The sequence below is a fragment of the Pocillopora verrucosa genome, chromosome 8, assembly GCF_036669915.1.
Source record: "Pocillopora verrucosa isolate sample1 chromosome 8, ASM3666991v2, whole genome shotgun sequence".
Lineage (NCBI taxonomy): Eukaryota > Metazoa > Cnidaria > Anthozoa > Scleractinia > Pocilloporidae > Pocillopora > Pocillopora verrucosa.
The window spans coordinates 3,743,843-3,888,021 of NC_089319.1; the positions used below are offsets into that span (position 1 = coordinate 3,743,843).

Consider the following 144,179-nt stretch of genomic DNA (forward strand, 5'->3'; position numbering starts at 1 on the left):
TCAAACCCGCGGGTATATCTCTAGCTTCCATCCACCAACATCGTAAAAACAACGCAAATCTATGTGTTTGCTCAATTGCGCACACGTCAAAGATCATTTGCATGATTCTGAAAATTGACCAAAATCTCCTTTTGACCGTTCAAACTTCGTTCATTTATCTTCTACGTTGAGGATGCCGAGTTGTCCTGAAACGTTGCGTAAACGTGATCGGTCGTAACGCTTGCGCGCTTGCGTGACTTACAAAGTAGACAAAGGTGATCGGAAGACGCCTTCTCGATAATTTACGTTGAAATATCAGGTCATGAAATACGCACAGTGTGGAGGAGATCAAAATTAAAGAATGAAATTTGGCACTCTGGCTTAAAAGGACACAAAAACAAGGTCAAATAGGTTACAGTGTTTATATTTACAAAACAACACGCACACACTCTGAAACGATTCTTGCAGTTTCTCCCGAGACCCGATGAACTAGCCCTCCTTCCTGCAAATTTGTTTCCGTCATGAATGATGTTACGCTCTTATGGACCACGACAGTCTTGAGCGAAAAAACTCAACATTTCCCTGCGACCATCAAAATCAGTTGGACAAACTCAGCTTGATGTATTGCGTGACGTGGTTGTGTAAACTTTTCTCTTTGTCTTACGACCTGTTTCGCTGGTTCTACAAGTTGGAACCAAAATTAGTTAGTTAAGCAACCCTATTCATGGGCAAAAAATAAAAGAAAACTTTTTTCCGACGGGAAGTCGAGAGGACCGCCCTTAGAGAGAGCGGCACTTAATAGAGAAGAATCGCTGTCTCTCAGAGTTTATGGTAAATTTCTTCGAAGGCAGTCTTACGCGATTTGCAAGATGCTACGTCTTAACTTGCCTATATCTGTATATTATTTCATTTCAGTTTCTTTGTGTTTGTTGTTATTGCTGTTGTTATTAATTTTTATCGATTTATCTCTACCTAAATGGTCTATTTGGTTTAGAAGCAGCCAACAGTGGCTTTGGTTGAAAGGTTTGGGTCAAAGGTCTGGTTCTTATTGCCACTTTTGCACGTAAACCGGAAATAAGACATGTTGCTTAACAACTCTATCTGATTTCATTTGACAGCAACTCCCGTACTTGAAAAACAACCGCGGAAATGTCCCCATACAGTTGTTTGGCCATCCCTTTTCAATCTCTGGCAGTGAAGCTCGACATTGTATACATGGATCTTCAAAGGTTGGTTACAATTACAGTAAATGAATTAACAAACATTCAAATTTTAAGTAAAAAAAGAGGTCAATCGAGAAATAATAACGGAAACTGAGAGTCAAGAGGTTGAATTTAAGCTTATTCAAATGGACTGATTAATTTTCTATTTGCGATGTCCCAGATAATATCGCTGCTGGAAGAATAATGTAATTTAATTTTGCCCCCATAAAACACAGCCGTGACCTATATTAAATTACAAGCTATGCACCGCTTCTCCAAGTCAAAGAAGAATGGCCTTTCGACTGCTGAGCGAGAGATATTTTTAAAGCTTATGAAGAGCATCACCTATGCTAACACAGTAGACAAATTCGAAAAGCGAATGAACGCTTTGAAAGAATCCCGGCTTTACAAAGACAAACCAAATGTTTAGAACTATCTAAACAACACGTGGCTATCATGCAAAGTTCGTTGGGCACAGGCTTTTCGAAAGCAGCAGGTGACAAACATAGTTAACACCAATTAGTACTGTTGTTAAGTTAGTACTGTACATGGGCTCCTTGACTTGGATCAGGGGGATTTCATAGGGATATGTAAGACCAATTGAATGAACAAAGTTTGTTTGGCATCATTACTTTTTTTAGCTTGATTTGAATGTTAAGAGAATAGCATTGAAATTTATAATTAATTTGGAGTGTATCTTGTACCGATTATTCCAAGAAGAAGAAGTGTGCAAGAACACTTTTTATTCACAAGTTGCAATGCATCAATTTCATACATACTATACATAGATATTTTTCTACCGACCATCGAAGATTGCATCCGAGCGACTGTAACATGGTTCATCCAATCAGAGACATAATCAATAGGACTTCACAGTGTAAAATCTCAGCATGTATGAAATAAGAGCCCATGATAAGCTCTCCTGTGTGAATGATTGTGACCCAACCAGTATTGACTCCACTTTACTCTTTTAGTCAATAGATTGGGAGCCTGCTGACTGACATAAAACATGATGTTCTATAGTCAGTGATTCAATAATTTTTAGCCAGAGGAAATTCCTTGAGCTGCTCATGGAAGTCCAACTTATATGTTTGACTTTTTGACTGATGTCATCAGGAATGGACAAGGAGCAATAGAAGCTATATCTTGTATCCTTAAAAAGCTGATTACAATTGTTATGCTTGAGAGAGATATTGTGGTCCACCAAAATTAATGTAGAAATGGCGTTTCCGTCTAAATTTAGCGTATATTGCCTGTGTACAGATGTGGTATGAATGATTCAACTTAAAAAAAGTCTCAGGTCGTGTCACAATAAAATTTACCTGGTCCCCCCCTCCTTAGTTCTTCAGTATTCTTATTACCCCCCTCCCTTCATTAACAGTTAGTTTTCCATAGTCCCCTCCTAAAGACTCTGTTAGCGACGACTGAAAAAAATCCTCCCCCTCCCCCCCAGTGACAAATAGTGACTGGTCCATTGCTTCTTGCCATTTTGGAGTAGATCTTATTTTCGCTGTGTTTTCAATGTACACACGTTTTTTGGTATCCTTAACTAATTGATCGGCTCGGAATGGGTGCGGTGCCGCACATTGTTCTCCTGGTGATGCCTGTGCTTGGACGGATGAGTTATCAGTGTGAGGATATTCGAATTATGGCCACATACTTTTTTGCCACACTTATTAGGCTTCTGCCTCTTGAGGTAGTTTAGGTTAATTCGAAGTAGTCTTAAGTCTTTTACTACGACAGTAACTGAGCGCATTACCATGCTACATTTTACCTAGCTTGCCGCTGTGTGCCTTGTCTTTTATTTTGTTGGAATATACCCTGTCTATCTAAGCAAGAGTTTTGACGGAAATGTCATTAATTAAAGCAATGGTTTGATGGTCCGTGCACCTCATCTTCGTTGTAATGTTCTTAGTTGGACGACACCTCTAATGGGAACGGCGGGAAAAAAAACAAAGAGGACATATGTCTTGTAGCTTGAGATTTGTATGTAGTTCATACTGAAGTGTCCGTAATTTTATTTCGACGGAGCTAGGATAGAAAAACATGCAGTCCTAAACTGGAACCATATGACCATTTTATCGGTTCCTTAACTCCATATTCATTTTCGCCAATATTCGACTGTTGTTTTCTGTAGTCTGGTATTCCTGACCCGCCCCGCATGTACAAAGCTATGGTGGAGCAAAAACAGAAGGAACGACAATTTCTTGAGCAACTTTTGGACGGTAAAAAGGTGGAGAATTACACTATTCCAGTTCCTATCAAAGCTGAGCTGAGAAAATATCAACAGGTAGAGTGCTACAGGAAAACAGCGAAAACGAAGCCTTTGTTCATGTTGGAATTATAAACTAATGGCCTCTGTTTAAAATAATGTACTGAACGGTGTGCGACGAGGGTAGCTTGTCTCCTATCGAAGGTAGCACACAGTCTGCCGAAAGCTCACTATCACTTACAGATTTTTAGGGTGAGGGAACAGTTGGCATAAAGTGCAATTTAAACTGCAGCATTTAGAAAACGGAACCATTTGATTTCATGAAAGCCGAGATAAAATTCGACCATTGAAAACAATTTTTTTGCCTTCTTTTCTCTTCGCAGACTATGTAACAAGGTCAAAAATCACAGTTTAGTCGTGGCATCGTACGATAGTGAATTCTTCAGGTAAGGAGAGTTACTGAAGGGTAATTGAAAATACACATTGTTAAGGCACAGCAGTTATCTCAACGAAATGTCTCGTTTGTTTCGTCCGAACAGATCAGGACTGCACTGGAACTATTGTGTCCTTGACGAGGGCCACATTATAAAGAATGGTAAAACAAAGGTAGGTTACGTTTTGGTCTCTCCTCTAGAAAGCAAACGTTGAGGAGACCGATGATAATTCCCTGACAGAAAAAAACCGGTGGAGACGAAGATATCGTATATTTGGTATTCTCCATGTGTTATTTCTCTGACAGGATTTAAACAGGTTCTCCTTTTTATTTGTTGCTTGAGAATGATTTCGAATCGTCCGAAATGGAACAGTAGCTATGTAGTCCAGTATTCAAATTAAAGGCGGTCGGTAAGAAGTTCCTACGAGTATCGGCCCCTCTAAGTAGTTAGGACGGAAGCGTAAACAAGCTCGTTGTACTGCATCGTCATTGATGTCAACACGACATAGTGGGCGGTTTAAGCTCCAGGTTTTTTCAATTTGATTTTTTTTTCTTTCCTCCCAGTTTCCTAAAGTCATTAAGCAGCTACGAGCCAGTCATCAACTTATACTCTCGGGAACACCAATCCAGGTACGAATTGAGGGGCTTTTATTAAGCAAATGAAGCTATGCGATTTAAATATGGGAAGATGACGAGTCACTGTTCCCACAGCTATTCCACATGTAGACCTTAAAATCTTCTTCACTTACTTACGAAGAGGAGGATAAATATTTTCTTCTGCCTTGTATAATGTGAGGAAATGTCAACAGCAGCTTCTGTCGAACAGCAAAACGTTGTTCATGTTTCTGAAGTATTCTACGTCACAAGATTAAATATTGAGACAATTGAGACTTGCTCGTTCTAATTTGTCGTTCATTTTTGTTTCATTCTCACCATACTCCTTTGTTATGAGTTATCTTTCCGTACGGTAGCGTAATTTTGTAGTTTTTTGTATTGCTTTACTTCTTCTAGTCTTGCAAGGATTTGATACAGTGCTTTACGTTCATGACATGCTCATGTTTTATTTTCAGAGAAATGTCCTGGAGCTGTGGTCATTGTTTGATTTCTTAATGCCTGGTTTTCTCGGAAGTGAAAAGCAGTTTCAGTCTCGGTTTGGTTTGGTGCTATGGTTAGGGTTAGGGTTAAGGTTAGGGTTAGGTTAGTTAAATCAATACTCGTATATTTTTAAAGAACTAAAAATTTCACACGCCTTACGGGCTCGTGCAATTTGGTTAGCCTTTGAACAGTTCACTTGTGCTAATTTATCCCAATTTGTACTTAAAATCTTGTGATTTTCTTATGAAAATCTATAATTCATAGAAATATCAAGTAACAAATGCATTTTAAGAACAACAAAAAGATAAAGTGTTTGCTATTGGCATTTTAGAAAATAATTCAAATCGTACGCGCGCAGTGATTGGCCATAAAACCATTTTGCATGAGCGTATGTAAACACGGTTTTCGTTCCTCTTTTATCAGTTATTTTATAAAAGAAATGTAAAATGGTTTCCGTGTTTACATAGCCTGATGTAAACACGCGGGAGGTTGGGAGAACACGAGATAAGTGTAGGAAATCACGACGCGAAGCGGAAAGGTTTCCAGCTTATGGATTGTACTCCAAACCTTCTGAGTCTTCTTCAGTCTTTCTGTACCCTAAGATATTCATTGGACGGTCCATAGCGCCATCGGTGATTTGATTGTTCTCCACATAAAGTTTGGTAATTTTACACGTTGGTGCCTGTAATGCTTGACATAGGCTTTCAGCACCGGCATCGGTGATCTGATTATCACCCAGATCAAGTTCGGTGACTTTACATGTTGGTGTCTGTAATGCTTGACATAGACTGCCAACACCAGCATCGCTGATCTCATTACCACCCAGATCAAGTTTGGTGATTTTACATGTTGGTGTCTGTAATGCTTGACCAAGACTGGCAACACCGGCATCGCTGATCTCATTACCACCCAGATCAAGTTTGGTGATTTTACATGTTGGTGTCCGTAATGCTTGACCTAGACTGGCAACACCGGCATCGGTGATCTGATTATGAGCCAGATTAAGTTTGGTGATTTTACATGTTGGTGTCTGTAATGCTTGACCTAGACTGGCAACACCGGCATCGGTGATCTGATTATAAGCCAGATTAAGTTTGGTGATTTTACATGTTGGTGTCTGTAATGCTTGACATAGACTGGCAACACCGGCATCAGTGATCTGATTAAAAGCCAGATAAAGTTCGGTGACTTTACATGTTGGTGTCTGTAATGCTTGACATAGACTGGAAATACCGGCATCGGTGATTTGATTACAAGTCAGATTAAGTTCGGTGAATTTACATGTTGGTGTCTGTAATGGTTGACATAGACTGGCAGCACTAGCATCGGTGATCAGATTAAAACCCAGATCAAGTTTGGTGACTTCAGATGTCGGTGTTTGTAACCCTTGACATAGACTGGCAACACCGGCATCGGTGATCCGAGTATATCTCAGACCAAGTTCGGTGACTTTACATGTTGGTGTCTTTAATGCTTGACATAGACTGGCAACACCGGCATCGGTGATCTGATTATTATCCAGATAAAGTTTGGTGACTTTACATGTTGGTGTCTGTAATGCTTGACATAGACTGGCAACACCGGCATGGGTGATCCGATTATAAGCCAGATAAAGTTCGGTGACTTTACATGATAGTTTCTTTAGTGCTTGACATAGACTGGCAACACCGACATCGGTGATTTGATTAACACTCAGATGTAGTTTGGTGACTTTACATGTTGGTGTCTGTAATGCTTGGCATAGACTGGCAACATCGGCATCGGTGACCGTGCAAGAAGTTAGTTTAAGTGTGGTGATTGTATTCCATTCAGATTCATTCTCTGTACTCAGTGCACCAAAAACATTTAATGCAAAAGACACAGCAGCGCAGTCCACATTTCTTCTTCCGGGTCCAGAATGATCAAAAAATCTATTGCTTATGCAGAATTTGTCGTGAAATCTCTTAACTATTCCCTTGGCAAACTCAATGTCTTCGTATTGTAGGAGACATTTAGAAACTAAAAGCCCCCTTGCAGCTTCATTTGCCATTAAGTCGTCGCTGAGAAATGTGTCGGTAATCAAATTTTCCTCAAATGCATTGTCTTTTTGCTTAGACAAAATACCGGACATAAATGGAACTACTTCTGTAGACACATGTCTGGGGGGGATAGTTCTTGTCTTTACAAACCAACGAGCCGCCAAGTATTCTTGGAGAGTCAAATGTGTAAAACAAAAATGTTTAGTCGTCTCAGAAAAAGATTTTCTGAAAGGAGGACCGCAATGAAGAAGACCGCTTCCACACAGACTTCTTAAGTTCAAAGTTTTCAAGTCCTCTTTAAGGAAAAGAAACTTTCTCTCCTCAAGGAGTTGAGCTGCCAGCTTTGATAATTCATCCAGAGTCTTCTTGAGAGAGGTTTTTTTCTTTGTATCGTGTCTTTGCACGAACATGTTGACCACTCCATCATAAAGGTCACTTGTTTTCACCGGGAGAGGATTATTCTTCTTTGGTTGCTGTAGAGTATATTCAAAGTAGGAGCACATAAGAAAACAAAGCACAGGAATGTGGGCAAAGCTGACAAGATTGACATTCTTTGTAATGTGGTCCATTACAATGTTTTTCATTCGGTCGTTGTTTTTGAAATACTTTCCGATGTATTCTTTTACCTGCGGCTCGGAAAATCCTGTAATTTCAAAGTATCCATCAAAATAGATGTCTTTGGCTTCCATTTCGTCAGATTCGTCGGGTCTTGACGTGATCATGACGACCGAATCTCTCAATATTTTTCCTTTGATAAGCTTGGCACACAGTGCTTCTACTGGCATTTTCTCTCTGGCGTTATTTGGGTACTTTTCATCCCAATCGCTAGCGATGTACTCTCGTCGTGAACACTCGTCATACCCGTCGATGATAACCAAAACTTCTTCGGAATGATGAAGAATGTACTCAAATATAGAGTCGCTGATATTTGAGCGGTCATCTAGCACTGAAGATCGGTTTAAGATATCCTCCAAGGTAACAGGGTCGTCCTCAAGTAGATTAAGCTGACGGAAGGTGAGCAAGTATGCGAACTTAAAATCAGGTACTTCTGCATTTGCTCTGGATCGAAACAATTTGTTGTCAGCCCAATCTCTGATCAGCTTTTGACAAAACAGTGTTTTACCGATGCCTGCCTTTCCAGTGACAAGAACAGATTTTGGATGTTTCCCATCGGTCGAGATGAAAATTTCTTGAGAGCTTTCAATTTGCTTTTCACTGCTTTGACCGTGAAGATCTTCGACTGGTTTTCTATCATGTTGCATGAGAATGTTGGTGAATATGTCATCTGTTCTCATTCTGGACATGGTCGGTGAGGCCTGAGCGAGGTACTCGGTTTGGCTTTTTATTGATTCTTTCAACGCATCGGAGTATTCCGCTACAGCTGAAAAGAAACCGTTACCGGCATTTATTTTCATAAATCCTTTATGTATTAACTTTTCCAATGCTCGACAAAGAGTTATTGATCTGTCTGACTTGTGACGCGATTGATTATCACGCTAGCTGAGTTTTGCTTTAATTAAGTTTTCCCATGAAAAAGTGCGGGTTAATCTTGAATCTTTTCGCAATTAATTGACATCAAATTCTGACAGAGCATTTAGAAAAGCGTAGTAAGAGGTTGGTGTAAAGGTTAAATTATTTCATTTTTAATAATATACATGCCAACATTTCACAATGCTCACTGGCTGAGAACAAGTCAATTAATCCCAAAGAGAGCACAAAGTTAAGATTGAGGACAAAAAGTTGAAATTGAGTGTAGAAAGATGAAAATAATTTGGTTGCCAGGAGAGTCACCAACCGCAACAAAACAAAATGGCGGAGAGGTTAAGAGAAGGTAACATCCTTTTCAATTTAGAATTTGTGACATGTGACAGCAACAGCAAAATTTTCAATAGGTCAAAGAATGCAACATGGTTCTCATCAGTCACGTGGGTGAAAAAATTCATCAACCTGTAAAACGGGTAAAGGTAAAGAATCCGATCCTACCAACGCGTCTTCTTTGGAAAACTTTCACTCACGAGATGAAAATGATAATTTCCATTTGGCCGCCATCTTGTTAGTCGTGTTATTGGAACCCAGTTACTTACCCCGACTGAGCATTAGATGAACATTTCCTATATCTTTTGGTAAGGACACCTTCATATTCTAAACCGACACCCGTCGTCGAGATTTTTAATTTTTATTACCTAGAACACTGCAATTTTATTACGTTGGACAATGACTTTTTCAAACGTGGTGGCTCCAAAAAGAGCCGTTTTTTTGGTGACTGGTAGAAGACCTAGGTCCTAGTATTTCGTTCTCAAAATGGCGGTGATTTAGATTTCTTTTCGAGGGGGGCCTATTAGAAACTGCAAAACCGTAGAAAAAATCATCTACAACCGAAAAAAAAATCGATCAAAACCGAAAACCGCATGCAAAACTGTCAAAACCGATACATTTTCACATCCCAGTTATTGAAACCCTGATCGATCCAATACAGTGGTGACAAGTGTAAATTACATTAATTTCATTACAGAATTTATGAATGCCATGGACTTCGCGTCGGTAGGATCGAATTCGTTACCTTTACCCAATGAGCACCATATTTAAATTACATTAATTTAAAAAAAAAAGTTCAAATTGAGTATTCTGTTCACCTTTCCTTCCCGAAGGCTCTTCTAATTTTTTTTCATGACCAGTGATGGGTACTACAGTGAGGGGTAAAGTACCTAAGGGTAAAAGAGGCAGAGAGAGATCAGCATTAATTCACAGCCTCTCTTCAGATGTTTTGTTGCGATAAGAGGAAATGTGTACAATTATATTAAATAATTGATGCCATGTTATTGTATGAGATGATTCTTCGAACATTTCTCACACAATTGTTACTGTTCACAACAACTTTCCATAATAACTTGATACATTTATAATTTAAAGCATCTATTATGTATTTTAGCACACGCCGACTCATTACCATCTTTAGCTAAAGTAGAGAATGAGACAAGGCCAAATTTAGATTAATCTGTAGTTGACTCTCACCCTGTGGACACCTCACTATTACAGACACCTTGCCACAGCGGACAAGAGCCAACCCCTGGGGAAACACGTAAATAAATGACTGAAATAAACTCCCTTTGAAACAGACTCTTGCTGTTGCTATAAAGTTTTACTTATTTTATCTTTCGCTATAGCAGACACTTAAATACTTCATCCAAAATCCTGACTCACATAACATAAAGCAACTTTATGATAAAGGAAAACAATGAAACCATTCTTCAGTTGGGTGCAAACATTTGAATTTCTATCGTACCCTTTTATTACGGACTCTCGCTATTGCAGACACTATATCACCCCACCCCCCCCACCCCCCTTCCCATGGTGTCTGCAGTAACAGCAGTTGACTGTGCTTGGAAAAGTAACAACTGACATAACTGTTAAAAGAATTTAAGAACATTCTAATTATCACCTAAGAATTTTAATTTTGACTAATCCTTAGCTTCAGGGTCTCTTTTCACTCACCTTTCTTTTCCTGAAGTTTCACAGTGCTGTGTCTTACTTCCAGTTTTCTTTTGTGACCAGAAATGGACAGTAAGGTGGAAGGTGAAGTACCTGAGAGGAAAAGTACAAAGAGCAATTCATGGTGTTACTTTTAATAGCGACATGAAAACAGGTCAGACCAACATGCGATTAACTGACATACCGTGTCACGACGTCACTGTTAGTTGTTTGAGTCATAATTTAAGATCAATATTGAAAACACCCAGTTTATCATTATATACTGTTTCACCAACCCCAGCCTCTACCATCTCAATATTCCCTTATAGCAAAACACAGAGAGAGGGAAAACTAGATTGGGCATAATTGCCTTAACAAAAAAGCATATTTAATAAGAAATAAATGTATTTAAAAGTATTCTTAGATTAGTTTTACCATGAAATTTAATTTAACAGCATCATTTATTCACCTTCCATTCCTTGGAGTTTCATACGTGGCTCTTCTAGTTCTTCTTCGGGATCAAAGGTGGAAGATCCAGGAAGAGGCAACATGCCTAAAAATAAAGTTATACAGAGAGATATTAGCATTTCTACTCATAAATAGTTAGAAACAAGCATACCAACTTGTAGTTAAAGATAGATTTAAAAAAGGTGCTCAAAGCATCTATTTGATATTCACATATATATCTCATGTATATTATCTTAACCCTTTACATCCTAACATCAGTCTGCATATTCTCCACACTGCTCCTTATACATTTCCTAGTGTGCTGAAAAGGAGAATTTGTTTTCCAATCAAAAGTTTCTTTCCCTGTTGACCATGTCCTTTATTCTCATCACCTTAATGTGTGATTCAGGAGTGATATCGTAGGGAGAAATTAGATGCTTTCCGATGCATCACTGCAGCCGAGTTTTGCGGCGCTGTCATCCCGAGCGATCTTCATGTTCCGGTGAATTCGGCTGTCGTTCATTCAAAAAACACTCGCCCTGAACAGTTTGTTTTCTACCTTGTCATGTGAAAAAACTCGCGTGTTTTTATGAGCCATAATTCGGCTGAAGTTCACTGAACATTTCACTTCAAGATTCTGTATTAGAGACTTAAAAACTTCAGGCAAAAGTGTTAAATTCGACTTACCGAACTATTTTAGTTTGTAAACTATCGCAGAAGGTGAACTTTGATGGTTTTTTAACTTTGATGGTTTGACACTTTTGACAGCTTTAGTCTTGTACAGCCAATCAGATTATTTGAATCATTCCAACAGGGATTCTGATTGGCTTATTGTAGCGTGCTTTATGAGAGTATAGAGCATGCTGACAACACTGTTGTTCGCTTTGGAAATAACATTTGTTTTGAAAATTGAAAGTAATGCTCGGGGAATTTAATGGATTCTTTATTATAAAAGAAAGATAACTAGAAGTGGGAAGAAACACTCGACTACGTCTCGTGTTTCTCCCTACACTTCATTCGTGCTCTAGCCGCTTCCTGCGTGCTTTATAACAGAACAGAGCACAGCCAAGGCTTCTCTATTTGTTAAATAAGTACATGAGATTTATCCAAAATACATCACCAATGTCAGTTTTTCAATACATAATTTATGGTTAAGGTTGGGAATCCCTTCATTATACTATTATTATAATATTATTATGATTATGTGTTAAAGATATCGAACAAAGAACAGCCTTTTTTGTTGATTAGATCAATTGCCAATTACTTTAATTTGCGTGCCTAGTTACGATCTTAGTTACAATGTTTATCTTTTTCCCTATTGGTTTGAAATCGGATATTTTAGCGTCACCACGCGCATATAAAAGCTAAATTAGCGTCCCTATAAGCCAGAGTTTCGCAAGATTTCACCTTGAACAGCAATAACTTCGTCTTTCGTTCCAAACCTTTGGCACAAGCGGGACCGATATGTAAGTGATTTTGTTAGTTTTATTTCAATATGTTTAAGTTTAGTTTTTCACCTTGGGCGATAGCGCACATATGTACTGTGTTGTACAACAGTACAACTAATTATCTTGAAATCAAAGGAGTATTTTGAAATAACTAGACGCTCACAAAGTAACGCCCACATTTTAGTCTTTGGGCTGTTAATCAGCCGCAAATGGTCATTGTGCAGCCGATCTTTGAATCTCGAGTAGTTTTAATTTAGCCTTTTATGATTTGTTTATGTTAATTCACGTTGATTGTTGTTATTTTAATCGCGTTATCGACATAAGCACTTAAAGCGTTTCTTTCATGCCTTTCGCACCAATTCAATTAGATTCATGCTTTCGTTATAATATTATTGCAATTTCAGTTTACGATCGTGATCGTGACCGTGATCTAAATAAACACCGTTGATAGTCATCTTGGTTTTCGTGGTTTCATTACGACCGGTAAAATAGTTCCCACATCAGCGACACTTAGAAAACACGCATAGCGACACCCCTCGAAGTTTCCTCTTTCGTCGCAAGCGTCACATTATGATTATAATTATTATTATTATTATTATCATTTTATTATTATTAAAACTCTTTTACCATCTACTGCCACTAATCTTAACATAAATAAATAAATTGGGTTTTAATTCCTCTCAAAGTAATCTTTTTAATGAAGAACTGAAAGTATTTCAAATAAGTGTCAGTTTAGTTTTACCCTATAGACCTAGCAACCTTAAATGTTTAATCCCAAAAGCACATTTCTTTACACTTGACATCATAGCTGAACACACTGAACATATTCACTTAAGAAATTAATTCAAACTGAGCTTCCTCTTCACCTTTTCTTGGCTTCAAGGTCTCTTTTCACTCACCTTTCTTTTCCTGAAGTTTCACAGTGCTGTGCCTTACTTCCAGTTTTCTTTTGTGACCAGAAGTGGACAGTAAGGTGGAAGGTGAAGTACCTGAGAGGAAACGTACAAAGAGCAATTCATGGTGTTACTTTTAATGGCAACATGAAAACAGATCATATTAGCATGATCTTACTGTGTGATTCAGGAGTGATATTGTAGGGAGAAATTAGATGCTGGTCACTCTTAGGGTTTATTCCACAAACCAACTCAAATTCCTTTTACATAAGTAGAGAATCAGGCACAACCATATCTGGAATAATTTTCATTATTTTACATTATTTACAGCAATATCTGTATTCATGGTGTTACTTTTCTTGGAGAAATAATAATTAACACAGCAAACCAACATGTGACCATATGTATATAAGTGTACGAGATTTATCCAAAATACACCACCAATGTCAGTTTTTCAATACATAATTTATGATTAAGGTTGGGAAAAAAACCTTCATTATACTATTATTATACTATTATTATGATTATGATTATAATTATTATTATTATCATTTTATTATTATTAAAACTGTTTTACCATCTACTGCCACTGATCTAAACATAAATAAATAAATTGGCTTTTAATTCCTCTCAAATTAATCTTTTTAATGAAGAACTGAAAGTATTTCGAATAATTGTCAGTTTAGTTTTACCCTTCAGACCCTAGCAACCTTAAATGTTTAATCCCAAAAGCACACTTGTTTACACTTGACATCATGGCTGAACACACTGAACATATTCACTTAAGAAATTAATTCAAACTGAGCTTCCTCTTCACCTTTCCTTGGCTTCAAGGTCTCTTTTCACTCACCTTTCTTTTCCTGAAATTTCACAGTGCTCTGCCTTACTTCCTGTTTTCTTTTGTGACCAGAAGTGGACAGTAAGGTGGAGGGTGAATTACCTGAGAGGAAAAGTACAAAGAGCATTTCATGGTGTTACTTTTAATGGCAACATGAAAACAGATCAAATTAACATGACCTTAATGTGTGATTCAGGAGAAATTAGATGCTGGTCACTCTTAGGGTATAAAGGGTTTATTCCACAAACCAACTCAAATTACTTTCACATAAGTAGAGTATCAGGCACAATCATGTCTGGAATAATTTACATTATTTTACATTATTTACAGAAATACATGTATTCATGGGGTTTCTTTTCTTTGAGAAATAATAATTAACACAGCAAACCAACATATGACCATCTGTATATAAGTGCACGAGATTTATCCAAAATACATCACCAATGTCAGTTTTTCAATACATAATTTCTGATTAAGGTTGGGAAAAACCTTCATTATACTATTATTATGATTATGATTATGATTATAATAATTATTATTATCATTTTATTATTATTAAAACTATTTTACCATCTATACTGCCACTGATCTAAACATAAATAAATAAATTGGCTTTTAATTCCTCTCAAATTAATCTTTTTAATGAAGAACTGAAAGTATTTCAAATAATTGTCAGTTTAGTTTTACCCTATAGACCCTAGCAACCTTAAATGCTTAATCCCAAAAGCACACTTTTTTACACTTGACATCATGGCTGAACACACTGAACATATTCACTTAAGAAATTAATTCAAACTGAGCTTCCTTTCATTGGCTTCAAGGTCTCTTTTCACTTACCTTTCATTTTCTGAAGTTTCACAGTGCTGTGCCTTCCTTCCAGTTTTCTTTTGCGACCAGAAGTGGACAGTAAGGTGGAGGGTGAAGTACCTGAGAGGAAAAGTACAAAGAGCAATTCATGGTGTTACTTTTAATGGCAACATGAAAACAGATCATATTAACATGACCTTAATGTGTGATTCAGGAGTGATATTGTATGGAGAAATTAGATGCTGGTCACTCTTAGGGTTTATTCCACAAACCAACTCAAATTCCTTTCACATAAGAGAATCAGGCACAATCATATCTGGAATAATTTTCATTATTTTACATTTTGTACAGCAATACATGTATTCATGGTGTTACTTTTCTTGGAGAAATAATAATTAACACAGCAAACCAACATGTGACCATCTGTATATACGTGCATGAAATTTATCCAAAATACATCACCAATGTCAGTTTTTCAACACAGAATTTATGATTAAAGTTGGGAAAAAACCTTCTTTTTACTATTATTATACTATTATTATGATTATGATCATGATTATAATTATTATTATTATCATTTTATTATTATTAAAACTATTTTACCGTCTACTGCCACTGATCTAAACAAATAAATTGGCTTTCAATTCCTCTCAAATTAATCTTTTTAATGAAGAACTGAAAGTATTTCGAATAATTGTCAGTTTAGTTTTACCCTTCAGACCCTAGAAACCTTAAATGTTTAATCCCAAAAGCACACTTGTTTACACTTGACATCATGGCTAAACACACTTAACATATTCACTTAAGAAATTAATTCAAACTGAGCTTCCTCTTCACCTTTCCTTGGCTTCAAGGTCTCTTTTCACTCACCTTTCTTTTCCTGAAGTTTCACAGGGCTCTGCCTTACTTCCTGTTTTCTTTTGTGACCAGAAGTGGACAGTAAGGTGGAGGGTGAATTACCTGAGAGGAAAAGTACAAAGACCAATTCATGGTGTTACTTTTAATTGCAACACGAAAACAGGTCAAATCAACATGCGATTAACTGACATACCGTGTCACTATCAGTTGTTTGAGTCATAATTTAAGATCAACATTGAAAACACCCAGTTTATCATTATATACTGTTTCTGTCACCAACCCCAGCCTCTACCATCTTAATATATTTCCTTATAGCAAAACACAGAGGGAGGGAAAACTAAATTGGGCATAATTGACTTTAAAAAAAACCTTTTTGATGAGAACTAAATGTATTTAAAAGTATTCCTAGATTAGTTTTACCATGAAATTTAATTTAACAGCATCATTTATTCACCTTCCATTCTTTGGAGTTTCAAATGTGGCTCTTCTAGTTGTTCTTCAGGATCAAAGGTGGAAGATCCAGGAAGAGGCAACATGCCTAAAAATAAAGTTATACAGAGAGATATGAGCATTTCTACTGATAAGTAGTCAGAAACAAGCATACCAACTTGTAGTTAAAGATAGATTTAAAAAAGGTGCTCAAAGCATCTATTTGATATTCACATATATATCTCATGTATATTGTCTTAACCCTTTACATCCTAACATCAGTCTGCATATTCTCCACACTGCTCCTTATACATTTCCTACTGTGCTGAAAAGGAGAATTTGTTTGCCAATCAAAAGTTTCCTTCTCTTTTGACCATGTCCTTTATTCTCATCACCTTAATGTGTGATTCAAGAGTGATATTGTGGGGAGAAATTTGATGCTGGTCACTCTTAGGGTTTAAAGGGTTTATTCCACAAACCAACTCAAATTCCTTTCACATAAGTAGAGTATCAGGCACAATCATATCTGGAATAATTTACAATTTTTTACAGCAATAAATGTATTCATGGGGTTACTTTTCTTTCAGAAATAATAATTAACACAGCAAACCAACATGTGACCATATGTATATAAGTGCATGAAATTTATCCAAAATACATCACCAATGTCAGTTTTTCAATACATAGTTTATGATTAAGGTTAGGAAAAAACCTTCATTATACTATTTTTATACTATTATGATTATGATTATGGTTATAATTATTCTTAATATCATTTTATTACTATCAAAACTGTTTCACCATCTCCAGCAACTGATCTTAACATTCCTTGAGCGAAAAATAAATTGGGTTTTAATTTCTTTCAAATGAATCTTTTTGATGAAGAACTGAAAGTATTTCAAATAATTGTCAGTTCAGTTTTACCCTACAGACACTAGCAACCTTAAATGTTTAATCCCAAAAGCACACTTCTTTACACTTGACATCATAGCTGAACACACTCAACATATTCACTTTAGAAATTAATACAAACTGAGCTTCCTCTTCACCTTTCCTCGGCTTCAAGGTCTCTTTTCACTCACCTTTCTTTTCCTGAAGTTTCACAGTGCTGTGCCTTACTTCCAGTTTTCTTTTGTGACCAGAAGTGGACAGTAAGGTGGAGGGTGAAGTACCTGAGAGGAAAAGTACAAAGAGCAATTCATGGTGTTACTTTTAATAGCAACATGAAAACTGGTCAAATCAACATGCGATTAACTGACATACCGTGTCACTATGTCACTATCGGTTGTTTGAATCATAATTTAAGATCAACATTGAAAACACCTAGTTTATCATTAAATACTGTTTCACCAACCCCAGCCTCGACCATCTTAATATATTTCTTTATAGAAAAACACAGAGTGAGGAAAAACTAAATTGGGCATAATTGCCTTTAAAAAAAACATTTTTAAAGAGAATTAAATGTACTTAAAAGTATTCTTAGATTAGTTTTACCATGAAATTTAATTTAACAGCACCATTTATTCACCTTCCATTCTTTGGTGTTTCAAATGTGGCTCTTCTAGTTGTTCTTCAGGATCAAAGGTGGAAGATCCAGGAAAAGGCGACATGCCGAAAAATAAAGTTATACAGAGAGATATGAGCATTTCTACTGATAAATAGTTAGAAACAAGCATACCAACTTGTAGTAACAGATAGATTTAAAAAAGGTGTTCAAAACATCTATTTGATATTCGCATATGTATCTCATGTATATTGTCTTAACCCTTTACATCCACACTGCTCCTTATACATTTCCTAGTGTGCTGAAAAGGTGAATTTGTTTGCCAATGAATTTTCTTTCCCTGTTGACCATGTCCTTTATTCTCATCGCCTTAATGTGTGATTCAGGAGTGATATTGTAGGGAGAAATTAGATGCTGGTCACTCTTAGGGTTTATTCCACAAACCAACTCAAATTCCTTTCACATAAGTAGAGTATCAGGCACAATCATATCTGGAATAATTTTCATTATTTTATATTATTTACAGCAATACATGTATTCATGGTGTTACTTTTATTTGAGAAAATAATTAACACAGCAAACCAACATGTGACCATCTGTATATAAGTGCATGAAATGTATCCAAAATACGTCACCAATGTCAGTTTTTCAATACAAAATTTATAGTTAAGGTTGGAAAAAACCTTCATTATACTGTTATTGTACTATTCTTATAATTATGATGATAGGTGTTGCGTGATGAGACCAAATAACAGTTGCAAAAGAGACCACGCTTACTGCTGTTCCTCTAACAGAGAAAAAATTAAACTTATTTGTCAACAGTTAGTGACTCCAAAAATAGAATTCCATCAAATTTTACTGGGAAAAGCATACAGAAACTCTGTTGTACCTCCAATAAAACCTAACCAAAGATATATTGCAATCTCAGATAAGTGAAGATACAACCACCAAGAGAAATGGATAATATTTCAAAGAGGGCTCCTTGATTGGTTGTTGCCTATCTGGACTTTGCTGTCTGTGTGTGAAATACGTGATAAAATGCAGGTTGTTTACAAGGAATTGACATGCGACATGGGAGAATTGTGTGGAAAGTTGGGGTTGGACAATGCAGGTGGAATAAGTGATGAAATGAAGTAAAAATTGTACTTCAAACCCACTGGAACCATTAATATCCCATTAAGCTTCAAACACATTGGATGATAATCTTCTTGCAGGTCCTCATTTTCAAAGGGCTTCTACACCAGTGTTCCTTCATAGCAAATCGCACAGTAATCTTCCAATTGAATAGTACCCCTGCAGTATACAAACTGTTATTACTGTTAACTCTTTAACTCCCATAAGTGACCAAAACGGAATTTCTCCTTACAATATCAACCAGGTAAGTGATGAAAAAAAAGAAAAATATCAATTTGGGGATAATTAGTTGATCCAATACTAAATTCTCTGCACTAACATTATAAGAATTGTATGGTTGACAGTAAGGAGAATTACAAATCTGATCTGGGAGTTAAAGGGTTAAGGGCAATTCCATGTTACAGACTTTACATTCAGAGACCAATTTTTTGGAAACTAATTTCCTTAACAAACTTATTTTGCACAGTTTTTAATTAATAATTCAAACATTCCTCACAGGGTAATTGACTATCAGCAGAGGAAAAATTTTCCTTTCTTTTAACAAAGGCTGCCAATATTTTTGTGTGAAACTCTATTACGGACATTACAAAAAAAATCAACCTACAATTTAATGTGTTCACTTGACATCTACTTTCCTGTGAGTTAACTATTTAGACAAATATCATTTCATAATAATAAGAACAAAGCTGCTTCATAGCTCTTTAAAATCTAGTTATATCAATTCCTTTATTCTGTAATTATATTTTCAGCTTGTGGTTAAAACATTACACAATTTTTGTTATGGACATTACACTGGGAAACTGAATTCGAACTGCATGAATTGACAATTTTCTCTGTAGTATGAGGACAGTCATTACCAGTGCAACGGCCTTTGAAAGTTCAAGTAAGCTACATTTCTGAAACATTTTTTTAATTTTTATCTTCAGATATTTTAAAAGAAGGTACTGACTATTAACATGATATATCTTTCATTAAACTTGTTTCACAAATAGACTTAAACTTTTTGAAAATTTATACACCTCATGTCACCATGGTGTTGCAACTGTTCTTATGGTTATTGTTATTAGTGTTTAGTTAAAAGCACTGTAAACTTGGATGTGATTTTTTGTTCAATTTGAACAAACTGGTTTTCATGAAGTAGTTATTTCTTCCAAAAGAATTACTATAATAAAAGTCATTCAGTCATAATGTCCATAATGTAATTTCTGTAATGTTGTGTCCATAATGTAATGTCTGTAACATAAAGAAGGCTTTATTTTTTGCGGTGTTTTTCCGGGATTTTGATAATTTACAGCACTTATTATTATAATAAATTTTGGCCCCTAAAAACTGGAAAAGGAGCCAAGCTTACAAAAACAGCTGGTTTTTATTTTCAGAGAAAACAAAATAAATTGGTTTTCTTTACAGACATTACGTAGTCTGTAACAAAATGGTTACTTGCTCTCATTTACGAAGTACATCCATTTTGGAAAAAACACTTATCAGCAAGTTCACCTTTGTATTGAGTTCAAAATGTTTTGTTCCCCTGGTGAGATTTTGGGAATAAATGTGTCTTAATAAAATCATTTTAAATCTCACAGCATGCCACATATTTTCACACACTTCTCATTGGAAAAAAATAAACAGCAACTCTGCCATTTCCTGCAAAACCAAATTTCAGATTTTTTTTTTTAAACAATTTAGGGTCTCCTCACTCCAAAAGTCCATCATTGGGCTAGATAAGAAATAATTATTTTAAATTTCACCATTTAAGTGGTTCCTAAAATAGAATGGCCCTTAACAACAATGGCTATTACCATTTATGGCCTTGGATTACCAATCTTCCTAAATGTATTTATTTGTAACATTCCATAAGACTACTGCCTTATTGCATTTAGAAACAACTGCTAACCTGTAAATTGAATATTTAACACAGGACATGTTGCCTTTATCATTATTTCAAATTTAATTAAAACTTCTGCATTTCCAATGCAAGGTGAGAAAACTTACCACGTGCAAGATTGTACATCTTTTCAACAAGGAAATCACAAGGCTCCGCCCAGCTGAACTTCTGCAAATAGTTTTCACGAAGAATCTTAGCCTCTGCAAGTCGTACGTTCCTTTTTTTCTTACGCACAGCCTTTATTGCTCTGGCCCAGTCTGCAGGATTCTCTGAATCCACTATACACTGTGGCCCAGTAGGCACTTCCCTTAAGGCTTCTGCAATTCCTGAGTTACCACTGACAAGTACAGGAAGACCAGCAGATATGGCTTTAAGAGCGCTCAACCCGAATCCCTCAGTTTTTGAAGGCAATATAGCAATATCCACCATAGAGAATAAGTCGGCTAATGTTTTCCTGTTTTCATCAAAGCTGCAGATAAGTAGCTGATTACGACCAATACCACACTGAAGTAACTTGTGTTTCAATTCATCTTCCTTTCCTCTCTGTTTGGAGGCAAACTTGAGTTGGTAAGGTTCACTCTTCAGGTTAGCGATGGCTTCCGCTGCAATGCCGTATCCCTTGACATCAAAATCGTCACTATCACCACTCTCAATTACCAAGACACTAAAAATTCTTCCTTCGTCGCTTGCTTGCTGCACATCTGAAAATTCAGAGAAAATGCTTGGCGTCAGATTGAAAACATCTTTTTTTCTGAGTTGGCGCTTATATCCATCAGTCAGCTTGGGGCCAATTGTTACAACTTGATCAGCCATTTCACATAGTTCTTTTTCCATTTGTTGCATTTGTTGACCTTCAGAAATACTTTTGTACATGCCAATTTCTTCAGGGGCAGTAGAGACTACTTGAATCCACTTGCAATTACTGTAATTTGGATTTCTCTTTATGAGTGGAATATGCTGACCAAGAGCTACTCCATGCCCTAGAACACAATCCATAGCATGGCCATCAGGTACAGAGGCTAGCCAAAGAACTGGTTTTGAACCAGGCAGTTTAACTGCTTCAATCAGTTTAACATTGTAATTATCAGCATCTTTCTTTTCCTCCTCACTACACTGAGGTAAGAAGACACTGACTTCCACATTGGGATGCTTAGCCATTTGTATTGCTAGCTCTCTGTTGATGGTTGTCAGGTCTCCATAGCTTGAAGTTCTCCATTCAGCACTCAAAAGGGTTACTCTCAGTTTCCTTTCCCCAGTGTCTTTCTGTAAACACAAGAAATTAAATTAGAGTTATGAAAATAATAAAAACTCATTTCATGAATTATTTTACTCTCTTATAAAATTTTTTTATTATATCGATATCTTACTTGGTAAATACCAGTATTATGTAATTATAAAGTTTTGTATCTACAGGCATGTAATTTTTTCCTGAAGTGAGAGAGTTGGTAGGGATGCAATGATAATAGTGAAGTTTCCTTAGAATGAAATGACACCAAAGTACAAGTACAAAAAACAACTCGGTCGCAGCTGTGATTTTCAAAAGCAGTTTTTTGATATCCTACCTTTAATTGTCTCGACATCACAGGAACCTTAAAATAAAAACGAAAACAACATGAATTCCTTTTATTACTTATTCACTAAAAATGCCTTAAATTACTACCGTATTAAATGACAACTTGAAATTACTGTTGCTGGCATATCATCGCATAGATGAGTAATCATATTGCCTTTTTGATCAAGTGAAATTTAATCGACGAAATGTATCATTAAAAAAAAAATTCTTCCTCCTGATTAGCAAAGAGAAATGAACTTTTCCGCTTACAATGCAGAGGAGACGTACTTCAGTGCTAAAAAGAGGTTATTTTAAAAGTGCTTAAAATTTGACGAATTGTTTAGCGATTACATGCAGGGTTAATGAACAAATTATTGTGCACGCGATTCCCGTAAATAATTATTAAAAGCTATCATATGGTTTTATCATGAATACTATTTATCAATATGTAATCATCAGATTTTTGTCGTGAAATATGGAATAAATAGGCACTCCTAAATTTGGTCAGACTACAAAATGCATCTGCCTTATGACAAAATCTTTGGCGAAAGACATCCGCGAAGACCCTAGTATACCCTTAAAGATCCAGACAATGTTACACGATTTGGAATTATGGTTCAGTCTACTGTTCGTACATATGCGATGTCGTTTGACTTAAAATCCAAATCAGGGGCTTTTAATTGGTTTACTGAGACATCATTATACCAGAATTAGTCAACTCTATTGTCGCTTACAGTGTTACAGGGAAATTTTTTTGGAGTGTAAACTCGCTGAATTTGAACAGAAATGCGATAAATACATGACAAACTACGAAACACCAGCACTTAGTCGGATAACAAATGTACACGAAATAATACACACAAGTAGTCTTACCTATACGCTGTAAACGGCTATAAACGGAGTCACATTTGCTGCTACAGGAAAGTATTTTGAAACTTAACCGCCAATGTCACGGTGGATGACAGTGTTGAATCTTTCCTCGCTATATTTCTTGAATGAGTTGGTAACAATCGAATTATCTCAGATCCAAACCAACTGGAGCTTTTTTAGTTGTAAGCGATGAAGCGTTAAGCGGCGACGTGTACAGAATAATAAAGAAATACTATTTTTTTTACATTCCTTTGGTAAGGTGTGGCATGAGAAACAGGTTTACTGATGCTAAAAACTTTTTTCCAGTTCAGATAAACACAATCAAATGTTGATTATGTTATGTGTTCGGGTTAGAGAATGAGATCCTACAAAGGATTGTTGTCGATGACAATGAATAACGTTTCAACGCCAGAGAGAAAGCTCTTTTTCCAGAACATTCTGGAAATTAAACGAAGCGTGACATTAAGTGGCGATCATAGAACACATTTACTTAGGCGAAATGAGTTTCTTGTCACAACCTTACGATATCTTGGATTGCTTTATCTATAAAACAATTAATTATGGAAAGGTATCCACGTTCTTCTCGCTGGATAAAAGCAAGATCTGAGCGGTGTAATTTCTGGTTAGTTCATTCAACCGCCAAGTGATTTTGCACGGTCAGTCAGATTACAACCATCCAAAGAATTTTTAACAACCTCGGAATAGATTCAATGGGAACATTTGTCTCAATCATATAAACGTAAACAACTGCTCTGATGAAGATATGGGCAAAAAGGTTCACACACTTGGCTTCAATTATTTACCGGATTCCCCGGGTTTTTAATTATCTTTTGAGGCTGACTGTGAACCTGTTGGCTGAATCAGCCATAAATCATAACTCTCTAAAAGAAAAAAAAAATTGTCATTTTGAATTTTTAACGTGTCGCCTAACTCCAGTATAGCTGCAGGCAAAATTGTGAGAAAATCGGTTCGCAAGGGAAGGCGTTCCTCGTACAGATTTCCCCGTTGGCATTTTTTGACGCATTAGCCACTCGCTTGCCATTTTCTTCATCTCATCTCTAAAATCCACACCTAATTTTGGACTTGGCTTCGATGTTGTAGTATAATTAAGCCCCGCTTCAATGCCGAGGTCAAGAATTGGTGACATTTGTTCAAAAGTCAGGCTTGAATGCCAAATAATGACTGGATACTCAGGATGTGTTTATAATCTCTTACGCGGCGAAGAGTTAACCCCAGCATAACTTATGCGAGCAGCGTTGAGTTTTAAATGGAAACTTAAATCATTTACCGTCGAGGTTTCCTTTCTTGGACCACGTAAACGTTGATGATTTCACGTTGTTGTTTTGCATAGGACGGCTAAGAAATGCAAACAGTTTTAAAACGCACGTGCTGGCTTTTGTTTTGCTATTGTTTTGCCACGTTCTCGTTACCGTCGCCGTCGTGGTTTGCTAAAAGTCCTTATTATTAATTATAGCTGCAGGAAACTACAGCAATCACATATATAATACTCAGATGATTCTCATCCTAATCACGTCTCAAATTATTTGATTAGGATTTTTTATCACCCCTGACATAAGAAACTAATTATTTTAGGCCTAACTTGCCGCAAAGCAATAAGTTGAACGGACAATTTTGCAATGAATTTGAAAAGAAGATATAGTCAAGGTGTAATCATAACAAAAAAAATTGAAGATGAATTTAATTGGCATACGATTTCATAATGTTAGAAATATTCAAAATGTCGTGCCTCTAAGAATGTATTTACTAAAAGGACCGTGAGCGTGAAACAAGGCAACCAGAGTTTTTCGCCCGGAAACCATTGCTATGAAATGTTCTTAATACTTTTATCAAAAGTCTCGTTAAAGTAATTTATATTTACGTTGTTTTGTACGTGATCAGGAATCTCTGGATTTTGCCCAAAAGTGGGAAAAGTTTCGTATTTGTTTCTTGTTTCAGAGATTTTTCCGGTCAAACGAAATTAAATATGATGTCGAGGAAAATGTAAACGCGTCAAGATTTTAAAGGTGTGACGCTTGCGACGAAAGACGAAACTTCGAGGGGTGTCGCTAGGCGTGTTTTCTAAGTGTCGCTGATGTGGGGATTATTTTACCGGCCGTAGTGAAACCACGAAAACCAAGATGACGATTAACGGTGTTTATTTAGATCACGATCACGATCGTAAACTGAAATTACAATAATATTATAACGAATGCATGAATCTACTTGAATCGGTGCGAAAGGTATGAAAGAAACGCTTTACGTGCCTATGACGATAACGCGATTAAAATAACAACAATTAACGTGAATTAACATAAACAAATCATAAAAGGCTAAATTAAAACTACTCGAGATTCAAAGATCGGCTACACGATGACCATTTGCGGCTGATTAACAGCCCAAAGACTAAAATGTGGGCGTTGCTGTGTGAGCGTCTAGTTATTTCAAATACTCCTTTGATTTCAAGATAATTAGTTGTACTATTGTACAACACAGTACATATGTGCGCTATCACCCAAGGTAAAAAACTAAACTTAAACACATTGAAATAAAACTAACAAAATCACTTACATATCGGTCCTGCTTGTGCCAAAGGTTTGGAACAAAAGAACGAAGGTACTGCTGTTCAAGGCGAAATCTTGCGAAACTCTGGCTTAAAGGGACGCTAACTTAGCTTTTATTTGCGTGTGGTGACGCTGAAAGATCCGATTACAAACCAATAGGAAAAAGATAAACATTGTAACTATGATCGTAACTAGGCACACAAAGTAATTGATAATTGATCTAATAAAAAAAACTGTTCTTTTGTTCAATATCCTTAACAAAAGGAAAGAGGAAATTGTCACATAAAAGAGTGAAGAAACTAACGAAAAAGTATGAGTAAAATTAGTGAACTTGCCGTGTGTTTTTTATTGACTAAATTTTGTAACAAAAAAATGACCGAAGAATTTATTATAGCTGGCAAAACGCGCGGCGAGAAAGGAAGTATTGTTAAAAGTTAGGTTTACCATACTGGTTGTTATCATGATATTGGTAACGTGCATCTATGACGTTTTCAAATCTTTTTGAAAAGAACATTCTGTATGTGTGAAATTTAAACTCAAGTTTAATTTCGGACACCAGGAGAGACACTGTTTTTGTTTGTGATCCAGATCAAATTCCCGCTTACGAAACGAAACATTTTTGGTGATTTCAATTAGGCATGTGGTGAAATAAAGGTTTTCACTTTGTTGTAGTTGTTATGTTTTTTTCCTTTTTTCCGCTATGTTAAAGCTAGGAGAGGAAGAGGACTGTTGGTGATTTTTATTAATAGACCAGTAATCACAGTTCTCTTGAACAGTGAACAAAATCAAGAACTTCTTTTTTGTGATTAGTACCTGAAGTATCCGTTTGAATCTTCTGTAAGAATGGCTGTAATCTAAGCATTTGGATGCCAAGTTCAAAAACTTCTACTAGATTAGGGATTAAAGGCTCGATGAATCCCAGTTAAATAATGACTAGACCCGGGTAGGGTGGGGAACATTTTGGTCGCAGGGATGCACAGAAGGTTAAGGGAGGATTTTGGAATGTGTCCTAGTAAACGAACACACTCAGAGATCGATCATTGACGGTGGTAAGGTTGAAGAAAACAGAGGAGTTAGACAGAGATGTTGTTGAGACCCGAAGATGCGCTTTCAATCGGCTGGAAATCTTATATTCTAGAATTGTAAAATAAACGTGAGGTTCTCTGCGCCTGCCCTTAGCGAATCTAAGTAAGTCAAAGTTTAATCCCGGGTTACCAAACTTAAAATTGGGTGGTAGATTTTTAAAATGGTCGTGAAAATACCTCGAAATCAAAAACTTCACAAAGAAGAGAAAAGAATAGCGGACAGGTCTGGAGAAAGTTTGAACGTTTTTTTAAAATACAGCGTTTGAAGGAAAGTGATTAGAATGGAAACACCCAACAAAGCACAAACAACCGGCTAAACGTGTGGAAGTGTTGGGCTTCCAATAATGGCTGAAACGAAAGCATTATAGAGTTTAAAGCGGACGCCCTGAAGAACATTCGCGAAAAGTTTACGGAATAGTTCGTAAGAGAGACGTGAAAGATTGCAAGCGTGATGACCCTTGTATACTGGTTACTGCTATCAAGCTATAACCAACTGACAAAGGAAACGAACGCTCGGTTTTTTTGTGACAGGACGTGTAAAAGTTCGAAGCAAGTTCTATCTGGGAAACCCTGACTACTCCAGCAAACGCACAAAGGCAAGCGGCCGAGCCAGTAAGACATGACACGAAATAAACACGACTAAGAGGAAAACAGTCTAATTTTTTCGTGTACATCATTAACAGATAATCACATGTTTTTCCTCGTACAATTTGGGATAAATGAGCACTCGCACATTTTTCAAAAACTGCAAATTGCACTCGTGCTATTTGGTTAGCGATCGAACAATTCACTCGTGCTCATTTATCCCAAATTGTACTCGAAATCTTGTGATTATCAATACGAATCTATAATTTATGCAAAATTAAGTGATAAATGCATTTAAAGAACAACAAAAAGATAGTGCGTTCATAGCGTTTAAGCGTTTACTCATAACTCACTCTTGGCATTGAATTTTTTTTACCCTGTGTCTTTCAAATTTCGTCTAAAACTAGAACTATAACTCAATGTCTTCTTTATCATACAGTAAGTAACTATGACAGTTTTTCTTCCAAAATATACATTAGACGGTTCTTACCTGCATCGGTTATCAAATTTTGATACAGATAAAGTTCGGTGACGTTACATGTTGGTGTCTGTAATGCTTGACATAGATTGGCAACACCGGCATCGATTATCTAATTATTATTCAGATGAAGTTCGGTGACTTTACATGCTGGCGTCTGTAATGCTTGACATAGACTGGCAACACCGTCATCGATTATCTAATTATTATTCAGATGAAGTTCGGTGAGTTTACATGCTGGCGTCTGTAATGCTTGACATAGATTGGCAACACCGGCATCGATTATCTAATTATTATTCAGATGAAGTTCGGTGACTTTACATGCTGGCGTCTGTAATGCTTGACATAGACTGGCAACACCGGCATCGATTATCTAATTATTATTCAGATGAAGTTCGGTGACGTTACATGTTGGTGTCTGTAATGCTTGACATAGACTAGCAACACCAGCATCGGTTATCTGATTCTTATTCAAATGAAGTTCGGTGACTTTACATGTTGGTATCTGTAATGCTTGACATAGACTGGCAACACCGGCATCGATTATCTAATTATTATTCAAATGAAGTTCGGTGACTTTACATGTTGGTGTCTGTAATGCTTGACATAGACTGGTAACATTGGCATCTGTGACTTTCCAACGACTCAGGTCAAGTTTGGTGATTCTACTCCATTCAGATTCGTCCTCTGCATTGAGTGCACCAAAAACATTTAATGCAAAAGACACAGCAGTGCAGTCCACATCCCTCCCGAAGCCAGAAAGAACAAAGCATCCATCACGCTCTGAAAGGAGGACCGCAATGAAGGGAACGCTTCCACACAGACTTTCAACCTCGTGTAAGTTCAAAGTTTTCAAATCTTCTTTGAGGAAAAGAAACTTTCTCTCCTCAAGGAGTTGAGCTGCCAGCTTTGATAATTCATCCAGAGTCTCTTCGACAGAGGGTCTTTTCTTTCTATCGTGCTTTTGCACGAACATGTTGACCACTTCATCATAAAGGTCACTTGTTTTCACCGGGAGAGGATTATTCTTCTTTGGTTGCTGTAGAGTATATTCAAAGTAGGAGCACATGAGAAAACAGAGCACAGGAATGTGGGCAAAGCTGACAAGGTTGACATTCTTTGTAATGTGGTCCATTACAATGTTTTTCATTCGGTCGTTGTTTTTGAAATACTTTCCTATGTATTCTTTTACCTGTGGCTCGGAAAATCCTGTTATTTCAACGTATCTATCAAAATAGATCTCTCCGTCTTTCATTTCGTCAGATTCGTCGGGTCTTGGCGTGATCATGACAACCGAACCTCTCAGTATTTTTCCTTTGATAAGCTTAGCACACCTTGCCGCTACTGGCATTTTCTCTTTGGCGTTATTTGGGTACTTTTCATCCGAATTACTAGCGATGTACTCTCGTTGTGAACACTCGTCATACCCGTCGATGATAATCAAAACTTCTTCGGAATGATCAACAATGTACTCAAATATAGAGTCGTCGATATTTGAGCGGTCATCTAGCACTGAAGATCGGTTTAAGATATCCTTCAAGGTGACAGGGTCGTCTCCAAGTAGATTAAGCTGACAGAAGGTGAGCAAGTATGCGAACTTTAAATCAGGTACTTCTGCATTTGCTCTGGATCGAAACAATTTGTTGTCAGCCCAATCTTTGATCAGCTTTTGACAAAACAGTGTTTTACCGATGCCTACCTTTCCAGTGACAAGAACAGATTTTGGAAGTTTCCCATCGGCTGAGATGAAAATTTCTTGAGAGCTTTTAATTTTCTTTCCACTGATTTGACCCTACTGGCGAAGGCGTTCTTTTCTTTTCAAATCAAGATCTTCTACTGGTTTTCTTCCATGTTGCATGAGAATGCTGATGAATATGTGATCTGTTATCACATTAGACATGATCGGTGAGGCCTGAGCGAGGTAGTCGGTTTGGCTTTTTACTGATTCTTTCAACGCATCAGAGTATTCTGCTACGGCTGTAAAGAAAACCATTAGCTGCATTTATTTTCATAAACCCTTCATGTATTTACTTTTCCAATGCTCGACGAAAAGTCATTGATCTGCCTGACTTGTGACGCCATTGGTTATCACACTAGGTGAGTTTTGCTTCAATTAGGCTTTCCAAAAAGTGCAAGTTAATCTTGAATCTGTTCGCAATTAATTGACATCAAATTCTGACCGAGCAATTAGAAAAGCGTAGCAAGAGGTTGGTGTAAAGGTTAAATTATTTATTTTTTAATAAGATGCATGCAAACATTTCAGACGCTTATTAGCTGAGAACAAGTCAATTAATCCCAAACAGTGCACAAAGTTGAGATTGAGGGCAAAAAGTTAAAACTGAGTGTAGAAAGATGAAAAGAAGAGTCACAAAAGTGCAACAAAACAAAACAAAACGGCGGAGAGGTTAGGAGAGGGTAACAACCTTTTTATTTCAGAGTTTTATGAAAAATGCCAAAAAATAAAAATACAAAACAAAGCACAAACAACTGGCCAAAAGTCTGGAAGTTTTGGGCATTGGAAAATATGAATCGGGGACGCTGAATAAAATTCTCGAGGAATTTTACGCATCAGTTCGTAAGGAAGACGGGGAAGATAACGAGCGTGATATCTTTCGTGTTCTGATTATTGCTGTCGACCAATACCTAATTGACGAAGAGTACAAAAACCCGATCGTTCGTGACGGTGAGTTATAAAGCTTGAACCAAATTCTTGGGAAAACCTCGTCTACTCCAGCACAAGGCAAAGGCAAGCGGCCGAACCAGTGAGCCATGACACGAAAAAAAAAACAACTAGAGAGGAAAACAGAGTCATATCTTTGCTAGTATATTATCAAAAAGTAAACACATGATTCTCCTTGTGCAATTCGGGATAAAGTAGCATTTGCAAATTTTTCAAAAACTACAAATTGCACTCGCCCTACTGGCTCGTGCAATCTGCTGGCATTTCAAAACCTTACTCGTGCTGTTTTATCGTAAATTGTACTCGAAATCATGTGATTACCAACACTAACCGACCCTTTTCGGGAGCGGATCCAGGAATTTGTGGTATGGGAGAAACTAACTTTGACTCAGAAAACACATGGTTTTTGTTTTTACGGCTGGAGATTAAGAATGGCCTAAGCACACTTAGGGAAGAGAAAGCGTCTTGTCAGCTCCAGTTCATTAAGAATCTTAGCTTTTTTTCATCTCTTTCTTTCGACGAACCCGACCAAGTAAATACTGTAAGACTTAACTGCAGTTTTTTGGTGCAAATCACCTTTGTAGTGAATCTGTTTCAACGATTAATTCTCTTAACTTCCCGTATGAGGAACAAAAAAAAATAAAAAAATTACTTGCCCATCACCAGCAAAAAAGCATGGAAAAGACAACACCTGGTCTTTTTCTAATTTTGGGTCTAAGAGGAAGGGGTCAGTTCCAGTGCAAGATATTTCTCCGAGTTTAAGCTATTTTTAAATACTGAAATGAACTGATTTTTAAATTGCTTATTACCCTCTGATAGGCCCTTCAATCTTCTTCTTTTCTCAAGAAAGATCAAAAGGCCGTGTACAGATTTTACTGTTAATGCACCATACCTTTGTCTCCCGCTTTAAAATTTTTTGTAGGATAAGCGATTGCTTCCTTTAATAGCTCTGTCATTTCATCCAGTCTTTCTTTGATGCTGAATTCATCCATGATGCACCGCTTAAGAAGCTCTTTATAGTGTTCTTCGAAATCAGGGTCCATGCATTCCTTTTTCAGATCACCAATAGCACTTTGGTAACCATCTCCTCCCAGTCTCACCAATGCGTCCTGGATGTCCTGCCAGTATTGATTGAATGTTGCGTCATCAACTGAGGCCTCGCTGGCATGACCATAAACTGCGTTTCTGTAGCACTTGATACGAACAAAATCTGCCTCAAGGGTTGTGTCTGCTGCAGGAGGAAGTGTATCCCAGCCGGTAGCCGGAGGAGCAAGACCACAAATGTTCCTCAGCAGGACCATCAGTAGCGTGATATCGAAATTCTTTGATGAAACTGAAGACTTGATGGCGGGGTACAGTTTGTCCCGTTGTGAAGGGTTGAGTATCTTTTATTTCGGAGTGATTTTAGCACTCGATGAATCGGAGGACTAGACAAAACTGTGTCCAGGTTTCCTGGTGGACGCCTTTAGTCAAATGTCTGTCTCAAGATATGTGCACTGACACCCACGAGAAGCCTGCATAAGCGGGCGTAATTGGTTGTCTCTTTGTCGAATGAAACGTAGGTGCTGCAGCGGTGGCCATGAAGAAATACTGGATCGTTAATTGAGTAAAGGTCAATGACTCTTTAACCAAGAAATTTGGTTGCTGCTCGTTCGTCAGACTTCCTAGCTCAGCACTGGTGGAATGAATAAGATAGATCATATCATTGATCAGTTCGATTTTAATACCTCAACTTTTTATTCACACTTCCAAAAATGTCCGTTACATCTCAAGGCCAGCAAGGGTATTACATTAAACTAGTTTTAGATACCTCTGGAACACTGATTGCTCTATTAAAATTGCTTGCAAATGCTCTTCAAATCTGCTTTTGCGTGACTTAAAAAAAGCGTGACATATGGCCGTGATCGTGAAGGTATGTATCACGTAGTGTGAAAATCAAATTGGCCTTTTCTCACAGAGATCCGAGTAAAACTTCTCCCTTCTAGCCGGTCAGACACTTTCCATGCATATAAATTAAGATAATTCAGAGCAGCATTCCGAGCCTTTTGGCTGATGGCCTCCTAACTCCAATCACCAGCGTGTTTTACAATGTATTCAAATATTGAAATAATGTAAGCAGAAGATAAAGGTTGATCGCATTCGGGAAAAAAAAGAATTTCTTTGGATTCAGAATTCCATCAAAACAATCTATATGATCATACTCCTTTACACTTTAGTGTTGTTTAACCTATGGTAAAATTCTTGAAATAAACTCAATCGAATCATATGTTTACTCTTATGTCAGAGCGTTTTTAGTATTCGTTAATATGTCAGTATGATAAATTGATTTTTATGGGAAATTACTGAATACGTAGGTTATTATCTTGAGAAATAATTGTCGACCGAATCCGATTTTTTGCAAAAACTCCTATCGATGACATTGATAAACATCAAAGTAAGTGAGTAAGTAAGTAAGTAAACTCTTTATTTGAAGAGAGTAGCACTTAGTAGCCAAAAGGCATATAAACTTCTGGCCCTTGTACAATAAACGTGATAATACTTATGCAAATATAGATATTGATGAGTAAAAATAAATACATTATAATAGAAATCGAAGAGCAGTTAAAAAAAAAATTCAAAAATCCAATGATCAAACCTAAAATAAAGTAGATCTCAAGGATTAAATAAAAGAGTCAGGAAACTGTAAAAAGGAACCTGTTAAACTACAAAATGATTCAAGCTGCGTTGGTTTCCGAGAAAAAATTGCCTTTTTAAAACTTTGTACTGATGTCCTTAGTCGTAAGGTGATAAGGAAACTGTTCCATGGTTGACATGTGGTAACATTGAACGTTTTACCGCCATCTAAACTTTCGGCATACTAAGGGCCTATTTACACGGTACGACTTTGTCGCATGCGACAAGCTTACGACAGGCTTACGACACGAATTTTTTCGTGTAAATCAAACCTACAACTCGCTTACGACTCTTAAGTCATGTCGTAGGCCTGTCGTAAGCTTGTCGCATGCGACAAAGTCGTGCCGTGTAAATAGGCCTTAAGTTATAGTTTGCATACCAAGTGTTACGAGAGAGAAGATCACTTTTACGTGTTAATTAAAAGGCGAGTAATATACGCAAGCGGTTCTCCCGGTAGTCTTAAATGCAATTAGACGTTTGGAAATTTTAGCCTCCTCGTAAAAAGGTAACCAACTCAAATCATCAAATAATCTGACAGAAGAGGCCTTAGAACAAATACACAACATACTGGTTTAATGTTCATCACCGATAAGTTTTATGTCCTCACGACAACTATCCTTTCACATTCAGGATATAAATTGTTCACATGTAACTTATTTCACAATTCGATCGCCATATATAGTGTGGGTAGAGACCCATGATATCGAAGTGGCACCAGATAAATAAGGGAAGCACACTACAGCATGAACGGGGAATACAAAATAGCTATGGAGATTCTACGCACGAAGCTAAGATGAGACTACCGTTAACTTGGCATAAGCTAAAAATTACCACAGCGATTTTTTTGTAGACGTTGAATACTGAATTGGTTAACACCCCTGTATGATCCAAATCTTATTTTTACTTTCTTTAGTTTCTAATTGAGTCGTGCTTGTAAGTGATCTGTCGTGTATCAGGACTTTATCAGGACTTCGATTTTAATCGACACACAACTACATGACCCGACTTTAGTCGAATGATTTCGACAAACTTGGTAAAATTTAATCGATCATTCGACTATGAGCGATTTTCTTCACCCATAGGAACGTACTTTTGAAGTTTCGTGCCTAATTTAGCCTGTGTGCAGCCGACCCCAACCTACCAAAAAGAAAATCAGGAAGGTAAACTGCTTGCTAGCGCGGCGTAGATTCACTTGAGGTCGTACATTGATGTGTTTAATACAAGATGTAATTAACAGAAAGAAAGTGCTCAAACTGAAACTCAACTCAATATGGAAGAAAATCCACAAACTCTTACCTCCAAAGGTTGACTTGAAGCTCTCGCTCGGAGGTCCACTTACAATTGGTTTGCGGTCATAGAAGTATAACGTTTTCTCCTGGTTACCAGCTCCCTGCAACATGCGTTCATTTAGCTAAAGTCAGACTGCGATATCTCAGAAATCATCAGAAGAGAAATAAATTAATTGAGATAAAGGTTTGTCCATTTTTGGCCTAAAATGAAATCCCATATTCGAGCGGATTTCATCGCGTAACGACGCAGACAATTTCAAGGAGTGGTATTCAATAAGCTCACACTTTCAGTTTCGAAACACTAACCTTTTATTGTGCGCTATCAATAGTTTCAATTCCGTCTCAACTTAACGGTTGTATGGAGATTATATTTCTACTTAACACATTAATCACAGAGCGCTAGCTCCACTTGTCACGGTTTTTTGTGAAATTTGGCTTCTGATGGTTGTCAAAACGCTTTGGTCGCGTGATTTGTCGGATAGTGTTACATGGCAAGACTAGAACTACAGTAACCATGGATATCTTTGACGTAAGATGACGTGGACTGCAGAACTGGCGGACGAAAGCGCGAGGCGGACGCGAAAAAGCAGTTCAAAAAAGCAAGCCACCCCTTTCCTCGCTCCCTCCCCTTGCGTAAGACCGCATAATCTTGAATCTTTTAAAGCCATGGTCACTCCCAAGATAGACCAGGTCATTGTTTTTTTTATGCCATATCGTAAAGCAAATTCGTTTCCAAATCAAATTTTACAGGTTTCCTGTCTGGGCAACACAGTGGAAGGGGGAACTAGAGCAGTTTAGAACACCCTTGAGGTGGAGTATATGCTCCATTAATTTTGTGGATTGGCATCAATAACGAGACCCAAGATAGACCGAGACCGGACCTATTCCAGCTTGCCTCGGCTGAGGCGAGAAGCTTTTTGCTATTTTTTTTCTTTATTATGTTCCAATATTCAATTTTCATCGGAGCACACCCCTTTAAAAAATTAATTGGAGACGAGCGAGCGGGATAACTTTAGTCATGAATTCTTGGTATCACCTAAAAAATTCGTTTTAAAGATAATTTATTAATGTCAGGTGCGGTTATATTTATTCCATTCTGTTCTCAATTTCATTTTTCTACTCAAGTCGAAAAATCGAGAAAAAAAATTCCGTTTGTGTGCTAACATTTATGGAATCGAGATCTGAACTGCCTCCTATCTGAAGAAATTCGATTTCGTGGGTTTTTTTACGAAGCAAAAAACGATAAAATACGAAAGACCACACCTTCATCCATACTATTCAAAGGACTCGATAATCTTTAAATGCTCTATTGTAAAGCGTGTTCTAAATTGTGTGTGCAGCTTGTGATCATGCGCGCATAATCCAATAAATTCACACATTTGTAAATCTCAGAAAAAATGACTGCTTTATTTGCTTTCACAAAACATCACACCAGTAGATCAACGTCTGAAATATCTTCATTGGTTTCAGCACGCGCTGTTTCGCCTGCTGGTATCAGAAATTATTTTTCACTGAAATATGGTGTAGAGAAGTAGAGATGTATTTTCAACGGTGTCGTTAACAATTCCGCTGGCGATAAAATAGAAACGTTCTAAGCGGAACTTCTCAAAAAGCCAAAATATGTTCAGCGGAGCCGAACTAGACAATTATCTGAATTCTGTGCCTTGTTGTCTGTCCGGCAGTTTCATCTTGACTTTTAGCGATAATGATGTCCAACAAACTCTTAATCACTTTTCTCAGTGTTAAGGCAAGCCACAAATATTACAGTTCTCGTGTCCGTATTGGTTCATAAACGTACAGTGCTTGCACGACCAGCCTGCACCACTGGGGGAATGGGACATATCAACCATGTCCACGTCCCCTGATCCTCGTGACTCTGGCGAGGGGGCTGGGGAGGGAATATTTTAACCGCAGGCATAGATGCTTGATACGATATCTTAATTTGTAAAGGGGAAATAAAATAACAATATGGAATTTCCTTTTACCAAAGCCAAAAAAAGAATATACTGTAGGCGCTTGTTTCCAATTTTATCAAAATTGTGCTGTTAAAAGAATATTTGTTGAACTAGTAAAAAAAACTTAACCAATCAATACCAGCGTATGGACCCTCTCTCTTGAGGTTGGGTAAATTCAATAAACAAAACTTAAAAAAAAAAGAAAGAAAGAAAAACGAGAGGGACAGAAAATTATAAAAAAAAGATATTGTGGGAACCATTTTACCCTTTGCAGCTTGCATAAGCTGTATCACTGTGCGCCACTGTTTACTTTTACTCCAGCGCCGAGCCAATTCAACATCTCTTTTTCTGATCGCTGTACACAGATCTCCTAAGTGATTCTGCCACAACACAAATAATCAACAGAAGTGAGACATGAAAACCTCAACATAAATTTAGTACACGAAGAAGTAATTGAATCCAGCCTGACTGATCACCGACTTAAGAAGCTGCTGATTATTGGACAAATTCTCTATGTCGGCATCTTAGGAAATGTTTACAGAACAGTATGAAGAATATGCATACTGATGTTAGGGAAAAGGGGTTCAGCTACATTGTGAGTGGTCAAAATCCTCTGATCAAGTTTACAGCCACATCCTCCTCATGCTTAGAGCTAGTCACTTTGTTCATCACGCTAATTCATACTGGCTTATCTTGTTGCCTCCGTATGCAGTTGCTATGGTTCCGGGCCCAGTTGTTGGAGGGCCAATTAGTGTTAACCCAAGGTTAAATTGAAATCTGGATTTATTTATTCCTTTGTTCAAAAGCATGTTTGGAACAATTTTCTGTGTGCTTTTACAGCATCAAATAGTCATATTCTAGACAAAGAGAAATTCAACCGAATTTTCTTTGAAAGCTTTCAGATCTGATATTAATTTCTGATTTCACACTAACAACTCAGCCCTGGGTTTTTCAATACAGAATTAAAAGCTTCTCTTTGCTGTTTATCAATTTGATGCCGAAACCAGATTTTGGCCACAAAGCATCTCTTTGCAATTCATTAGCTGTGATCTCATCACAGGCTTGAAGCCAACACATGAACATTACCTTTAAAGGAAGTATGTCAGAAGTTGCCAGAAAAACTAGGAGATGAAAATTGGACATAGCAGGTAGGAATTCACTGGGAGGGAACTGATTTAAGTATCTTGATAAGCCGTGAAAATCCTGCACACAAGGGAAAAGAAAGAAAGATAGAATTACACAAACTGCACTGAAATATAGAGCTAAATACAATTTTTACCTCACTTAGCAAACAACAGTTGAAAAATAACTTTAATATGTTGGACAAATTCTCCATGTCAGCATCTTAGAAATGTCTACAAAACAGTATGGAGAATAATTTGCATACTGATTTTAAAGATTTCTTTTTATTAGTTTTCAACACTGTTTAGCACTCTCACAAGATTGTTAAAGACATTTTTATCTATGAGGGTTTGTAAATGGCAGCCACTGAAGCTTGTATTCCCAGGGGTACATCCTTGTGGAGCTCATAGCAGCCATGCAGGAATCCCAGCCTCTAAAAATGGAAAAGGAATTGTAACAGGCAATCTTTGAGATTGTTCAGTGTTCCTTAACAGAAATAATTTTGGAGGCAGAGACTTTTGTCAACCTTGCTTTTGCAACTGCTTCACATCTACTCTCAACAAATCTATTAATGAGTATATGGCACATGTCAATCTTCTGGTATGCTGGTATCCTCCAGTATTGTAAACTTGCCTCTGAAATACAGAACATCTCGTCTGATAAACTGATAAGAAGCATAACAGCAAGGGTACATGACTGAAACAGTCAGCCCAATCTCATGACCAAACTCTGCCCACACTCTTTGAGCTTAATTGCTTAGTGCTCACCTGTCTGTGCCTCCACCCATCTTTTTGAGGAATGCGAGGAAAGACATGTTTTATAGGAGGTTTGTGATTCTTTAAATACTGCTCATCATTTTGCTGAAAAAAACAAAAAAGTAAAACAAAACAAAAAAAAAAGGTAGCAACAAGGCCCTGATGTTCCTGTGTCTAATGGAGTGGTCAGAACTATTCAAACATGTTCTAGATGCTTGCTTGTGCCTAAATCATTGTAATTGTAAATCGGAATTAGTTTACATCTTCACCTCTAAAAATATTTAATTCTGTCAATAATATTTCTGGTGTACTTTAAGGCCATTTAAGTATAAATAGTATTCAGTATTCAAAGAAGTGATGTTTTTGTGACTATATTCTACATGTAGTTCACAGGAATGATTAAGCTCCAAGTTGTGTACCCAGGGTGAAGCTTGTGAAAATCATCCAAGGTCCATCTTGATGGGGGAATTCGATTTGAGTATCAAATATTTGATGATTTTAGTTCAGAACAAAGTTGTTTGAAAATTATTTTAAGTAACTGACAATATGTACTTCTAAATTTATGTAGAACACATGAAACAAGCAGAAAAAGAAAACTGCAAATGAAAGAATGAATCTGGAAATCAAAGAGCAAAGAAATTGAAGAAGAGATAAGATCAATGTTTCGATACTTAATTGACTATTATTTTCTATGTGACTGGTTTTTTTTTGGTTCCGTAAATTTGATTTGGAGGTGGCATAGTATGCCCAGTGATTCACAACAGGATACCTGCCTGAGCTCCAGCAGGTACAGGGTCTTATTAAAAGCACTGATTGAGGATTTCTCTTTAACCCTAACTCCCATGAGTGACCAAGATAGAATTTCTCATCACAATATCATTACAATATCAAGAAAACAAATGATGAGAACAAAGAATAAAAAAAGGACCATGAAAAATCATAGTTGACCATAGTCAATAACAGTCTAGCTGTAAATCAAACCATGTTATAACATAGCTAGTAAATTTGTCTAGTCAAATTCAATTGCACGAGCGTGCTTCATATTCCTATTGTGCATGCTCATGACATCAGCAAACAAATCCCTCGAGAAAAAGATTCTCCATCAAGTTGAAAATGTTATAAAACAATTGGTTCATAGTCAGCTGTGCGTTCATCAATATATGAAGCACTTGCCTGCTTCCTATCTTGATGAACACACGCTGATGTATGAACCAATTGTTAATTAGTTCATGATCAACCATGATTTTCACTGAAACTGACCATAGTCAAACATGGTCAACACCATGATTCTACTTAAAACTGACATGGTTAAACATGGTCAAACATCACTTCACTCAATGAAAAGAGACATGAAACAAATCTGTAGCATTTAAATGGCTTAAAACTCTTATAGAGTAAATCAAACCAAGCAGTTCTGGGTTAAAACAATAAAACTGAAGAAAAGGTAAAATGTTCCATCTAGATTTTTTAATACAATTTGATTTTGGCTTAAATAAATCAGCTTGATAAACCTAAGGATTCTGTCTCATGTATGTGATTACATTAATTAATACTGTTTCTCTAAACAAGCAATAAGCTATTTGGAAATACATGGTAAAAATTAACTTACCAATATTTGAATGTCACTACAAAAGTACATACTCTAACAGACTTCCTTGGTCCATCTCACAATCAGTTAATCTGAAATAGATTCAAAACTTTCTAAAGTGCACTCCCTATAAAAATTTTAGCATGCCTTGCAATTTGGCATTGACAACTACATTGTACAGATATAACTCCATGTATTTCCTAGCAAAGATTTCTCAGCTAGCAGTGCTAAATTAACACTTTGAACTTTGGCTTGGTTGCAAGTTTAGAATTTGCAGCCTGATACTAGAAACATAGTTTGCCTCAATCTCTTCATTCATAGATAGTTTCACTCAAAGAGATTCAATGAACTTAAAAAGGAAGTGTTATTATTCAAAACTCTTCAACTCTTTCAAGCTCTGATGATGTCGACTTCTTCTGCCTCATTACCAGTGTATATCCAAAATTTATTTTTAATGTTTTACTATTTCTCTTGACCACTTCATCCTCGAGTAAACTCAGGGATTGATACAATCAGATTTCCATGAAATGAATGAAAACTGATGTAATTCACCATTTGTAGCACTTCAACAATTAACTCAAAATATGCTCAAACCTGAAGCGATGTGAATTTAAGCTGAATTGGAAATTTTTAAGCAGGCTTTTATCATAAATTAAGACCTTCTATAATACACAATGTGCTTAATCATTCACAGTAATAATTAACTTACACATATTACATAACCTCTGAAACTTAAGAGTAGTCATTCCTACAATCAGTATTAATAGGGTTCAATCAGTTACTGAAATGTAATTCCTTGCAATATCTTTGTTAACAGCATCTTTCCAATGAAGGTGAAGTCCGATCAAGCAGTATTCATTCAGTTCCTTGGACATATGAGTTACTGATGCAACTAACTGCTTCCTTCGGTTGACACTAATTTGAAAATATTCAGTAACAAGAACCCACCTCACACTCCAGGTAAACCTATTAAATCACTCACTACGAACCCAGATATCAATGCTCTCTTAGCATGCAGGTTAACTTAAGTGCCGAGGCCAGTACTGGCCGCTGAAATTTCCCTCATTATTTGAGATCGAAACAAGGCAAGGACTATCCAGTCTATGTTAACGGATTTCACGCATCGTTTTCCGGAAGTCGTAAACAACATTGAGCCCGCGCAGCCACATTTCGGAGATAGGGTGGTTACCAATTATTGAACATGGATAGTCATTGCCTTGTTTCGATCTTAAATAATGAGGAAAATTTCAGCGGCCTGTACTGCCCTCAGCACCAAAGTTAACCTGCACGCTAGGAAAGCATTGATATTCTTCCCCCACTCGTCGCCCATGATGTAGTAACTCTCGGTCGAGTTGAAACGAGCCACACGCAGTAAGAAGGACTCGTAAGACAGAAATTTAAGGACTATTAGGGAACAGCTCAAACCTCCAGATAAGTTTTTCATACCCAGAGTAATCTATTTTGCTGTCTAAGTTTTCGCACAAAGTGTTCATGTTAGTTGTCGTGACTATTAGATCGTTTTTCGTTTCCCAGGGAATCGTTCATCTACCTACTCCACTGGTGTAATGTATAATATAGCAAAGCATAACTTCATCTGATCTTGATGTATAAATCAAAGTTTTATGGCAATAAAAGTCTACTTCATAACATGCTCGTGGGTGCCACTAGTTTCTTGCGCGAATTATGCGTGATTGAACGCGACGTGAGGTTAATGTATAATGTATACTGGCAAGATATGACAAAAAAGAAACTTACATGTAAACCTCTCATTTTACTCCTACAATATTCATATATGTTTCAGTTTTACGTTCTTTAAGGTAAAGCGAGCTTTAAATTACTACAAACTAATGAGTGTATAGACATAAGAGGGCGAAAATTAAAAGAACAACTTTGGGATAGCTGTGTAGAATGTCTTTAAGTGTGACACTCATCAAGTTGTTACATCTCGATCTGATACGTTACTCCATTAAGTTAGGAAAGAGTGATTCTAAAAGTATTCTTTTTGACGAATCGAAGGTTCCAAATGCGATGTCAAATCAAATCCACCTCTCCTCTTTCATCTGTGGACAAGTACAGAGTCGCAACAATAGGCATATTATCATTGGTGAACTTAAATTACCCTCATCTAACCTTGCAAATTTACACTGCAGCTGTTTCCTCCCTCCCTTGCCCATTTTGATTAGGGGTATCCTTGTAATAAACATCCTCTGTCAAATCATGAGATTAAAATTAAGTTCCTTGGACACCAGTTGAAAGACCTACAGTTAATGGGAAAACTGGCCCAAAAAAGGGGGATTGGGCTTTAAATGATTGACTCTATTGGATTCCACTTTGAATTTGATCTTTCTTCTGCTATCAATAGATTCATGTAGACTCTGAATTGTGTGTATTCCAAATAGTCTTTAAAAGAAAGCAGTCATAAGGAAATATCAAGTGCCCAGTTCTAGAGACCCTTGTAGTAAAAAGTGCATGCCTTATTTAATATTTTTCCGGTTCCAATAATTTTTGATTCTGCTTTATTAGGAATGAAAGTGTCCCAAGGAATATATTGCACAGTTAAACAATATTCTATCACAACAAATTGTGTATGATAAGATAGCTGTGCTCAACACAAGACTGCCAACAGATTGTCAGGTGAGAAACAAAGACTTTCTTGCAAGATATACTGTACACTACCAAAAATAGTTCTGTACAAAACGCACAAGTTTCAGTGTAATTTTAGAGTGTGCATCACAGCTGACTTATTTGGATGGGGACATGATCAGAAACTTGTCCAAAATTGTGTCCATATTTATTTTACTTTTCTCAGGGCTTGTTAAAATTAATGCATTGTGAAAGAAAGGAATTAATGCCTCAGCTGATATCTAGTCAGGGTGAGGAATAGTTGACTTGGATTTATAAATCTTATGAGTACATATGCACAGTGCTCTTGAAAATGCATAATGAGCTATAATGGCACGATTTTCTCATGGTAAAGTACTGTGTGCAATTAATTTGTCAGCAGCTGTTAAAAGTTCCCTGGTAGTTTTCATCTTAATGATAATTAATGCCTAGGCTGCAGGAGGTAAAGGTGTATTCATTTAGGAATTGTTTAATAAGTATATACTTTTTACAGCTTGCCTTTTGAATATTCATTTAAGGTGAGATCAATAATGATTCAGGTTTTTTTCAATCTTAAGCTGCTATATTGTTGACAATGCTGTTAAGCTAGCCTCAGATATCTTCATGGAAGTTTCTAAAAAAATTTCACCACAAGCTCTGAAGGTTTTTGCCATTTGAAACTATGTTTACATTTTCTACTCATGCTCCCAAAGTGCATTTTACACAAAGTTACATTATACAATTTTATGGGGCTTGAGAGAGACCTGTTGTGGTTGTCAGGGTAAATTGATGTCTCCATAGACCTGGCAAATGTTTTTCCACTCGTTTGTCAGTGCTTAGAAGCCACTGACATTTTAACCCCGCTCATCTTGATTCAATGAAAGAGGTGAAAAGTAACAACATTAACTACATTTACTATGTGATTAGTGGAAAATCAGTAAAGGTCATTTTTTTCTTTTATGAAATGTCATGTAAATCTATAAAAAAATTTAAATACCCATCTTGGCAACATGCAAAATATTTGTAAGTTATAGTCACTTAAGTATCAATTTCTTAATTCTATTTTTTTCTGCCAATTACAGACTCAATCAAAAAAAGCGTTAGCCAAACTGTTGGAACTATGTATAACAAGAGAACCATGTCCAAATGCCAAGATCATGAAAAATCTCTGCAGTTTTACTTGCAGTGATCCTTCAGTCACTCCAGCAGTAAATATCAGTTTAACAGTAGCTTTTGATGAACCTCCTTTGTCACAGATACCCGAGGGACAGTCAAAATCTAATTGTAACTTAGTCTCTTTTGGAGGGACAAATGCATTTATGGAATGAGGGAACAGTTTACAATGCGATCCTTACAATGGGATTCTGTCTCTTGTTTAGCAGCAGAAGGTACTTTGGGTTACAAATAATATAATCACTGCACTTAAGTCTCCACATTTATTTTCTTATCTTTGTCAGTCACTCTTGGAAGAGCTTACTATGTGTTTGAGTTCAAGAAGAGCAGTGTTGGATGTAGTCTTAGAATTATGAAAAGATAATGTACATGTACTGCTTAGCCTGTGTTTGTGCATTGCTTTCCTGGTGTCTTGAATTGGGCTTTTTATTCTAGTGCCACAGTTTCCAGAGTGGATTGAGTTTCTTCTCATTCAGAAGAATTTTTTGCTTGTTTGACTGTTGTGTTATGTTACAATTACACGTGATCACAGCAGATACAGCATGTACAATTGACAATAAGACATTGATTGAGAGTCACGTGATTAGTTCTGTTGCGTTCTTGTAGAGTCTTATGCTAGAATAAAGAAATAAAATCGAGTTATCTGGTGACTCCTGCTAGCAGTTTGCGGATAACTTAACAGAAAATTTGTGTTGATCTTGATTACTCCTGTTCAAAGGTTCCACATGGATCCTGGCTTTTTTGAACTGTTTCTTTTTTCTTTTGAATGCAAATGTTTCAGCTTCTAAAAAAGCAAGTGGCAATACAGGTCGTACCAAGCTTCAACCACCTGCTGTGGATAGGGTGTCTGTAGCCCCTCTTAATGATAACAGCATCAATGATTTTGAGGTGAGGCCTTCAGTGTCAATATTTGAGAAAATTAAAACAGATTGCAGTTTGTGAATTATTCAGAAATTTTTGTTGTGAGATTTCTTGTGTTCACAGCCATTTGTGTAAAATTACCATTTCAATAAAGCTAATTCTGAAAATCTCCATCTTTTTTGTGCAGATGGCTTAACTTTTAAGTATTCAAAGAAGAGGTGCAGAATTTTCATGACATTCTATAGTCAGTGATTCAATAATTTTTGGCCAGAGGAAATAGTCATAATCATCAAGACAAAATGAGCCAAAAAATACAAGTGTATACTGAGTACCATGCCAAGAGTCAAAGGAATTAAGCATTCCTTTTGACAAGATCCATGTTTTTAGCTGTAATACAAAGTCATGTGCCACCTCTGCAACATGGAACCCTGAAAAAAGAATTACTTTAGTTGCATTATAAAATATACTTCTGATCTCCATATTTGTATTACATATGTGATATGATATTATTGAGGATGCAAACTTATCATACCTTGTGTCTCACAGAGATAAGTCAACAGCTCTTTTGTCATAGGGACCTCACGGCTTACTGCTGAAGTTTCATTGGCCTTACTCCAGTTGACAACTGCTAACACCTTTTTGGTCCTAAAGATAATCAGTGCAAATGAAATGATTTTAGGAATGGTGTTGAACATAATAGAGGTTCAACATATCATACAAAGAAATAGAGTAGAAAGCATCTTACGAGAAAGAAAGGGCTGACACTGTTGTGTGTGCTGCTGATCGACTGGAATCATGCCTTGCATCTGTTATAACACACTGCAGGAAAATGGTAGAAATCAAAACATAAAAATGGTCACATTTCTCTACTCACAGATATTTTCAAGATTTACAATCTGATATAAGATTTTATATCTTTGTACGTGCCAGTCTACATAATATACTCCGAGTATGGCAGGTGTATAAGTATGTGGCCAAAGACAAAATGAAGTTAAAATGACTACTTGTACCTCTCCATTCACAGCATATGCAGGGTTACTCTTCACTTGTTCTTGAGCAGCCAACATCGACTCATTGGAAACCCTCTTCACGACTGTCAAGTAACCAAGCTTTTTCAAGACTGTTGAAGTGATTAAAAATAGAAGTATTTTAGAATGCATCTGGTAGGGCAGAAACCAAAGAAGGAACAGTTCAGTCAGTTTGAGCTATCTTGATAGAACATTAATGATTTAACAACCTGCAAACTGCTGTTGACTGCCTTCTCCTTGCAAGGAGAAAGACTACATGATTTTCAGAGCATCTGAGAATGTGCATTGCTAACCTGTGTCGAAGGTCTTTTCTCCCTCTGACCCGATGTTGGCTGCTTGACAGAAACTTGTGTATTGTGTCTCTGTCAAGCCACAGGACAATACTCCATGAATCAATCTATGAAAAAGAGAGACAGATAAGTGACCAGTTACAAAAAACAAAAACTCTAAAATACCGAGACAATAAATTTTCAGTAAATTTCGAGCAAAAAATGAAAGAGTGCTCACCTCAAATTTACATAGTACTTTGGAGGAGATCCTCCCATGATGGGGGAGGAGAGCCACTTGAAAGAATCTCCACCAACGCATGAAATTGTCACTGACACGACATGACTCTGTCGATTGAAGACAAGTGATTCGCAATCGAGGGGTTTTCCACAATAACAACATGATGTCGATAGCGTATTACAGAAAAAAGAAAACAGAGTTCGCAGAGATTCTTCGCTGCAGAGATATATGGAGTCGTTCTCTGCTGAAGATGCAGTGATTTGCATTCTTTGTGGCGTACGTTCTGCTTGTGAAAGAGAAATTGGAGAAAAAGGATCACTGAAAGGCAAAGAAATACGCGAAGATGGAGTAGAAGAAGCTGAAGGAATCGAAAACCGTGCAGTTGTGGATGGTGTAGAGAGAAGAGAGGGGTTCGGACTTCCCGTTGATGATAAGCTCAGATCGCTCGATGTCAGTCGTTTCCTCTCAATTTTCTCCTCAAAAGCTAACAGAAGAGCTTCCATTAAATCTGCATTCTGTGTGCTTGTGGTCGCTTTTATGAGATTCAACGAGCCTCTGGCCATCTTTATGCGGTCTTTGATGCCGAGAAGTCTGCTCTCCTGAGTTCGAGGAACTTCTATGTTGAACGAGAACTGAGGACCTCGATCCGTTGGACGCTTTTTCTTGGGTACAGATGGGTTATTTCCCTCAGCCATAACGATTAAATTTCCCAATAAAAATATCTTTCGAGCAGCGACAGCCAAGACTTTTCCCCAAACTGAACTAGAGTTGTGAAATTCTGTCTCAAAATCGCACTTACTTGCGAAATCATCCATACTTTGGAGGTTTTGTCACAGAATATTGTCACAAATAATAATAGTCTGAGCATTGCGCATAGAATGTTTCATGAATCCGCTAGTTTCAATGAGAATAATCTGAAGGCTCGGAGAACCAATGTGTATTAGGGGCTTGGGACATAAGCCGAAGTTACACGGCGCGAATTTTGAAAAGACAACTGTACGAGTGTCTCGTCGACCACAGATCGCGCTTCGAGCGGCCGAACGATAACTAAATGCCAATTAATATCAAAATGAGCTCAATTATGGGAATTAGAGTCAACAAGACGCAATATCTTCTAATTTATTGACACAAAAAAACACTTAAAGTGTGTCTTTCATGCAGACCGTTTCACTCATGGTGGGACCGTTGGTCGCCATATTGGATGAGTTTTGCATTTGAGCTGAAACAAAGGGGAGGAGCCAAGCTATTTATAGCGCGCCTTCGTGTTTAAGGGCTAAGGACCGGAAATTTCGTGATCTCGTCTGATAAGATGAATGACAGAAGGAAGATAGATAAATTTAGTAATTACATACTGTATACACAAAGGGAAACGTGAGGCAACTGATGGTACACATCTCGACTCAAAAGGCACAGGCATAACTCAACAGTAGAGGATCTTAAACGCGATACTTTCAATAGAAATCGAAGTCCAGTGTTTACATGGCAGTTTCGCTTTCGCATGACGACAAAAATGAAGAACATTCAAAAAGTCAGTCGAAAAACCGATGGAGATAATTTGTACGATCGAGTAAAAGCTTCATTAACAAGTAGTGTTTACTATAACATCCACCTCCCACCTCTCCCTGCCCAGCAATAGTCCTTCTCTCACCCCTCCCCGAGTAATAACACTCTGCCTTCCACCCCTCCCTCAGTACTAGTAGACTGCATTCCACCCCTCCCTGAGTACTAATGGTGTGCTTCCCCCCGATAAAATGGTCCAAAAAATGGTCCAAAAAATGGTCCAAAAAATAGACCAAAAAATGGTCCAAAAAATAGTCCAAAAAATGGTCCTAAAAATGGTCCAAAAAAATGGTCCAAAAAATGGTCCAAAAAAATGGTCCAAAAAATGGTCCAAAAAAATGGTCCAGTCCATATTTTGCCCTATGACCTCTATATCCCGGATACCGGTTTCTTAACTGATTCTCCTAATTCAGTGATAATTTAAGTGCCGCTCTCGCTAAGAGCGGTCCTCTCGACTTCCCGTCGGGAAAAAGTTTTCTTTTATTTTTTCCCAAGCCTGGGGTTTAGGATAAATGTTTCAAAAATATTTTAGTTGGTCTCCAATTCTCTTTTTTTGCATTGCCACAAGCCAAAAATGATTTTTGGCCAGACCATCCCTGTGGACAGCGATCAAAAGTGTAAATTTCAAAGATTTTGTCCAGCGCGCAGCGACTGCAACAATGTAGCTCACGGAATTCTATCTTGCTACAAGTTACAAGATGTCTTCAGTTAGTTCACGGACAAAATATGGAAACTTCAGCTGAAATAATTTTCATACCAGCGTGATCAGAGGAGACCCTTCTCTTCGACCTTAATTTGCATATCAAAACCTCATTACTTTGTACGAAAGAATTCTCAAGATGCAGGCGTTAATCGGGCTGAAAAAGCATATCAATGCATAGTTTATACACCAATGAGGTTACGGATTGCCTCAAACCCGCGGGTATATCTCTAGCTTCCATCCACCAACATCTTAAAAACAACGCAAATCCATGTGTTTGCTCAATTGCGCACACGTCAAGGATCATTTGCATGATTCTGAAAATTGACCAAAATCTCCTTTTGACCGTTCAAACTTCCTTCATTTATCTTCTACGTTGAGGATGCCGAGTTGTCCTGAAACGTTGCGTAAACGTGATCGGTCGCAACGCTTGCGCGCTTGCGTGACTTACAAAGTAGACAAAGGTGATCGGAAGACGCCTTCTCGATAATTTACGTTGAAATATCAGGTCATGAAATACGCACAGTGTGGAGGAGATCAAAATTAAAGAATGAAATTTGGCACTCTGGTCATAACAGACATATCGCGTCGCTTAAAAGGACACAAAAACAAGTTAAAATAGGTTACAGTGTTTATATTTACAAAACAACACGCACACACTCTGAAACTATTCTTGCAGTTTCTCCCGAGACCCGATGAACTAGCCCTCCTTCCTGCAAATTTGTTTCCGTCATGAATGATGTTACGCTCTTATGGACCACGACTGTTTTGAGCGAAAAACTCAACATTTCCTTGCGACCATCATTGTGCAAACTTTTCTCTTTGTCATACGACCTGTTTCGCTGGTTCTACAAGTTGGAACTAAAATTAGTAAGTTAAGCAACCCTATTCATGGGAAAAAAATAAAAGAAAACTTTTTTCCGACGGGATGTCGAGAGGACCGCCCTTAGCGAGAGCGGCACTTAATAGAGAAGAATCGCTGTCTCTCAGAGTTTAAGGTAAATTTCTTCGAAGGCAGTCTTACACGATTTGCAAGATGCTACGTCTTAACTTGCTTATATCTGTATATTATTTCATTTCAGTTTCTTTGTGTTTGTTGTTATTGCTGTTGTTATTATTTTTTATCGATTTATCTCTACCTAAAAGGTCTATTTGGTTTAGAAGCAGCCAACAGTGGCTTTGGTTGAAAGGTTTGGGTCAAAGGTCTAGTTCTTAGTGCCACTTTTGCACGTAAACAATAAGACATGTTGCTTAACAACTCTATCTGATTTCATTTGACAGCAACTCCCGTACTTGAAAAACAACCGCGGAAATGTCCCCATACAGTTGTTTGGCCATCCCTTTTCAATCTCTGGCAGTGAAGTTCAACATTGTATACATGGATCTACAAAGGTTGGTTACAATTACAGTAAATGAATTAACAAACATTCAAATTTTAAGTAAAAAAAGAGGTCAATCGAGAAATGATAACGGAAACTGAGAGTCCAGAGGTTGAATTTAAGCTTATTCAAATGGACTGATTAATTTTCTATTTGCGATGTCCCAGATAATATCGCTTCTGGAAGAATAATGTAATTTAATTTTGCCCCCATAGAACACAGCCGTGACCTATATTAAAATCTTCTGTACCAATTAGGATACCCGAGGAAGTTATACCTGCAAGAGTGACAACACTAATGTACACGACTATGCAAAAAAAAACTAGAATACCCTCGCAGAATTCTAGAAAATTGGATTGCCCCGCCATCATGCAGATTCGATGTATTTGGATGTACAACGATTACTTCATCGACAAAGCAAAGTTCCTGTCGGATGATAGCTTGGTTATGGCTAAGAGGGCTATTCTAAAAGAAATCAATGACAAACCGAAGAGTGACTTAGGGTTTAGTTTCCGTACTTGACAAAATCTATGTCCTTGTAAACCAAAACATAACCAACTTTTCTGAGGTGCAAAGGTCTCTTGATAAATACGTTCGAGAGGATCTATTTTCCGGCCATCCCGAGAAACGAAGACCAAAGAAAACAAATAGCCGATACTACCCATGTGGCCAGGACGTGCGCAACCACATTGCCAAGGCGATTTCAGCAGTGAAGTATTGCGATGACGACCAAGAAGCATTAGGTAAAAAAATAGAAGACTGGCAAACTAAGTCTCCCAAAAGCAACTTCTTTTACCGAACCAGAGACGCTGTCATTAACGGAAAAGATGAACCAAGACCTGGAATTGCTGAGGAAACCTTCCCCTTTGTACATCAAGAGCCATGGCAACAACGAATGCTCGAAAGATGTGGTAGTTAACTGGCCCTGATGGACGCCACGTACAAAACGACAAGGTACGCAATTTCACTTTTTTAGTTTGTGTACATACCAACGTGGGATATAAGGTTGTGGCTGAATCCATGTGCCAGTCCGAAGATCAAGCCACTATAAGGGAAGCACTTGCTATAATCAAGGGATGGAACCCAGCGTGCAATCCGGCGTACTTCATGGTGGATTATTCCGGTGCAGAAATGGCTGCCCTCGAAGAACACTTTCCCCAAAGTTTGCCGTACATTTGTGATTTCCATAGATTACAAGCTATGCACCGCTTCTCCAAGTCAAAGAAGAATTGCCTTTCGTCTGCTGAGCGAGAGATATTTTTAAAGCTTATGAAGAGCATCACCTATGCTAACACAGTAGACAAATTCGAAAAGCGAATGAACGCTTTGAAAGAATCTCAGCTTTACAAAGACAAACCAAATGTTCAGAACTATCTAAACAACACGTGGCTATCATGCAAAGTTCGTTGGGCACAGGCTTTTCGAAAGCAGCAGGTGACAAACATAGTTAACACCAATTAGTACTGTTGTTAAGTTAGTACTGTGCATGGGCTCCTTGAATTGGATCAGGGGGATTTCATAGGGATATGTAAGACCAATTGAATGAACAAAGTTTGTTTGGCATCATTACTTTTTTTAGCTTGATTTGAATGTTAAGAGAATAGTATTGAAATTTATAATTAATTTGGGGTGTATCTTGTACCGATTATTCCAAGAAGAAGAAGTGTGCAAGAACACTTTTTATTCACAAGTTGCAATGCATCAATTTCATACATACTGAGATATTTTTCTACTGACCATCGAAGAGGTAAGTACTAAAACAAGGAACGACCTAAAACCACCTAAAACCAGCTACAACCACCTACAACCATCTACAACCACCTCAAAAATTTCAACAACCACCTCAAAAACATCTACAACCACTTGCAAACTATCTAAAACAAGGCATAAATGTCTAAAATAAGGCGAAACGACATGTCACGTACACGAAATACGAGAATCGAACGAAACCTCTACCTCCCCCTGAAATCTTACTCTCCCTGGTCCCATGTATAATCAACCATCTCACGAAATGAAATGCGATTTTGTAAAGTTCTTTAAGTCTTTTGCTGAGGGAATATAAAATAATTAGCATGCTATCGCATTTCATTTCGTGAGATGGTTGATTATACATGGGACCAGGGAGAGTAAGATTTCAGGGGGAGGTAGAGGTTTCGTTCGATTCTCGTATTTCGTGTACATGACATGTCGTTTCGCCTTATTTTAGACATTTATGCCTTGTTTTAGATGGTTTTAGATAGTTTGCAAGTGGTTGTAGATGTTTTCGAGGTGGTTGTAGGTGGTTGTTGAAATTTTTGAGGTGGTTGTAGATGGTTGTAGGTGGTTGTAGGTGGTTTTAGGTGGTTTTAGGTCGTTTCTTGTTTTAGTACTTACCCCATCGAAGATTGCAAGCGAGCGACTGTAACATGGTTCATCCAATCAGAGACATAATCAATAGGACTTCACAGTGTAAAATCTCAGCACGTATGAAATAAGAGTCCATGATAAGCTCTCCTGTGTGAATGATTGTGACCCAACCAGTATTGACTCCACTTTACTCTTTTAGTCAATAGATTGGAAGCCTGCTGACTGACATAAAACATGATGTTCTATAATCAGTGATTCAATGATTTTTAGCCAGAGGAAATTCCTTGAGCTGCTCATGGAAGTCCAACTTATATGTTTGACTTTTGGAAAGATACAACTAATGTGCCACGAGAGAGACTGAATAGTACAATGTAGAATTCCAAAGTATTAAAGATTAGGACATATCAACCTTAAATCTTAAAAATTTCTTTCCATGTTCTTATATTTTCTTGTTGTCCTAAATCCAGAAAACTTATTGGTCTGGATAATGAAGCCCAAAATCTGGTAAACTACTGTAGTTATTCGGTTATAAGGCGTACCGTTTTTTTCAAGAAATTCCTAATTTCTGCTAAAAATTACTGCCAAAGTTTGGGTGCGTCTTAAAGGCGAATGTTTTCCCGAAACAATTTTTTTTTATCACAGTTACTGGTACGATTTCAAGCAAATAAAAGGACACACAGTGTTGGTCATTGACTTTTATAAGTATGGTGGTTCTAAAAAGACGAGCGAAGGGCGCGTGCTTAGTAATTTGATACGTCACAAAACGAAACGAAAATAAACAAGCGAAGAGATAAATACCTTCTTCCTCCATTCAGCCTTTTTTGTGCACTGAGACCTGCATTCTCGGCGGTACGTGAATTCTTGTTTAATCAAGGCTTTTGTTTGTGCGCATGGTTACGTGTGCGACAATTCTGCTTTTGTTAATTAACGGTAAACTAAAATCAATACGCGACTTTTTCACTTTTTTGTAAGTTTATGAAAGAATTTACAATAAACTTGACCGATCTTTACTCCCCAAAAAACGGTGCGCCTTATAACCAAGTATTTTAGCGGTATTTTCAGTTTGAAAACAGGCAATAATGAAGTTGCCGAATTGGGGGTGCGTCTTATGGCCGAGTGCGCCTTATAACCGAATAACTACGGTACTTACAAGTTCTTGAAGTATTGACACCCAAAATGTGTGTGAAACTCTTATCTAAGGTAACATTGATCACTGTTAGCAAGTTTCCTCATTTTGGTTTTCTTAGTTAGCCTCCTTCTAGTGCCATTTGAAAAGGAGGTCCTACTCAAAAGTTGTTGTGCTCTTTCCTTTTCTAGATTTACCTTCATGAAATAAAGTACCTGTTCAAACCATGTATCACCACAGAAGCGGGATAGGTGGTAAAATCAAAGTGACAGAAAACTTTAAATTCAACGAAGATTTACATTTAAAAGGCTCAGGGTACATGCATGTATGACAGCTAGTTTAATTTTTTTCCTTTTTGCCAGTAACAAAGTTTACTTGGTAGAAAGTCTACAAAGTCTGCTCAACAAAAGCAATCAATAGATATATAGACATGCCAGTTTTCAAAGGTTGCAAGACCAATTTGGATATTTAGTTTTTAAGACCAATTTGGATATTTCGTTGTAACCTTAATTTTTGCCTTTTAGATTTTAGATTTGCGCCTCAATATACTACTGTGCCTTGAGCACCCTTACATTGCAGTGCGACACTTGGCAGCTAGGTGCCTGGGTGTCCTGTGTACTTTGTCCATTGGAGATACCATAAAGACAGTGGTAAAAGATATCGTATCACTGATGGGCACTACTGTTGTCATCAGGAATGGACAAGGAGCAATAGAAGCTATATCTTGTATCCTTAAAAAGCTGATTACAATTGTTATGCTTGAGAGAGATATTGTGGTGCACCAAAATTGATGCAGAAATGGCGTTTCCGTCTAAATTTAGTGTATATTGCCTGTGTACAGATGTGGTATGAATGATTCAACTGAAAAAAAGTCTCAGGTCGTGTCACAATAAAATTTACCTGGTCCCCCCCTCCTTAGTTCTTCAGTATTCTTATTACCCCCCTCCCTTCATTAACAGTTAGTTTTCCATAGTCCCCCCCCAAAGACTCTGTTAGCGACGACTGATTTCCCCCCCCCCTCTCAATCCCCCCTGAAAACCATGTGATCTCTCCCAAAATCCTCCCCCTCCCCCCCAGTGACAAATAGTGACTGGTCCATTGCTTCTTAGGAGTAGATCGCTGTGTTTTCAATGTACACACGTTTTTTGGTATCCTTAACTAATTTATCGGCTCGGAATGGGTGCGGTGCCGCACGTTGTTCTCCTGGTGGTGCCTGTGCTTGGACGGATGAGTTATCAGTGTGAGGATTTTCGAATTATGGCCACATACTTTTTTGCCACACTTATTAGGCTTCTGCCTCTTGAGGTAGTTTAGGTTAATTCGAAGTAGTCTTAAGTCTTTTACTGCGACAGTAACTGAGCGCATTACTATTCTACATTTTACCCAGCTTGCCGTTGTGTGCCTTGTCTTTTATTTTGTTGGAATATACCCTGTCTATCTAAGCAAGAGTTTTGACGGAAATGTCATTAATTAAAGCAATGGTTTGATGGTTCGTGCACCTCATCTTCGTTGTAATGTTCTTAGTTGGACGACACCTCTAATGGGAACGGCGGAAAAAAAAACAAAGAGGACATATCTCTTGCAGCTTGAGATTTGTATGTAATTCATACTGAAGTGTCCGTAATTTTATTTCGACGGAGCTTGGATAGAAAAACATGCAGTCCTAAACTGGAACCATATGACCATTTTATCGGTTCCTTAACTCCATATTCATTTTCGCCAATATTCGACTGTTGTTTTCTGTAGTCTGGTATTCCTGACCTGCCCCGCATGTTCAAAGCTATGGTGGAGCAAAAACAGAAGGAACGAAAATTTCTTGAGCAATTTTTGGACGGTAAAAAGGTGGAGAATTACACTATTCCTGTTCCTATCAAAGCTGAGCTGAGAAAATATCAACAGGTAGGGTGCTCAAAGAAAACAGCGAACACGAAGCCTTTATTCATGTTGGAATTTTAAACTAATGGCCTCTGTTTCAAATAATGTACTGAACGGTGTGCGACGAGGGTAGCTTGTCTCCTATCGAAGGTAGCACACAGTCTGCCGAAAGCTCACTATCAGTTACAGATTTGTAGGGTGAGGGAACAGTTGGCATAAAGTGCAATTTAAACTGCAGCATTTAGAAAACGGAACTATTTGATTTCATGAAAGCCGAGATAAAATTCGACCATTGAAAACAATTTTTTTGCCTTCTTTTCTCTTCGCAGACTACGTAACAAGGTCAAAAGTCACAGTTTAGTCGTGGCATCGTACGATAGTGAATTCTTCAGGTAAGGAGAGTTACTGAAGGGTAATTGAAAATACACATTGTTAAGGCACAGCAGTTATTTCAACGAAATGTCTCGTTTGTTTCGTCCGAACAGATCAGTGCACTGGAACTATTGTGTCCTTGACGAGGGCCACATTATAAAGAATGGAAAAACAAAGGTAGGTTACGTTTTGGTCTTTCCTCTAGAAAGCAAACGTTGAGGAGACCGATGATAATTCCCTGACAGAAAAAAGCAGGTGGAGACGAAGATATCGTATATTTGGTATTCTCCATGTGTTATCTCTCTGACAGGATTTAAACAGGTTCTCCTTTTTATCATTGAAGTTTCACTGATGGTTGTTGCTTGAGAATGATTTCGAATCGTCCGAAATGGAACAGTAGCTATGTAGTCCAGTATTCAAATTAAAGGCGGTCGGTAAGAAGTTCCTACGAGTATCGGCCCCTTTACGTAGTTAGGACGGAATCGTAAACAAGCTCTTTGTGCTGCATCGTCATTGATGTGGACACGACATAGTGGGCGGCTTGAGCTCCAGGTTTTTTCAATTTGATTTTTTTTCTTTCCTCCCAGTTTCCTAAAGTCATTAAGCAGCTACGAGCCAGTCATCGACTTATACTCTCGGGAACACCAATCCAGGTACGAATTGAGGGGCTTTTATTAAGCAAATGAAGCTATGCGATTTAAATATGGGAAGATGACGAGTCACTGTTCCCACAGCTATTCCACATGTAGATCTTAAAATCTTCTTCACTTACTTACGAAGAGGAGGATAAATATTTTCTTCTGCCTTGTATAATGTAAGGAAATGTCAACAGCAGCTTCTGTCGAACAGCAAAACGTTGTTCATGTTTCTAAAGTATTCTACGTCACAAGATTAAATATTAAGACAATCGAGACTTGCTCGTTCTAATGTGTCGTTCATTTTTGTTTCATTCTCACCATACTCCTTTGTTATGAGTTATCTTTCTGTACGGTAGCGTAATTTTGTAGTTTTTTGTATTGCTTTACTTCTTTTAATCTTGCAAAGATATGATACAGTGCTTTACGTTCATGACATGCTCATGTTTTATTTTCAGAGTAATGTCCTGGAGCTGTGGTCATTGTTTTGGTTTCTTAATGTCTGGTTTTCTCGGAAGTGAAAAGCAGTTTCAGTCTCGGTTTGGTAAACCCATTCTACAGAGACGTAAAATTGTCCTTTAAGGAACAAGAGGCTGGTGAGTGTCCATGGATTGAGCTCTAAGTAGTCAACACACAACCTGCGTAGCTTTTGGTCCTTGATGAAAAATAAGGCAGTCTAAACAGTAAAATGAACGTCAGAGCTCCAATCCTCTTTCCGTCACTCAAGAGTTCCACGGAGCCACTAGATACACGTGTTAGTCACCTCAGCACCCTGACATCTGGCTTAGCGTTTGTTGAACAAAAAGGACAATAGATGTTGTGCTTCACCAGTAAAAAAGAAAGAAACCGGCCTCTGCAAGACGCTCCCGTTTTTCGGCTATCATAGGTTTAATACTTCGTGTATTTGACTGAAATGTTAGACGGTTTTACCCTGAATTTCCCGCCGGTCTCACCCTTTTCATTCCAAAGACCACGCCCTAAAGAAAGTTGTCCCTCCTCGGCGATGATTTTGATGAAAAAGTAGAAAATGAAGGTCTTCTACCATTAGACTGTTTGCCTGTCAGTAATATAAGATTTCATAGCGTTGTGGGTCATAAATGAGATGATACCGTGGTCAGTTGGTCTGTATTGACACATGTGTCCCTTTCTTAGGGGCCCTGGCTATGGAGGCTCTTCATCGTCAGGTTTTACCATTCCTATTGAGGCGCCTGAAAGAAGATGTACTGCAAGATCTTCCACCTAAGATCATTCAAGATTACTACTGTGAACTGAGTCCGCTACAGGTCAGTCTGTTGCTATGGCCAACAATCAAAGTGCGCCACTGGGTCGATGTATAATAGTTTTGGACAATATTTGATAGTTGTGGACAGGAGATGAATATTCAAGCAGCTGTGCGTAAATTTCAAGGATTTTTGTATTTAGTGGTATTTTTTATTTCTACTTATTTTGAATTATTCCTCGAGTGCGCGTTGGATATGAAATGACGGGCCTCGTTGGCGATAATCATCTCATATCCAACAAGGGCGAGTAGGTTGACCCTTTTATCAAATATGCCCCAAACTATAAATAAATCTTCCTAGCTTTATTTTGTAAGAAAAACGGAATGTTACAATGCATAAAAACACTTCCGATTTAACTCGTCTTCGTGCACGCGCGTGATGACTCGTAACTCATGATGGCTAATCCAATGAAAACTCTTGAATTGCATTATCCAATGATCCAGTTTTTAATAACAACTTGTAGTCAGCTACCCAATTTCCCCAAGGTGGATAGAACAGTCAACACCTCTTTTGCGTCTTCCTTTGTTCTCAAACTTATGAAAGACATTCTCATTGTCCGCTCGTTTCTAAACCCAATTGTCAAGTGAAAACATACTATACAATTAGATATTTTATAAATTGAGTCTTCAAGTTGGACTTTTTTTTTTCTGTTAGACTTCAGAAGTTTAAACTGAACATCACCAACACAATGATCTCGCAAGACAACTCGAGCCTATTGACCATGGATACTGGACAACTCCTGGATCTCTTTTCGGTCGACCAAGCAAAGAAGAGAGAAAAACCAAGCGCACAACAGTCGAGTGCAACTGGGAAGACTTCGCTCAAAACTATGATTGAAAATTTGGGAGAGCTATGGGACGAGGAACAGTATGAAACAGAATACAATTTAGACAACTTCATTGGTTCGCTGAAGTGAAAAATAGTATGCGTCATTTTGGGATAGATGATTGTCAGGTTGAAAACCTGGCCCTATGTCTGTGTTGGTGGAGGCGAAGTCGCTCTGGTCATTGAAGTTTACCTTGGAGCAGCCATAACGATCCTAAAAGGAGAACCGAGGTTAATCGAAAGGTTAAACACCTTAGGTCGTTGCCCCGCATTTTGCGAAAGGAAGTTGGAAATTAAAACATTGCTTAGGAAGTTTCTTCAACAGTTTATGAAGTGACAAAGAAAACAAGAAAGGAAACAGACAACCAAAACAAATTTTGATTTGATATTCTCAAATTAAAAATGCCTCAGAAAATTGACGATGATGTAAATATTTTGGAGGTAATAGGCTGAATTTCATAAAGTTAGCTCGCCTTTGCATATTAGTAAAATAACAAGAACACAATCAGAGTAATTTGAACGTAGCTAGCGTATATTCGGGCATAGGACGTCGCGCTCTAGGAAAGACACTCTCCTTTGATTGCGATTCAGATCAAATTCCCACTTACGAAACGAAACATTTTTGGTGATGGCAATTAGGCATGTGGTGAAATAAAGGTTTTCACTTTGTTATAGTCGTATTGCTTTGTTCCTTTTTTCCGTTATGTTAAAGCTAGGAAAGGAAGAGGACTGTTGGTGGGTTTTATTAATAGACTGGTCATCACAATTCTCCTGAACTTTGAACAAAATTAGGAACTTTTTTTTTGTGATTAGTACCCGTAGTATCCGTTTGAATCTTCAGTAAAAATAGCCATAATCTAAGCATTTGGATGTCAAGTTCAAAAAGTTATACTCGATTAGGAGTCAAAGACTCAATGAATCCCAGTTAAACGATGACTAGACCTGGGTAGGGCGGGGAACTGTTTAGTCGCAGGGATGCACAGAAAGTTAAAGGAGGATTTTGGAATATGTCCCAATTAACGAACACGCTCAGAGATCGATAATTTACGGTGGTAAGGTTGAAGAAAACAGAGGGGTTAGGCAGAGATGTTGAGACCCAAAGATGGGCTTTCAATCGGCTGGAATTCTTATATTCTAGAGTTGTAAAATAAACGTGAGATTCCGGCGCCTACTCTTAGCGAATCTAAGAAGTCCAAGTCGATTAAAGTATACTCTAAGGCGGAAAATAAGGTGGGGAATATTTAGAACGGTCGTGAAAATAACACGAAAACAAAAACTTCACGAAGACCGAATTCTGACTCGGCTCTACGCTCTCTCAGTGATGCAAATAGATTTGAACTCTTTTAAAATTGGAAATAAAGGGTTAAATTACTGTCGTGATCACATAAGTTCGGAAAGAAGACAAAAAGACGGATATTATCAAGGTTATTTCCCTCACTCCATCCCTTCCTCCCCCCGCCCCCCATTTGTCTGGCCCTTAACCGGTCATGATAGGCAATATTCGCGATCTCACAAAATGCTAACTTGGGCTGTCTAATGACTGAGACATGCGAAACCCTAACTACTCCGGCAACAGCACAAAGGAAAGCGACCGACCCAGTAAGATATGACACGAAATAAACTCCACAAAGAGGAAAACACAGTTTAGCATGTACATTATTAACAAACAATCACGTTGTTCTGCGTACAATTACGGTTAGGTTACGGTTAGGGCTACTGCTAGGGTTAGGGTTAGGGTTAGGGCTGGGGTTAAGGTTAGGGTTAGGGTTAAGGTTAGGGTTAAGGTTAGGGTTAGGTAAGTTAAATCAATACTAGTATATTTTTAAAGAACTAAAAATTTTACACGCCTTACGGGCTCGTGCAATTTGGTTAGCCTTTGAACAGTTCACTTGTGCTAATTTATCCCAAGGTGTACTCAAAATCTTGTGATTTTCTTATGAAAATCTATAATTCATAGAAATATCAAGTAACAAATGCATTTTAAGAACAACAAAAAGATAAAGCGTTTACCGCTTGAAAGTGTTTGCTATTGGCATTTTATAAAATAATTCAAATAGTACGGGCGCTCTGATTGACCATAAAACCATTTTACATGAGCGTATGTAAACACGGTTTTCGTTCATCTTTCATTAGTTATTTTATAAAAGAAATGTAAAATTGTTTCCGTGTTTACATAGCCTGATGTAAACACGCGGGAGGTTGGGAGAACACGAGATAAGCGTGGGAAACCACGACGCGAAGCGGAGTGGTTTCCAGCTTATCGAGTGTACTCCCAACCACCTAAGTCTCCTAAGTCAATCCTTGTGTACCCTAAAATATTCATTGGACGGTCTATAGCGGCATCGGTGATTTGATTGTCCTCCAGATTAAGTTTGGTAACTTTACACGTTGGTGTCTGTAATGCTTGACATAGGCTGGCAACACTTGCATCGGTGATCTGATTATCACCCAGATCAAGTTCGGTGACTTTACATGTTGGTGTCTGTAATGCTTGACATAGACTGGCAACACCAGCATCGGTGATCTTATTACCATACAGATTAAGTGTGGTGACTTTACAGGATGGTGTCTGTAATGCTTGACATAGACTGGCAACACCAGCATCGGTGATCTCATTATCATACAGATTAAGTGTGGTGACTTTACATGATGGTGTGTGTAATGCTTGACATAGACTGGCAACACCGGCATCGGTGATCTGATTACCATCCAGATGAAGTTTGGTGACTTTACATGTTGGTGTCTGTAATGCTTTACATAGACTGACAACACCGGCATCGGTGATCACATTACCCAGATGAAGTTTGGTGACTTTACAATTTGGTATCTGTAATGCTTGACATAGACTGGTAACACCGGCATCGGTGATCTCATTTTCATCCAGATAAAGGTCGGTGACTTTACATGTTGGTGTCTGTAATGCTTGAGATAGACTGGCAACACCGGCATCGGTGATCTCATTATAATTCAGCTTAAGTTTGGTGACTTTACATGTTGGTGTCTGTAATGCTTGAGATAGACTGGCAACACCGACATCGGTGATCCGATTAAAACCCAGATCAAGTTTGGTGACTTTAGATGTCGGTGTTTGTAATACTTGACATAGACTGGCAACACCGGCATCGGTGATCCGATTTGAACGCAGACTAAGCTTGGTGACTTTACATGTTGGTGTCTTTAATGCTTGACATAGACTGGCAACACCGGCATCGGTGATAGGATTTTTATCCAGATAAAGTTTGGTGACTTTACATGTTGGTGTCTGTAATGCTTGACATAGACTGGTAACACCGGCATCGGTGATCTGATTATAACACAGATAAAGTTCGGTGACTTTACATGATGGTGTCTGTAGTGCTTGACATAGACTGGCAACACCGGCATCGGTGATTTGATTAACACTCATATATAGTTTGGTGACTTTACATGTTGGTGTCTGTAATGCTTGGCATAGACTGGCAACAGCGGCATCGGTGACCGTGCAAGAAGTTAGTTTAAGTGTGGTGATTGTATTCCATTCAGATTCATTCTCTGCACTCAGTGCACCAAAAACATTTAGTGCAAAAGACACAGCAGTGCAGTCCACATTTCTTCTTCCGGGTCCAGAATGATCAAAAAATCTATTGCTTATGCAGAATTTGTCGTGAAATCTCTCAACTATTCCCTTGGCAAACTCAATGTCTCCATATTGTAGGAGACATTTAGAAACTAAAAGCCCCCTTGTAGCTTCATTTGCCATTAAGTCGTCGCTGAGAAATGTGTCGGTAATCAAATTTTCCTCAAATGCGTTGTCTTTTTGGTTGGACAAAATACCGGACATAAATGGAACTACTTCTGTAGACACATGTCTGGGGGGGATAGTTCTTGTCTTTACAAACCAACGAGCCGCCAAGTACTCTTGAAGAGTCAAATGTGTAAAACAAAAATGTTTAGTCGTCTCAGAAAAAGATTTTCTGAAAGGAGGACCGCAATGAAGAAGACCGCTTCCACACAGACTTCTTAAGTTCAAAGTTTTCAAATCCTCTTTAAGGAAAAGAAACTTTCTCTCCTCAAGGAGTTGAGCTGCCAGCTTTGATAATTCATCCAGAGTCTTCTTGAGAGAGGCTCTTTTCTTTCTATCGTGTCTTCGCACGAACATGTTGACCACTCCATCATAAAGGTCACTTGTTTTCACTGGGAGAGGATTATTCTTCTTTGGTTGCTGTAGAGTATATTCAAAGTAGGAGCACATAAGAAAACAAAGCACAGGAATGTGGGCAAAGCTGACAAGATTGACATTCTTTGTAATGTGGTCCATTACAATGTTTTTCATTCGGTCGCTGTTTTTGAAATACTTTCCGATGTATTCTTTTACCTGCGGCTCGGAAAATCCTGTAATTTCAAAGTTTCCATCAAAATGGATGTCTTTGGCTTTCATTTCGTCAGATTCGTCGGGTCTTGACGTGATCATGACGACCGAATCTCTCAATATTTTTCCTTTGATAAGCTTGGCACACAGTGCTTCTACTGGCATTTTCTCTCTGGCGTTATTTGGGTACTTTTCATCCCAATCGCTAGCGATGTACTCTCGTCGTGAACACTCGTCATACCCGTCGATGATAACCAAAACTTCTTCGGAATGATGAAGAATGTACTCAAATATAGAGTCGCTGATATTTGAGCGGTCATCTAGCACTGAAGATCGGTTTAAGATATCCTCCAAGGTAACAGAGTCGTCCTCAAGTAGATTAAGCTGACGGAATGTGAGCAAGTATGCGAACTTAAAATCAGGTACTTCTGCATTTGCTCTGGATCGAAACAATTTGTTGTCAGCCCAATCTCTGATCAGCTTTTGACAAAACAGTGTTTTACCGATGCCTGCCTTTCCAGTGACAAGAACAGATTTTGGATGTTTCCCATCGGTCGAGATGAAAATTTCTTGAGAGCTTTCAATTTGCTTTTCACTGCTTTGACCGTGAAGATCTTCGACTGGTTTTCTATCACGTTGCATGAGAATGTTGGTGAATATGTCATCTGTTCTCATTCTGGACATGGTCGGTAAGGCCTGAGCGAGGTACTCGGTTTGGCTTTTTATTGATTCTTTCAACGCATCGGAGTATTCCGCTACAGCTGAAAAGAAACCGTTACTTGCATTTATTTTCATAAATCCTTTATGTATTAACTTTTCCAATGCTCGACGAAGAGTCATTGATCTGCCTGACTTGTGACGCGATTGGTTATCACGCCAGGTGAGTTTTGCTTTAATTAGGCTTTCCCATGAAAAAGTGCGAGTTAATCTTGAATCTGTTCGCAATTAATTGACATCAAATTCTGACAGAGCATTTAGAAAAGCCTACTAAGAGGTTGGTGTAAAGGTTAAATTATTTCATTTTTAATAAATAATAAATAGTTTTACCATGAAATTTAATTTAACAGCATCATTTATTCACCTTCCATTCCTTGGAGTTTCATACGTGGCTCTTCTAGTTCTTCTTCAGGATCAAAGGTGGAAGATCCAGGAAGAGGCAACATGCCTAAAAATAAAGTTATACAGAGAGATATTAGCATTTCTACTCATAAATAGTTAGAAACAAGCATACCAACTTGTAGTTAAAGATAGATTTAAAAAAGGTGCTCAAAGCATCTATTTGATATTCACATATATATCTCATGTATATTGTTTTAACCCTTTACATCCTAACATCAGTCTGCATATTCTCCACACTGCTCCTTATACATTTCCTAGAGTGCTGAAAAGGAGAATTTGTTTGCCAATCAAAAGTTTCCTTCTCTTTTGACCATGTCCTTTATTCTCATCACCATCATGAGCAATTCAGGAGTGATATTGTAGGGAGAAATTAGATGCTGGTCACTCTTAGGGTTTATTCCACAAACCAACTCAAATTCCTTTCACATAAGTAGAGAATCAGGCACAATCATGTGTGGAATAATTTACATTATTTTAAATTATTTACAGCAATACATATATTCATGGGGTTACTTTTCTTTGAGAAATAATAATTAACACAGCAAACCAAAATGTGACCATCTGTTTAAGGTTGGGAAAAACCTTCATTATACTATTATTATACTACTATTATGATTATAATTATGATTATAATTATTATTATTATCATTTTATTATTATTAAAACTGTTTTACCATCTATTGCCACTAATCTAAACATAAATAAATAAATTGAGTTTTAATTCCTCTCAAATTAATCTTTTTAATGAGGAACCGAAAGTATTTTGAATAATTGTCAGTTTAGTTTACCCTATAGACCTAGCAACCTTAAATGTTTCATCCCAAAAGCACACTTCTTTACACTTGACATCATGGCTGAACACACTGAACATATTCACTTAAGAAATTAATTCAAACTGAGCTTCCTCTTCACCTTTCCTTGGCTTCAAGGTCTCTTTCCACTCACCTTTCTTTTCCTGAAGTTTCACAGTGCTGTGCCTTACTTCCAGTTTTCTTTTGTGACCAGAAGTGGACAGTAAGGTGGAGGGTGAACTACCTGAGAGGAAAAGTACAAAGAGCAATTCATGGTGTTACTTTTAATGGCAACATGAAAACAGATCATATTAACATGACCTTAATGTGTGATTCAGGAGTGATATTGTAGGGAGAAATTAGATGCTGGTCACTCCTTGGGTTTATTCCACAAACCAACTCAAATTCCTTTTACATAAGTAGAGAATCAGGCACAATCATATCTGGAATAATTTTCATTATTTTACATTATTTACAGCAATATCTGTATTCATGGTGTTACTTTTCTTGGAGAAATAATAATTAACACAGCAAACCAACATGTGACCATATGTATATAAGTGCACGAGATTTATCCAAAATACACCACCAATGTCAGTTTTTCAATACATAATTTATGATTAAGGTTGGGAAAAAAACCTTCATTATACTATTATTATACTATTATTATGATTATGATTATAATTATTATCATTATCATTTTATTATTATTAAAACTGTTTTACCATCTACTGCCACTGATCTAAACATAAATAAATAAATTGGCTTTTAATTCCTCTCAAATTAATCTTTTTAATAAAGAACTGAAAGTATTTCAAATAATTGTCAGTTTAGTTTTACCCTTCAGACCCTAGCAACCTTAAATGTTTAATCCCAAAAGCACACTTCTTTACACTTGACATCATGGTTGAACACACTGAACATATTCACTTAAGAAATTAATTCAAACTGAGCTTCCTCTTCACCTTTCCTTGGCTTCAAGGTCTCTTTCCACTCACCTTTCTTTTCCTGAAATTTCACAGTGCTGTGCCTTACTTCCAGTTTTCTTTTGTGACCAGAAGTGGACAGTAAGGTGGAGGGTGAACTACCTGAGAGGAAAAGTACAAAGAGCAATTCATGGTGTTACTTTTAATGGCAACATGAAAACAGATCATATTAACATGACCTTAATGTGTGATTCAGGAGTGATATTGTAGGGAGAAATTAGATGCTGGTCACTCTTAGGGTTTATTCCACAAACCAACTCAAATTCCTTTTACATGAGTAGAGAATCAGGCACAATCATATCTGGAATAATTTTCATTATTTTACATTATTTACAGCAATATCTGTATTCATGGTGTTACTTTTCTTGGAGAAATAATAATTAACACAGCAAACCAACATGTGACCATATTTATATAAGTGCACGAGATATATCCAAAATACACCACCAATGTCAGTTTTTCAATACATAATTTATGATTAAGGTTGGGAAAAAAACCTTCATTATACTATTATTATACTATTATTATGATTATGATTATAATTATTATCATTATCATTTTATTATTATTAAAACTGTTTTACCATCTACTGCCACTGATCTAAACATAAATAAATAAATTGGCTTTTAATTCCTCTCAAATTAATCTTTTTAATAAAGAACTGAAAGTATTTCGAATAATTGTCAGTTTAGTTTTACCCTTCAGACCCTAGCAACCTTAAATGTTTAATCCCAAAAGCACACTTCTTTACACTTGACATCATGGCTGAACACACTGAACATATTCACTTAAGAAATTAATTCAAACTGAGCTTCCTCTTCACCTTTCCTTGGCTTCAGGGTCTCTTTTCACTCACCTTTCTTTTCCTGAAATTTCACAGTGCTGTGCCTTACTTCCAGTTTTCTTTTGTGACCAGAAGTGGACAGTAAGGTGGAGGGTGAACTACCTGAGAGGAAAGGTACAAAGAGCAATTCATGGTGTTACTTTTAATGGCAACATGAAAACAGATCAAATTAACATGACCTTAATGTGTGATTCAGGAGTGATATTTTAGGGAGGAATTAGATGCTGGTCACTCTTAGGGTTTATTCCACAAACCAACTCAAATTCCTTTCACATAAGAGAATCAGGCACAATCATATCTGGAATAATTTTCATTATTTTACATTATTTACAGCAATACATGTATTCATGGTGTTACTTTTCTTTGAGAAATAATAATTAACACAGCAAACCAACATGTGACCATCTGTATATACGTGCATGAGATTTATCCAAAATACATCACCAATGTCAGTTTTTCAACACAAAATTTATGATTAAGGTTGGAAAAAAACCTTCTTTTTACTATTATTATACTATTATTATGATTATGATCATGATTATAATTATTATTATTATCATTTTATTATTATTAAAACTATTTTACCGTCTACTGCCACTGATCTAAACATAAATAAATAAATTGGCTTTTAATTCCTCTCAAATTAATCTTTTTAATGAAGAACTGAAAGTATTTCAAATAATTGTCAGTTTAGTTTTACCCTTCAGACCCTAGCAACCTTAAATGTTTAATCCCAAAAGCACACTTGTTTACACTTGACATCATGGCTAAACACACTGAACATATTCACTTAAGAAATTAATTCAAACTGAGCTTCCTCTCCACCTTTCCTTGGCTTCAAGGTCTCTTTTCACTCACCTTTCTTTTCCCGAAGTTTCACAGTGCTCTGCCTTACTTCCTGTTTTCTTTTGTGATCAGAAGTGGACAGTAAGGTGGTGGGTGAAGTACCTAAGAGGAAAAGTACAAAGAGCAATTCATTGTGTTACTTTTAATCGCAACACGAAAACAGGTCAAATCAACATGCGATTAACTGACATACCGTGTCACTATCAGTTGTTTGAGTCATAATTTAAGATCAACGTTGAAAACACCCAGTTTATCATTATATACTGTTTCTGTCACCAACCCCAGCCTTTACCATCTTACTATATTTCCTTATAGCAAAACACAGAGAGAGGGAAAACTAAATTGGGCATAATTGACTTTAAAAAAAACATTTTTAATGAGAACTAAATGTATTTAAGTATTCTAAGATTAGTTTTACCATGAAATTTAATTTAACAGCATCATTTATTCACCTTTCATTCTTTGGAGTTTCATAGGTGGCTCTTCTAGTTCTTCTTCAGGATCAAAGGTGGAAGATCCAGGAAGAGGCAACATGCCTAAAAATAAAGTTATACAGAGAGATATTAACATTTCTACTGATAAATAGTTAGAAACAAGCATACCAACTTGTAGTAAGAGATAGATTTAAAAAAGGTGCTCAAAACATCTATTTGATATTCACATATGTATCTCATGTATATTGTCTTAACCCTTTACATCCACACTGCTCCTTATACATTTCCTAGTGTGCTGAAAAGGTGAATTTGTTTGCCAATGAAGTTTCTTTCCCTGTTGACCATGTCCATTATTCTCATCACCTTAATGCGTGATTCAGGAGTGATATTGTAGGGAGAAATTAGATGCTGGTCACTCTTAGGGTTTATTCCACAAACCAACTCAAATTCCTTTCACATAAGAAGAGAATCAGGCACAATCATATCTGGAATAATTTACAATTTTTTACAGCAATATATGTATTCATGGGGTTACTTTTCTTTGAGAAATAATAATTAACACAGCAAACCAACATGTGACCATATGTATTTAATTAGTGCATGAGATTTATCCAAAATACATCACCAATGTCAGTTTTTCAATACATAGTTTATGATTAAGGTTAGGTAAAAACCTTCATTATACTATTTTTATACTATTATGATTAAGATTATGGTTATAATTATTGTTAATATCATTTTATTACTATCAAAACTGTTTTACCATCTCCAGCAACTGATCTTAACATTCCTTGAGCGAAAAATAAATTGGGCTTTAATTTCTTTCAAATGAATCTTTTTGATGAAGAACTGAAAGTATTTCAAATAATTGTCAGTGCAGTTTTACCCTACAGACACTAGCAACCTTAAATGTTTAATCCCAAAAGCACACTTCTTTACACTTGACATCATAGCTGAACACACTGAACATATTCACTTTAGAAATTAATACAAACTGAGCTTCCTCTTCACCTTTCCTTGGCTTCAAGGTCTCTTTTCACTCACCTTTCTTTTCCTGAAGTTTCACAGTGCTGTGCCTTACTTCCAGTTTTCTTTTGTGACCAGAAGTGGACAGTAAGGTGGAGGGTGAAGTACCTGAGAGGAAAAGTACAAAGAGCAATTCATGGTGTTACTTTCAATAGCAACATGAAAACTGGTCAAATCAACATGCAATTAACTGACATACCGTGTCACTATGTCACTATAGGTTGTTTGAATCATAATTTAAGATCAACATTGGAAACACCCAGTTTATCATTATATGCTGTTTCACCAACCCCAGCCTCGACCATCTTAATATATTTCTTTATAGAAAAACACAGAGTGAGGAAAAACTAAATTGGGCATAATTGCCTTTAAAAAAAACATTTTTAAAGAGAATTAAATGTACTTAAAAGTATTCTTAGATTAGTTTTACCATGAAATTCAATTTAACAGCATCATTTATTCACCTTCCATTCTCTGGAGTTTCAAATGTGGCTCTTCTAGTTGTTCTTCAGGATCAAAGGTGGAAGATCCAGGAAGAGGCAACATGCCTAAAAATAAAGTTATACAGAGAGATATTAGCATTTCTACTGATAAATAGTTAAAAACAAGCATACCAACTTGTAGTAAGAGATAGATTTAAAAAAGGTGCTCAAAACATCTATTTGATATTCACATATATATCTCATGTATATTGTTTTAACCCTTTATATCCTAACATCAGTCTGCATACTCTCCACACTGCTCCTTATACATTTCCTAGTGTGCTGAAAAGGAGAATTTGTTTGCCAATCAAAAGTTTCCTTCTCTGTTGACCATGTCCTTTATTCTCATCGCCTTAATGTGTGATTCAGTAGTGATATTGTAGGGAGAAATTAGATGCTGGTCACTCTTAGGGTTTATTCCGCAAACCAACTCAAATTCCTTTCACATAAGTAGAGAATCAGGCACAATCATATCTGGAATAATTTTCATTATAATTTTTACATTATTTACAGCAATACATGTATTCATGGTGTTACTTTTATTTGAGAAAATAATTAACACAGCAAACCAACATGTGACCATCTGTATATAAGTGCATGAAATTTATCCAAAATACGTCACCAATGTCAGTTTTTCAATACAAAATTTATAGTTAAGGTTGGAAAAAACCTTCATTATACTGTTATTGTACTATTCTTATAATTATGATAATAGGTGTTGCGTGATGAGACCAAATAACAGTTGCAAAAGAGACCACGCTTACTGCTGTTCCTCTAACAGAGAAGAAATTAAACTTATTTGTCAACAGTTAGTGACTCCAAAAATAGAATTCCACCAAATTTTACTGGGAAAAGCATACAGAAACTCTGTTGTATCTCCAATAAAACTTAACCAAAGATATATTGCAGTCTCAGATAAGTGAAGATACAACCACCAAGAGAAATGGATAATATTTCAAAGAGGGCTCCTTGATTGGTTGTTGCCTATCTGGACTTTGCTGTCTGTGTGTGAAATACGTGATAAAATGCAGGTTGTTTACAAGGAATTGACATGCGACATGGGAGAATTGTGTGGAAAGTTCACAATCAGATGCATTTAGTTCCATATCAATTTTTTTCAGTGGGATTGGACAATGCAGTACAATATCAACTGCAATATCAATATCAAATGCAATACAATATCAACAGGTAAGTGATGAAAATAAAGAAAAATATCAATTTGGGGATAATTATTTGATCCAATACTAAATTCTCTGCACAAACATTATAAGAATTGTATGGTTGACAGTAAGGAGAATTACAAATCTGATTTGGGAGTTAAGGGGTTAAGGGCAATTCCATGTTACAGACTTTACATTCAGAGATCAATTTTTTGGAAACTAATTTCCTTAACAAACTTATTTTGCATAGTTTTTAATTAATAATTCAAACATTCCTCACAGGGTAATTGACTATCAGCAGAGGAAAAATTTTCCTTTCTTTAACAAAGGCTGCCAATATTTTTGTGTGAAACTCTGTTACGGACATTACAAAAAAAATCAACCTACAATTTATTCAATGTGTTCACTTGACATCTACTTTCCTGTGAGTTAACTATTTAGACAAATATCATTTCATAATAATAAGAACAAAGCTGCTTCATAGCTCTTTAAAATCTAGTTATATCAATTCCTTTATTCTGTAATTATATTTTCAGCTTGTGGTTAAAACATTACACAATTTTTGTTATGGACATTACACTGGGAAACTGAATTCGAACTGCATGAATTGACAATTTTCTCTGTAGTATGAGGACAGTCATTATCAGTGCAACGGCCTTTGAAAGTTCAAGTAAGCTACATTTCTGAAACTTTTTTTTAATTTTTATCTTCAGATATTTTAAAAGAAGGTACTGACTATTAACATGATATGTCTTTCATTAAACTTGTTTCACAAATAGACTTAAACTTTTTGAAAATTTATACACCTCATGTCACCATGGTGTTGCAACTGTTGTTATGGTTATTGTTATTAATGTTTAGTTAAAAGCGCTGTAAACTTGGAAGTGATTTTTTGTTCAATTTGAACAAACTGGTTTTCATGAAGTATTTATTTCTTCCAAAAGAATTACTATAATAAAAGTCATTCAGTCATAATGTCCATAATGTAATTTCTGTAATGTTGTGTCCATAATGTAATGTCTGTAACATAAAGAAGGCTTTATTTTTTGCGGTGTTTTTCCGGGATTTTGATAATTTACAGCACTTATTATTATAATAAGTTTTGGCCCCTAAAAACTGGAAAAGGAGCCAAGCTTACAAAAACAGCTGGTTTTTATTTTCAGAGAAAACAAAATAAATTGGTTTTCTTTACAGACATTACGTAATGTCTGTAACAAAATTGTTACTTGCTCTCATTTACGAAGTACATCCATTTTGGAAAAAACACTTATCAGCAAGTTCACCTTTGTATTGAGTTAAAAAAGTTTTGTTCCCCTGGTGAGATTTTGGGAATAAATGTGTCTTAATAAAATCATTTTAAATCTCACAGCATGCCACATATTTTCACACACTTCTCATTTGAAAAAAATAAACAGCAACTCTGCCATTTCCTGCAAAACCAATTTTTAGATTTTTTTTTTTAAACAATTTAGGGTCTCCTCACTCCAAAAGTCCATCATTGGGCTAGATAAGAAATAATTATTTTAAATTTCACCATTTAAGTGGTTCCTAAAATGGAATGGCCCTTAACAACAATGGCTATTACCATTCATGGCCTTGGATTATCAATCTTCCTAAATGTATTTATTTGTAACATTCCATAAGACTACTGCCTTATTGCATTTAGAAACAACTGCTAACCTGTAAATTGAATATTTAACACAGGACACGTTACCTTTATCATTATTTCAAATTTAATTAAAACTTCTGCATTTCCAATGCAAGGTGAGAAAACTTACCACGTGCAAGATTGTACATCTTTTCAACTAGGAAATCACAAGGCTCCGCCCAGCTGAACTTCTGCAAATAGTTTTCACGAAGAATCTTAGCCTCTGCAAGTCGTACGTTCCTTTTTTTCTTACGCACAGCCTTTATTGCTCTGGCCCAGTCTGCAGGATCCTCTGAATCCACTATACACTGTGGCCCAGTAGGCACTTCCCTTAAGGCTTCTGCAATTCCTGAGTTACCACTGACAAGTACAGGAAGACCAGCAGATATGGCTTTAAGAGCGCTCAACCCGAATCCCTCAGTTTTTGAGGGCAATATAGCAATATCCACCATAGAGAATAAGTCGGCTAATGTTTTCCTGTTTTCATCAAAGCTGCAGATAAGTAGCTGATTACGACCAATACCACACTGAAGTAACTTGTGTTTTAATTCATCTTCCTTTCCTCTCTGTTTGGAGGCAAACTTGAGTTGGTAAGGTTCACTCTTCAGGTTAGCAATGGCTTCCGCTGCAATGCCGTATCCCTTGACATCAAAATCTTCACTATCACCACTCTCAATTACCAAGACACTAAATATTCTTCCTTCGTCGCTTGCTTGCTGCACATCTGAAAATTCAGAGAAAATACTGGGCGTCAGATTGAAAACATCTTTTTTTCTCAGTTGGCGCTTATATGCATCAGTCAGCTTGGGGCCAATTGTTACAACTTGATCAGCCATTTCACATAGTTCTTTTTCCATTTGTTGCATTTGTTGACCTTCAGAAATACTTTTGTACATGCCAATTTCTTCAGGGGCAGTAGAGACTACTTGAATCCACTTGCAATTACTGTAATTTGGATTTCTCTTTATGAGTGGAATTTGCTGACCAAGAGCTACTCCATGCCCTAGAACACAATCCATAGCATGGCCATCAGGTACAGAGGCTAGCCAATCAACTGGTTTTGAACCAGGCAGTTTAACTGCTTCAATCAGTTTAACATTGTAACTATCAGCATCTTTCTTATCCTCCTCACTACACTGAGGTAAGAAGACACTGACTTCCACATTGGGATGTTTAGCCATTTGTATTGCTAGCTCTCTGTTGATGGTTGTCAGGTCTCCATAGCTTGAAGTTCTCCATTCAGCACTCAAAAGGGTTACTCTCAGTTTCCTTTCCCCAGTTTCTTTCTGTAAACACAAGAAATTAAATTAGAAGTATGCAAATAATAAAAACTCATTTCATGAATTATTTTACTCTCTTATAAAATTTTTTTATTATATCGATATCTTACTTGGTAAATACAAGTATTATGTAATTATAAAGTTTTGTATCTACAGGCATGTAATTTTTTCCTGAAGTGAGAGAGTTGGTAGGGATGCAATGATAATAGTGAAGTTTCCTTAGAATGAAATGACACCAAAGTACAAGTACAAAAAACAACTCGGTCGCAGCTGTGATTTTCAAAAGCAGTTTTTTGATATCCTACCTTTAATTGTCTCGACATCACAGGAACCTTAAAATAAAAACGAAAACAACATGAATTCCTTTTATTACTTATTCACTAAAAATGCCTTAAATTACTACCGTATTAAATGACAACTTGAAATTACTGTTGCTGGCATATCATCGCATAGATGAGTAATCATATTGCCTTTTTGATCAAGTGAAATTTAATCCACGAAATGTATCATTAAAAAAAAATTCTTCCTCCTGATTAGCAAAGAGAAATGAACTTTTCCGTTTACAATGCAGAGGAGACGTACTTCAGTGCTAAAAAGAGGTTATTTTAAAAGTGCTTAAAATTTGACGAATTGTTTAGCGATTACATGCAGGGTTAATGAACAAATTATTGTGCACGCGATTCCCGTAAATAATTATTAAAAGCTATCATATGGTTTTATCATGAATACTATTTATCAATATGTAATCATCAGATTTTTTTCGTGAAATATGGAATAAATAGGCACTCCTAAATTTGGTCAGACTACAAAATGCATCTGCCTTATGACAAAATCTTTGGCGAAAGACATCCGCGAAGACCCTAGTATACCCAGACAATGTTACACGATTTGGAATTATGGTTCAGTCTACTGTTCGTACATATGCGATGTCGTTTGACTTAAAATCCAAATCAGGGGCTTTTAATTGGTTTACTGAGACATCATTATACCAGAATTAGTCAACTCTATTGTCGCTTACAGTGTTACAGGGAAATTTTTTTGGAGTGTAAACTCGCTGAATTTGAACAGAAATGCGATAAATACATGACAAACTACGAAACACCAGCACTTAGTCGGATAACAAATGTACACGAAATAATACACACAAGTAGTCTTACCTATACGCTGTAAACGGCTATAAACGGAGTCACATTTGCTGCTACAGGAAAGTATTTTGAAACTTAACCGCCAATGTCACGGTGGAAGACAGTGTTGAATCTTTCCTCGCTATATTTCTTGAATGAGTTGGTAACAATCGAATTATCTCAGATCCAAACCAACTGGAGCTTTTTTAGTTGTAAGCGATGAAGCGTTAAGCGGCGACGTGTACAGAATAATAAAGAAATACTATTTTTTTTACATTCCTTTGGTAAGGTGTGGCATGAGAAACAGGTTTACTGATGCTAAAAACTTTTTTCCAGTTCAGATAAACACAATCAAACGTTGATTATGTTATGTGTTCGGGTTAGAGAATGAGATCCTACAAAGGATTGTTGTCGGTGACAATGAATAACGTTTCAACGCCAGAGAGAAAGCTCTTTTTCCAGAACATTCTGGAAATTAAACGAAGCGTGACATTAAGTGGCGATCATAGAACACATTTGCTTAGGCGAAATGAGTTTCTTGTCACAACCTTACGATATCTTGGATTGCTTTATCTATAAAACAATTAATTATGGAAAGTATCCACGTTCTTCTCGCTGGATAAAAGCAAGATCTGAGCGGTGTAATTTCTGGTTAGTTCATTCAACCGCCAAGTGATTTTGCACGGTCAGTCAGATTACAACCATCCAAAGAATTTTTAATAACCTCGGAATAGATTCAATGGGAACATTTGTCTCAATCATATAAACGTAAACAACTGCTCTGATGAAGATATGGGCAAAAAGGTTCACACACTTGGCTTCAATTATTTACCGGATTCCCCGGGTTTTTAATTATTTTTTGGGGCTGACTGTGAACCTGTTGGCTGAATCAGCCATAAATCATTACTCTCTAAAAGAAAAAAAAAATTGTCATTTTGAATTTTTAACGTGTCGCCTAACTCCAGTTTAGCTGCAGGCAAAATTGTGAGAAAATCGGTTCGCAAGGGAAGGCGTTCCTCGTACAGATTTCCCCGTTGGCATTTTTTGACGCGTTAGCCACTCGTTTCCCAAGCTTGCCATTTTCTTCATCTCATCTCTAAAATCCACACCTAATTTTGGACTTGGCTTCGATGTTGTAGTATAATTAAGCCCCGCTTCAATGCCGAGGTCAAGAATTGGTGACATTTGTTCAAAAGTCAGGCTTGAATGCCAAATAATGACTGGATACTCAGGATGTGTTTATAATCTCTTACGCGGCGAAGAGTTAACCCCAGCATAACTTATGCGAGCAGCGTTGAGTTTTAAATGGAAACTTAAATAATTTACCGTCGAGGTTTCCTTTCTCGGACCACGTAAACGTTGATGATTTCACGTTGTTGTTTTGCATAGGACGGATAAGAAATGCAAACAGTTTTAAAACGCACGTGCTGGCTTTTGTTTTGCTATTGTTTGTTTTGCCACGTTCTCGTTACCGTCGCCGTCGTGGTTTGCTAAAAGTCCTTATTATTAATTATAGCCGCAGGAAACTACAGCAATCACATATATAATACTCAGATGATTCTCATCCTAATCACGTCTCAAATTATTTGATTAGGATTTTTTATCACCCCTGACATAAGAAACTAATTATTTTAGGCCTAACTTGCCGCAAAGCAATAAGTTGAACGGACAATTTTGCAATGAATTTGAAAAGAAGATATAGTCAAGGTGTAATCATAACAAAAAAAATTGAAGATGAATTTCATTGGCATACGATTTCATAATGTTAGAAATATTCAAAATGTCGTGCCTCTAAGAATGTATTTACTAAAAGGACCGTGAGCGTGAAACAAGGCAACCAGAGTTTTTCGCCCGGAAACCATTGCTATGAAATGTTCTTAATACTTTTATCAAAAGTCTCGTTAAAGTAATTTATATTTACGTTGTTTTGTACGTGATCAGGAATCTCTGGATTTTGCCCAAAAGTGGGAAAAGCTTCGTATTTGTTTCTTGTTTCAGAGATTTTTCCGGTCAAACGAAATTAAATATGATGTCGAGGAAAATGTAAACGCGTCAAGATTTTAAAGGTGTGACGCTTGCGACGAAAGACGAAACTTCGAGGGGTGTCGCTAGGCGTGTTTTCTAAGTGTCGCTGATGTGGGGATTATTTTACCGGCCGTAGTGAAACCACGAAAACCAAGATGACGATTAACGGTGTTTATTTAGATCACGATCACGATCGTAAACTGAAATTACAATAATATTATAACGAATGCATGAATCTACTTGAATCGGTGCGAAAGGCATGAAAGAAACGCTTTACGTGCCTATGACGATAACGCGATTAAAATAACAACAATTAACGTGAATTAACATAAACAAATCATAAAAGGCTAAATTAAAACTACTCGAGATTCAAAGATCGGCTACACGATGACCATTTGCGGCTGATTAACAGCCCAAAGACTAAAATGTGGGCGTTGCTGTGTGAGCGTCTAGTTATTTCAAATTCTCCTTTGATTTCAAGATAATTAGTTGTACTATTGTACAACACAGTACATATGTGCGCTATCACCCAAGGTAAAAAACTAAACTTAAACACATTGAAATAAAACTAACAAAATCACTTACATATCGGTCCTGCTTGTGCCAAAGGTTTGGAACGAAAGAACGAAGGTACTGCTGTTCAAGGCGAAATCTTGCGAAACTCTGGCTTAAAGGGACGCTAACTTAGCTTTTATTTGCGTGTGGTGACGCTGAAAGATCCGATTACAAACCAATAGGAAAAAGATAAACATTGTAACTACGATCGTAACTAGGCACACAAAGTAATTGTTAATTGATCTAAAAAAAAAAAACTGTTCTTTTGTTCAATATCCTTAACAAAAGGAAAGAGGAAATCGTCATATAAAAGAGTGAAGAAACTAACGAAAAAGTATGAGTAAAATTAGTGAACTTGCCGTGTGTTTTTTATTGACTAAATTTTGTAACAAAAAAATGACCGAAGAATTTATTATAGCTGGCAAAACGCGCGGCGAGAAAGGAAGTATTGTTAAAAGTTAGGTTTACCATACTGGTTGTTATCATGATATTGGTAACGTGCATCTATGACGTTTTCAAATCTTTTTGAAAAGAACATTCTGTATGTGTGAAATTTAAACTCAAGTTTGATTTCGGACACCAGGAGAGACACTGTTTTTGTTTGTGATCCAGATCAAATTCCCGCTTACGAAACGAAACATTTTTGGTGATTTCAATTAGGCATGTGGTGAAATAAAGGTTTTCACTTTGTTGTAGTTGTTATGTTTTTTTCCTTTTTTCCGCTATGTTAAAGCTAGGAGAGGAAGAGGACTGTTGGTGATTTTTATTAATAGACCAGTAATCACAGTTCTCTTGAACAGTGAACAAAATCAAGAACTTCTTTTTTGTGATTAGTACCTGAAGTATCCGTTTGAATCTTCTGTAAGAATGGCTGTAATCTAAGCATTTGGATGCCAAGTTCAAAAACTTCTACTAGATTAGGGATTAAAGGCTCGATGAATCCCAGTTAAATAATGACTACACCCGGGTAGGGTGGGGAACATTTTGGTCGCAGGGATGCACAGAAGGTTAAGGGAGGATTTTGGAATGTGTCCTAGTAAACGAACACACTCAGAGATCGATCATTGACGGTGGTAAGGTTAAAGAAAACAGAGGAGTTAGACAGAGATGTTGTTGAGACCCGAAGATGCGCTTTCAATCGGCTGGAAATCTTATATTCTAGAATTGTAAAATAAACGTGAGGTTCTCTGCGCCTGCCCTTAGCGAATCTAAGTAAGTCAAAGTTTAATCCGGGTTACCAAACTTAAAATTGGGTGGTAAATTTTTAAAATGGTCGTGAAAATACCTCGAAATCAAAAACTTCACAAAGAAGAGAAAAGAATAGCGGTTTGGACGTTTTTTAAAATTCAGCGTTTGAAGGAAAGTGATTAGAATGGACACACCCAACAAAGCACAAACAACCGGCTAAACGTGTGGAAGTCTTGGGCTTCCAATAATGGCTGAAACGAAAGCATTAAAGAGTTTAAAGCGGACGCCCTGAAGAACATTCGCGAAAAGTTTACGGAATAGTTCGTAAGAGAGACGTGAAAGATTGCAAGCGTGATGGCCCTTGTATACTGGTTACTGCTATCAAGCTATAACCAACTGACAAAGGAAACGAACGCTCGGTTTTTTCGTGACAGAACGTGTAAAAGTTCTAAGCAAGTTCTATCTGGGAAACCCTGACTACTCCGGCAAACGCACCAAGGCAAGCGGCCGAGCCAGTAAGACATGACACGAAATAAACACGACTAAGAGGAAAACAGAGTCTAATTTTTTCATGTACATCATTAACAGATAATCACATGTTTTTCCTCGTACAATTTGGGATAAATGAGCACTCGTACATTTTTCAAAAACTGCAAATTGCACTCGTGCTATTTGGTTAGCGATCGAACAATTCACTCGGGCTCATTTATCCCAAACTGTACTCGAAATCTTGTGATCATCAATACGAATCTATAATTTATGCAAAATTAAGTGATAAATGCATTTAAAGAACAACAAAAAGATGGTGCGTTCATAGCGTTTAAGCGTTTACTCATAACTCACTCTTGGCATCGAATTTTTTTTACCCTGTGTCTTTCAAATTTCGTCTAAAACTAGAACTATAACTCAATGTCTTCTTTATCATACAGTAAGTAACTATGACAGTTTTTCTTCCAAAATATACATTAGACGGTTCTTACCGGCATCGGTTATCAAATTTTCATACAGATAAAGTTTGGTGACGTTACATGTTGGTGTCTGTAATGCTTGACATAGATTGGCAACACCGGCATCGATTATCTAATTATTATTCAGATGAAGTTTGGTGACTTTACATGTTGGTGTCTGTAATGCTTGGCATAGACTGGCAACACCGGCATCGGTGATCTGATTATCATTCAGATAAAGTTCGGTGACTTTACATGTTGGTGCCTGTAATGCTTGACATACTGACTGACAACACCGGCATCGGTGATCTGATTATAACCCAAATCAAGTTCGGTGACTTTACATGATAGTGTCTGTAGTGCTTGACATAGACTGGCAACACCAGTATCCGTGATCTGATTACCACAAAGATTAAGTGCATGCGGTGACTTTACATGATGGTGTCTGTAATGCTTGAAATAGACTGGCAACACCGGTATCAGTGATCTGATTACTACCCCGAGAAAGTATGGTGACTTTACATGTTGGTGTCTGAAATGCTTGACATAGACTGGTAACATTGGCATCTGTGACCTTCCAACGACTCAGGTCATGTTTGGTGATTCTATTCCATTCATATTCGTCCCCTGCATTGAGTGCACCAAAAACAGTTAATGCAAAAGACACAGCAGTGCAGTCCACATCCCTCCCGAAGCCAGAAAGAACAAAGCATCCATCACGTTCTGAGAGGAGGACCGCAATGAAGAAGACCGCTTCCATACAGACTTTCAACCTCGTGTAAGTTCAAAGTTTTCAGATCTTCTTTAAGGAAAAGAAACTTTCTCTCCTCAAGGAGTTGAGCTGCCAGCTTTGATAATTCATCCAGAGTCTCTTCGACAAAGGGTCTTTTCTTTCTATCGTACTTTTGCACGAACATGTTGACCACTTCATCATAAAGGTCACTTGTTTTCACCGGGAGAGGATTATTCTTATTTGGTTGCTGTAGAGTATATTCAAAGTAGGAGCACATAAGAAAACAGAGCACAGGAATGTGGGCAAAGCTGACAAGATTGACATTCTTTGTAATGTGGTCCATTACAATGTTTTTCATTCGGTCGTTGTTTTTGAAATACTTTCCAATGTATTCTTTTACCTGTGGCTCGGAAAATCCTGTAATTTCAACGTATCTATCAAAATAGATCTCTCCGTCTTTCATTTCGTCAGATTCGTCGGATCTTGACGTGATCATGGCAACCGAACCTCTCAGTATTTTTCCTTTGATAAGCTTAGCACACATTGCCGCTACTAGCATTTTCTCTTTGGCGTTATTTGGGTACTTTTCATCCGAATTACTAGCGATGTACTCTCGTTGTGAACACTCGTCATACCCGTCGATGATAACCAAAACTTCTTCGGAATGATCAACAATGTACTCAAATATAGAGTCGTCCATATTTGAGCGGTCATCTAGCAATGAAGATCGGTTTAAGATATCCTTCAAGATAACAGGGTCGTCTCCAAGTAGATTAAGCTGACGGAAGGTAAGCAAGTATGCGAACTTAAAATCAGGTACTTCTGCATTTGCTCTGGATCGAAACAATTTGTTGTCAGCCCAATCTTTGATCAGCTTTTGACAAAACAGTGGTTAACCGATGCCTGCCTTTCCAGTGACAAGAACAGATTTTGGATGTTTCCCATCGGCTGAGATGAAAATTTCTTGAGAGCTTTTAATTTTCTTTCCACTGATTTGACCGTTCTGGCGAAGGCGTTCTTTTCTTTTCAAATCAAGATCTTCTACTGGTTTTCTTCCATGTTGCATGAGAATGTTGGTAAATATGTGATCTGTTCTAACATTGGACATGATCGGTGAGGCCTGAGCGAGGTACTCGGTTTGGCTTTTTACTGATTCTTTCAACGCATCAGAGTATTCTGCTACGGCTGTAAAGAAAACCATTACCTGCATTTATTTTCATAAACCCTTCATGTATTTACTTTTCCAATGCTCGACGAAAAGTCATTGATCTGCCTGACTTGTGACGCGATTGGTTATCACGCTAGGTGAGTTTTGCTTCAATTAGGCTTTCCAAAAAGTGCAAGTTAATCTTGAATCTGTTCGCAATTAATTGACATCAAATTCTGACCGAGTAATTAGAAAAGCGTAGCAAGAGGTTGATGTAAAGGTTAAATTATTTATTTTTTAATAAGATGCATGCAAACATTTCAGACGCTTATTGGCTGAGAACAAGTCAATTAATCCCAAACAGTGCACAAAGTTTAGATTGAGGGCAAAAAGTTAAAACTGAGTGTAGAAAGATGAAAATAATTTGATTGCCAAGAGAGTCACGAAAGTGCAACAAAACAAAACGGCGGAGAGGTAAGGAGAAGGTAACAACCTTTTTAATTCAGAGTTTTATGAAGAATGCCAAAAATAAAAATACAAAACAAAGCACAAACAACTGGCCAAAAGTCTGGAAGTTTTGGGCATTGGAAAATATGAATCGGGGACGCTGAACAAACTTCTCGAGGAATTTTACGCATCAGTTCGTAAGAAAGACGGGGAAGATAACGGGCGTGATATCTTTCGTGTTCTGATTATTGCTGTCGACCGATACCTAATTGACAAAGAGTACAAAAACCCGATCGTTCGTTACGGTGAGTTACAAAGCTCGAACCAAATTCTTGGGAAAACCTCAACTACTCCAGCACAAGGCAAAGGCAAGCGGCCGAACTAGTGAGCCATGACACGAAAAAAAAACAGCTAGAGAGGAAAACAGAGTCATATCTTTGCTAGTATATTATCAAAAAGTAAACACATGATTTTCCTCGTGCAATTTGGGATAAATTAGCATTTATAAATTTTTCAAAAACTACAAATTGCACTCGCCCTACTGGCTCGTGCAATCTGCTGGCATTTCAAAACCTTACTCGTGCTGTTTTATCGTAAATTGTACTCGAAATCATGTGATTACCAACACTAACAGACCCTTTTCGGGAGCGGATCCAGGAATTTGTGGTATGGGAGAAACTAACTTTGACTCAGAAAACACATGGTTGTTGTTTTTACGGCTGGAGATTAAGAATGGTCTAAGTACACTTAGGGAAGAGAAAGCGTCTTGTCATCTCCAGTTCATTAAGAATCTTAGCTTTTTTCCATCTCTTTCTTTCGACGAACCCGACCAGGTAAATACTGTAAGACTTAACTGCAGTTTTTTGGTGCAAATCACCTTTGTAGTGAATCTGTTTCAACTATCAATTCTCTTTACTTCCCGTATGAGGAACAAAAAAATAAAAAAATTACTTGCCCATCACCCGAAAAAAGCATGGAAAAGACAACACCTGGTCTTTTTCTAATTTTGGGTCTAAGAGGAAGGGGTCAGTTCCAGTGCAAGATATTTCCCCGAGTTTGAGCTATTTTTAAATACTGAAATGAATTGATTTTTAAATTGTTTATTACCCTCTGATAGGCCCTTCAATCTTCTTCTTTTCTCAAGAAAGATCAAAAGGTCGTGTACAGATTTTACTGTTAATGCACAATACCTTTGTCTCCTGCTTTAATATTTTTTGTAGGATTAGCGATTGCTTCCTTTAATAGCTCTGTCATTTCATCCAGTCTTTCTTTGATACTGAATTCATCCATGATGCACCGCTTAAGAAGCTCTTTATAGTGTTCTTCGAAATCAGGGTCCATGCATTCCTTTTTCACATCACCAATAGCACTTTGGTAACCATCTCCTCCTAGTCTCACCAATGCATCCTGGATGTCCTGCCAGTATTGATTGAATGTTGCGTCATCAACTGAGGCCTCGCTGGCATGACCATAAACTGCGTTTCTGTAGCACTTGATACGAACAAAATCTGCCTCAAGGGTTGTGTCTGCTGCAGGAGGAAGTGTATCCCAGCCGGTAGCCGGAGGAGCAAGACCACAAATGTTCCTCAGCAGGACCATCAGTAGCGTGATATCGAAATTCTTTGATGAAACTGAAGACTTGATGGCGGGGTACAGTTTGTCCCATTGTGAAGGGTTGAGTATTTTTTTATTTCGGAGTGATTTTAGTACTCGATGAATCGGAGGACTAGACAAAACTGTGTCCAGGTTTCCCGGTGGACGCCTTTTGTCAAATGTCTGTCTCAAGATATGTGCACTGACACCCACGAGAAGCCTGCATAAGCAGGCGTAATTGGTTGTCTCTTTGTCGAATGAAACGAAGGTGCTGCAGCGGTGGCCATGAAGAAATACTGGATCGTTAATTGAGTAAAGGTCAATGACTCTTTAACCAAGATATTTGGTTGCTACTCGTTCGTCAGACTTCCTAGCTCAGCACTGATAAAATGAATAAGATAGATCATATCATTGATCAATTCGATTTTAATACCTCAACTTTTTATCCACACTTCCAAAAATGTCCGTTACATCTCAAGGCCAGCAAGGGTATTACATTAAACTAGCTTTAGATACATCTGGAACACTAATTGCTCTATTAAAATTACTTGCAAATGCTCTTCAAATCTGCTTTTGCGTGACTTAAATAAAAGCGTGACATATGGCCGTGATCGTGAAGATATGAATCACGTAGTGCGAAAATCAAATTGGCCTTTTCTTACAGAGATCCGAGTAAAACTTCTCCCTTCTAGCCGGTCAGACACTTTCCATGCATATAAATTAAGATAATTCAGAGCAGCATTCCGAGCCTTTTGGCTGATGGCCTCCTAACTCCAATCACCAGCGTGTTTTACAATGTATTCAAATATTGAAATAATGTAAGGAGAAGATAAAGGTTGATCGCATTCGGGAAAAAAGAATTTCTTTGGATTCAGAATTCCATCAAAACAATCTATATGATCATACTCCTTTACACTTCAGTGTTGTTTAACCTATGGTAAAATTCTTGAAATAAACTCAATCGAATCATATGTTTACTCTTATGTCAGAGCGTTTTTAGTATTCGATAATATGTCAGTATGATAAATTGATTTTTATAGGAAATTACTGAATACGTAGGTTATTATCTTGAGAAATAATTGTCGACCGAATCCGATTTTTTGCAAAAACTCCTATCGATGATATTGATAAACATCAAAGTAAGTGAGTAAGTCAGTAAGTAAACTCTTTATTTAAAGAGAGTAGCACTTAGTAGCCAAAAGGCATATAAACTTGTGGCCCTCGTACAATAAACGTGATAATACTTATGCAAATATAGATATTGATGAGTAAAAAAATAATTAAATTATAATAGAAATCGAAGAGCAGTTAAGAAAAAAATCAAAAATCCTATGATCAAAGCTAAAATAAAGTAGATCTCAAGGATTAAATAAAAGAGTCAGGAAACTGTAAAAAGGAACCTATTAAACTACAAAATGATTCAAACTGTGTTGTTTTCCGAGAAAAAATTGCCTTTTTAAAACTTTGTACTGATGTCTTTAGTCATAAGGTGATAAGGAAACTGTTCCATGGTTGACATGTGGTAACATTGAACGTTTTACCGCCATCTAAACTTTCGGCATACTAAGTTATAGTTTGCACACCAAGTGTTACGAGAGAGAAGATCACTTTTACGTGTTAAAAGGCGAGTAATATACGCAAGCGGTTCTCCCGGTAGTCTTAAATGCAATTAGACGTTTGGAAATTTTAGCCTCCTCGTAAAAAGGTAACCAACTCAAATCATCAAATAATCTGACAGAAGAATCCTTAGAACAAATACACAACATACTGGTTTAATGTTCATCACCGATAAGTTTTATGTCCTCACGACAACTATCCTTTCACATTCAGGATATAAATTGTTCACATGTAACTTATTTCACAATTCGATCGCCATATATAGTGTGGGTAGAGACCCATGATATCGAAGTGGCACAAGATAAATGAGGGAAGCACACTACAGCATGAACGGGGAATACAAAATAGCTGTGGAGATTCTACGCACGAAGCTAAGATGAAACTACCGTTAACTTGGCATAAGCTAAAAATTACCACAGCGATTTTTTTGTAGACGTTGAATACTGAATTGGTTAACAACCCTGTGTGATCCAAATCTTATTTTTATTTTCTTTAGTTTCTAATTGAGTCGTGCTTGTAAGTGATCTGTCGTGTATCAGGACTTTATCAGGACTTCGATTTTAATCGATGCACAACTACATGACCCGACTTTAGTCGAATGATTTCGAAAAACTTTGTAAAATTTAATCGATCATTCGACTATGAGCGATTTTCTTCACCCTTAGGGAACGTACTTTTGAAGTTTCGTGCCTAATTTAGCCTGTGTGCAGCCGACCCCAACCCACCGAAAGAAAATCGGGAAGGTAAACTGCTTGCTAGCGCGGCGTAGATTCACTTGAGGTCGTACATTGATGTGTTTAATACAAGATGTAATTAACAGAAAGAAAGTGCTCAAACTGAAACTCAACTCAATATGGAATAAAATCCACAATTTTTACCTCCAAAGGTTGACTTGAAGCTCTCGCTCGGAGGTCCACTTGCAATTGGTTTGCGGTCATGGAAGCACAACGTTTTCTCCTGGTTATCAGCTCCCTGCAACATGCGTTCATTTAGCTAAAGTCAGACTGCGATGTATCAGAAATAATCAGAATAGAAATAAATTAATTGAGATAAAAGTTTGTCCATTTTTGGCCTAAAATGAAATCCCATATTCGAGCGGATTTCATCGCGTAATGACGCAGACAATTTCAAGGAGGGGTATTCAATAAGCTCACACTTTCAGTTTCGAAACACTAACCTTTTGCTGTGCGCTATCAATAGTTTCAATTCCGTCTCAACTTAACGGTTGTATGGAGATTATATTTCTACTTAACACATTAATCACAGAGCGCTAGCTCCACTTGTCACGGTTTTTGGTGAAATTTGGCTTCTGATGGTTGTCAAAACGCTTTGGTCGCGTGATTTTTCGGATAGCGTCACATGGCAAGACTAGAACTACAGTAACCATGGATAAGATAACGTGGACTGCAGAACAGGCGGACGAAAGCGCGAGGCGGACGCGAAAAAAGCAGTTCGAAAAAGCAGTTCACTCCTTTCCTCGCTCCCTCCCCTTGCGTAAGACCGCATAATCTTGAATCTTTTAAAGTCAATGGTCACTCCCAAGATAGACCAGGTCATTGTTTTTTTTATGCCATATCGTAAAGCAAATTCGTTTCCAAATCAAATTTTACAGGTTTCCTGTCTGGGCAACACAGTGAAAGGGGGAACTAGAGCAGTTTAGAACACCCTTGAGGTGGAGTGTATGCTCCATTAATTTTGTGGATTGGCATCAATAACGAGACCCAAGATAGCCCGAGACCGGGCCTATTCCAACTTGCCTCGGCTAAGGTGAGATGCTTTTTCCTTTTTTTTATCTTTATTATGTTCCAATATTCAATTTTCATCGGAGCACACCGCTTTAAAAAATTAATTGGAGACGAGCGAGCGTGATAACTTTAGTCATGAATTCTTGGTATCACCTAAAAATTCGTTTTAGAGATAATTTATCAATGTCAGGTGCGGTGATATTTATTCCATTCTGTTCTCAATTTCATTTTTCTACTCAAGTCGAAAAAACGAGAAAAAAAAGTCCGTTTGTGTGCTAACATTTATGAAACCGAGATCTGAACTGCCTCCTATCTATCTGAAGAAATTCGATTTCGTGGGTTTTTTTACGAAGAAGCAAAAAACGACAAAATACGAAAGACCACATCTTCATCCCTACTATTCAAAGAACTTGATAATCTTTAAATGCTCTATTGTAAAGCGTGTTCTTAATTGTGTGTACAGCTTGTGATCATGCGCGCATAATCCAATAAATTCACACATTTGTAAATCTCAGGAAAAATGACTGCTTTATTTGGTTTCAAAAAACATCTGTCACACCCTTTCATTCACAGTATAAAGCACCACACCAGTAGATCAACGTCTGAAATATCTTCATTGGTTTCAGCACGCGCTGTTTCGCCTGCTGGTATCAGAAATTATTTTTCACTTAAATATGGTGTAGAGAAGTAGAGATGTATTTTCAACGGTGTCGTTAACAATTCCGCTGGCGATAAAATAGAAACGTTCTAAGCGGAACTTCTCAAAAAGCCAAAATATGTTCAGCGGAGCCGAACTGGACAATTATCTGAATTCTGTGTCTTGTTGTCTGTCCTGCAGTTTCATCTTGACTTTTAGCGATAATGATGTCCAACAAACTTTTAATCACTTTTCTCAGTGTTAAGGCAAGCCACAAATATCACAGTTCTCGTGTCCGTATTGGTTCATAAACGTACAGTGCTTGCACGACCAGCCTGCACCGACCATGTCCACGTCCCCTGATCCTCGTGGCTCTGGCGAGGGGGCTGGGGAGGGAATATTTTAACCGCAGGCATAGATGCTTGATATGATATCTTAATTTGTAAAGGGGAAATAAAATAACAATATGGAATTTACTTTTACCAAAGCCAAAAAAAGAATATACTGTAGGCGTTTGTTTCCAATTTTATCAAAATTGTGCTGTTAAAAAAAATATTTGTTGAACTAGTAAAAAAAAATTTAACCAATCAATACCAGCGTATGGACCCTCTCTCTTGAGGTTGGGTGAATTCAATAAACAAAACTTAAAAAAAAAGAAAGAAAAACGAGAGGGACAGAAAATTATAAAAAAAGATATTGTGGGAACCATTTTACCCTTTGCAGCTTGCATAAGCTGTATCACTGTGCGCCACTGTTTACTTTTACTCCAGCGCCGAGCCAATTCAACATCTTTTTTTTCTGATCGCTGTACACAGATCTCCTAAGTGATTCTGCCACAACACAAATAATCAACAGAAGTGAGACATGAAAACCTCAACATAAATTTAGTACACGAAGAAGTAATTGAATCCAGCCTGGCTGATCACCGACTTAAGAAGCTCCGGATTATTGGACAAATTCTCCATGTCGGCATCTTAGGAAATGTTTACAGAACAGTATGAAGAATATGCATACTGATGTTAGGGTGTAAAGGGTTCAGCTACATTGTGAGTGGTCAAAATCCTCTGATCAAGTTTACAGCCACATCCTCCTCATGCTCAGAGCTAGTCACTTTGTTCATCACGCCAATTCATACTGGCTTATCTTGTTGCCTCCGTACGCAGTTGCTATGGTTCTGGGCCCAGTTGTTGGAGGGCCAATTAGTGTTAACCCAAGGTTAAATTGCAATCTGGATTTCTTTATTCCTTTGTTCAAAAGCATTTTTGGAACAATTTTCTGTGTTCTTTTCTATATATATATTCTAGACAAAAAGAAATTCAACCGAATTTTCTTTGAAAGCTTTCAGATCTGATATTAATTTCTGATTTCACACTAACAACCCAGCCCTGGGTTTTTCAAGACAGAATTAAAAGCTTCTCTTTGCTGTTTATCAATTTGATGCCAAAACCAGATTTTGGCCACAAAGCATCTCTTTGCAATTCATTAGCTGTGATCTCATCACAGGCTTGAAGCCATCACATGAACATTACCTTTAAAGGAAGTATGTCAGAAGTTGCCAGAAAAACTAGGAGATGAAAATTGGACATAGCAGGTAGGAATTCACTGGGAGGGAACTGATTTAAGTATCTTAATAAACCGTGAAAATCCTGCACACAAGGGAAAAGAAAGAAACATAGAATTACACAAACTGCACTGAAATATAGAGCTAAATACAATTTTTACCTCACTTAGCAAACAACAGTTGAAAAATAACTTTAATATGTTGGACAAATTATCCATGTCAGCATCTTAGAAATGTGTACAAAACAGTATGGAGAATAATTTGCATACTGATTTTAAAGATTTCCTTTTATTAGTTTTCAACACTGTTTAGCACTCTCACAAGATTGTTAAAGACATTTTTACCTATGAGGGTTTGTAAATGGCAGCCACTGAAGCTTGTATTCCCAGGGGTACATCCTTGTGGAGCTCATAGCAGCCATGCAGGAATTCCAGTCTCTATAAATGGAAAAGGGATTGTAACAGGCAATCTTTGAGATTGTTCAGTGTTCCTTAACAGAAATAATTTTGGAGGCAGAGACTTTTGTCAACCTTGCTTTTGCAACTGCTTCACATCTACTCTCGACAAATCTATTAATGAGTATATGGCACATGTCAATCTTCTGGTATGCTGGTATCCTCCAGTATTGTAAACTTGCCTCTGAAATACAGAACATCTCGTCTGATAAACTGATAAGAAGCATAACAGCAAGGGTACATGACTGAAACAGTCAGCCCAATCTCATGACCAAACTCTGCCCACACTCTTTGAGCTTAAATCAAACCATGTTATAACATAGCTAGTAAATTTGTCTAGCCAAATTCAATTGCACGAGCGTGCTTCATATTCCTATTGTGCATGCTCATGACGTCAGCAAACAAATCCCTCGAGAAAAAGATTCTCCATCAGGTTGAAAATGTTATAAAACAATTGGTTCATAGTCAGCTGTGCGTTCATCAATATATGAAGCACTTGGGAAGTTTGGAGAGCATCTTTTGTGCTCTCCAAACTTCCTGCCTGCTTCCTATCTTGATGAACACACGCTGATGTATGAACCAATTGTTAATTAGTTCATGATCAACCATGATTTTCACTGAAACTGACCATAGTCAAACATGGTCAACACCATGATTCTACTTAAAACTGACATGGTTAAACATGGTCAAACATCACTTCACTCAATGAAAAGAGACATGAAACAAATCTGTAGCATTTAAATGGCTTAAAACTCTTATAGAGTAAATCAAACCAAGCAGTTCTGGGTTAAAACAATAAAACTGAAGAAAAGGTAAAATGTTCCATCTAGATTTTTTAATACAATTTGGTTTTGGCTTAAATAAATCAGCTTGATAAACCTAAGGATTCTGTCTCATGTATGTGATTACATTAATTAATACTGTTTCACTAAACAAGCAATAAGCTATTTGGAAATACATGGTAAAAATTAACTTACCAATATTTGAATGTCACTACAAAAGTACATACTCTAACAGACTTCCCTGGTCCATTGCACAATCAGTTAATCTGAAATAGATTCAAAACTTTCTAAAGTGCACTCCCTATAAAAATTTTAGCATGCCTTGCAATTTGGCATTGACAACTACATTGTACAGATATAACTCCATGTATTTCCTAGCAAAGATTTCTCAGCTAGCAGTGCTAAATTAACACTTTGAACTTTGGCTTGGTTGCAAGTTTAGAATTTGCAGCCTGATACCAGAAACATAATTTGCCTCAATCTCTTCATTCATAGATAGTTTCACTCAAAGAGATTCAATGAACTTAAAAAGGAAGTGTTATTATTCAAAAATCTTCAACTCTTTCAAGCTCTGATGATGTCGACTTCTTCTGCCTCATTACCAGTGTATATCCAAAATTTATTTTTAATGTTTTACTATTTCTCTTGACCACTTCATCCTCGAGTAAACTCAGGGATTGATACAATCAGATTTCCATGAAATGAATGAAAACTGATGTAATTCACCATTTGTAGCACTTCAACAATTAACTCAAAATATGCTCAAACCTGAAGCGATGTGAATTTAAGCTGAATTGGAAATTTTTAAGCAGGCTTTTATCATAAATTAAGACCTTCTATAATACACAATGTGCTTAATCATTCACGGTAATAATTAACTTACACATATTACGGTAATTGTGAAGAAGAGCTCCCCAAAAAACCTGTCGGCCGACTGTCGGTCAACTGTCGGCCGACAGGTTACCGACAGTCTACCGACAGCCAACCAACAGGTTACCGACAGGTTAAGAAAAAAGAAAAATTGTGTTAAAAACGAACAGTTAACGTGACATAACAATCCGTAATGGTGATGTATGACTCGACAGACTTCACCTACTTACCGATCGACGGCAAAGTTGAAAGTATGTAAAGAAACGTTTCTTCCAAAATGTTGTTATCAGATGCATATAGGATATATCACTTGCGTAATTTACAACACACCAGACAATCCAAGAATCGCATTGGAAGATAATTTAATCGAAAAACTCGGCCAAAAACTCTGATAACCATAAGCTACGTATCAATACAAACACTTTCGTTCAAATCGCCCAACAATGCAAACTTAGAGTAGTCATTCCTACAATCAGTATGAATAGGGTTCAATCAGTTACTGAAATGTAATTCCTTGCAATATCTTTGTTAACAGCATCTTTCCAATGAAGCTGAAGTCCGATCAAGCAGTATTCATTCAGTTCCTTGGACATATGAGTTACTGATGCAACTAACTGCTTCCTTCGGTTGACACTAATTTGAAAATATTCAGTAACAAGAACCCACCTCACACTCCAGGTAAACCTATTAAATCACTCACTACGAACCCAGATATCAATGCTCTCTTAGCATGCAGGTTAACTTAAGTGCCGAGGCCAGTACTGGCCGCTGAAATTTCCCTCATTATTTGAGATCGAAACAAGGCAATGACTATCCAGTCTATGTTGACGGATTTCACGCACCGTTTTCCGGAAGTCGTAAACAACATTGAGCCCGCGCAGCCACATTTCGGAGATAGGGTGGTTACCAAGTATTGAACATAGATAGTCATTGCCTTGTTTCGATCTCAAATAATGAGGAAAATTTCAGCGGCCTGTATTGGCCTCAGCATCAAAGTTAACCTGCACGCTAAGAGTGCATTGATATTCTTCCCCCACTCGTCGCCCGTGATGTAGTAACTCTCGGTCGAGTTGAAACGAGCCACACGTAGTAAGAAGGACTCGTAAGACAGAAATTTAAGGACTATTTGGGAACAGCTCAAACCTCCAGATAAGTCTTTCATACCCAGAGTTATCTATTTTGCTGTCTAAGTTTTCGCACAAAGTGTTCATGTTAGTTGTCGTGGCTATTAGATCGTTTTTCGTTTCCCAGGGAATCGTTCATTTACCTACTCCACTGGTGTAATGTATAATATAGCAAAGCTTAACTTCATCTGATTTTGGTGTATAGATCAAAGTTTTATGGCAATAAAAGTCTACTTCATAACATGCTCCTGGGTGCTACTAGTTTCTTGCGCGAATTATGCGTGATGGAACGCGACGCGAGGTTAATGTATAATGTATACTGGCAAGATATGACAAAAAAGAAACTTACATGTAAACCTCTCATTTTACTCCTACAATATTCATATATGTTTCAGTTTTACGTTCTTTAAGGTAAAGCGAGCTTTAAATTACTACAAACTAATGAGTGTATAGACATAAGAGGGCGAAAATTAAAAGAACAACTTTGGGATAGCTGTGTAGAATGTCTTTAAGTGTGACACTCATTAAGTTGTTACATCTCAATCTGATACGTTAATCCATTAAGTTAGGAAAGAGTGATTCTAAAAGTATTCTTTTTGACGAATCGAAGGTTCCAAATGCGATGTCAAATCAAATCCACCTCTCCTCTTTCATATGTGGACAAGTACAGATTCGCAACAATAGGCATATTATCATTGGTGAACTTAAATTACTCTCATCTAATCTTGCAAATTTACACTGCTGCTGTTTCCTCCCTCCCTTGCCCATTTTGATTAGGGGTATCCTTGTAATAAACATCCTCTGTCAAATCATGAGATTAAAATTAAGTTCCTTGGACACCAGTTGGAAGACCTACAATTAATGGGAAAACTGGCCCAAAAAAGGGGGATTGGGCTTTAAATGATTGACTCTATTGGATTCCACTTTGAATTTGATCTTTCTTCTGCTATCAATAGATTTATGTAGACTCTGAATTGTGTGTATTCCAAATAGTCTTTAAAAGAAAGCAGTCATAAGGAAATATCAAGTGCCCAGTTCAAGAGACCTTTGTAGTAAAAGTGCGTGCCTTATTTAATATTTTTCCGGTTCCAATAATTTTTGATTCTGCTTTATTAGGAATGAAAGTGTCCCAAGGAATATATTGCACAGTTAAACAATATTCTATCACAACAAATAGTGTATGATAAGATAGCTATGCTCAACACAAGACTGCCAACAGATTGTCAGGTGAGAAACAAAGACCTTCTTGCAAGATATACTGTACACCACCAAAAATAGTTATGTATAAAATGCACAAGTTTCAGTGTAATTTTAGAGTGTGCATCACAGCTGACTTCTGACATGATCAGAAACTTGTCCAAAATTGTGTCCATATTTATTTAGTGTTTACTTTTCTCAGGGCTTGTTAAAATTAATGCATTGTGAAAGAAAGGAATTAATACCTCAGCTGATATCTAGACAGGGTAAGGAATAGTTGACTTGGATTTATAAATCTTATGAGTACATATGCACCGTGCTCTTGAAAATGCTGTAATGGTACGATTTTCTCATGGTAAAGTACTGTGTGTAATTAATTTGTCAGCAGCTGTTAAAAGTTCCTTGGTAGTTTTCATCTTAATGATAATTAATGCCTAGGCTGCAGGAGGTAAAGGTATATTCATTTAGGAATTGTTTAATAAGTATATACTTTTTACAGCTTGCCTTTTGAATATTCATTTAAGGTGAGATCAATAATGATTCAGGTTTTTTTCAATCTCAAGCTACTATATTGTTGACAATGCTGTTAAGCTAGCCTCAGATATCTTCATAGAAGTTTCTAAAAAAATTTCACCGCAAGCTCTGAAGGTTTTTGCCATTTGAAACTATGTTTACATTTTTTACTCATGCTCCCAAAGTGCATTTTACACAAAGTTACATTATACAATTTTATGGGGCTTGAGAGAGACCTGTTGTGGTTGTTAGGGTAAATTGATGTCTCCATAGACCTGGCAAATTTTTTCCACTCGTTTGTCAGTGCTTAGAAGCCACTGACATTTTTACTCCGCTCATCTTGATTCAATGAAAGAGGTGAAAAATAACAACATTAACTACATTTACTATGTGATCAGTGGAAAATCAGTAAAGGTCATTTTTTTCTTTCATGAAATGTCATGTAAATCTATAAAAAATTTTAAATACCCATCTTGGCAACATGCAAAATATTTGTAAGTTATAGTCACTTAAGTATCAATTTCTTAATTTTTCTATTTTTTTCTGCCAATTACAGACTCAATCAAAAAAAGCGTTAGCCAAACTGTTGGAACTATGTATAACAAGAGAACCATGTCCAAATGCCAAGATCATGAAAAATCTCTGCAGTTTTACTTGCAGTGATCTTTCAGTCACTCCAGCAGTAAATATCAGTTTAACAGTAGCTTTTGATGAACCTCCTTTGTCACAGATACCTGAGGGACAGTCAAAATCTAATTGTAACTTAGTCTCTTTTGGAGGGACAAATGCATTTATGGAATGAGGGAACAGTTTACAATGCGATCAGTACAATGGGATTCTGTCTCTTGTTTAGCAGCAGAAGGTACTTTGGGTTACAAATAATATAATCACTGCACTTAAGTCTCCACATTTATTTTCTTATCTCTGTTAGTCACTCTTGGAAGAGCTTACTATGTGTTTGAGTTCAAGAAGAGCAGTGTTGGATGTAGTCTTAGAATTTATGAAAAGATAATGTACATGTACTGCTTAGCCTGTGTTTGTGCATTGCTTTCCTGGTTTCTTGAATTGGGCTTTTTATTCTAGTGCCACAGTTTCCAGAATGGATTGAGTTTCTTCTCATTCAGAAGAATTTTTTGCTTGTTTGACAATTTCTGTTGATCTTGATTACTCCTGTTCAAAGGTTCCACATGGATCCTTAGAACCGACTGGCTTTTTTGAACTGTTTCTTTTTTCTTTTGAATGCAAATGTTTCAGCTTCTAAAAAAGCAAGTGGCAATACAGGTCGTACCAAGCTTCAACCACCTGCTGTGGATGGGGTGTCTGTAGCCTCTCTTAATGATAACAGCATCAATGATTTTGAGGTGAGGCCTTCAGTGTCAATATTTGAGAAAATTAAAACAGATTGCAGTTTGTGAATTCAGAAATTTTTGTTGTGCGATTTCTTGTGTTCACAGCCATTTGTGTACAATTACCATTTCAATAAAGCTAATTCTGAAAATCTCCATCTTTTTTGTGCAGATGGCTTAAGTTTTAAGTATTCAAAGAAGAGGTGCAGAATTTTCATGACATTCTATAGTCAGTGATTCAATAATTTTTGGCCAGAGGAAATACCTCGAGCTACTCTTGGAAGTCCAACTTACATGTTTGACTTTTGAAATGATACAACTAATGTGCCACGAGAGAGAGTGAATGGTACAATGTAGAATTTCAAGGCATTAAAGGGAGAGGTGGGAGGTTTATGTGTGAGTAACTACTACTAATTATGGAGTGTTCGTTGAATCATACAAATTTTTTTGAGCGGTTTTTCGACCGACTATCACTGTGTCAAAATTTTTGTGCTGGGTCGTAACGTTTATTTCATTCTTGTCATGCGAATGCGAAAATGGCGCTTAAACACTGGACTATAATTGTTATCGAAAATATCGCCATCTTCCACTGTTAAGTCACGCGTGTGCCTGTTTGGTCGACTTGTGCCAGTGCTAAGTGATACTCGTGAATCATCTTTCAGCTGCCTCACGTTTCCCTTTTTGTATGTGACTATGGACCTATCCGCACTAGCGACAAAATTGTTAATATAGACAAATTTTTTGTAATTACCAACACTTTACAGGTGTGGATGGTTTGTCGTGACTCGACAATTTTTTGAGGCGGACAAATTTTCAAACGCACCGCCGACAAAATTCGTTCCTGTTAGGTCGACTTGTGCCAGTGCTAAGTGATACTGACGAGTTAGCATGAATCATCTTTCAGTTGCCTCACGTTTCCCTTTAGTATGTGACAAAAAAAGCGAAGGAAAGCGCGATGTCTTCATAATGGTTTCACAACACGGGGTGCAGTTAATCCAGCTGTCAATGAAACTCTCCTGACATATCCAAGCTCCAGATAGTAAAATATTCCGGGCAGAATCGGTCACATTTACTGACTTCTACGTTTTGCCGACGGAAAATATCGGTAAGCAACAGTAGCCACTGTACTTCCACTTAGCAGGCTACGTAGGTTTTTACACAAGAAGTGATTGACAGCGGCCTGGGCAAATTGGAAAACAAACGTACGGAAGTCACGAGGAATGCCTGGTCGCTATTTCCGGTGTGGGTGATTAACTCCTTTGTTTGCGAAACGGATAAAATCGATATTTGCGCTTTCCCATCTTTCCCATATGCTGATGGTACATATCTCGACTCAAAAGGCACAGGCATAACTCAACAGTAGAGGATCTTAAACGCGATATTTTCAAGTCCAGTGTTTACGTGGCAGTTTCGCTTTCGCATGACGACAAAAATGAAGAACATTCAAAAAGTCAGTCGAAAAACCGATGGAGATAATTTGTACGATCGAGTAAAAGCTTCATTAACAAGTAGTGTTTACTATAACATCCACCTCCCACCTCTCCCTGCCTAGCAATAGTCCTTCTCTCACCCCTCCCCGAGTAATAACACTCTGCTTTCCACCCCTCCCTCACTACTAGTAGACTGCATCCCACCCCTCCCTGAGTACTAATGGTGTGCTTCCCCCCAATAAAATGGTCCAAAAAAATGGTCCAAAAAATAGTCCAAAAAATGGTCCAAAAAATAGTCCAAAAAATGGTCCAAAAAATGGTCCAAAAAAATGGTCCAAAAAATGGTCCAAAAAATGGTCCAGTCCATATTTTACCCTATGACCTCTCATTGTTTTAAAGTGCACGGATACCGGTTTCCTAACTGATTCTCCTAATTCAGTGATAATTTAAGTGCCGCTCTCGCCAAGAGTGGTCCTCTCGACTTCCCGTCGGGAAAAAGTTTTCTTTTCTTTTTTTCCCAAGCCTAGGGTTTAGGATAAATGTTTCAAAAATAGTTTAGTTGGTCTCCAATTCTCTTTTTTTGCATCGCCACAAGCCAAAAATGATTTTTGGCCACACCACCCCTGTGGACAGCGATCAAAAGTGTAAATTTCAAAGATTTTGTCCAGCGCGCAGCGACTGCAACAATGTAGCTCACGGAATTCTATCTTGCTACAAGTTACAAGATGTCTTCAGTTAGTTCACAGACAACATATGGAAACTTCAGCTGAAATAAATTTCATACCAGCGTGATCAGAGGAGACCCTTCTCTTCGACCTTAATTTGCATATCAAAACCTCATTACTTTGTACGAAAGAATTCTCAAGATGCAGGCGTTAATCGGGCTGAAAAAGCATATCAGTGCATAGTTTATACACCAATGAGGTTACGGATTGCCTCAAACCCGCGGGTATATCTCTAGCTTCCATCCACCAACATCTTAAAAACAACGCAAATCCATGTGTTTTCTCAATTGCGCACACGTCAAAGATCATTTACATGATTCTGAAAATTGACCAAAATCTCCTTTTGACCGTTCAAACTTCGTTCATTTATCTTCTACGTTGAGGATGCCGAGTTGTCCTGAAACGTTGCGTAAACGTGATCGGTCGTAACGCTTGCGCGCTTGCGTGACTTACAAAGTAGACAAAGGTGATCGGAAGACGCCTTCTCGATAATTTACGTTGAAATATCAGGTCATGAAATACGCACAGTGTGGAGGAGATCAAAATTAAAGAATGAAATTTGGCACTCTGGCTTAAAAGGACACAAAAACAAGGTCAAATAGGTTACAGTGTTTATATTTACAAAACAACACGCACACACTCTGAAACGATTCTTGCAGTTTCTCCCGAGACCCGATGAACTAGCCCTCCTTCCTGCAAATTTGTTTCCGTCATGAATGATGTTACGCTCTTATGGACCACGACAGTCTTGAGCGAAAAAACTCAACATTTCCCTGCGACCATCAAAATCAGTTGGACAAACTCAGCTTGATGTATTGCGTGACGTGGTTGTGTAAACTTTTCTCTTTGTCTTACGACCTGTTTCGCTGGTTCTACAAGTTGGAACCAAAATTAGTTAGTTAAGCAACCCTATTCATGGGCAAAAAATAAAAGAAAACTTTTTTCCGACGGGAAGTCGAGAGGACCGCCCTTAGCGAGAGCGGCACTTAATAGAGAAGAATCGCTGTCTCTCAGAGTTTATGGTAAATTTCTTCGAAGGCAGTCTTACGCGATTTGCAAGATGCTACGTCTTAACTTGCCTATATCTGTATATTATTTCATTTCAGTTTCTTTGTGTTTGTTGTTATTGCTGTTGTTATTAATTTTTATCGATTTATCTCTACCTAAATGGTCTATTTGGTTTAGAAGCAGCCAACAGTGGCTTTGGTTGAAAGGTTTGGGTCAAAGGTCTGGTTCTTATTGCCACTTTTGCACGTAAACCGGAAATAAGACATGTTGCTTAACAACTCTATCTGATTTCATTTGACAGCAACTCCCGTACTTGAAAAACAACCGCGGAAATGTCCCCATACAGTTGTTTGGCCATCCCTTTTCAATCTCTGGCAGTGAAGCTCGACATTGTATACATGGATCTTCAAAGGTTGGTTACAATTACAGTGAATGAATTAACAAACATTCAAATTTTAAGTAAAAAAAGAGGTCAATCGAGAAATAATAACGGAAACTGAGAGTCAAGAGGTTGAATTTAAGCTTATTCAAATGGACTGATTAATTTTCTATTTGCGATGTCCCAGATAATATCGCTGCTGGAAGAATAATGTAATTTAATTTTGCCCCCATAAAACACAGCCGTGACCTATATTAAATTACAAGCTATGCTCCGCTTCTCCAAGTCAAAGAAGAATGGCCTTTCGACTGCTGAGCGAGAGATATTTTTAAAGCTTATGAAGAGCATCACCTATGCTAACACAGTAGACAAATTCGAAAAGCGAATGAACGCTTTGAAAGAATCCCGGCTTTACAAAGACAAACCAAATGTTCAGAACTATCTAAACAACACGTGGCTATCATGCAAAGTTCGTTGGGAACAGGCTTTTCGAAAGCAGCAGGTGACAAACATAGTTAACACCAATTAGTACTGTTGTTAAGTTAGTACTGTACATGGGCTCCTTGACTTGGATCAGGGGGATTTCATAGGGATATGTAAGACCAATTGAATGAACAAAGTTTGTTTGGCATCATTACTTTTTTTAGCTTGATTTGAATGTTAAGAGAATAGTATTGAAATTTATAATTAATTTGGAGTGTATCTTGTACCGATTATTCCAAGAAGAAGTGTGCAAGAACACTTTTTATTCACAAGTTGCAATGCATCAATTTCATACATACTGAGATATTTTTCTACCGACCATCGAAGATTGCAAGCGAGCGACTGTAACATGGTTCATCCAATCAGAGACATAATCAATAGGACTTCACAGTGTAAAATCTCAGCATGTATGAAATAAGAGTCCATGATAAGCTCTCCTGTGTGAATGATTGTGACCCAACCAGTATTGACTCCACTTTACTCTTTTAGTCAATAGATTGGAAGCCTGCTGACTGACATAAAACATGATGTTCTATAATCAGTGATTCAATGATTTTTAGCCAGAGGAAATTCCTTGAGCTGCTCATGGAAGTCCAACTTATATGTTTGACTTTTGGAAAGATACAACTAATGTGCCACGAGAGAGACTGAATAGTACAATGTAGAATTCCAAAGTATTAAAGATTAGGACATATCAACCTTAAATCTTAAAAATTTCTTTCCATGTTCTTATATTTTCTTGTTGTCCTAAATCCAGACAAACTTATTGGTCTGGATAATGAAGCCCAAAATCTGGTAAACTACTGAAGTTATTCGGTTATAAGGCGCACCGTTTTTTTCAAGAAATTCCTAATTTCTGCTAAAAATTACTGCCAAAGTTTGGGTGCGTCTTATAGGCGAATGTTTTCCCGAAACAATTTTTTTTTTTATCACAGTTACTGGTACGATTTCAAGCAAAGGACACACAGTGTTGGTCATTGACTTTTATAAATATGGTGGTTCTAAAAAGACGAGCGAAGGGCGCGTGCTTAGTAATTTGATACGTCACAAAACGAAACGAAAATAAACAAGCGAAGAGATAAATACCTTCTTCATCCATTCAGCCTTTTTTGTGCACTGAGACCTACATTCTCGGCGGTACGTGAATTCTTGTTTAATCAAGGCTTTTGTTTGTGCGCATGGTTACGTGTGCGACAATTCTGCTTTTGTTAATTAACGGTAAACTAAAATCAATACGCGACTTTTTCACTTTTTTGTAAGTTTATGAAAGAATTTATAATAAACTTGACCGATCTTTACTCCCCAAAAAACGGTGCGCCTTATAATCAAGTATTTTAGCGATATTTTCAGTTTGAAAACAGGCAATAATGAAGTTGCCGAATTGGGGGTGCGTCTTATAGCCGAGTGCGCCTTATAACCGAATAACTACGGTACTTACAAGTTCTTGAAGTATTGACACCCACAATGTATGTGGAACTCTTATCTAAGGTAACATTGATCACTGTTAGCAAGTTTCCTCATTTTGGTTTTCTTAGTTAGCCTGCTTCTAGTGCCATTTGAAAAGGAGGTCCTCCTCAAAAGCTGTTGTGCTCTTTCGTTTTCTAGATTTACCTTCATGAAATAAAGTACCTGTTCAAACCATGTATCACCACAGAAGCGGGATAGGTGGTAAAATCAAAGTGACAGAAAACTTTAAATTCAACGAAGATTTACATTTAAAAGGCTCAGGGTACATGCATGTATGACAGCTAGTTTAATTTTTTTCCTTTTTGCCAGTAACAAACTTTACTTGGTAGAAAGTCTAAATCTGCTCAACAGAAGCAATCAATAGATATATAGACATGCCAGTTTTCAAAGGTTGCAAGACCAATTTGGATATTTAGTTGTAACCTTAATTTTTGCCTTTTAGATTTTAGATTTGCGCCTCAATATACTACTGTGCCTTCAGCACCCTTACAGTGCAGTGCGACACTTGGCAGCTAGGTGCCTGGGTGTCCTGTGTACTTTGTCCATTGGAGATACCATGAAGACAGTGGTAAAAGATATCGTATCACTGATGGGCACTACTGATGTCATCAGGAATGGACAAGGAGCAATAGAAGCTATATCTTGTATCCTTAAAAAGCTGATTAGAATTGTTATGCTTGAGAGAGATATTGTGGTGCACCAAAATTAATGCAGAAATGGCGTTTCCGTCTAAATTTAGTGTATATTGCCTGTGTACAGATGTGGTATGAATGATTCAACTGAAATGGGTGCGGTGCCGCACGTTGTTCTCCTGGTGGTGCCTGTGCTTGGACGGATGAGTTATCAGTGTGAGGATTTTCGACTTATGGCCACATACTTTTTTGCCACACTTATTAGGCTTCTGCCTCTTGAGGTAGTTTAGGTTAATTCGAAGTAGTCTTAAGTCTTTTACTACGACAGTAACTGAGCGCATTACCATGCTACATTTTACCCAGCTTGCCGTTGTGTGCCTTGTCTTTTATTTTGTTGGAATATACCCTGTCTATCTAAGCAAGAGTTTTGACGGAAATGTCATTAATTAAAGCAATGGTTTGATGGTCCGTGAACCTCATCTTCGTTGTAATGTTCTTAGTTGGACGACACCTCTAATGGGAACGGCGGAAAAAAAAAACAAAGAGGACATATGTCTTGCAGCTTGAGATTTGTATGTAATTCATACTGAAGTGTCCGTAATTTTATTTCGACGGAGCTAGGATAGAAAAACATGCAGTCCTAAACTGGAATCATATGACCATTTTATCGGTTCCTTAACTCCATATTCATTTTCGCCAATATTCGACTGTTGTTTTCTGTAGTCTGGTATTCCTGACCCGCCTCGCATGTTCAAAGCTATGGTGGAGCAAAAACAAAGGGAACGACAATTTCTTGAGCAACTTTTGGACGGTAAAAAGGTGGAGAATTACACTATTCCTGTTCCTATCAAAGCTGAGCTGAGAAAATATCAACAGGTAGGGTGCTACAGGAAAACAGCGAAAACGAAGCCTTTGTTCATGTTGGAATTATAAACTAATGGCCTCTGTTTAAAATAATGTACTGAACGGTGTGCGACGAGGGTAGCTTGTCTCCTATCGAAGGTAGCACACAGTCTGCCGAAAGCTCACTATCAGTTACAGATTTGTAGGGTGAGGGAACAGTTGGCATAAAGTGCAATTTAAACTGCAGCATTTAGAAAACGGAACTATTTGATTTCATGAAAGCCGAGATAAAATTCGACCATTGAAAACAATTTTTTTGCCTTCTTTTCTCTTCGCAGACTACGTAACAAGGTCAAAAGTCACAGTTTAGTCGTGGCATCGTACGATAGTGAATTCTTCAGGTAAGGAGAGTTACTGAAGGGTAATTGAAAATACACATTGTTAAGGCACAGCAGTTATTTCAACGAAATGTCTCGTTTGTTTCGTCCGAACAGATCAGTGCACTGGAACTATTGTGTCCTTGACGAGGGCCACATTATAAAGAATGGAAAAACAAAGGTAGGTTACGTTTTGGTCTTTCCTCTAGAAAGCAAACGTTGAGGAGACCGATGATAATTCCCCGACAGAAAAAAGCCGGTGGAGACGAAGATATCGTATATTTGGTATTCTCCATGTGTTATCTCTCTGACAGGATTTAAACAGGTTCTCCTTTTTATCATTGAAGTTTCACTGATGGTTGTTGCTTGAGAATGATTTCGAGTCGTCCGAAATGGAACAGTAGCTATGTAGTCCAGTATTCAAATTAAAGGCGGTCGGTAAGAAGTTCCTACGAGTATCGGCCCCTTTAAGTAGTTAGGACGGAAGCGTAAACAAGCTCTTTGTACTGCATCGTGATTGATGTCGACACGACATAGTGGGCGGCTTAAGCTCCAGGTTTTTTCAATTTGATTTTTTTTCTTTCCTCCCAGTTTCCTAAAGTCATTAAGCAGCTACGAGCCAGTCATCGACTTATACTCTCGGGAACACCAATCCAGGTACGAATTGAGGGGCTTTTATTAAGCAAATGAAGCTATGCGATTTAAATATGGGAAGATGACGAGTCACTGTTCCCACAGCTATTCCACATGTAGATCTTAAAATCTTCTTCACTTACTTACGAAGAGGAGGATAAATATTTTCTTCTGCCTTGTATAATGTGAGGAAATGTCAAAAGCAGCTTCTGTCGAACAGCAAAACGTTGTTCATGTTTCTGAAGTATTCTACGTCACAAGATTAAATATTCAGACAATTGAGACTTGCTCGTTCTAATGTGTCGTTCATTTTTGTTTCATTCTCACCATACTCCTTTGTTATGAGTTATCTTTCCGTACGGTAGCGTAATTTTGTAGTTTTTTGCATTGCTTTATTTCTTTTAGTCTTGCAAAGATTTGATACAGTGCTTTACGTTCATGACATGCTCATGTTTTATTTTCAGAGTAATGTCCTGGAGCTGTGGTCATTGTTTGATTTCTTAATGCCTGGTTTTCTCGGAAGTGAAAAGCAGTTTCAGTCTCGGTTTGGTTTGGTGCTAGGGTTAGGGTTAGGGTTAAGGTTAGGGTTAGGTTAGTTAAATCAATACTCGTATATTTTTAAAGAACTAAAAATTTCACACGCCTTACGGGCTCGTGCAATTTGGTTAGCCTTTGAACAGTTCACATGTGCTAATTTATCCCAAGTTGTACTTAAAATCTTGTGATTTTCTTATGAAAATCTATAATTCATAGAAATATCAAGTAACAAATGCATTTTAAGAACAACAAAAAGATAAAGTGTTTGCTATTGGCATTTTAGAAAATAATTCAAATCGTACGCGCGCAGTGATTGGCCATAAAACCATTTTGCATGAGCGTATGTAAACACGGTTTTCGTTCCTCTTTTATTAGTTATTTCATAAAAGAAATGTAAAATGGTTTCCGTGTTTACATAGCCGGATGTAAACACGCGGGAGGTTGGGAGAACACGAGATAAGCGTAGGAAATCACGACGCGAAGCGGAATGGTTTCCAGCTTATGGAATGTACTTCCAACATCCTAAGTCTTCTTCAGCCCTTGTGTACCCTAAGATATTCATTGGACGGTCCATAGCGGCATCGGTGATTTGATTGTCCTCCAGATTAAGTTCGGTGACTTTACACGTTGGTGTCTGTAATGCTTGACATAGGCTATCAACACCGGCATCGGTGATCTGATTACTACCCAGATCAAGTTCGGTGACTTTACACATTGGTGTCTGTAATGCTTGACATAGGCTGGCAACACCGGCATCGGTGATCTGATTATCACCCAGATCAAGTTCGGTGACTTTACATGTTGGTGCCTGTAATGCTTGACATAGACTGACAACACCAGCATCGGTGATCTCATTACCACCCAGAACAAGTTTGGTGATTTTACATGTTGGTGTCTGTAATGCTTGACATAGACTGGCAACACCGGCATCGGTGATCTGATTATAAGCCAGATAAAGTTCGGTGACTTTACATGATAGTTTCTTTAGTGCTTGACATAGACTGGCAACACCAGCATCGGTGATCTGATTATAAGCCAGATAAAGTTTGGTGACTTTACATGATAGTTCGTTTAGTGCTTGACATAGACTGGCAACACCGGCATCGGTGATCTGATTACTACCCAGATGAAGTTCGGTGACTTTACACATTGGTGTCTGTAATGCTTGACATAGGCTGGCAACACCGGCATCGGTGATCTGATTACCACCCAGCTTAAGTTTGGTGACTTTAGACGTCGGTGTTTGTAATACTTGACATAGACTGGCAACACCGGCATCGGTGATCTGATTTCTACCCAGATAAAGTTCGGTGACTTTACATGTTGGTGTCTTTAATGCTTGACATAGACTGGCAACACCGGCATCGGTGATCTTATTACCACCCAGATCAAGTTTGGTGATTTTACATGTTGGTGTCTGTAATGCTTGACATAGACTGGCAACACCGGCATCGGTGATCTGATTATTACCCAGATAAAGTTCGGTGACTTTACATGATAGTTTCTTTAGTGCTTGACATAGACTGGCAACACCGGTATCGGTGATCCGATTAGCAGCGAGATAAAGTGCGGTGACTTTACATGTTGGTGTCTGTAATGCTTGGCGTAGACTGGCAACATCGGCATCGTTGACCGCGGACAAATTCAGGTTAAGTGTGGTGATTGTATTCCATTCAGATTCCTTCTCTGCACTGAGTGCACCAAAAACATTTAATGTAAAAGACACAGCAGGGCAGTCCACACCCTTACTACCCAAGGAAGAAAGATCAAAAGATCCATTTCTTATGTCGAATACGTCGTGAAATCTCTTAACTATTCCCTTGGCAAACTCAATGTCTTCGTATCGTAGGAGACATTTAGAAATTAAAAGCCCCCTTTTGGCTTCTTTTTCCAATAAGTCGTCGCTGAGAAATGTGTGGATAATCATCTTTTCCTCAAATTCGTTGTCTTTTCGCTTGGACAAAATACCAGACATAAATAAAACTACTTCTGTAGACACATGTTTGGGGATAGTTCTTGTCTCTACAAACCAACGAGCCGCCAAGTACTCTTGAAGAGTCAAATGTATAAAACAAAAATGTTTAGTCGTCGCAGAAAAAGATGTTCTGAAAGGAGGACCGCAATGAAGAAGACCGCTTCCACACAGACTTTCAAGCTCGTGTAAGTTCAAAGTTTTCAAATCCTCTTTAAGGAAAAGAAACTTTTTCTCCTCAAGGAGTTGAGCTGCCAGCTTTGATAATTCATCCAGAGTCTCTTCGGCAGAGGCTCTTTCCTTTCTATGGTGCTTTTGCACGAACATGTTGACCACTTCATCATAAAGGTCACTTGTTTTCACCGGGAGAGGATTATTCTTCTTTGGTTGCTGCAGAGTATATTCAAAGTAGGAGCACATGAGGAAACAAAGCACAGGAATGTGGGCAAAGCTGACAAGATTGTCATTCTTTGTAATGTGGTCCATTACAATGTTTTTCATTCGGTCGTTGTTTTTGAAATACTTTCCAATGTATTCTTTTACCTGTGGCTCGGAAAATCCTGTAATTTCAACGTATCTATCAAAATAGATCCCTCCGTCTTTCATTTCGTCAGATTCGTCGGGTCTTGACGTGATCATGACGACCGAGTCTCTCAGTATTTTTCCTTTGATAAGCTTGGCACACAGTGCTGCTACTGGCATTTTCTCTCTGGCGTTATTTGGGTACTTTTCATCCCGATCACTAGCGATGTACTCTCGTCGTGAACACTCGTCATACCCGTCGATGATAACCAAAACTTCTTCGGAATGATGAACAATGTACTCAAATATAGAGTCGCTGATATTTGAGCGGTCATCTAGCACTGAAGATCGGTTTAAGATATCCTCCAAGGTAACAGGGTCGTCCTCAAGTAGATTAAGCTGACGGAACGTGAGCAAGTATGCGAACTTAAAATCAGGTACTTCTGCATTTGCTCTGGATCGAAACAATTTGTTGTCAGCCCAATCTCTGATCAGCTTTTGACAAAACAGTGTTTTACCGATGCCTGCCTTTCCAGTGACAAGAACAGATTTTGGATGTTTCCCATCGGTCGAGATGAAAATTTCTTGAGAGCTTTTAATTTTCTTTCCACTTATTTGACCGTACTGGCGAAGGCGTTCTTTGCGTTTCATATCAAGATCTTCGACTGGTTTTCTATCATGTTGCATGAGAATGTTGGTGAATATGTCATCTGTTCTCATTCTGGACATGGTCGGTAAGGCCTGAGCGAGGTACTCGGTTTGGCTTTTTATTGATTCTTTCAACGCATCGGAGTATTCCGCTACAACTGAAAAGAAACCGTTACCTGCATTTATTTTCATAAATCCTTTATGTATTAACTTTTCCAATGCTCTACGAAGAGTCATTGATCTGCCTGACTTGTGACGCGATTGGTTATCACGCTAGGTGAGTTTTGCTTTAATTAGGCTTTCCCATGAAAAAGTGCGAGTTAATCTTGAATCTGTTCGCAATTAATTGACATCAAATTCTGACAGAGCATTTAGAAAAGCCTAGTAAGAGGTTGGTGTAAAGGTTAAATTATTTCATTTTTAATAATATACATGCCAACATTTCACAATGCTCACTGGCTGAGAACAAGTCAATTAATCCCAAAGAGAGCACAAAGTTAAGATGAGGACAAAAAGTTGAAATTGAGTGTAGAAAGATGAAAATAATTTGGTTGCCAGGAGAGTCACCAACCGCAACAAAACAAAATAGCGGAGAGGTTAAGAGAAGGTAACATCCTTTTCAATTTAAATTTTGATGGAGAATGGCAAAAATAGAAATACAAAACAAAGCACAAACAACTGGCTAAAAGTTTGGACGTTTTGGGCATTGAAAAATATGAATCGGAGGCGCTAAACAAACTTCTCGAGGCATTTTACGCAATAGTAGTTCGTAAAAAAGACGGGGAAGATAACGAGCGTGATATCTTTCGTGTTCTGATTATTGCTGTCGACCGATACCTTATAAACAAAGAGTACAAAAACCGATTGTTCGTGACGGTGAGTTTAAAAGCTCGAGCCAGATTCTTTGGGAAAACCCCGACTACTGCAGCACAAGGCAAAGGCAAGCGGCCGAACCAGTGAGCCATGACACGAAAAAAAAGCAACTAAAGTGGAAGACAGAGTCATATTTTTGCTAGTATATTATTAATAAGTAGTCGCATGATTTTCCTCGTGCAATTCGGAATAAATCAGCATGTGTAAATTTTTCAAAAACTACAAATTGCATTCGCCCTACAGGCTCGTGTAATTTGGTTGCATTTCAAAAATCTACTTGTGTTGTTTTACCCAAAATTGTACTCGAAATCGTGTGATTACCAACACTAACGGACTCATTTCAGGAGCAGATCCAGTAATTTGTGGTACGGGAGGAACAAATTTGACTCAGAAAACACCTATTTTTTGTGTGCGTGTACGCTAGAGAGTTCTCCGAGTTTGAGCTATTTTTAAAGGTAGGCATTTTATAATACTGAAATGAACTGATTGTTAAATTGCTTATTACCCTGTGACGAAAGGCCCTTCAATCTTCCTCTTCAAGTTTCTTTTCTCAGGAAAGATCAAAAGGCCGTTGCACAGATTTTACCGTTAATACACAATACCTTTGTCTCCTGCTCTCTTTTTAGGATTAACGATTGCCTCCATTTCATCCAGTCTCTCTTTGATGCTAACTTCATCCATGATGCACTGTTTAAGAAGCTCTATGTAGTGTTCTTCCAAATCAGGGTCCATGCATTCCTTTTTCAGATCATCAATAGCACTTTGGCAATCAGCTCCTCCCAGTCTCACCAATGCATCTTGGATGTCCTGCCAGTATTGATTGAATGTTGAATCATCTACTGAGGCCTCACTGGCATGACGATAAACTTTGTTTCTGAAACAGTTGATGCGAACGATCTCTGCCTCAAGGGTTGTATCTGCTGCAGAAGGAAGAGTGTCCCAGCCGGTAGCTGGACGAACAAGATCGCATATACTCCTCAGCAAAACCATCAGTAGAGGGATATCGAAATCCTTTGATGAAACTGTAGATTTGATGGTAGGATATAGTTTTCTCCAAAGAGAAGGACTAAGAATTTGTTTCTTTCGAAGTGAGTTTAAGACTGCATGAACTGGGGGACTTGACAATACTGCGTTCAGGTCTCCTGTTGGACGCCTCTTATCAAAAGTCGTTCTCAAGATATGTGCTCTGACATCCACCAGAAGCCTGCATAACATGGCGTAATTAGTTGTCTCTTTTGATGAACGAAACGATGGAGCCACTGCTGAGGCCATTTTTCCTGAAATACAAAAAAGTTCACCCCACGTCAAAAAAACACAAAGAAGCGTATCAAGATAATGAAAAAATTACTGAAGAAAAGTTTGGAACCGATATGAAGTTATCTGGCCTAGAATTCATTTCGCACCGGATGCTGAGTGGATAGCGCTATCCATCCTTCCAACACCATTTTTAACATCTGTAAATTATGCGGGTTTTTTTCTTTTTTCCACATTTCCTATAGAACCAAAGTGACGCTACAAATAATGTTCGAAGTCCAGTCAGGACATTCTACCACCCAGTTTACCGAGATTGAAAAGAATTAGAGCGTACGTGTTTAAACCACAAACAGTCAATTTGTCCAATACCAGTAAATTCGGCATGTACAAAAACACAGACGATAGATGGGGCTGAGAGACTACAGCTTCCTCTCCAGGATTAGTGGTGGAAAATGAAGAGGAAGGAACGGCTACAAACAGAGATATTAAGCATTCATGCCTTGCCATAAATTTGACATTAACAACAGGGATGCTACCACGACATCTTTGACATCTATGTATTTATTGTGTCTGGAGGGCTCATCTCCCACACAGGAACAGGAATCATTAGCTTCATCTAATATGAAAATTTTTTGTCATACTTTGTATCAATTAAATATCATAGCGCTGCAATGATTCTTCAAACGTTCATCACATAAGTAGTCATCACTGCGACAAGTAGTTTGAACTACCAAAGGGTGCTCTAGCAAGTTCTCTACTTCAGTTTCTTTGTTGACAGAAAATCCCCGCTCTACAGATGCCTGGCCATGTGACAGCAACAGCAAAATTTTCAATAGGTCAAAGAATGCAACATGGTTCTCATCAGTCACGTGGGTGAAAAAAAAATTCATCAACCTGCAAAACGGGTAAAGGTAAAGAATCCGATCCTACCAAAGCGTCTTCTTTGGAAAACTTTCACTCACGAGATGAAAATGATAATTTCCATTTGGCCGCCATCTTGTTAGTCGTGTTATTGGAACCCAGTTACTTATCCCGACTGAGCATTAGATGAACATTTCCTATATCTTTTGGTAAGGACACCTAAATATTCTAAACCGACACCCGTCGTCGAGTTTTTTAATTTTTATTACCTAAAACACTGCAATTTTATTACGTTGGACGTGACTTTTTTAAACGTGGTGGCTCCTAAGGGAGCCGTTTTTTTGGTGGCTAGTAGAAGACCTAGGTCCTAGTATTTCGTTCTCAAAATGGCGGTGATTTAGATTTCTCTTCGAGGGGGGCATTGGGGCCTATTAGAAACCGCAAAACCGTAGAAAAAATCATCCACAACCGAAAAACCGAAAAAAAATTCGATCAAAACCGAAAACCGCATGCAAAACTGTCAAAACCGATACATTTTCACATCCCAGTTATTAAAACCCTGATCGATTCGATACAGTGGTGACAAGTGTAAAGTACATTAATTTCATTACAGGATTTATGAATGCCATGGACTTCGCGTCGGTAGGATCGAATTCATTACCTTTACCCAATGAGCACCATATTCAAATTACATTAACTTAAAAAAAAAGTTCAAACTGAGTATTCTGTTCACCTTTCTTTCCCGAAGGCTCTTCTAATTTTTTTTTATGATCAGTGATGGGTACTATAGTGAAGGGTGAAGTACCTATGGGTAAAAGAGGCAGAGAGAGATTAGCATTCACAGCCTCTCTTCAGATGTTTTGTTGCGATAAGAGAAAATGTGTACAATTATATTAAATAATTGATACCACGTTATTGTATGATATAATTCTTCGAACATTTATCACATAATTGTCACTGTTCACAACAACTTTCCAATAACTTAATACATTTATAATTTAAAGCAACTATTATGTATTTTACCACACGCCGACTCATTACCATCTTTAGCTAAAGTAGAGAATGAGACAATGCCAAATTTGGATTAATCTTTAGCTAACTCTCACCCTGTGGACACCTCGCTATTACAGACACCTTCCCACAGTGGACAAGAGCCAACCCCTGGGGAAACACGTAAATAAATGATTGAAAAAAAACTCCCTTTGAAACAGTCTCTTGCTGTTGCTATAAAGTTTTACTTATTTTATCTCTCGCTATAGCAGACACTTAAATACTTCAACCAAAATCCTGACTCACATAATATAAAGCAACTTTATGATAAAGGAAAACAAAGACACCATTCTTCAGTTGGGTGCAAACATTTGAATTTCTATCGTACCCTTTTATTACGGACTCTTGCTATTGCAGACACTATATCAGAGATATTAGCATTTCTACTGATAAATAGTTAGAAACAAACATACCAACTTGTAGTTAAAGATAGATTTAAAAAAGGTGCTCAAAACATCTATTTGATATTCACATATATATCTCATGTATATTATCTTAACCCTTTACATCCTAACATCAGTCTGCATATTCTCCACACTGCTCCTTATACATTTCCTAGTGTACTGAAAAGGAGAATTTGTTTGCCAATCAAAAGTTTCCTTCTCTGTTGACCACGTCCTTTATTCTCATCACCTTAATATGTGATTCAGGAGTGATATTGTAGGGAGAAATTAGATGCTGGTCACTCTTAGGGTTTAAAGGGTTTATTCCACAAACCAACTCAAATTACTTTCACATAAGTAGAGTATCAGGCACAATCATATCTGGAATAATTTACATTATTTTACATTATTTACAGCAATAAATGTATTCATGAGGTTACTTTTCTTTGAGAAATAATAATTAACACAGCAAACCAACATGTGACCATATGTATATAAGTGCATGAAATTTATCCAAAATACATCACCAATGTCAGTTTTTCAATACATAATTTATGATTAAGGTTGGGAAAAAACCCTTCATTATACTATTATTATACTATTATTATGATTATGAATATGATTATAATTATTATTATTATCATTTTATTGTTATTAAAACTGTTTTACCATCTACTGCCACTGATCTAAACATAAATAAATAAATGGGTTTAAATTCCTCTCAAATGAATCTTTTTAATGAAGAACTGAAAGCATTTCAAATAATTGTCAGTTAGTTTTACCCTATAGACCCTAGCAACCTTAAATGTTTAATCCCAAAAGCACACTTCTTTACACTTGACATCATAGCTGAACACACTGAACATATTCACTTAAGAAATTAATTCAAACTGAGCTTCCTCTTCACCTTTCCTTGGCTTCAAGGTCTCTTTTCACTCACCTTTCTTTTCCTGAAGTTTCACAGTGCTGTGCCTTACTTCCAGTTTTCTTTTGTGACCAGAAGTGGACAGTAAGGTGGAGGGTGAATTACCTGAGAGGAAAAGTACAAAGAGCAATTCATGGTGTTACTTTTAATAGCAACATGAAAACAGGTCAAATCAACATGCGATTAACTGACATACCGTGTCACTATGTCACTATTAGTTGTTTGAGTCATAATTTAAGATCAACATTGAAAACACCCAGTTTATCATTATATACTGTTTCACCAACCCCAGCCTCTACCATCTTAATATATTTCCTTGTAGCAAAACACAGAGTGAGGGAAAACTAAATTGGGTATAATTGCCTTAAAAAAAACATTTTTTAATGAGAACCAAATGTATTTAAGAGTATTCTTAGATCCATTTTACCATGAAATTTAATTTAACAGCATCATCTATTCACCTTCCATTCTTTGGAGTTTCATATGTGGCTCTTCTAGTTCTTCTTCGGGATCAAAGGTGGAAGATCCAGGAAGAGGCAACATGCCTAAAAATAAAGTTATACAGAGAGATATTAGCATTTCTACTGATAAATAGTTAGAAACAAACATACCAACTTGTAGTTAAAGATAGATTTAAAAAAGGTGCTCAAAACATCTATTTGATATTCACATATATATCTCATGTATATTATCTTAACCCTTTACATCCTAACATCAGTCTGCATATTCTCCACACTGCTCCTTATACATTTCCTAATGTGCTGAAAAGGAGAATTTGTTTGCTAATCAAAAGTTTCTTTCTCTGTTGACCATGTCCTTTATTCTTATCACCTTAATGTGTGATTCAGGAGTGATATTGTAGGGAGAAATTAGATGCTGGTCACTCTTAGGGTTTAAAGGGTTAAAGAGAATTAGGCACAATCATATCTGGAATAATTTTCATTATTTTACATTATTTACAATACATGTATTCACAGTGTTACTTTTCTTTGAGAAATAATAATTAGCACAGCAAACAAACATGCGACCATCTGTATATAAGTGCATGAAATCTATCCAAAATACATCACCAATGTCAGTTTTTCAATACACAATTTACAATTAAGGTTTGAAAAAACCTTCATTCTACTATTATTATACTATTCTTATAATTATGATTATAATTGTTGCATGATGAGACCAAATAACAGTTTCAAAAGAGACCATGCTTACTGCCGTTCCTCTAACAGAAAAAAAAATTAAACTTATTCGTCAAGTTAGTGACTCCAAAAATAGAATTTCACCAAATTTTACGGCAAAAAGCAAACAGAAACTCTGTTGTATCTCCAATAAAACCTAACCAAAGATATATTGCAATCTCAAATAAGTGAAGATACAACAACCAAGAGAAAAGGATAATATTTCAAAGAGGGCTCCTTGATTGGTTGTTGCCCATCTGGACTTTGCCTTCTGTGTGTGAAATATGTGATAAAATGCAGGTTGTTTACAAGGAATTAACATGTGACATGGGAGAATTGCATGGAAATTCACTATCAGATGCATTTAGTTCCATGTGAATTTTTTCAGTGGGGTTGGACAATGCAGGTGGAATATGTGATGAAATGAAGTTAAAATTGTATTTCAAACCAACTTGAACCATTAATATCACATTAAACTTCAAACACATTAGATGACAATCTGCTTGCAGATCCTCATTTTCAGAGGGCTTCTACACCAGTGTTCCTTCATAGCAAATTGCACAGCAATCTTCCAATTGCATAGTACCCACGCAGTACACAAATTTTTATTATTTTATTACCCTCACAGGGTAATTGACTATCAGCAGAGGAAAAATTTTCCTTTCTTTAACAGAGGCTGCCAATATTTTTGTGTGAAACTCTGTTATGGACATTACAAAAAAAAATCAAACTACAATTTAATGTGTTCACTTGACAGCTATTTTCCTGTGAATTGACAATTCAGACAAAAATCATTCAATAATAATAAGAACAAAGCTTCTTCATAGCTCTTTAAAATCTAGTTATATTGATTCCCTTATTCTGTAGTTATATTTTCAGCCTGCGGTAAAACATTACACAATTTTTGTTATGGACATTATACTGGGAACTTTTTTTACACTGGTAAGAATAAGGGAATGTTTTTGTTTTTTTATGAACTTTTGATAATTGATTTTGTCAGAACTGATAAATGTATTCTTAATCAGGCTCAATTACAAGTTAATTCTCTTTTCTGGTTGTGCTGATAACCATAACATTAATACTACAGTTTGTGTGTACATGTGACTGTGGTCTGTGGAGTATCCCATATAGAGCATGCTCCTTACAATTCAGTTTTACTGAGCTAGCTCTAACTGGTGTTTCTGTTGTCTTTTGGTTCTTGCTTTCTGAGATACAGTGCAGATTAGATTTCTAGCATGAGACCAAGTTTTACATTGGAAGAGTCCTTAGTGTTACTGATAATGAGGTTGAAATATTGATATTGTCCAAAAGAGAAGTCTCCTATGGCTCCATAGACCTAAAAGGCACTGGACCTTTCAATGTTCCAAGTCTTTCATAAATTGAGAGGATGTTTAAATATTTTCAAAAAGAAAAAGTTTTCAAATAACTAGTCAAACTAACTGCAGATTGCAATAGTTAAACATTGCTTTAATTTTTGAACCAATGGATTGTACTTAACTCCTTGTCAGAGTACTATTCTTAATAAGCCACTTGACACTATTTTGGAAAGTTACACTGCACTGAACTGCATGAATTGACAATTTTCTCTGTAGTAATTTAAGGACAGTCACTATCAGTGCAATGGCCTTTGAAAGTTGAAGTTACTGCAGCTTGTTTTAAGCTACATCTCTGAAACATTTTTTAATTTGTTACCTTCAGATATTTTAAAAGAAGGTACTGACTATTAACATGATATGTCTTTTAGTAAACTTGTTTCACAAATGGACTTAAACTTTTTGATAATTTATACTCGTCATGTCACCATGGTGTTGCAACTGTTAATGTACAGTTGTTGTTATGGTTACAGTTATTAGTGTTTAGTTAAAAAGGTACTGTAAACTTGGAAGTGATAAATTTGAACAAACTGGTCTTCATGAAACATTTATTTCTTCCAAAAGAATTATTAAAATAAAAGTCATTCAGTCATAATGTCCATAATGTCATTTCCGTAACATTGTGTCCATAATGTAATGTCCATAACATAATGTCTGCAACATAAAGTAGCCTTTATTTTTTCTGATGTTTTTTTTTCCAGGACTTTGATAATTTACAGCACTCAAGTTTGGGCCCCTAAACACAAAAAAAGGAGCCAAGCTTACAAAAAGACTGATTTTTGTTGTCTGAGAAAACAAAATAAATTGGCTTTTTGGTGTGGTCATTACATAATGTCTGTAATAGAATTATTACTTGCTCTCATTTACAAAGTACATCCATTTTGGAAAAAATCTTATCAGCAAGTTCACCTTTGTGTAGAGTTCAAATAGTTTTGTTCCTCTAGTGAGATTTTGGAATAAACATGTCTCACTAAAATCATTTTAAATCTTACAGAATGCCACCTATTTTCACACACTTTTCATTAGACAAAAATAAACAGCCTCTCTTTGCCATTTCCCATATAATCAACTTTCAGATTACTATTTTTTAGACAATTTAGGGTCTCCTCACTCTAAAAATCCATCATTGGGCTAGATATAAAATAATTATTTTAAATTTCACAATTCAAGTGGTTCTAAAATGGAATGGCCCTTAACAAGAATGGCCATTACCATCAACTTATAGCCTTGGATTACCAGTTTTCCTGCATGTAAACTTGTAACATTCCACAAGACTACTGCCCTACTGCATTTAGAAACAAATGCTAACCTGTACATTGAATATTTAACAAGAACATGTGAGCTTTGTCATTATTTCAAATTAGATTAAAACTTCTGCATTCCTGATGCAAGCTGAGAAAACTTACCAAATGCAAGATGGAACATCTTTTTAACAAGGACATCACAAGACTCCTCCCAGCTGAACTGCTGCAAATAGTGTTCACGAAGAATCCTAGCCTCTGCAAGTCGTACATTCCTTTTTTTGTCACACACAGCTTTTAATGCTCTGGCCCAGTCTGCAGGATCCTCTGAATCCACTATATGGTATGACCCATTAGGCACCTCTTTTAAGGCTTCTGCAATTCCCGAGTTACCACTGACAAGTACTGGAAGACCAGTGGATATGGCTTTAAGAGCGCTCAACCCGAATCCCTCAGTTTTTGAGGGCAATATAACAATATCCACCATAGAGAATAAGTTGGCTGACGTTTTCCTGTTTTCATCAAAGCTGCAGATAATTAGCTGATCAGGATTAATACCACACTGAAGTAACTTGCGTTTTAATTCATCTTCCTTTCCTCTCTGTTTGGAGGCAAACTTGAGTTGGTAAGGTTCACCCTTTAGGTTAGCAATAGCTTTCGCTGCAATGCCGTATCCTTTGACATCAAAATCTTCACTATCACCACTCTCAGTTACCAAGACACAAAATTTTCTTCTTTCATCGCTAGCTTGCTGCACATCTAAATATTCAGTGAAAATACCTGGTGTCAGGTTAAAAACATCTTGTTTTCTGAGTTGGTGCTTATATGCATCAGTTAGCTTGGGGCCAATTGTTACAACTTGATCAGCCATTTCACATAGTTCTATTTCTGTCTTCTGCATTTGTTGACCTTCAGAAATGCTTTTGTACATGCCAATTTCTTCAGGGGCAGTATGGACAACTTGAATCCATTTGCAATGACTGTAATTTGGATTTTTCTTTATATGTGGAATTAGCCGACCAAGAGCTACTCCATGCGCTATAACACAATCCATAGCATGGCCTTCAGGTACAGAGGCTAGCCAATCAACTGGTTCAAAACCAGGCAGTTTAACAGCTTCAATGAGTTTAACATTGTAACTATCAGCATCTCTCTTGTCCTCTTCACTACACTGAGGTAAGAAGACACTGACTTCCACATTGGGATGTTTAGCCATCTGTATTGCTAGCTCTCTGTTGATGGTTGTCAAGTCTCCATTGCTTGATGTTTTCCATTCAGCACTCAAAAGGGTTACTCTCAGCTTTCTTTCCCCAGTGTCGTTCTGTAAACACAAGATTCTTGTGATTTAGTAAATTCAATTAAAATTATAGAAAAATAAGAACTCATTTTATAAATTATTTTACTCTCTTATAAATTTATTTCCATATCAATCTCCTACTTGGTAAATACCAGTATTATATAATCATAAAGGTTTGTATCTGCAGGCATGTAATTTGTTCCTGAAGTGAGAGAGTTGGTAGGGAAGCACTGATAAAAGTGAAGTTTCCTTCAAATGAAATAACACCAAAGTACAAGTAAAAAAAACAACTTGGTCACAGCTGTGATTTTCAAAAGCAGTTGTTTGATATGCTACCTTTAATGGTCTCGACATCACAGGAACCTTAAATGTTGAACAGGAAGTTGCTAAAATAAAAATGAAAAAAACAGGAATTACTTTCACTACTTATTAACTTAAAAATGCCTTAAATTACTAACTGTCAAATATGGTATTGAATGACAACTTGAAATTACTGTTGCTGGCATATCATGGTACAGCTGAGTAATCATATTGGCCTTTTGATCAAGTGAAATTTAATTGACGAAATATATCTATGAAAAAAATTATTCCTTCTAATTAGCAAAGAGAACTGAACTTTTCAGTTAACAATGCAGAGGAGACATACGTGTATTTCAGTGCTAAAAAGAGGTTATTATAAAAGTGCTTAAAATTTGACGAATTGTTTTGCGACTACAAGCAGGTTTTGAACAAATAATTGTGCATGCGATTCCAGTAAATTATTATTAAAAGCTATCATATGGTTTTGTCATTATTACTATTTATTAATATGTAATCACCAGATTTTTGTCATGAAATCTGGAAGAAATTGGCTCTCCTAAATTTGGTCGGACTACAAAGTGCATCTGCCTTACTACAACATTTTTTGCGAAGGACATCTGTGAAGACCCAAGCAAACCCTTACAGATCAAAGCGATGTTACACGATTTGTATTAATGATTCAGTCTACTGTTAATTCGTCTTAGAAAAGGCGTTTGAAAATTGAGGCGATGAGCTACTCTCAGGTATTTACCAAAATGGTTCATTTCAGTAACAATTCTAGGCATCATGCATCAGAAGTTAACACGAATTGGCTTACCAAGACTTCGTTGGTATGTTACTGTAAGTGAAGGTCCTGTATCTGTTCCCTTCAGTATCGGTCTGGAGCTACAGTTCGCTGATGATCTGAAATCACTTCATAGGAGCTGAAACTATTACTTATATAAAAATAAACTGGTGAAACACCTCGCCAAACGTTAGTATTAGTGGTATTTCACGTCGATTTCCGCATTGGTCCATCACTTTCGGTTTGATAAATTATTTCAATTGGCTCATTTACTATCATGTGACAGCATTGGAAGGAAGAACCCATTATCAGGTTATAAGATATGACTATTACACCACATATCTGGTTTTGTAGCCCGAAGCCAAGGTGCGTTGCAGCTGGTTGAATGCAGGCTCGTTTGTCAGAGCGGGAACGAAAATCTTTAGGTAGGAAATCTGTGAATGGATGTTAGTGTGTCCAACGAAGAAAAATTCGGAAAAAGCGTCACGCGTTGCGTGACTCGGTGTTAAGTTATAGAGGAACCGTCGAGAATTTAAATACGTTATGGGGAATATTTGGGGAGCGAAATACGGTAATGACATAAGTATTTTGAAATATGAACATTCTACATGTAAAGTCAATAGAAGACATAGTTTGAAGCTACACTGGTTTGCAGATTTAATGAATGTAACCGAAGAAGTTACAATTCATAGACCCAACGTTTCGACACTCCTGTCTAGTGCCTTCATCAGGGGTGATCTAAACGCTGCAACAAGAGGTCCTTTTATATGATCACTAATTAGCGGCCTTTTTTCTGACGAGGTGTAAATAGGCGTCAGGAAGCAGACCGCCATCGTCACGATTTAAAGGAGCGTGGGCGGAGTTAATGTGCCAAGCCTCCAAACAAAGGCGCTGGTGGTAACGCCGATTAGTAGTGATAATTTTAGAATTATCCCACCCAATTGTATGGTTGGTTAGGCAAGTATGCTCCGATAAAGCTGAATTTTCCTTTTTGCAAAGAAAAACCGCTTTTTGGTGCTCTTTTAACCGTGTACCAAACTGGCGTTTGGTCTGTCCGATGTATTCGTTATCACAGTCATTGCAAGGAATAGAATAAATGGCATCGGTTCGTTGTTCTTTCGTGACAGGATCCTTAGGTTTGGCGAAAATATGCCCCAAAGTCTGAAAAGGTTTTTGAGCAACTTTAACGTTGTGGCTATTCAAAATTCTCTTGATGGGTTCAGTAACACCCTGTATGTAAGGAATAACAGCAAAACCAGTCGCTGGTTCCCTTTCATCAAGAGCGTTACTATTTGTAACTGGTTTTTGGCAGTTACGGAGAAAAGTTTTTGTATAGCCATTTGCCTTTAGGACATTGGAAACATATTTCCTCTCCTCAGCCTTCGAATCGAGTGATGATGGTAGACAATCAGCCCTCCTAAGTAAAGTTTTGGCTACAGACAGAAGTAAGTAGCGTACTCAGGCGTGCTAAACCTCCTCCCAAAAACATTCAAAAGGATGTTTTCAATGCGCTTATAACTCTCAAAAAGGATCCGGACAGGCTCGTATTATCTGCTGACAAGGGTAATTGTGTTGTGGTTATGGACAAACAGCAATATCACGACAAAGCTTTGTCTCTGCTCAATGACAAGAGTACGTATGCTGTCTTAAACTCTGATCCAACCAGTAAAACTCAAAGAAAGTTAAACAAAATGTTGCTTGATTTGAAAAAAGTTGGCAGAATTAGTGACTCTACGTACAAAATGTTATACAGTAGTGACGGCTTATGTCCACGTTTTTATGGCTTACCTAAAATTCATAAACCGGGAATTCCTTTGAGACCCATTGTCTCTTTTGTTAATTCTCCGACTTATGCAATTTCTGGTTATCTTGCGAGAATTTTGTCGCCTGTTGTTGGGAATACTGATTACACTGTCAAAAATTCCTGCGAATTTACGGATTTCATAAGAGATAAAACTCTTGACGCTTGTGAAGAATTAGTATCTTTCGACGTTGTTTCGCTCTTCACTAAAATCCCAGTTGATCTTGCCGTTAAGGTTGCGGAGGAAAGACTCAGAGAAGATGCTTCCCTAGGACAAAGAACTTCTTTGCCTGTGGAGGATATTATTCATCTGCTGTCTTTTTGCCTCAAAACCACGCAATTTACATATAACGGCACATACTATCAACAAGTTTTTGGTACAGCTATGGGTTCGCCTGTTTCTGCTGTCATTGCTAACATGGTAATGGAAGACGTGGAACAAAGGGCCTTAGCCACTTCACCGGTTAAACCCTTTTTCTGGAAACGATATGTCGATGATGTTATTTCTGCGGTATCCGGAAATGAAGCGGAGCGCCTCTTGTCGCATTTGAATTCAGTAGAGCCGTCGATCCAATTCACCCTTGAACGTGAAAAGGATAGACATTTGCCCTTTCTTGATTTAAATGTGTCTAGAGGGGTTCAGGGTAATTTAGAGACAAGTGTCTATCGTAAACCCACCCACACCGACAAATACCTCGCTTTCGATTCTCACCATCCTATTTGCCATAAAAAGTCTGTAGCCAAAACTTTACTTAGGAGGGCTGATTGTCTACCATCATCACTCGATTCGAAGGCTGAGGAGAGGAAATATGTTTCCAATGTCCTAAAGGCAAATGGCTATACAAAAACTTTTCTCCGTAACTGCCAAAAACCAGTTACAAATAGTAACGCTCTTGATGAAAGGGAACCAGCGACTGGTTTTGCTGTTATTCCTTACATACAGGGTGTTACTGAACCCATCAAGAGAATTTTGAATAGCCACAACGTTAAAGTTGCTCAAAAACCTTTTCAGACTTTGGGGCATATTTTCGCCAAACCTAAGGATCCTGTCACGAAAGAACAACGAACCGATGCCATTTATTCTATTCCTTGCAATGACTGTGATAACGAATACATCGGACAGACCAAACGCCAGTTTGGTACACGGTTAAAAGAGCACCAAAAAGCGGTTTTTCTTTGCAAAAAGGAAAATTCAGCTTTATCGGAGCATACTTGCCTAACCAACCATACAATTGGGTGGGATAATTCTAAAATTATCACTACTAATCGGCGTTACCACCAGCGCCTTTGTTTGGAGGCTTGGCACATTAACTCCGCCCACGCTCCTTTAAATCGTGACGATGGCGGTCTGCTTCCTGACGCCTATTTACACCTCGTCAGAAAAAAGGCCGCTAATTAGTGATCATATAAAAGGACCTCTTGTTGCAGCGTTTAGATCACCCCTGATGAAGGCACTAGACAGGAGTGTCGAAACGTTGGGTCTATGAATTGTAACTTCTTCGGTTACATTCATTAAATCTGCAAACCAGTGTAGCTTCAAACTATGTCTTCTATTGACTTTACATGTAGAATGTTCATATTTCAAAATACTTATGTCATTACCGTATTTCGCTCCCCAAATATTCCCCATAACGTATTTAAATTCTCGACGGTTCCTCTATAACTTAACACCGAGTCACGCAACGCGTGACGCTTTTTCTCGAGACGTGAGCTTGGGCCGCCGGTGATTCAATAACCTTTTACTTTTGAACTTGAGTAAAAGTCATTCTGATCTAAAAATTGTTATTTTCAGAGAAGCTTCGGCTACGCCTCTGCCCTGTTTTGTTCTCACGTGTTATGACGTCATCTTTGATCTAATACTGAAAAGAGGAATCTATTTTTTATGATGAAAATGGCCCTAGATCAATGAGCGCGCGAGAATTTCCACAGTTTTTGTAGAACACGCTATTGAATAGAATATTACACGGTCATCGTCCATTTATTGTAAATTAATCAGAGCCCAACTGTTCAAAGAACGGATGACGCCATCTACTGCCCCTACTGCCCCTACCACTGCTGTCCCTACCACTGCTACTGCTACTGCTACTACTACTATTATGAATATGAGAACGATCTTCCCAGTAATGAATACTACTTGAGCAGTAGTGAAAATAAGGCCTAAAAAAAATTCAGGCCTGTACGGGATTTGAACCGGTATCGTAGAGGTCATGGGTTCAAATCCCGTACAGGCCTAAAAAAATTTAGGCCTGTACGGGAAGATCGCTTTCATATTCACGTCTCGCAGTTCAAATATATGACTTTCATATATTCACTGACGTTTATTCACTACTTCGCGGGTTTATTTCGAACCAACATAATTACCAGTTCCCAGTTGGCTTGTTAGCTCAGTTGGTAGAGCATTGCACCGTTATCGCAGAGGTCATGGGTTCAAATCCCGTTACAGGCCTGAATTTTTTTCAGACCTTGTTTATTTCACTACTGCTCAAGTAGTGTTCATTACTGCGAAGATCGCTTTCATATTCACGTCTTTATCTGCAGTTCAAATATATGACTTTCATATATTCACAGTCGTTTACTACTATTACTACGACTACCACTACTACTAAAAATTATAATTATAATAGTAATAATAAGAATTCTAATAATAAACATGTGTTTTCCTAATCTTTCCTTCGTATTTTCAACCCCATCCAATCCTTTAGTTGATGAATATTAACTTGCTTCACGATTTTTCTTTTTGATTTGAATATTTGAACCGCACTTTGGACAAAATAACTTAATGAGTTATAAGGAAGAAACTATAACCATGACATCATTCATAATGTTTCAGTGCTGATGTCATGTTACCCTTCTTAACAGCCTGAAATCCTTTCAATGGGCGAATTTAAGGAATTCGTGTTTATGAAACATTCCGCGCTACAACGATCATTTACGACTTCCGCGATGGTGAATCGGTTGTTATTAGAGAACTGTAGTGAAGTACACAGGTCGTAAATGTATAAACCTTCTAACACGCCATTTCTTGGATTTAAGGAATTTTTCGTGAGTCCCAAAATATTCTTGACAAAACAGTTCGTATGGCCTTTCGTAAAGACAACTAACCACCTACTCCTATTCCTGATTTTACAAGGAGTGATACTTATGTAAATTAACCACACAGAAGTTTAGCAAATAATTGATGATGGTCAACTGAGAGTCGAAAGACATCCGAGATTACTTTTGGTTTTGCTTCACTTCGCTCTGTGATTGGTCAAGATCACTCGCGCCATCATCTCAACCAATCAGATGCAAAACTAACACCAATCTCAACTTGGTGACTGGCGTTTTCCCGCTCTTCGGGCAGTTTACTTGTTTTTGCCTCGAGCACTCGTTGGCTCCTCTTTGCGATAGTTCCTTTGATTCTGATTGGTAGTTCTTCTTACTTTGTTTTTGGATTTACGACACTCAGTTGAAAAGCCCTCAAATCAATTCGGGGATTACTATTCAGACATTAAGACAAATTTCGACGAATCGGAATATCGGCCCCTTTCAGCAGTTACGACGGAATCGCAAACAAGCTTTTTTCTTTATTGTCATTGATGTCGACACTGGTCATAATGGGTGGCTTTGACTCCAATTCTTTGAATTTGATTTTATTTCCTTCTAGCTTGCAAAAGTCATTAAGCAGCTAAGAGCCAGTCGTCGACTTATACTCTCGGGTACACCAATCTGGTGTGAGTTGAGGGACTTTTATTAAACGAATGAAGCTATGCGATTTAAATATGGGAAGATGACGAGTCAATGCTCCAACAGTTGTTCCACATGTAGATCCTAAAATCTTCTTCGTTTACGTACAAAGGGGAGGATAAAATATTTTCCTCTGCCTTGTATAATGTGAGGAAATGTCAACAGCAGCTTCTGTCGAACAGCGAAATGTTGTTCATGTTTCTGAAATATTCTACGTCACAAGATTAGAGATTGAGACAATTGAGACATTGCTCGTTCTAATCTGTCGTTTATTTTTGTCTCACTCTCACCATACTCCTTTGTTATGAGTTATCTTTCCGTACGGTGGCGTAATTTTGTAGTTTTTTGTATTGCTTTACTTTGTTCAGTCTTGTAAAGATTTGATACGGTGCTTTACGTTCATGACATGCTCATGTTTTATTTTCTCCACAACAAATCATAGCCAGGTTTCTTTAATGCATCCTGAATGGGCCAACTAGTAACGATTTCCTGCTTTCAACACTTTTTTGGGATAATAAATGCGACGTATGACAGCTCTGCTGTTACTGAGAGACTATTTTTTATCCTCAGATATTTAACAACGATCCATCAATCGACATTCTTTTGTTGACGACACATATTGGAGGACCAGGGTTGAACCTGACTGGTGCCGACACGGTCATCTTTGTGGAGCACGACTGGAACCCAATGAAGGACCTTCAAGTACGTAACCACCAACCCTTTCAACCTTTCCTCTCTCCCCTCGTTTATTCCAATTTTACCAACTTTGCTCAAGCGAGGTTAATCGTAAGGTTGAACATCCCCTTGGTTCGTTGCCCCACAAAGAAAACAAATAAGCAAACAGACAACCAAAACAAATTTTGATTTGACATTCTCAATCTAAAAATGCCTAGAAAGTTGATGATGATGTAAACATTTTGTAAGTAATAGGCTGGATTTCATAAAGTTAGCTCTCGATTGTATATTAGTAAAATAACAAGAACACAGTCAGAGTAATTTGAACGTAGCTAGCGTATATTCGGGCATTGGACGTCGCGCTCCAGGAAAGACACCTTCCTTTGTTTGTGATTCAGATCAAATTCCCGCTTACGAAACGGAACATCTTTGGTGATGTCAATTAGGCATGTGGTGGAATAAAGGTTTTCACTTTGTTATAGTTGTATTGTTTTGTTCCTTTTTTCCATTATGTTAAAGCTAGGAGAGGGAGAGGACTGTTGGTGATTTTCATCAATAAACCGGTCATCACAGTTCTCCTGAACAGTGAACAAAATCAGGAAATTCTTTTTTGTGATTAGTACCCGTAGTATCCGTTTGAATCTTCAGTCAGAATGGCTATAATCTAAGTATTTGGATGTCAAGTTCAACTAGATTAGACTGTTCGATTAGGGATAAAAGACTTACTTCTTGATGGGAAACCCTGACTACTCCGGCAACAGCACAAAGGCAAGCGGCCGAGCCAGTAAAACACGGCACGAAATAAACACGACTAAGAGGAAAACAGAGTCTAATTTTTGCAAGTATATTATTATATTATGCACAGATAATCACATTTTTTCTCGTACAATTTGGGTTAAATCAGCACTCATATATTTTCCAAGAACGACCAATTTCACTCGCCTTACGGGCTCGTGCAATTTTGTCAGCCTTTGAACAGTTCACTCGCGCTAATTGATCCCAAATTTTACTCGAAATCTTGTGATTTTCTACGAAAATCTATAATTTATGTAATTATTAAGTGATAAACTCATTTTCAGAACAACAAAAAGGTAATACGTTTACAGCGTTTAAACGTTCACTATTGCCAATTGTCTATGTCTACCCTGTGTCCTTGAACTTTCGTATATCTTTTCCAAAACTAGAACTATTACTCAATGTCTTCTTCATCATAAAAAAGGTAGATATGTCGGTTTTTTCGAAAACATACATTAGACGGTTCTCACCGGCGTCTGTAACGTGACTTTCTCTTAGAAAAATAACTATAACTATTTCCAGACAGACGGCGCAAACCCTAAGTGTTTTCTGTAGGAAAATTATCTTCGGCTTTATCGTTTCTTTCAGCTAAAACAGAGATGCTTGGCTTGGGTGATCAATGTAAAATAAGCCTGAACGATACCACAAAAAGTAGACAGCAGTTTAAAACGACGAACGGACAAAGTTCTAACGATTCAGAGCTTTCTAAGAACCCGAATTTCGACACTTACACGTATCAATGAAATCTAGAACCGATTGAAGTTTGTGCAATCAAGGCACTCTCCACAGGTAGCCTGTGTAGCAAACGTACATGAGGAGGGTTGGGAGAAAGGGGCGCATGCGAGGTACTATTTAAAGGACTGGATAAAAGATTGGGATTTTTAAATCTCGGTAGGATAAAACTGGTGCGTTCACATCTATACATTATTTGGAATAGCTCGTTTTCTAAACCCTGTTTTTTCTGGACCCGCAACATTTCGCAGCCGTTTTAAGTCTCCTCCCCACAAACAGCTGCTCTGATCCGAACCGCATGCCTACCAATTAGTAAATCAACAATGACACAAGTGTTGGCGCGAAAATCGCGGGGGTTTTCAGTGAATGCGGCACAAGATGCTGTTGTGGTTTCCGTTCACATTTCCGTTTACGCAGCTTGATTGATTGTATGATACAACCTATATTTTTGGGAAAAGTGTGCCAGTGTTATTTTATGTCACCTATGAACGTCAAAATAAAAATAAATAAATAAATAAAACCGCAAAAAATCGTCAAAAGTAAAACCGGAATACCACAGATGAACTTAAAGCAGTTATGAACTGAACTTAAAAACTACTTTGTTTTTAGAAACCCGCTGACGGCAGGTTAGCAAAAAGCATACAAAACTTAACGAACGATTTTGAAGAAAACTACATGATGTTCATCGAAAAGTCGGCGAGGATTTCAGAGACAGGAACTTCCAAGAGCGAAAAATTTTGAAAGTTAGTTGGGATAGTGCTAGTGTATAAATGTATTTGCACAAGGAATGTGGCTCGCATCAAAGCAGCCGTTCGTGGGAGAAGCGTTGCATTTAGGGGAATACATCTTCCTGGACCCGCGTCAGTTTACCCGCGACCCGCGACCTGTGCCGTTTAGATTCTCACAATTTTTTTCAGGCCTTATTTCAACTACTAGTTCAGTAGTGTTCATAACTGCGAGGGTCGATTCTATATTCGTTTCTTCAACCCCAGTGCACACATATGATTTTCTTTACCGAGCTTAAAACTTACCATCTCTTTTATTTCTATCTTCAAACATTACGCTATCGACATTGCTGATCCTAGCTGTATGCAGGACGCATGTCATATGAACTTCGTAACAAACCTCGCTCACCGTGGAGTCTCTGTGTCTCAGTGCGCGGTAGAGCATCGGAGTGCGGCATCCGAAGGTCTGAGGCTCGATTCTTCAAGGGGACTCAGAATTTTTTTCTTTGTCCCACGCTTGTGACAAGACGAAGAAAAGCACCTTTCACTATTCCTTTACTGAGCTTAAAACCTACCATCTCTTTTATTTCTATCAACAAACATTACGCTATCGACATTGCTGATCCCAGGACGCGTGTCATATGAACTTCGTAAAGACCCCGCTCACCGTGGAGTCTCTGTGGCTCAGTAGTAGAGCATCGGAGCGCGGAATCCGAAGGTCTGAGACTCGATTCCTTATGGCCGGGACTCAGAATTTTTTCTTTGTCCCACGCTCGTGACAAGACGAAAAAAACCTCTCTCTAAACTTACAGAAGTTTTCACATCCTCTCATGTCTCTCATAGTCTAAGTATCCGAAGATCTGAGGTCGCCTATAAAATATCAGATATGCTCAATGTAGAATGTAATTCCGTGAGAGAACCATTTCGTCGATCGTTGTTCTCTCTTTGGCGTTTTCTTTCATCGTGTTCAGAAACCTTTTTTTTTAACTTGAATAAAAGCCGAATTCTGATCTAAAATATGTTATTTTCAGAGGGGCCACGGCTACGTCTCTGCCGCTGTTTTGTTCTCACATATTTTTTGTAATAATAATAATAATAATAATAAAAATAATAATAATAATAATAATAATAATAATAACAGATGTGTTTTCCTAATCCTTACTTCGTATTTTCAACCCCATCCAATCCTTTAGTTGATGAATATTAACTTGCTTCGTGATTTTCTTTTTATTTGAACACATTTGAACACTTTGGACAAAATAATTTACCGAGTTATAAGGAAGAAACTATAACCATGACATCATTCGTAATGTCTCAGAGCTGATTTTAAGTCACCCTTCCTAACAGCATGAAAACCTTTCAATAAGCGAATTTAAGGAATTCAGGTTTATGAAACACTCCCCGCTAGGACGATCATTTCCGACTTCCACGATGGTGAATCGGTTGTTATTAGAGAACTGCAGTGAAAAACACATCGTAAATGTATCAAACTTCTAACACGCCACAGGGTTCTCCTTATCAGGCGGTAACCGCTAAAATTTACCGCCTGTAAGAGCACTAATTACCGCCTGCAAACGCTCAGAACCCTTAGAAGATACGCATTTATGGTGAACTAATCTGATAAGAAAGTGTAATAACAAGCCGACGATGTGCACTATTAGATCTACGTGTGCTTTAGTTAGTTAATACTGACTGGTACCTTTCGAATTTCGAAGCAAGAGTGATTTTTCGCGGGCTTTCTGCTAAATCTCATGACATTTGTCAGTTCTCTGCACGCGCAAATGTGGTGTCGTTTAGCTGTTCAGGGCCTGTTTACATGGAGGTGGGAGACCCCAGATAGGTGAGGTAACCCGCCTAGCCGTGGTCGAAAAATAAAACGCGTTTACATGCAATCTTGCAACCCCAGAGTGCTGGGGTGAGGTTTCTTGAGGTTGTTGTTGCGTTTGCAATTAAGAAGTTTGAGCAGAGGCGTCCCAAGCTCATATCTCGAAAAAGACGAAAGATTATGTCATGAAAGCGTCACGCGTTGTGTCACGCGGTGTTTGGTTTCGCGAGGAACCGTTGACTTAATAAGTTATACGGAATAGTTTGGGAAACCAAATATAGTCGATTTACAACGCTAAATATTCTGAAATGTGAACATTTTACACTCCTTGTGTGTCCGTTGCGGTTTATGGTGATTTCTGCCATGAGACGGCTAGGAAATGTACAAAGTTTTCAAACATACGTGTTTAGATTTTGAGCTTTTTGCCATGAATGCGACCCCGGGTAGGCGGGTTACCCCACTTTGAGACGTTTACAAATTGGGCAGAAGGCAAAGGCAAATGGTCACCCCGGCTGACAGGGTTACCCTACCTGGCAGACCGGGCCCTAACCCTAACCCTAAGGCGGGTCACCCCACCTATCATGTAAACGTGATCAAAATAAAATAAGAAATTATATGGACAGGCGGGTTACCCCACCAAGGAGGGTTACCTCACCTACATGAGGTCCCCCACCTCCATGTAAACAGGCCCTCAGTTTCCACGCTGAAACGGCAGCAAACAATGCTGTCGTTCCTGTCCAGTAACAAGAGGTCACGAAGAGTAGCTGGTAAGCTTTACAAGAATTTTAGGTGTAAACAAAACAAAGGTTACGTACTAGCGATGGAAAAGCAGCCAGTTGTCAGAAATAACCGCGTTGAGAGCTCTAAAATTGCCGGCTATATAACGGACACGTGGGGACAAAGCTAGTCTTCATCGTGAAATTCTACTTGAAATGTGTTTCAGACAACGGTTTGAAAGAAGCCTTGAAAAAAAATCTCTCGACAGCGTAAAAGTTCTGAATTTGAGACGATCAGAACACGAATTCAGCTATTCGATGTGGTTCGATTTCATAGCGATTCGTAGCTGATACCGCTGATTTTCCAGCGATATGCCGTGTAAGTGACGCCAAAGATATCACCGAAGGGAGACCAGTTTACGTTATAAGCAGTTTGGAAAGGGCATAGTCAAATATCATGTATATAAACAAAAGTTGACTTTGTTTTGTTCAACCTCCTAACCTAAAGGTGTATCGTTCACTTTATGAGTGTTTCGATGGGGAATTTTTGATGGGCGCGATGTACTTTAAGAAATAACAAAGTTAAGGATGACCAGCCGCCTGAAGCTGCAAATGTGCTTTACTGGTTTGAAAAGGTCCCTTGCCTGTTGTGCTGAAAACTAGGGAGAACCCTGACGCCATTTCTTGGATTTAAGGAATTTTCGGTGAGTCCAAAAAAATTCTTGACAAAACAATTCGTAAGGCCTTTCGTAAAGACGGCTCAACTAACCTCCTATTCCTATAATTGTGTAAATTAACCTTACAGAGGTTTAGCAAGTAAATGATGATGGTCGAGCTACAGAGCAATTTTAAATTAAGAGTTGAAAAACATGAGATTACTTTTGGTTTTTCATTACTTCCCTCTGTGTCCATCATCTCAATCAATCAGATGCAAAACTAACACCAATCTCAACTTGGTGACTGGCGTTTTCCCGCTCTTCAGGCAGTTTACTTGTTTTTGCCCCGAGCACTCATTGGCTCCTCTTTGCGATAGTTTCTTTGATTCTGATGGGTAGTTTTTCTTCCTCTGGTTTTTGATATACGACACTCAATTGAAAAGCCCTCAAATCAAGTCAGGAATTACTATTCAGACATAAAAACAAATTCTGAGGAATACTCGACAAAGAATGCATTGGTTATTCAGGAAAATTAATATTCAGATCTTGAATGGGGTGAAAAGATCAATGTGTTCGTGATGATTGTTGCCTAGCTGGAGCCCAGTGTCCTTTGATCATGAAATCATCCACCAAGACTGTCTAAGTTCTAAATGCTATCTTCCCTCCAAAGGATCCAGTTTAGGTGACGGTCGTCGCGGACCCAAGTGACTTGAAGGTGAATTTGGCTTTGGTCCATTATACTGTGGAATAATAAAAACTCTAAACATTAGGACGGACTTAGAGTTGGTCTTATAGGTCGGACCTCCACTTTTATTCTGGATTTCATAACGTATGGTTTAATACGTAAATGTTTAAGAGTTAATAGCATTTAGAGAGGTAATGTTCTCATCACAAGATCTCGGCCCTTGCTTTTCTTAACTCTTTTCATAACTTGACATCTCGTCATGTTGGCCCAACTCTCTCCTCAGCCTACTGCTGGCTTCCTGAAAGAATCAATCACAACTAAAAATAAACTTAAGGCCGCTGTACAGTGCAGCTTATTAAAGCTAGGCTTCTTGACTTACCTGTCCCATAAGTTGTGCACACGAGCAAAACTCGCCATACGCGATTAGAATTTCCAACCTCGAAAGTGATCTAAAAAAGCGCTCGAGAAATATCACCTTGAGAATAAATGAAGCCTACATTCGGGGACTTCCTCTCTTAACCTGATCGCCCATTGATAATTTAAAAAATTTATCGTAACCTAGAAGCACACAAGCCTTCTAGAATAAATAAGTGGTTGAAATTAAAACAACGTTTTCGCCGGGCTGGACTTGTGCAAACAACGAGTTGAAATTATCAACTCATCTTACTAGAAACAAGACGGTTCCTACTACTCAAAACCTTATCACCTCTAAACGTTTGCAATTCTCACGCACATGCGAGAGATCAGCTGTCATCTTTCTCATTGCTGTTCTGTAGCGATCCACCTCCTGCAAATCCCACAAGAAGTACACGATAAAGCTATCTGCAACATGTCTAAATGCTAATGATATTCTCTCCACGTATTTTACAGACATTTTGATTCTTTTCTGTGAATTGATTCTTTGCAAAACATTCCATACTATCCTTAAAACTGATGGAACCTCAGCACAAATCTTTTTACTGACAAGAACAACGACTGAAGGGAAAAAAGGTTTTATAACTATTACTTGAGACATAACAAAGAAAAAAAACAACAACAACTTATAGTAGTATGTTTATTTGAAAGATTATATTTCTCCTACGGAATTACAGGATTACTACAGAATGCACGTCTTATTGTTGTTATACACGTCTGTACGCTGCGACAGATCTTTCACAATTGCCTCATACCGTTGAGGATCGCGCTTTTTCCCGTCTAGTAGGGCGTATTCCCATAGATGTTGTCCAAAATACCCCTAGAGTGTCAACTATAGTGTATTGGTCTGGAAAACGACATATATAACTAAGGATTAAGAATGCTTTAACCTTCAAATGCTAGATAACATATTTTTGCAACCTTACAAGTGTGAGTCACCAAGTACTTGTTTCAAATTTACACATCAAAGTGGCCGTGTTTTGTTATCCTATTTGACGCTGACACACTTGATTTTTGAGATAACAACAGGTCTGAGCTTTAAACTCATGAATTTGTTCGAGTTCTTGCTCGTTAAACAATTAAGAGCAACATAGTTTCACAGTAAGGCAGATGGAGGTTCGAACATATCACCGTAAAGTTCTCTTGGTAAAACAATTCCTAATATCCTCGGAGCGCTTTTCGTTTGGGTGTCTAATCATAACCGTCGATCAATGTAGAAAAAAATATCTAAAGAAACCATCGTAAACTCGAAGGAAAAAAAAATAAGGATAAAAAAACGGAAACTACTTGAAGGAAAACTACCACACGGAAAACTTCAGTGACTAAGTCGCGACTGTTTTTGGTTTGCATCTTAATGATTGAAATTAATTGCCGTGAGTTCTCTAAGCCAATCACAAAGCACGTTGAAGGATAACTCCCAGATAACTCTCGACACTTATCTGAAAATTGCTCCACTACTCGAACATTATACCACATCTTCGTGTCTCTGAGTCACAATTCTCCACACAGATGTGACGGATCCCCACGCAACAAGATTAGTTCGTGTCCGTGGAGAAAAGCTTTTTATCCCAAAATGATAAAGTTGCATTGCTTTATCGTCAAAAAAAAAATATACGGGAAATGAAAACAAATATAATATCAATTTAATGTTTATGAGTAACATACTTTCTTCTAAATTGTTGGTTCGGGTCTCTGGGTGAAACCACTGACTATTAAACTTCGGTATTGCACTACGAGGAAATTTATATCAAAACTAAAATATGTACATCTAAATCTGGGGATCCTACAAAGACCAATTTGGGTAAAAGTTTTCCTGGCTAATATAATGAAATAAAAATTTTAAAAAGACGTTATGAAGATTCCTAGGCGTGGGAAATTCTGTCAGGGTCCCGGTTTAAAAACACACTTCAGACATTTTCCATGTGCACGCAAAAAAAACCTTTTTTTATTCGTTACAGTCCCCACACGGGGGTAGCGCCTGGCGCTTACAAACAAACAAACAAACAAACAAACAAACAAACAAACGATCGCGTGTCCACGTTAATTGTCTAGTTTCTTCAGAAGTAAAAACTTCAGAGTTGAGTCACCATAGTGTTTGCTTCTCACGGTGTCTTGACAGGTTTACAGTCGATGTTCTGAGGTTCTACGCTGAAAAGTATAAGAGTTATTAAAGGCTTAAATCTACAATTTTAGAGAGAGTAAGATGATTTTCTTGTAGTAGTAGAAATATTGGTGAAGAGATAAAGGAATAGCCGGCAGGAAAGAGGGAAAGAAAAAGGGAGAAAGGTAGGAAGACATAAATGAAGGAAAGAAGGAACGAGAAAGAGTTAGGCATGAATAGATGAGCATACATATTTATGAATAAGTAAATAAATGAATGAATAAATAAAAGACAAATCGATAACTCAATAAACGAATGACGAGGAGAGCGAATAAATGGACAATAAAAGAGAAAAACAAATAAAAAGCAGACTCAAAAAAAACTGCTTCAATTGTCAAAGGTTTGAATAAAGTAAGGTAGGAAAGGAAAAAAGGGAAGCTGCCTACCAAAAACTTTTCTCCTCATCTCCCTTACAAGAATCTCGCATTGTTCTGCCCACTTGTACTTCTGTCTATAAGATTCCCGCACTCGTTGCATCTCTTTTAGCCGCTTTTTTCTCTCCTTTTGACAGACCTTCTTGATCGCCTTTGACCAGTCTTCGGGATTATCTGAGTTAACTACACAAAGTTCTCCAAATTCTACCTTCTGCAACGCTTTTGAAAAGCCTGAGTTATGGCCAGCAAGGACAGGCAAACCAGCGGATAAGGCTTCCAGAGCAGAGAGTCCAAATCCCTTTGTTCTTGAAGGCATGATAACCAGATCCATACGAAGAAGCAGTTCTTTCAATCGATTTTTATCCTCGATGTTTTCTTCGACAGACAGCTGGTTTTTAGAGACGCCATGTTGAAGAATCTTCGCTCCAAATGCGTCTTGTTTTTCTGGGGCCGCTCCAACGAATGTAAGATGATAGGAGTCGTTTTTCAGCTCATGACTTGCAAATGCCCCAGCGGCAATATCGTAGCCTTTTAGCTCGAAGTCTTCGTCATCACCACGCCCAAACATCAGGACCTGAAACTCGTCATTCTCGTTTAGCGACTGCTTCACATTAGTTAAATCTCTCACAATTCCCGGTGTAAATTCCACAACATCCTGATCTTTGTTGAAAGAGCGTAGCTGATTGGAGTAGAAACCTTTCAATTTAGGCCCAACTGCCATGACAAGGTCAGCTAATTTGCATAGACTAACCTCAAACTTGTTCTTTACTCCACTCTGTGTGACAGCATTCGGATAGTCCTTGCACATACTCAGTTCATCCGGAGCAGTGTGTACTACTTGAAGCCACTTGCAGTTATGAGATTGTCTAATCTTCTGAGCTTGTTGACCAAGCTTCAAGCCATGACCAATTACTACATCAATTCCAAGGTCTTTCGGTGGAAAAAACAATCCTTCGAAGGAACTGCACGCGATGAGTTCCTCTGCCTCAATAATAGTAATAAAATTTTTCGCAGCTGCTGCTTTTTCTTCCTCTCTACATGCACCGTGAGGAACAAGGACAGTGACTGCAGTGTCGGAACGGCTTGCTAAATGAATGGCGAGTTCTCTGTTAAACGTCGATAATCCACTTTTTAGTGAATTCCACTCGTCTGCTAAGATTGTAACATTCAAAACTTCTTTTGAGGAAATACTTGAAACTGTTTCTTCAAGTGCTTTCGGTGAGGGGAAAGATGTGCCAAATTCAAGCGCAACCTGAAATAACATAACAGGGTTCTGGAAACGTGCGATAAATTATATTAACTAAAACCCCACCTTAAAGTTCCCTACTGAATCTATCAGGGTGTGCATTCGTTGACCAATCACACAAACCGGACCTAAAACAATCGACTAGCAACAACCCTTCACGGAACCGTCTGACTATGACTTTTGCTGAGTTTGTCAAAACGCCAGTCACAACTACCAACAACAGTCCTTAGGGTCGTCAGGACTACACTCACCCGGACGATCGGCCTACATGACCAGTTTTAACGAACTGATACCTTTAAACGAAGACTGGAAAGCGCTAATAAAAACTAGTAAACTTGTGGGAGGCTTTTTTCAGCTCGCGACTTCATCAAAATCAAATGATCAATTATTATCATTTTTTTTTCCCGATGGCGACACATCTGATAGAATATGATATTGAACATAAGCTGAGGGAAATGTAAAGAACACGGAACTTTGAATAAATCTTTTTGTTTGATCCACTAGTAAGTTTAAGATCCGGAAAGATATGGACATACTTCATTGAAAACTGTGGATATCTAAAGGGTCAGTTGAAATTGCTAATTTCCTGTAGCTATTTTCTTTAACATTTTATAACCTTGCCTTTTTCACCTGATCTTCCTTTTGCTCAGGCATGGCTACCTGTGCTGTAGAAGGAAAGTACCTGGAAGAAGAGGTCTGCAACAGAGAAACTTAATTTCTTAGAAAAAATATTTTATCCGATATTTCTATCTATCAGTTCTCTAGCCTTGTCACTGGAAAATTGTTGTCAATTGGTTCATTTGACTCTATAAGGATATACACTATGCCCTGTGCCTTTACCGAGCTAGAGTCCCTTAAAGCCGAGGAGACTCTAGAGCAAATGTCATGGGATGGTCGTCGGTCATTTGAAAAGGAAACTTCATACATTAGCAGCCATTCACACATGTGATTTTGCTGCGGCTTTGACAACGATTTCTGTTACGATTTATTACCATGATTTCATGGGAACGTGAAATCGCCCTTGTGGTAGCGTCCTCATTTTATTTTCACTAACAATATGCACATGTCAGGCTGCAGCTAACGGTCTGACTAGATATCCCAGAAAAAGAGTAGTTTAGCTCTGCCAGTGGCAATTTGAGTGTACCTTAACCTTACCAGTACCAAATAGATGCAACGATATAAGATGGTGATAAAATAGAAAAAGAAGTGCAGCGACGGAGTTATTTGAAAGAGCTAACTTAATTTTCTGTGAAGCTTCCTTGTCACGCACTCATAGGGCGGGTGAATCCTGAGATTTACTCTGCCGAAGGGTTAGAGCTTCAAAAATTAAGTTTCTAAAACAGCTCCTAATCAAAACTTCCTCCCCTAGTCTAATATTTTCAACATCACATAGTACATACCTGATCTGGAACGGTCGGTTCGAAATACAGCGTGCATAATGTTTCCCTATATGATTGATTCCCCATGTACAACTCTACTTGCAGGTTACTGAGGTCGCTAACGGATACAGGCAAACTTCGTTCAAAAGATTCAGTTCCGAGAAACCTGGCACAAACAAATTAAACGAAGATATAAATACTAGGTATTCCTTTTTGTCCCGGCAAAGGATATGTTTCTCCTTACACATCTGCTCCAAGTTGTTGGAAACGATGGAAATAGGATGAGCAAAAATTGATAAACTCACGTCAAGAAGTTGTCTAGATTTTCTTCTTGCATCAAAGTAAATGCTTTGGAAAGAGACACAGATATCCGATCAGCTTTACACAGTGGCTTCAGCGAGTCTCCTTCCCCTTGAGCACAAACTGGAGATAGAGTATACACTTGTTCTTTAAGATGGAGTGGGAAGCAGCAAAGAGTCAGCATGTAGTTAGGAGGATTTCCTCTAGCACATAAACGAGCACAAAGTCCTACTTGTTGTAACATCAGTTTTCTACAGAGATCATCGGCAAGATTCTTTAGGATGGCAAAGGATCGTTTCAATGGGTCAATCCAAACCCAGTACCTAAAGGAAAACGACACAAACTCAACATCTATTCATATAGTCATCAAAGTGAAAAGAGCATTCCCGATCATTCATCATCAAATCAAAGCGTGCACATCTCAGAACAAGAGAATATAAACAAATAATCTCTTGCTGTAGCGGCCGACACAAGCGAAGCAAATTTCAACGACAACTATGAGTTTCGCTAGTGAAGACGCACTATGAAGCGAGGATATATTGTACGGAAAAAGACAAATCGTTTTATTAAGGTAGTCGAGGTATCCAAGTACTTATCGTAAACTGAAGTATGAAATTATAAGTAGTAGTAGTAGTAGTAGTAGTAGTAGTAGTAGTAGTAGTAGTAGTAGTAGTAGTAGTAGTAGTAGATCTTTATTTAAACTCAGTTAAGAATCTTCAGTTATACTAATAGTGTTTTAATTACAATCATTTGTAAAAAATTAAAATAACTATAAAAACTGATTTACAAGATTGCCGAGTGGGAATCGAATGTTTCAAGTGCGTGGTTGATTTCTTTCTTAAACTGCCCAATTGATCTAATCGCCTTAATATTCTCGGGAAGAGAATTCCATAGTAAGGCACCGCTATAGCCAAAGCTACGTTTCAAATAGTCAGTACGTGGCTTGGGTAAGTTTAACTTACGGAAAGAATCACGCAAGTCATAGTCTGTGTGTTGCTCACTGAATAAATCATGCAAGTACACTGGGGCTAACCCGTTGAGGGATTTAAACATCATTAAAGCTTTCTACTTTCTTCTTCTTAATGATAACTTGTCCCACTTCAAAGTTTCAAGAAGCAGGCTTGAGTTTACCTCATAGTTGGCTTGCAGAATAACCCTAGCTGCTCGGTTTTGCAATTTTTGTAGTTTCTCACATAGATAAGAAATCAATTCATCCCAAACGGGGGCACAGTAATCGAAATGAGGTTGGATTAAAGCGTTATATATTTGTACTGCAGTGGACTGGGAAATGAGGGACCTAATTCGCCTCAGAGCCCCTATTGCCGAGGATATCTTTCTGCATAGTTCTTTAATGTGATTAGACCACGAAAGTCGGTCATCAATAATTAAACCTAATGATTTGGCATGCTCAACCCTGCAAATTGGATGGCCATCTAATTGGATATTAATCTCACTACAATTTTCTGCAAGAAACTTTTGACGAGTACTAATCACCATAAACTCAGTTTTCGCGATGTTTAGACTAAGCTTATTGGCTTTCAGCCAGCTGTAAAGATTGTTAAGTTCAGAATTTGTTGCTTGTTCGAGTTCGGCAAAAGTGCAACCAGGGATGGTGATGTTAGTATCGTCGGCAAAAATTTTTGCGCAGGAAATATCGTGGCAATTAGGAAGATCATTTATATATATTAAAAAGAGCAGAGATCCCAGTATACTTCCCTGGGGAACCCCGCAGGTTAATCTACTTGCACTGGATAACGCTCCATTGACACTGCATTTTTGGGATCTATTACATAAGTAGGACGCAAAAAATCTTAGAGCACTTTGATCAACCCCATAGTTCGCAAGTTTCCGCAAAATTATTTCGTGATCGATTGTATCAAAGGCCTTTTTAAGATCAATAAATAGCACGCCATTTAAGAGACCGTTGTCAATATGAATTGACCAGTCGTTCGTTGTCTCAAGCAGCGCTGTTAGCGTGCTGTGCACTGATCGAAAGCCAGATTGGTACGTATTCAAGAGGCTACATCCTGAAGGTAATCATAAAGTTGACGATAAATAATTTTTTCGAAAATTTTTGAGACGAGTGGCAACACTGATATTGGTCGATAGTTCTCTAGCCCACGCTTGGATCCTTTCTTAAACAGCGGTGTAACTTTGGCAATTTTCCACTCGTTTGGAAAGATTTCAGCATCTTTACAGCTCTTAAAAATGTATGCTAAGGACGACCCGACAATACTGCTAGAAAGTTTTAAGAGTTTACAGGGAATTCTATCTAACCCAGTGGCTTTTTTTGTGTCTAGCTGGTTCAAAAGCCCGCATACAGTGCTAGCGCTTGGGGGTTTAAGAGAAAATATTGTGTCCGTGGGTTGTAGATAGAATTCTGGCTCAATGGTTGACGGTTGTATTTCACTTGCCAAATTTGATCCAATAGTTGCAAAAAAACCGTTAAAGACTTCTACAATTTCAGCCGCAGAAGAAATAGGTTCGTTGTTTACCTTAATTTCGGAAATAATTCGTACTCTGCCATATTTGCGTGAACTTAGGTCGTCAATCAGCTTCCATGTTTTTCGAGGATTCATTTTATTCACTTCTAAGTTATGCGTAAAATACTGTTTCTTTGCCGATTTAATGGCATTGTTTACTTCGTTTCGAGCTTTTTTATATCGCTCCCAAGCCGTCGTGCTATTTTCTTGAATAGCAATTTTCTTCATATAATTCCGTTTATAAATTTTGCGAGTCAGTTCATATGTAATCCACGGGGAGTGTTTATTGGAGACCCGTTTATTTTGAAGTGGGGCATGCTTATCAATTACTTCCAGAAATAAATTTTTCCAAGCATCCCACATCACTTCCGGATTTGTTTCTGAAAAAATTTTATGCCATGGCTGTTGTGCAACATCGTCGAGGAAATGGTGGTGGTTGAAAGCGCGTCTCAATCGTGCGATGACTACCAGTTCGCTCGTAGCAGATTTTAAGAGTCATAAAGACCAGAGAATGATCGCTGATACCGAGATGAACTACACCAGCTTTTGATATTTTTTCGGGCTAACTAGTTATACAGAGGTCAATCCATCCATTTTGATTACAAAAAGTTTTAAGTATCTTGTTGACACCTACCACTTTAACGGCGAGGACTTCATCACCAGACCTAAGGAAGAAGCTAAACTAAATTCTAAGATACAGACCAACATTCCAATCATTCCGATATAAAAGTAAGATCCCAAAATACTAGCTAAAACTCTAAAACAATTTCACAAAAGACTATCTTCAAGGATAAAGGAGAACCGCTTGAAAACGAATTCTAACAAAACTAATAACCGAGTGGGAAAAACGAACAGCTTACTAACAAAGCATGAACAACGTAAGCGACGTGTTACAAGGTTGCAAAGAAACTGGTATAAAAAACTGGGTGAAAATACCGAAAGACTAGATGTTTAAACAAGTATGAAGAGAAGTAACATAAGCACTTACATAACAGTCCCGCTTGTAAAAGTTTGACCAAAACGAACTTCGAGATAAGGTGGGCAAAAGGGCGCTTTTCGATAAACACGTCTTATCGTTAGCCCAACGCAAGATAACTAACTAAAATGCGGTTCTGGGTGGAACGTAAAGATCACGTCCCTAATGGACAAACAGTAACGTCACTATTGCGGTTTAACACGTTTAACAGGAAACAAACTTATAACAAATCAATTTCCGGTAGCAAAGGCGTGGCAGCCGTTACACTTGCGTAGAATCACGGATTAATTGCCAATGCATCGATCAATTCGCAGTTTCAACAACTCCCTTCCGGACAACCCACGGACATTTTACTGACGTCCGTGCCCGAGAAGGAGAAGAATTCGATCAAAGAGGTCTTTCCATGGGTGGGAAATTTGAACCTTGCCCGGGTCGGATGGGGCATTTGTAACGGAATTACGAATTTGAATCGGAAGTGTCAAGTCCTTCCAGCGGTATACACGAGCTCTTTTTTGAGATGGCAGAGATTAAGAACAGCGAAAAAAAAAGGCTTCAAACGCTGTGCAAATTGTTTTGAGATTGAGTAGTGTGATTTTTTTGGTTCTACAGCTTCAGTCACCGGTCGATGAGTAGAAAGTGGCAGCGCTGATATTGCCATTTTCACAAAATAGTTGTTATCCGCAGAGCATGCATGAACTGCTATTGAATAGGGAATGAGCCAACGCTGTAAATGTAAAACAATCCCCTCAATAAATATGAAATAAAATTCGTTCGAAGGTGTTGCATTCAATGGCTAAACACAACAGTATGATAAAATTTCACATCGTAGAACATATTAGAATTACGTTTACAACCGAAAGGCCATAAACCATGCCTTTTTTCTTCCCATTTAAACATTTTTTTTCATTATTTATTGACCATCAAATCCGGCGCTTAAGTGGGGAATTTAGAAGCAATTTTGGCCCTTGGGGTGCCGGGAATTTAAACGAACCAATCTTCAAAGGCTCAAAGGACCGGGGGTTGCCCAGAGGGGGGGATGTTGAAGCTTTGAAATGATCGACGTATAAATATTAACCAGTACAAAGGATTAAAGCCAGTACCCAGAATTGTTAAGAACATATTCTCAGCCTAAAGCAAAAATCCAAAATTTTTTACTTAGAAACTTTCTCAGATTAAATGCCATTTTACAGTAAACAGCCTAAATTTTATTACATAATCTTACCCCACTGAGAAAATTTCTAATGGAACTAACTGCTACTGTTGGTCAGTTTTCCACGCAATTCTCACGTGTTGAGACATTTGCTATCAATCAAATTCGCCTTAGTCTACGAACAGGCCATTGCTTGGTCTCGTCACGCAACGAAGGACAGAGTGCAATGGAGGAATGAGACTACAGGAAGCATGGCATCAATGCAGTTTCTTTTTGCCAACAATTATTCAGACAAAAGTAGCAATAGACTATAAAGCACGTGTGTCTGAGTTTATTTTGGATACATTGGAAGGTTTCTTTGCTCTCCACTGATCGATATTTTCATCGGATTCTTTTGAAAGTAATGGCTCTTTTCTTTTACAAAAATGCAAACATCAGTTACTAAGAAGCCTATTTCAACCCACCCATGGAAAAAAAAACACCTTTTGCATGCGTAGCATGCCTACGTTTACGTCACTTAAGGGCGGACAAAACAAATCGCTCTCCCACGAGATCTCGTTGATAAACGAGTCGTACTGCGATTTTTGTAATAAACTGAGATCCCTGAAAGGTCGATTAAGGTTTGTAATAAATACCTGTAGATAACGAATCGGATTTAGAGTAATAATTTAGTCGTTTGTTTTCCTTTGTTCTTGTTTTTTGCCTCTTTTCTGTAGTTTTGTACACCCTGATGTCACCAAATGATGCATGTCTTTTCTACAAAAGATTTACCACGACCCTACCCACGTGAATGCTTTGCAGTTTATTGCTTCTTTCAAAACAGCCAGAAGAGTATACTTACTCTAAGAAGTGATTTACTGTAAACGTCACTGTCCCATTTTCAAGAACCGCTATATTTTCTAACTGCTCTGTGACTTCACTCCATTCTCTTTCAACCTCTTCAGAGTTTCGGCAAAATATCCTGATGTCAGTGGCCAAATAATCCGGAAATGTAGGTATGTCTTCTCCGAGTATAACAGGGATTGTGAGCCTAGCAGGTGCTAAAAGCTGAACTGGTTCAGAAGGTGAGATATGAAGAATAGGTCCAGCAACTAGTCGTTCTTTCAATTTAGCATTGCTGCATGGAACCTCTTGCACCTTCAAAGAAAGATGAAGCTGTACAGAGTGGACTAATGAAAACTCAAAAGCGCCCCAATTTAATAAAGAGTCGGTAAGGAACTAAAACTAAAACTAAATTCACAATCACCTCTCACAGAAGTCGCTGACTGAATTATGTGCATCGAAACATCATGCTTATCGAATCATATGCTGAAGAGTCTACCTTCGTGTCCAAAAATCTTGTCTTTAACAGCAAAAGCTTAATGTTAATATGTAAAATATTAATATATGTTCTGGTAGAAGTAATGTACAAGTACCTTTACGGTAAGAGCGAAAGTTTGTCCTGTAGGAAGAGAACTCTCAGGGAAGGTTACACTCACTCCTGGATGGTCTGACGGAATGCAAGGAAAGGAAGATGACAAAGTCGAAGGGTTTTTAAACATGAAAGACTTGAGACGCCAGACCACCGCAAATGAAGAAAAACTTGTAATTTCTGCCTCTGCAAACGGAAATAACCAGTCTGGAAATTCTTCCACGCCGGAATGCTCATCTTTGATATCTGTAATGAGGCAGATGGTGTTGTTAACTTTCCTAGTGACAATCAAGAAACCCTACATTTTCAATCACATATCTTTGATGATTCAGCTTCAGTTCTTTAAATTTGTGTCTGGCAAGCACGATTGTCATATCAGAGACGTAAAACAAATGAAGTGGTAGCTGAACAATCACACAAGTTAAAAATGTACATTAAAACGACCAAATTCAGTCACAAACTAAGTCCACAGGAAAGAAATACAAAGCCTGTGTATCTTCTTAAGCAATCAAAGTTGCTTGTGGTTTTGTGCAAAGAAAGAGGTCAAGTTGTCTAAGGAAGGATGGCTGCACCCTGTAAATTACCAACATAGCCACTACCTGATGGTGTCCAAGCCCATCTGGTTTCCAAGTCCCTCCAATCATTGGTCTTCTCATTGGTCAATTCTTTGATCACCAATTCGTATCCTTTAATGTCACTAGCACTGTGGGATAAAGCCAACTTCACTTTCATATTGAATTCGTAACGTTTCTCTGTACCAGGAAGGCTTCCACGGCCTAGTTCCATCACACTGCTCACTAAGGCCTCATTTCTTCCAAGGGGTGGTGATAGAATCTGCAGATTCCATAAAAAACATGTGACCTCTGTACATGTTGGAAGAGCTTTAGGAGGGATCATCACACGCGATGGAACGTTTTGGACCATTAGTACCCCTCCTTCCTCGGTAATCTTGCTTCTGTAAAATGAGAAATGTGAAATCATATAAAAAAAGAAGGGGAACAAGGAAGGGTGTTTCACTGAACATTCTTTTTATTATAATTAATAATGGTACTAGGACCGAGTGGAGTCCGATTCGGTCTTTAATCATGCGAGTGATTAACAAAATTGGACGACCGCGAAGCAGAAGTCCGATTTGTTTATCACAAGTACTATTACAGACAGAATTGGACGAAAAGAAATCCTGTTACCAATTAATCCTGACCATTTCAATTTCCGAAAAAAACAAATACACCTAGAACAAATATCTTCAGTGGAGACAATGTCTTCAGTTAAAAATTTCTCCATTTTGGAAATTGCCTTGATTTTCTTTAGATATGATGTTGTTGCTATGGTTACTGTGATTAATTCTATGATTGGTGGATTTAGCTGGGTGGACCTAGTATGATTGGCTGCTTCAACTGTCCGATTACAGCCAAATGTCCGATTACAACTGTACAGAGTGATTTGTGATATATAAAGCAGCTGATGCACCAATCACATTTGAGGAAATTGTAATGGTTATGATTAATTGTTAAATTCAACGCACGCTATTTCTTTTTACTGTTCCAAACGCGCTTCGTTTGAATTCATATATCGCAATATTTATCGCAATGTTTGTCGCGTAAAACGTTTAAATTAAGTCGCGTAATCTAGATGTTCAGTTCAGCTTTAACCGAGCTAACCAGTTTTTGTACTATTTCTAACCAGTTACTTGCCACGATTACGGAGGCAGTCAAGAAGTAAGTTTGCAGATGATTTCCAGGTTATTACACTTAATTCTCAGTTTGTTTTTAACGCTTGTGAGGCCGAGTGCCAACGTTGTTTCTTTGTATTTTAGACTGAATTGTGTTATTAAATTAAATACGGTTCTTCCTCTGTATTGGCTGTTTAGTATTCTTTTCGATGGAACAAAGGGCACTGTCATCAACAAAAACAGAAATATAATAATGATAATAATAATAATAATAATGACAATAATAATAATAATAATGATATTAATAATCAAATAATAACTCTCTGTGCATGCTGTTCAATGCAAACATTTCTAGCAAATTTTCTTCCGTCACATGATTGCATAAACAATTATTTACCTTAGGTACTCCAAATTTTATGTTGAA

General features: G+C 37.6%; 5 protein-coding genes, 1 long non-coding RNA gene, 1 other non-coding gene and 4 pseudogenes across 16 annotated transcripts in view; 4 read left to right on the forward strand and 7 right to left on the reverse strand.

Annotated features, from left to right (window-relative positions):
- Positions 1–4,556: 4,556 nt before the first annotated feature.
- LOC131791001 (NACHT, LRR and PYD domains-containing protein 4-like) lies at positions 4,557–74,396 on the reverse strand. Of its 2 annotated transcripts, XM_066170779.1 has the most exons (21): positions 74,230–74,396; positions 73,378–73,404; positions 71,923–73,078; positions 68,967–69,050; positions 68,521–68,610; positions 67,495–67,578; positions 67,055–67,144; positions 66,209–66,298; positions 65,365–65,454; positions 64,521–64,610; positions 63,538–63,621; positions 17,210–17,299; positions 16,153–16,236; positions 15,711–15,800; positions 14,871–14,960; positions 14,046–14,135; positions 13,202–13,291; positions 10,877–10,960; positions 10,432–10,521; positions 9,573–9,644; positions 4,557–8,320 (listed from the first exon to the last, which is right to left on the reverse strand). In XM_066170779.1, exons 2-21 carry the CDS (start codon positions 73,393–73,395, stop codon positions 5,469–5,471), a joined length of 5,508 nt encoding a protein of 1,835 aa, XP_066026876.1. In that variant the 5' UTR covers positions 73,396–73,404; positions 74,230–74,396; the 3' UTR covers positions 4,557–5,468. The 2 variants fall into 2 exon arrangements, with proteins under 2 accessions (XP_066026876.1, XP_066026877.1); XM_066170780.1 differs by lacking the exons at positions 63,538–63,621; positions 64,521–64,610; positions 65,365–65,454; ... (6 more) ...; positions 73,378–73,404; positions 74,230–74,396 and adding exons at positions 17,656–17,697; positions 20,755–21,910; positions 22,210–22,236; positions 23,073–23,223.
- LOC136276877 (NACHT, LRR and PYD domains-containing protein 12-like) lies at positions 27,978–32,039 on the reverse strand (annotated as a pseudogene).
- On the reverse strand, positions 37,558–46,825 carry LOC136282838 (uncharacterized). 4 transcript variants are annotated; one of them, XR_010718464.1, is made up of 8 exons: positions 46,011–46,825; positions 45,797–45,900; positions 45,486–45,595; positions 45,221–45,294; positions 45,008–45,120; positions 39,862–39,932; positions 38,265–38,357; positions 37,558–37,930 (listed from the first exon to the last, which is right to left on the reverse strand). XR_010718464.1 is itself a non-coding variant. In XM_066170787.1 (6 exons), exons 1-6 carry the CDS (start codon positions 46,823–46,825, stop codon positions 39,928–39,930), a joined length of 1,221 nt encoding a protein of 406 aa, XP_066026884.1. In that variant the 3' UTR covers positions 38,368–39,927. The 4 variants fall into 4 exon arrangements, 2 of the variants coding, with proteins under 2 accessions (XP_066026884.1, XP_066026883.1); XM_066170787.1 differs by lacking the exons at positions 37,558–37,930; positions 38,265–38,357 and having other exon boundaries at positions 38,368–39,932; XM_066170786.1 differs by lacking the exons at positions 37,558–37,930; positions 38,265–38,357; positions 39,862–39,932 and adding an exon at positions 41,290–44,903.
- On the forward strand, positions 49,515–51,110 carry LOC136282839 (uncharacterized; annotated as a pseudogene).
- LOC136282794 (TATA-binding protein-associated factor 172-like) lies at positions 52,308–55,128 on the forward strand. Its single transcript, XM_066170720.1, has 6 exons — positions 52,308–52,366; positions 52,463–52,510; positions 53,141–53,195; positions 53,646–53,860; positions 54,291–54,426; positions 54,868–55,128. The coding sequence occupies exons 1-6, from the start codon at positions 52,308–52,310 to the stop codon at positions 55,075–55,077; spliced, it is 723 nt and encodes a 240-aa protein (XP_066026817.1). The 3' UTR covers positions 55,078–55,128.
- Positions 55,082–58,199, forward strand: LOC131791003 (TATA-binding protein-associated factor 172-like; annotated as a pseudogene).
- Positions 74,397–78,900: 4,504 nt separating the features above from the next.
- LOC136282870 (NACHT, LRR and PYD domains-containing protein 12-like) lies at positions 78,901–83,118 on the reverse strand (annotated as a pseudogene).
- Positions 83,119–86,771: 3,653 nt separating this feature from the next.
- On the reverse strand, positions 86,772–91,321 carry LOC136282842 (uncharacterized). 3 transcript variants are annotated; one of them, XR_010718468.1, is made up of 4 exons: positions 91,165–91,321; positions 89,824–89,894; positions 88,922–89,030; positions 86,772–88,828 (listed from the first exon to the last, which is right to left on the reverse strand). It is a non-coding gene; the product is annotated as an uncharacterized lncRNA (long non-coding RNA). The 3 variants fall into 3 exon arrangements; XR_010718467.1 differs by lacking the exon at positions 88,922–89,030; XR_010718466.1 differs by having other exon boundaries at positions 86,772–89,030.
- Positions 91,322–102,698: 11,377 nt separating this feature from the next.
- LOC131791002 (NACHT, LRR and PYD domains-containing protein 12-like) lies at positions 102,699–118,126 on the reverse strand. Of its 2 annotated transcripts, XM_066170784.1 has the most exons (8): positions 117,887–118,126; positions 117,106–117,155; positions 115,638–116,793; positions 112,142–112,225; positions 111,696–111,785; positions 110,056–110,127; positions 107,810–108,484; positions 102,699–106,492 (listed from the first exon to the last, which is right to left on the reverse strand). In XM_066170784.1, exons 2-8 carry the CDS (start codon positions 117,121–117,123, stop codon positions 103,692–103,694), a joined length of 4,896 nt encoding a protein of 1,631 aa, XP_066026881.1. In that variant the 5' UTR covers positions 117,124–117,155; positions 117,887–118,126; the 3' UTR covers positions 102,699–103,691. The 2 variants fall into 2 exon arrangements, with proteins under 2 accessions (XP_066026881.1, XP_066026882.1); XM_066170785.1 differs by lacking the exon at positions 110,056–110,127.
- Positions 118,127–122,027: 3,901 nt separating this feature from the next.
- On the forward strand, positions 122,028–122,101 carry Trnan-guu (transfer RNA asparagine (anticodon GUU)). The gene has a single exon. It is a non-coding gene; the product is annotated as a tRNA-Asn (tRNA).
- Positions 122,102–132,536: 10,435 nt separating this feature from the next.
- The window catches only part of LOC131790995 (uncharacterized), a 36,487-nt gene continuing 24,844 nt past the window's right edge, over positions 132,537–144,179 (reverse strand). For 2 of the 3 annotated variants that reach the window (XM_066170783.1, XM_066170781.1), the window contains 8 exons: positions 142,683–143,038; positions 142,088–142,329; positions 141,514–141,809; positions 136,069–136,386; positions 135,785–135,929; positions 135,006–135,080; positions 133,151–134,390; positions 132,537–132,751 (listed from right to left, as the gene is read on the reverse strand). In XM_066170783.1, the coding sequence (XP_066026880.1) occupies positions 132,747–132,751; positions 133,151–134,390; positions 135,006–135,080; positions 135,785–135,929; positions 136,069–136,386; positions 141,514–141,809; positions 142,088–142,329; positions 142,683–143,038 (2,677 nt within the window). In that variant the 3' untranslated portion in view covers positions 132,537–132,746. The remainder of the gene's footprint in view (positions 132,752–133,150; positions 134,391–135,005; positions 135,081–135,784; positions 135,930–136,068; positions 136,387–141,513; positions 141,810–142,087; positions 142,330–142,682; positions 143,039–144,179) is intronic. The other variant, XM_066170782.1, reaches the window with a different exon arrangement.

Coding starts and splice junctions, on each gene's coding strand:
- LOC131791001 (XM_066170779.1), bottom strand. Junction 67,145..67,494: donor GAAACTCCAAAGAATGAAAG/GTGAATAAATGA, acceptor TTTTCCTCTTAG/GTACTTCACCCACCACCTTA. Junction 15,801..16,152: donor GAAACTCCAAAGAATGGAAG/GTGAATAAATGA, acceptor TTTTCCTCTCAG/GTAATTCACCCTCCACCTTA.
- LOC131791002 (XM_066170784.1), bottom strand. Junction 108,485..110,055: donor AGAGCCTTCGGGAAAGAAAG/GTGAACAGAATA, acceptor TTTGTATTTCAG/GAAAAATGGCCTCAGCAGTG. Junction 106,493..107,809: donor AAAGAGAGCAGGAGACAAAG/GTATTGTGTATT, acceptor GTTTCTTTTCAG/TTGTAGCGGAATACTCCGAT.
- LOC136282838 (XM_066170786.1), bottom strand. CDS start 46,825: ATGGATGATTTCGCAAGTAAGTGCGATTTTGAGACAGAATTTCACAAC. Junction 45,295..45,485: donor CATATGCTGTGAATGGAGAG/GTACAAGTAGTC, acceptor ATTTTCCTGCAG/TGTGTTATAACAGATGCAAG. Junction 45,121..45,220: donor GTGTCAGCCCTTTCTTTCTC/GTAAGATGCTTT, acceptor GATTATCTTTAG/GACCAAAAAGGTGTTAGCAG.
- LOC136282794 (XM_066170720.1), top strand. CDS start 52,308: ATGTTTGACTTTTGGAAAGATACAACTAATGTGCCACGAGAGAGACTG. Junction 53,196..53,645: donor GTGTGAAACTCTTATCTAAG/GTAACATTGATC, acceptor TTTGCCTTTTAG/ATTTTAGATTTGCGCCTCAA. Junction 53,861..54,290: donor ATATCTTGTATCCTTAAAAA/GCTGATTACAAT, acceptor ACTAATTTATCG/GCTCGGAATGGGTGCGGTGC.